The following is a 142,304-nucleotide window of genomic DNA, read 5'->3' as shown; positions in this document are numbered from 1 at the left end:
GTCCCCTGTACTTTGCTGGCACTTTAAGATACGTAGACGTATATAGTTTTACAGTTAAAGTATTTGTGGACTATTTGGTTAACTTCTGTCACCCCCACCTCGCTGGAAGCTCTGAGAGGACACACAGACCATGGTATCCCTGCTGCTTAGCATGGGGCTAGGTATAAAGTCGATGCTCGGAAATCTTTGTTGCACGAAGACATGAATTTCTGGATGAGAGAGAGACAGAACAGACAGGCAGAGACAAGGGGAGAGAGAGAGAGAAAGAACTCCAAGAAGGCCTGTGTGCCTGGGGTGTCAACAGCAGGGGTGGGGGCCGGGGCTGGCATGGGGTCCAGATGTCATTGGGCTGCAGACCATCTGGCCCTGTGGCCGGGCTGAGGCCTCGGGTCTTTGTCCCCAGCGTGTGGGGTGCCTCTGCAGGACATGGCATTGCCACATGGCAGCGTCCATTTGCATTTCAGGAAGATGGACCGGCAGCTGTGCGGAGGAGCGTGCATTTATAGCCTGGCTTCGTTGCTCAAATCCCCAGAGTCATTTTCTTCTTTTTTATAGAATTCTGCTTATTAGGGACAGAGCCAGGAGCTTACTGTTTGTTCCTAATTCACTTTGTGACCTTGGGCGAGTCCTGGCTGCTCTGCAGGAAGCAGGTGACAGATCCCTGGCTTCTCCTCTGGCCACATAGCTATGGTCTCCCAAGACTTCTGCTCCTCCCCCAGAAAGTCCCGCCTGCCACCCTCCCCTGCCACTGAGATGTCCCCTTGGCATGGTCTTCATTCCATTGAACGTGGGATATTCCGTAGGTTTTCATGCTTGTTACCTCTTCTCTAGGAGGGTGGTACAGGTTAAGACACATGTATGTCTCGACTAAGTTTTTCCCTTGGCTAATCGCTCCTTCCCAGTTGGTGAAAAATACAGCTGGGTCTACCTTCTTTGGGTCCCAGAGTTGAGGACAATCATGACCACCGATTCTTGGTTTCTATCTAACTCCCTTCCCCCATCGCACCCCAACTCTCCCCCACTCTTTGCCCTGCTAGGTGGGCGCCCTGGAGGAGGTGGTAGTCACCCAGGAACTAGGCAAGCCAGTCTGTCTACTTTTGTGGCAGAGGGGCACCCACTCACCCCTCTGCACACTGGGGTAGCTCCTCGCGGTGCTGCTGAAGTAACACCAACAGAAAAACCCCACTCAGCCCTTTACCATTGCCAAAACAGCACTCCCTCTAGATTTATAAAGTTTGCCCAACTTTCCTTCTGCCACCCAGGAGAGACCTTTACTGCATTGAAGAAAACACCTAGAGGATTTTTGTTGTTGTTATTTCTCTGAAAAATAGATGAAGGTTTTGGCTAGAAGTCTTGGAAGGTTGGGGGTGGGGGGGTGTAGGGAAGGGGGAGAGTAAATTTAGTCGTGGTTTATTGCCCTAAGGAAAACATACTTGGGTTATGAAGTATGCCCCCTTGAAATCTCACTTGATGTTTTGTAAAGAAAGAGGAACGTTTTTAAGGAGTTGGCCGAGCCATCTAATACCTTGCCTCCAGAGCGAAGCCGTTTTGAAAGATTAATATAGAGCTGGAGACAGTCAGTCACTGTAATTGAACTTATCCCGGCCTGTTCCTCTGCCCACGTTGTCTAGGCGCGGCAGCCTCCTGAAAGCTGCATCCGGTGTGTGCCCGGGGCTGGTGGGACCAGCATAGGTACACAGGAACGGCTGCCAGCCCCGGGGTTCAGGGAGCCCTCGTGCAGACCCCACAGGCCGGGAGGCCTCAGTCTGTGCCCTTCCTTACTTCTCTTTCCTGAATGGGTAGGAAGGGCCAGACGCTGTGTTTGCTGTTTCTGGGCATTTTCTTTAACGGGACTGAGGACGGTTTCCCAAAACCATGTACCTCTCACACCACTTCCCTTTGCTGTCTACTTAGGAACCACAACCCCAAGCGGGCTGCTCATGGTCACCTCCACCTGCCAGGTTTCATCCCTTTAACCAGAGAAAAGTTACATGGAAGAGAAGTTTGGGGGACCTGGGGGTCCCTGACCTTCTCAGACACAAAATGCTCCTGCTGTTTGCTCTGTTGTCTGCCCTTAAAAGAGTCTAAATTGTGGGTCTTCGGGCCAGTCAGTGTAGACAAGAATCCCTGCTCCAAGGTCACAAAGAAGCCTCTCAGCTAGGACAGGGGTGGCAACGAGTTCAACCGTGGGTCACACCATGGATTTCTTAGTGGCATTAGGACACTCCGCCTCTAAGTGGCACCGTAGGGACCACTTGGAGTTACCCGTTGGATTTTCATTTACCTGTGATGTCCACCTGGCTGGTCATATGAAACAGGTTCCGAGCTCCAACTCAGGCACCTTGGGGACCTCAGCTGGTGTGTTGGGATGGCCACCGAGATGCTTGACATCTCTCCCATGCCCACCCTCTATGGGAATAAAACAAAGGCCCAAGTTACATGACTTTTTTAAAAGGCGTCACTCCATGCAGAATGAATCTCCAGGATTTCTTCTGGGAGAGGGGGTGGGATCAGAACTGTAAACGTTATGAAAACACCCATGTCTTCTTCTGGAGGGGAGCAGAAAATCTGCTGCTGGAAAACTCGGGTCACTGCAAGGCCAAGTTCCTCCCAGGTTCCAGCGGCGGCTCCCAGACCCGCCCGGTGCTGGGTGTCCATTAACTTCACCGGCAGTTTCCCCGTGGTGGCTGAGGGCAACTTGTGAACCAGATAAAGTCTGCACTAACCGTGTGACCTTTACAGAGAGCCAGTGCTGTGTCCCCTCTGAGGTCCTTGAAATAATAAATCACCGAGGGCCCCTCGAGGCGGCAGACAAAGGACAAAGAAGGGAAAATAGCTCTTACTTCCTGGGAGCAGTCTTTTCTTTTTTTTTTTTTTTTTTGCAGTGGTTTCTTTGAACTGTAATTATGATCCAATAATACAAATACCAACACCTGGAATCCTGCAATCTAAGTTCTTATTTTGTTTAGCAATGGGATGCTATTCAGGCAGAATTTCTTTCCCGTTCAAGGGCATTTGGGGAAGGGCTGGTGCAGGGAGAGAGTGGATCTGTTACTTGAATTGTCACTTGAGAAGCCCCCAGGGTACAGGCCCCCGTCCCTCTGTCCGTCAGGCTCCTGCCCTAGCCCGCATTCGAAACCCTAACCAACAGAGGCCTGGAGCAACTCTCAGAACCAACTTGGTTTTAAAAGTTCCAAGAAAGAAGCCCAATTTGATCAAATATTTGTATTTGTCCTTTGCATTTCTGTCCTGGGCTAAAAATGTGAATTCTAAACCAGGAGTTTGGAGATTCTGTTTCTTTCCTTCTGAATTTAAGGTCCAGGGAAGAAGGTCCTCTGCCCACCAAGAGGCTGAAAGGGCTTGTATGTGCTAACTATTCTATTAGTTCCCGCTCCCTCTGAAATTTCTCTTTTCTATGTATTTGGGGCCGTTTTTATTCTATTTTTATTCTATTTTTATTCTTTTTTATTCTAAACTTTCGCCAGACCATCAAAGAGGTTGGGGGTGGGGGATGCATTTCCTCCTTTCCTACTCCCAAATCTGAGCTCTGGAAAATCCAAAGTCTGTCCATGTTCCTAATGTGATGAGCAAAGAAACACTAAACTCCAAAAGAGTGTCTAGAAATACCTTTCACTAGTCTCTCGAATATTTTATGGGCACCGTCTCGGCCATTTCCTCTCAGTGCTGTCAGAAAGCACACACCCTCTCCTGGGAGAAAGAAAAAGCTGTTTCCATGTCCTCCAAGATGTGATTATCGCTGGTGTTATTAATTTTTAACTTTTGATAGTTTTTATTACCCAAGCTTGTACATTCTACCTCAAAGGCCCTAAGACAGGGAAGTTGGCTCAAAAGGGTTTTGCAAATAGTTACAAAAAAAAAAAAATACAGATTTAGGACTCATAGCTCTGACTGAGCTGGTGGGGAAGGAGGGGGGCGGGGTCAAGAAATGTCCCAGGTGTGTCTCAAACGTGCTGACGAATTCAGGAGAACGACAGAGCTACTGAGTTCACACCGAGGGCCAGCGTGGTTTGAATGACCAGATGTTTATCTAGTCAGAATTCATTTTGCTGTGTATTTTACAAACCGCTGGGCAAGACGTAAAAATACTTTAAACCCTAAAACAATCACTAAGGTCAGAAATCAAGCCATTTGTAAATCCACAGAATTGTATGCCTTGGGGATAGCACATCTTTATAACGTAAATGGGACAGAAGTCATCAATAGGAAAATAATACAACTGCTGTGATGGCCCAGCCCTTCCCCAAAGCAGGCAGTCACAGACTGTAGGTCTAGACTCAGTTTGCCCCCACCCGGGAGCACCAGTGACAGTGCCGAGAAGCCAGGTGGCAGGTCCGGGGCTGCTCTCCTGGGTCAGCCATTGTGTTCTTATTGCCTTAATAACTTTTTTCTCACTTGACATCTTTATTGAAAGCTAGCAAGCAGGCCCCCGCCGCCTGGGCTTCCAGCAAACTCATTTTTGGGCGCTTGCATGCGTGCAGGAGCCGTTACATTTTCCGTTTTCTAGCCGGGAATGGAATGTTAATTCTGTGTGATTGTTTTATTTATTTTATACGTTTTCCTTGGAATGTCTACGTGTGGCCGCTGCCCTGGCTTGGCGGCCTCTTGATTTACGGTAGTTATAAACATTCCAAAGTAGACATGTCAGTTAAATGATACAATAACATTATACAGTTACAATTCTGTTATAAATGCGCCGACAGTTCCAAAAAATCCATTTTCAGTGCTCCCTCCCCCACCTCATTCCTTCATGCTACCTACGTGGTAGTGAGTGTGGAGGCCACTGGCTCAGTGGAAAGAGGGCAGAAGGTGTAAGGTTTAGGCAGAGTAGCCCCGCCAACCCCTGCCCGCTGGAAAAGGTTTCTAAGATGCCTCACTATTGGTGTTCAGAAGCAACAGGCTCATCTGAGGAACTCATCTGAACTGTCTTTCCACTGGAAATCACATTTATTCACATGACCAATGTAATTCCAGGAGAAATGCAGGTCCAAAGTGGCAGCCGGTTGGAGTAATTGAGGAGATGACCTGTCTCTCTCAGCCCATGGCTGCCCTTCCTGCTCACCCAGCAGAAAGAATGGTTTGTTTTCCCTAAAAGATGCTGAAAGAGGGGAGGAAGTCACGCTCTCCATGGACGCAGCAATTTGGAGCCTTCACATTCGATCAGAAAACCCACCTCAGTATCTCATAAAGAGAAACACCACGGAGAGAATTCCTTGCACATCGGTTCACAGAAAACACCAGAACCACCACACAGACTGCTAGAATGTCCTCTTTCTAACTCTTTGAGGTGTACAAATCTGACAACTGATATTTGAGGTAAAATATACGCCTAGGAAATTTCTGTTCTCTGTCCTAGAGCAGGGTCGGCAGACTACAGCCCAAAATAACTCTCTAAATCATCCACTTTTTTCTCTCATCATCTCCATCCAGGTCACCACCCTCTCTCACTCGGATGATTGCAATGGGTTTCTAATTTGTTTCCCTAACACCCATCCATTCATCTATTCCTCCCACCATTCTTTCCACCATCTCACCATGTATCCCACCATCCCATCATCCATCCATCCATCCTCCATCCATCCATCCATCCATCCATCCATCCATCCATCCATCTATCCTTCCTTTCTTCCATTCATCACTTATGTCCTTAGTTACTATGTCCCAAGCACTGTGTGTCCTAGTGTCGGAGGGAAATCTTGAAAGCAAGATTCCTTGCTCTCAAACAAAATAGTGAATTTCAAAGTAAGATACCCTATGAGGGAAAAAAGGAGGCTATCTAAAAAGAGAACGTCGGGGGCTCCTTAGAGAGGGTCTTGGGGGTGACAGGCCTCACCAAGGAGGTGATGGATTGGCAGAAAGACCATGTGGTTTGTTGCTCAAACTGGAACACTTTTGAAGGTGAGAGGGGAGGCGATTAAAAGTTATTCTAGGGTAGTAGGCAAACTGGAACTTGGCCCAGTCAACGGAGAGGTGCGGTTGTCCTCCTGTATGCCAGCATTCGGAGGAGGGGCTGCGAAAGTTAGGGACGAGGAGGAGAGAAGGGACCCCTTCCTTTCCTTGGGGAGAGAGGCCGCACACTCTGTGAAAAAGAACTAGAAGAGAAGGGAAAGAGGAAGAAGAAACGGCTCTGTGGGGTTGGGGAAAGAGTGAATTTTGTAGACATCAAGCAAATGAGTCTCTGAAGGAAATGCAGGATGGGAGAGGAAACAGCATATAAGAAACGTTTCTCCGATTTTCCGGGGTCAGCAAGAGCTCACTGGATGCCACAGCTTTTATTTCAGAGTAAACACTTAGGAAATTTAGATGCAAGTTTGAGCGAATTACTCTGCAGAAGTCAACCATGACACCAAAGGCGTTCTCACTTCCAGACGCTCACCGCTACCAGCTGGAAGCTGGGCTCTGACATTTCATTCATCTGCATCCTTCTTACCGGCAATGCAGTCTACAATTTCTTGTGGACACGTTAACTCTTTAATATCCACATTAGGAATTTCGACCCCAAACTCTCCATGATAATCTCCACTTGGTACAAACTGTTTAAATACAGGTCTCAGACACAGAAAAGAAAAAAAAAAATTCGCTCTGTGAATTGAGGCTTCCTTCAGAGCCATCTTTATTGTTCTATCAAAAGACGCAAGTTAAAGAGTGGGGTTCTTTTTTCGTTTCTTTAATAAGTTTGGCTGTTTGGAATGCACATCTTTGAGTTGGTGTCCCCACGGATCCTGGATCATGAGGCGCTGGAACACTGAGGTTGTTTGGTGTTCCCACCCTCTTTGGGTTGCCATGGCATGAATGGTACTTTAGCCTCTTGTCGGTGTTCCCACACTTGACCGTGAGCTTTCGGAGGGCAGGGACTCTGTCTGTGTATCTCTAGCCCCAGCACGTAGCACAAGCTGGGACTTAGTATGTGCTCGATAAATGTGTAGTGTGAGAATGTTCTGGGCTCCCAGAACAGTCCCCGGCCTCTGTGAGACGCCTTGGAGGAACTGTTCTCCGAGCTCATGCTTCATTTCACGTCCTGCTCCCACAGAAATGGAGCAGCTGCTCCACTCAGGTTATTTCATGTCAGAATTTCATGTTCCCTACACCAGGCTGGCCTCATATTTATGTCCATCAATTCTCCAAGGTCATCCAAGGAGCCTCAGCAAAGTGGGTGATACAGATGGCTCATGTGACCCACAGGCGCCTCACTGCCTTGCAGTCTGCTGTCTTCTGTCCGCATCAGCAGGCCAAGCGGGGTCTCCAAGCAGACCCCTGACCTCCCTGAGGCCCTGCCTGGCAGTTCCTGGGCTGGCACCCTCCGATATCAGGGTTATTGTGGCCAGCGGTGATGGTGGTTACAGGCTGGGGGGGGTCTCACCCTTTACTCTTCTTCCAGCCAGCTCTGCGATTCCAGGAGAGAGCCTGTCGTCTCTGAGCCTCGGTTCATTCTTCTGTCAACTGGACATAACACAGTGCCCATGCAGGAGGCGCTCAACACAGCACAGCAAGGTGAATCGCCAGCGTGAATGGACTGAAGGCAGTGGGCTCTGACGAGGACTCCCAGTCCCTCTCTGCGTGCCCAAGGTGGGTGCAGGTCAGGGGTGCTCATTTCTCTGTTTCCTCGAAGATGTAGGCAATCACCCAGCCAGGCCAGATGCCTGGACCTCTCTGCCTGTGTGACAGCCTACACTTGTCACCCAACAAAAGCCACTGCTTTGATGACAACAGCCCATGGCTTTTTGTGGCCATGGTAAAATACCTGATGGCAGATGTTACGTCCTCCCAGAGACCCAGTAATGAGCTCTGGCCCGAATCCCAACATGGTTGAAAACACGCTTTGTTTATGCTCTTACAGAAAGGATGAGACTTGCATTTGAAGTGGCCCGATGAATTCTGGGAAAGGAAGGTGGTGTAATTTCTGGGATGATAATGTTTATGGGGGCCCAGCCTTCAGTGCATAAGGTGGGCGGGGGGTCCTTGGGGTGAGGGAGGATCTGCAGGTGGCCAGCTCCTTTGCGGAGGACTCCGAGCCTTAGGGAGCAGCACGGAGAGCACTGCGGCAAGCCATGCCTTCATTTTGCATCTCTGCGCTCGGTATCCAGCACGTGCCAAACCCCAGGGATCAGAGGCAGGCAGGAAGAGCAGTGTTTGAGAGGATCTGATAAAGCGACTCTTTCAAGGGTGTGTGGTACGGGCAGGCTGTAGGAAAAGCAACGAAGCAGGGTGTTCAGGAACGAGACCCAGAGCCTGTGCTAGCTGGTGGCAACAGACCAACAGAGTAAACCCCCCAGGTCTCCTGCAGGTGCTCCTCCGGCCTAATGACCCAAAAGCCGAGGGCACAGGGCCTGTTGACTGTCCCTATAAAGCAGCCTCCTGGGGTCCAGAGCAAGGTGGGGAAGGACGAACGTGCTCCATGGGGCCATCGGAACAGATCCAACACACGCCTGCTCCCACAGAATTCCCAACACCTGGTGTAGGGGCCTAAAGGGGCCAAGCAGGTAACCAGTGAGAGGAGCTCAATGGGGGTGTGACATAAGGGACAGGTGGAGAGTGTGGCAAGTCAGCTTGTTCGTCCCACAAGGGAAAGTGGCCCAGGGTGGTTGGATCTTGCAGTTTTTTTGGTAGACACTGGGAATGGGGGTTTTTATGAGTCATCTCTTAATTTTAAATTTCTATCAGCAAAGTCAAATTTTTTGGGGAAAAAAAACATTTTGCAGGCAGGACAAACGAACTTTGTCTGTGGGCTGGATGTCACTCCTGAGTCACTGGTTAGGGGCCTCCAGTCAGTGGGGGCAGTGAGATGAGTGAGAGTGAAGCCCCGAGCTAGGCTCGCTGTCCTGACCCCCAAGGGCTTGGGGCAGGGGGTGCCGTGGTCAGGGGGTGCTGCCCGGGCTGGGGGCTGAGCTGAACCTGCCGCGGTGAACTCTGAACCCAGCACTGTTCTCAGGGTTCTCACCCCCAGGTCTGTTGTCCCCGACCACCCCTCACCCGCGACTCCCGACTCCCCACCCTATCTCTGTACTCTGTCTGTTTTATAGAGCGTGTATCCCAATTTATGATCGTATATTTCTTTACTCATTTATTTGCGCTTTCCCTCTCTTCCTGAGGACGAGGCAAATGTCTGTTTTCTACTTTATTCCCAGAGCCAGGCAAACAGAAAATGACTGACAGGCGTTTGTAAGGAACTGCTGCCCTGCCTCCTGGGGGGCAGGTGTTGTCATTGGCAGCAGTGGGGTCGTCGTCATTGTCATGTCATCACCCATATTTTATAACTGAGGAAACAGAAGCACAGAGTGGTTAAGAGACTTAATTAAGACTGCACAGCCAGGAAGTATTGGAGTGGGGACTCAGCCCAGGACTGACAGGTTCTCGAGACCCCTGCTCTTAGCTTGAGCACTGCTTCATTCCTAGGCACAAAACCACAAAAGGAATTGTGGTTTAAAAGGTTAAAAATAATTGCAAAAACCGCAATTCCTTATGCACCAACCTAATAGATTGGAGCGTAGACCTCACCTCCTCCAGGAAGCCCTCCCTGACTTACCCACCAGTTGGATTAGGTGCTACCTCTGTGTTCCCCAGCCCCTCAGATCCTCTATTCAGAATTTATCCGTCCGTACTACATTTTCCTATTCCCCCTCTCTTGCAACCAGGTTATAAAGTTCATCTTAAAGGCAGAGAGCTGGTTTTGTCCATGATTCAACTCCCAGCCCTTTACAGCCCCATGCCTCGCTAGCAATCCTAATAATACTAGAAAAAGAGAGAACTACCATTAATGAGTGACTACCATGTGGCAGGCACCCAAATGTTATTTATTCTTCACTGTGTCCTCATTTTACAGACCAGGAATGTACAGCTGAGAGAGCAACTTGCCGGAGACAACAGCTCTGGCCAGAGGTGGACGTGGGATTCCAGCCCAGTTCTACATGTCCCCGAAGCCACCGTACTGGCCTCTAACCACTACACTGACACATCCCACTGCAGGTACTTCACAATGACCAGATGAAAGGGGTCGGCAGCCTTGTTCTGTCAAGGGCGGGTTGGTGAACACTTTTGGCTTTGGGGAACCACACGGTTTCTGTTGCAACTGTCAGCTCTGCTGTCGGAAGTGCAAAAGCAGCTGTGGGCAGCATGTGTACAAGTGGGCATGGCTGTGTTCCAATAAGACTTTATTTATAAACACAAGTGGTGGGCCAGATTTGGGCTGTGGGCCTTAGTTTATGGACGTCTGCTGTATGTTGTTGAATCAAAGATGTCAGTAGGATTCTGACCAAAGCATCCTGGTTTCAGACAAAGTGCGATGTGGAAAAACTGCATCTTAGAGTCAAGGAGATTTGATATTTGTTGACTGAATGAATGAATGAGTGAATGACTGATTCAGGTGTGTGCCCGTGAGTGTCTGGCAGGGAAGATGCGTGCCAAGGAGTGAGTTCCATGAAAGTCCTGTGAATGTCCTCCCAGCGTCCTTTACTTGTCCTTAGGGGACCACCACTGTCCCACAGTCCCTCCACGGACACTGAGGCCCCAGGAAATGAAGGTTTTGTTCTGGCCCACCAGCCCTGTGCTGGCCGGCTAGTGTGCCATATTGGTTAATGGGCCTGTAGAGGCCGATGGGCGCAGTTCCTCCTCAGGTGAGGACGCCATCTGGAAAATCATAGCAGGTACACAAAGAATAACCCTTCACTTCAACTCCACCCGGATTAATTCAGCAAGAGTCGATTGTGTACCTCATCACAGCTAGGAGGGGCAGGGGTCTATAAAACACACCTCCTGCCCTCAGGGAGCTTAGGCACATCTAATCTAATAAACCAGCCAGATGTGCAACCGGCACGTGCCGGCCTGTTCCTGTCCCCACAGAGCCTGCGAGGTCTGTAACATGGATATTGCCCAGGCAGGAATTAATTACGGCTTCGTCGGCACTCCAAGCCAGACCCGACTTAATGCCTTCTATAAAGAGCCTTATTACACAGGAACGTTGTATATTATATTCTTCACTGCACACCGGCTATGTGTGGAGACTGCTCCCTCTGTCCCTGGGCCAATAAATTAGATTTTGATTACAAGGGGAGGGAAGGCGGCCCTGTGTGTGAATCCCTAACGGTCGCTGCGGACTGAGATGTCTTGATTTAGACAGCGAAATGGCCCAGCAAAGAGGCCGGGAGGGCGCAGGTGGGCACATAAAAAGCTCGTAACGTCCGTAAGCAGACCATCACCTTGAGCAAACAGGCTGGCTGGCAGGGGCCGGGGCTGTGGCTAATTGACAGCTCCGATCCAATGTCACGCTCATTTCCCAAACCCAGAGCACTTCAGCTACAGGTTATCGATCCCGCTGACGAGCCTGGTCTGCCTTTGACGCAGACATCCTCTCATCAGGCTCCAAACTTTTCCACCTTGAGGCATTAAGATCTTTCAAGTGTCTCTGTGGGACCAGAGGTCGGGAAAGCTGAGGTGAGGCATGACGGCCCTGGCTGGATGCTCGGAGGGCTGTGGGCAGATCGCGGGCCCAGGGTGTTGCCTGGAGCAGAGAAGAGCGAGGAGGGGAGGCTGTGGGGGCTGATGGCTGTGCTCCCCAAACTTGCCTGCGTAGAGGAACCCCTGGGCTGGAGATTCTGACTCAGTGGGTCTGGGAACTTAACAAGCCTCACAGATAATTGTGGGTACCCGAGCTTCAGGCCTCCCCAGGCCCTTCTAGAATCTTCCAGAATCTTCAGAATCTCTGAATGTGGTGCTTCAGAAAGCGGAACGATGGATGCTTCCACTGTGGTTCATTGTCCTCTGCTGGGAGTGGCCTGTGGGCGCTGGTTTCCCTACCGGACGGGGAGATTTCGGAGGTATTGGGGCTGGGCACTTGCCCCAGCTGCCTAGGGTAAGCGTCAGCAAGGTCGGTTAAGTGCATGAAGGGAGAACTCTTAAAGAAAGAGAAAATGGGAAGGGTTCAAGGGTCCCTAGAAAGGGTCCTGAATGAGCTCAGAAAAGGCCAGGAAATCCATAGGAGAGAGGAAAAGGGGAGGGGAGCCACGGTGGAGACAGTGGAACAATTCATGTCTCCAGGTGAAGCGAGCGTGCCCTCCTGCCACAGAACGTCCCCCGAGAGTTCAAGGAGGAATTGCCTTTCACCCCACTCCCCTCCCCAAAGGTAACCCTACTTATCCCATGTGAACTCTTCTTTCAAGTACCTCTGAATCATTTTCTCCCAGTAACAGGACTACATTGTACATGTTATTCTTCAACTTCTTTTCCACTCAACGATGTCTTGGAGGTCTCCTCAAGTCAGTCCCAAGAGACCTCCCACACTCTATTGTTTCACAAAGCACTCTGATTTTTTTCTAGTCTATTTTTTAAAATCATTTTATAATTGTGGTACAATGCACACAACAGAAACTTGGCCACTGGAATCATTTACAGTATATAATTCAATGGCAGTAAGTACCTCCACAAAGCCTTGCAACGATCGCCACAATCTATTTCCAGAGTTTTTCATCTCACCATGAAGGGAAACCCGGTACCTGTTCAGCAAGCACAGCAACCCCCCCACCCCGACCCCCCGCCCTCACCAGCCCCTGGCTACCACCAGTCCACTTTCTATCTTCGTGGATTTGCCTATTCCGGGCACGTCACATGAATGCACTCATACAAGATGTGGTCTTTTCTGTCTGGCCTCTTTCCCTGAGCATATATTTTTGAGGTTCATCCGCATTGTAGCACAAATCAGTACTTCCTTCCTCTTTATGGCTGAAGAGTATTTCAGTGTGTAGATGGATTACAGTTTGTCCATTCCTCTGTTGATGGCCATTTGGGTTGTTTCCACCTTTTGGCGATTGTCAGTAGTGCTGCTGTAAACATTTGTGGACAGGTTTTTGCGTGGACATCTGTTTTCATTTCTTTTGGGTATAATCCTAGGCGGACGGCTGGTCACATGATAACTCCATGTGTAACTGACTGCTTACCTGCTGCGTTGTAGTCAATGCCGTGGGATCGTGAGGTCTTATTTCACGACTCCTCTGTCGATAGGAATTGAGGTCGTTTGCGCCTTTTGCCATTTCCAGTTGTGCCGCAGTGAGCAGGCTCAACTCTGCACTTTCTGTTCATTTTATTTTTCCAGTTTTATTGACATAGAACATTGTCTAGGTTTCAGGTGTACTGATTTGATGTGTGCATATCGTCCCCGCTCTGTGTGTGCCTGTGTGAAAGCTCCTCTGGGACCCATCAACTGCTGGGTTGACCCAATTGCCCATTTAAAGTCTCACTGGGTGTCCGCACAGTGTCCCCATGGAGGCCGATTGAATCCATGGTCCCAGCAATGTGCAATATGTCTTTCCCCTCATCCTGTCTTCACCAGATGTCATCGGTTTCTGCCAATGTCATGGGTGCAAAGTGCTACCCCTTGTTTTAATTTGTGTTTCCATATGTCTAAAGGAATAGGGGTTAGCCAGGGTAAGAAGGGAACAAAGAACCTTCTAAGAAGAGGAGCTGCAGGCACGTAGGGATGGGGAGGGAATAGCAGAGTCTCAATACCGCACAGGTTATAGGTCTAAAGAGGCTGGAGAAGTGGAGAACTCAGGTGTCAATCTCCCCGTCAGAACCAGGGCCAGTCTGTGCAATGCTGTTTCCAGATGTGCCCGCTCCCCCACCCCAGGGGAGAGGGGAAGGCTCACAGGAGAGATGAAGAGGATGAGGGTACAAGGTACGAGTTGTTAGCTTGGGAGATGGACTGAGGATGTTCAAGCCCCGTCTCTGCCACTTGCTCTGCTCTGTGGCCTCAGGCAGTTTGTCTTAACTTCTCTGTGCCTCACTTTCCTCACCTTTCCAATGAGGAAAGGGAGAATTCTTACTCGTAGGCTTGTTGTGAGGACCACATGAAATGGTGTGTATCAGATGCTGGAACAAGGCGGGGCACGAGATGGGAGCTGTCAGTTGTCACGTGGTTTCCACGGGATCCAGTTGTCCTGGGAGAAGCTGATGGACTGGGAGAAATTGGGAGTCAGGGGCCCCCTGAGGTGAAAGAGCATCTTACTGGAAGTGAGGGAAGGAGATGGAGCGAGTAGTAAAGGAGGCCAGAGTAGGAGGGAGAGAGAGGAGCTGGGGGCACCAGCATGGAGCAGGTCAGGGCTCACTGAGCAGAAATGGGAGTGAGAGGCGATGGGGGAAAAGGAGGGCCATTGGCCAAAAGGCCAAGGAACCAGCAGGCCTGGATGTGGGATGGGTGACCCACAGGAACAATTAGGTAAAACCGGGTGGGTAGTGGGACCTGGGATGGAGAGGCTTCAAAACTATGGATGTAAAAGGTCTGAGCTAGCTAGCCAGGTGCTTTTGGTTACAGGGAAACAGAACGCAACTCAAATGGGTGTAAGCTAGGAAAAGGGACAGTATAGCTCCTGAACTGGAAAAGACCTGGAGTGCATCGGCTTCAGGAAAGGCTGGATCCAGGTGCTTGAATAATGTCATCAGGACTTGGAGCCCCTGTCTGTCTCTCTGCTCCATTTTCTTTTATGTTGGCTGATTCTTGGGCAAGCTCTCCCTAAGTGGTGACTGAGTAGCAGTTCCTTGCTTATATTCCCCCCCACCCACCCAGCTCAGCAACTCCAGTGGAAGAGAGGATCGCTTTCCTAATAGTTACAATGAAAGTCCCAGGGTTGGCTCTGATTGGACCATCCTGGGTCACATGCCCAGCCTGAGAGTCAGAGGTCAGGAGGTGAGTCTGACCTCCACTCTGGAAGCAGGTGAGGATGTTCAAATTGGGTTTATTACAGAAGAAGGAAGACTTCTTCCTAAATGATGTAGGCTTCTTGGGTAAGTACGGCCAGGGACCAGGCATCATGTCCTCTATACGAGGTGACCCAGGGGCCGGTAGGTGGTACCACAGGAAGGAGGAGATGCTGGTGCCTGTGGGTCCTGGAGGGTGGAGTCAGTTTGCTGGAGACAACTGAGGAGCAGAGTAGAAAGTTTTGAGAAGAAAAAGTTGGAGAAGACAAAGAAGGGCCAGCAGCCAGACCCCAGAGCCAGACATCCAGCTTCCTGCTATACCAGCAAGGTAACTGCTTGTCTCTGCTGAAGCATCAGTGAGTTTCCCTGAGTCACCCAGACAGAGTTATGTGGCCCATTGCAATGATTTCCCTTTTTGCCTTAGCTGCCAGGATGCAGGGAGCCCAACTAGAATATCTAATCTGTCACCATTTCCCTAAGCCTGGGTATTTGGGAGATTTTGTGACCCCTCCTCCTGCGTGGTGTTCTTGAGTTTTCTCTTTCTGGTTAACAGCCTTTCCATTTTATGTGTCGTTTATTGTAAACCATCTCAAATCCTTTTTGGAAGCAGGCCGGGTATAAAGTATAAATAGATTTAATTTTAAAACCTCAATAGGGCAGTTTCTCTGTAGGGCTCCTGGCAGTTGCTTCTGCTGATTCTAATAATTTCCCTCATTACCCCACTGGAGGAGAGGGAGCAGGTGAGAGCAGGTAAAGGGCCCAACCCTTGGGACGCTGCACCGGGGGGGGGGGCTCGGCTCCAGGTGTGGGGACCAGAGTGAGCCCAGCACAGGCGGACAATCTCAGTTCGGAGGTTGAGATGCACAGAAGTGGAGTGACTTGTGTTGGACACCGCTGTCCCCCCCCGGAATCCACTCTCTGTGCTATTGCCCCAATGTCACAGTTCAACATGCGCGTTCCAGCTGGCTGTCCCTTGTTTTTGCCGGGTTATAAAATCCTGGAGAAAGAATGCTGGAGCTGTGGTCGGTGTGTCGGGAGCTCTTGGGGGCTGCTTGCCTTCCATGGGTCCCCAGACCAGTGCGAAATATTTCACTCCTGGTCACTGAGCTATAAATGTAGGCGTGCACTGGCTAGCCCGGGGTTGCACCAGGACATGGGGCAGGACATCCTTCCAGAGGGGCTGCATTGGGTCATCTCGGTGGGAGGCAGCCTAAGGGGTCAGTGTGCCCTGGGCTTTGTGACTTTGGGTGAGATACCCGACCTCACTGAGCCTCAGCTTCCTCATCTGTAAAGTGGGTCTGATAATAGAGGGCTGTTGGGATGATGAATTGTGTTATTAAAATATATGGAAAGTGCTCAGAGTGGTGCCAGCACATTGTAAAAGTTTAATGTAGTCTTTGCTATGGTTCCGTACTTTTGCTTTTGTGGAAAACAGGCAAACACACACACACACACACACACACACACACACACACACACACACCCTGATGTAGATCATTTTTACAATTTTTCCTCTCCTGTCCCTGGCCTCACTCAAGAAAACCACATTATTGAATGGAGGCAAAGTCATATGAGCCGTCTATGCACCTGCCCTTCCCTTTGTCCTTCCCGTTTTCCTTCCTTCTTCCATCCCGTCCTCTTTCCCCTCCTTTCTTCCATCAAGTGTTTGTTGAATATTTGCTTTGTTCTTGGCATGGAGGGGCACAGTGGTGAGCAAAGGCAGATGTGGTCCCTGCCCTCCTGGAGGCCACATTCCGGGCAACACTTAAGAAAACAAACAAACAAAAAGAATTTCAGAAAACGAAAGTGCTGTGAAGAAAATAAAAGAGTTTGGAAGCTTATTGTGAGGGGTAGTGGTTGCTGGCTGGAACCCCCGATGAGGGGACATTGGAGACGGGGCCTCAATGATGAGAGGAAGCCTGCAAGGCACGCGCTGGGGTAGAACTTTGCAGGTAGAGCGACTGGCAAGTGCAAAGGCCCTGAGGCAGGAATGAGCTGGGTGGTTTCAAGGCACAGAGAGAAGGCTGGTGGGGCTGGAGGGGATTGAACCAGCGGTGGAGTGGAGGGTGGGGAGGTGAGAGATGCCAGCAGGGCCTAAATCCTTCCGGGCCTGGGCCCCTGGTGAGGAGTGTAGATTTTATTCCAAGTGGTTAGAACAGAGAAAGAGGATCCCAGGGGCTTCTCCTCTGGTCACACCCGCCCCCTGGACTAAGGCTCCCCGGCTGGTTGACCATCATGATGGATGTATAGAGGTCAGACTGGGGAGGAATGGCAGTGGTCACAGCCCCTTGGTGGCCTCACCTCCATGACCTGTCCCTGACAGTGGTCGTGCTGTAGCTGCGGGCCCAAGCCTCCCAGAGCTCTGGTGCTTTGGCCACCAGGCTCTGCACAGCTTTAAGGAGAGGCCGATGGGTCTGTTGACGTCATTGGTTTATGTTTCATCTGTAGAGAAAATTTGTACTTTATTAAATATACATGTGCCTCACATTTTCCAAGGGGAGAGCCGTTTTCTCTCCCCCACCCCCAACCCCCTCCTGCCCTGAGCCAGCTATAGAACTCTGCAGCTTAAAGAAACAGTGAATTGATTCATTCACTGCTCGGAGATTTGTTTTGCTTCTCCTCTGTGGAGATGCCAGGCCTGGAGGACACAGAAAGAAGGACGAGGTCATCGTCTCTGCCCTAAAGAAACTGGCAGGGGAACAGCTGTATTAGCATAAACTGAAAAGTTAAAAAATGGCAGAGCAAAGGTTGACTTAGCTGGCAGAACCTGTGTGTCTGTAGACTGCGTAATATTCCTTCGAGGAGCGGCTGGTGGAGGCTGAGTGGGAAGGAGGGCTCGTGGCGAAATACGATTGGATTAAGCGAAGTTAGAAAGATGGCTGCCTGTCCCACAGGACTTGTCAGAGCCTTCAGACCATCAGCTATCTCTTCATAGCCCTGGTCCCTTTACCACTTTCTTGTTGGTTCCTGGGAGCTTTCACTCCCGGCTCCAGGACCTGCATCTTTCTGTTGAAGGCTACCCTCAGGCTTCCGGAACCTACTTTGTCTGCCACCATGTTGAGCAGGAATTCACAGACCCCACCCTGGGGGCAGCTCTTAACCAGTGAGTGTGTAAATGCCCCTCTCCCTCCCTGTGATGGGGACAACTCTGAGGTGGGCCCACACTGTTTCCAGAGGCTGCTGCAGGGGGAGTCAGTCACCCTCCATGGGACAGCTAGACCTCCCCACCTCCCTGAGGCTTGCTTCTTCTGTCCCCTTCTGGTCCCTCCTGTAAGTACTTCCTAACAAATCACTCTCCCATGGTCTGCATCTCAGGGCATGTTTCTGGAGCCACGATCCCAGACAGTGATGCGTCAGGTGGGGGATTAACCCAGCATGAAGCAAAGTTAGGTAGCTTTCTACACTGCAGAACTTGTCAGAGCCTTGACTCTACAGGTGCATGGGGGTGCTCCAAGAGGGGAAGCAGGAGGCAACTGGCGCTCACACTTATTTGTCCGGAGACAGACAGTTGCAAGGACAGAACAGTCACCCCCTTACAAAGTGGGGGCACAGGCTTTGACTCTGGAGCTGTCTCCCCCACTTGCCCCTGATGTGTATTTCAGAAAATTTCAAACATACACAAAAGAGAGGGAATAGTCTGTTGAGCCTCTCCATGCTCATCAACCTTCACCTCCCACCATGCTTCTCCATCCATGTTATCGGGGGCCCACGCTGGACCACACAGCATTTTTCTGTAAGGTTGGGCTCCTAACATTCCACTATCCTGCTCGGGATGAATAAAATCTCTTTATATAAAATTTCCCCACTAGAGTGTCAGCTCAAGTGGGTACTTCTTTTGTCCATTACTGTGGTATCCCCAGTTCATAGCATATTGCCTGGTGCGTAGTAGATGCTCAATAAACATTTGTTGGATCTCTCTTTCTCTCTGTCTCTCTCTCTCTCACATGGCATCTATCTATCTATCTAGCTAGCTAGCTGGCATTTCTCTAGCATCTATCTATCATAGCTGTCTATACACATATCTTAAATGAAAACAAGGTCCTTTTAAGCATACTGTTTTATGACTTTCTGCTTTCCCCTAACAATTTATCATAATCACCCCTTCATGTCAATGAAGTCCCCTGTACCCCCATTTTTACTGCCTCACAGGATGGCATTATGTTTATGTGTCGTCATTTGTTTAACCACTCTTCTTTGGGGCACTTTTTCATTATTGTAAACGATGCTGCAGTGAATACCCCTGTTTATGGGCCTTTGGGAACATCCACAACGATTTCTTTAGAACCAATTCTTGGAAGTGGAAGGACTAGGTCAAAGAGCATGCACCTTCAAAAGCTGGTTTTAGTATTTTTAAAAACATTTTTTGATGGGTCTTAATGATGGATGATAACCTTCATCAGTAAAAAGTGACCCCACTGGATTATTTTTACCTGGAATTCTGTTTGAGAAAATGGATGTGGGGCGGCCAGATGGCTCAGTTGGTTAGAGCACGAGCTCTGAACAACAGGGTTGCTGGTTCGATTCCCACATGAGCCAGTGAGCTGCGCCCTCCACAACTAGATAGAAGACAACTGGCTGCCGCTGAGCTTCCGGAGGGGTGGCCGGATGGCTCAGTTGGTTAGAGCGCGAGCTCTCAACCACAAGGTTGCTGGTTCAATTCCCGCATGGGATGGTGGGCTGCGCCCCCTGCAACTAAAAAGACTGAAAACGGTGACTGGACTTGGAGCTGAGCTGCGCCCTCCACTAGTTTGAAGGACAACGACTTGGAGCTGATGGGCCCTGGAGAAACACACTGTTCCTCAATATTCCCCAATGAAAAACAAAAAAGTTTTAAAAAAAAGAAAATGGATGTGAAAATAGGAGCTGCCGGGGTGGCGGGGCTGGGGGGTGATGAGGGTCTGGTTAGCTGACGTCGTTTCCTGGGCAGCCCGGCGCGCGCAGCAGATGCCGGCCGTCTCCGAGCAGCGTCCCTGCAGCACCGCTGTCCACTATTTTGCCTGCCGCTCGTGCCGCAGCCCCAGATGCTTCCCACTGGACTCACCTGGAGGGTCTTCACCACCTTTTCCTTTGAGCCTTGCAGAGTTTCTCTGCGACACATGGTCCCTCTGTTCTGGGTCCCTTGGCTTGTTTGGCCTCAGTCTGTGGGAGGAGCTGAATCTCTCTTCTCGGGTCTGCTGTCGTTTGGAGGCCATGGTTAGTGGTTAAGACCATGAGCTTCTGGAATCGGGCAAGCTGGGTTGGAGTCCCAACTTGACCATGTACTAGCTGTGGGGCCTCGGGCAAGTTACTTAACCTCTCTGAACTGCAGGTATAATCCCTATGTGCCCCAAGATGACTAGGGCATGTGTAGGGCTGAGGTCTGAGAGTGCTGGCACATAGGAGGTTCTCACTGCCTCGCAGAACTGAGCCATGTGCCAGGCATTCCCCTGAGCCAAGGGCTCCATGTCCTAAGGCCACGGGAAGGAACAAGGGTACTGGGGTGTGTCTTTCCCTGCTGGCACTGTAAACTCTAGGGAGCAGGGATTCTGTCTGCCTGGTTAGCACTGAACCCCCAGTGCCTGGCAGGTGCTGACACAAAGCCGGTATGCATGAAGTGTCCACTGGACAAATGGGCAGATGGCAAGTGGCCAGAGACCCTGGGGACAAACACCTCACGTGACAGTATCTTCTTGGAGAGAGAGGTGAGGAGGCTTAGATTTATCTCACGGTAATACTAGGAAAGAAAGAAAGGGGAAAGGGCCTGAGCCCAGGGCAGGAAAGGTGATTCCTTTTTTGCAAACGGATGCCAGTTGAGACTACTGGGGAGCAGAGGGCAGGTTTGGGGGGCAGCCAGTGAGTCATCGCGGCGGCAAGAGAGAACCATGCTGCCTGGGTTGCTAGGCAAAGGGCTGTGGACAGAATCGATTGGTCTTTGGAGGCTGCAGTGTTGATGCAGCTTGAAGCTGGAGAGCAGCAGAAATGACCTGCAGAGCTGCCCGCGGCAGCCGTGGGACGTCCACGCCAAGTGGAGGATGGAGACAAAGGAGCCCAGCAGAGCTGGGTTGACATTCCAGCTCTCCCCACTCACAACGTGTGCCACTGGGCAAGGCACATCCCCTGTCTGAGCCCCAGTGCCCTCAGCTGCTGTAGTTACTGTTATTGAAAAGAACCCAGACTCATCGTCATCTGTGAGCTAGAACATAACCCCAACAATCCAAGTGCAAAGCTTACAGCACATGGGGTCTCGATGCCTGGTGCTGGGTGACCCTTCTTAGATTTTGATGGTCCCACCTCTTTCCCCAGCCCCTCCAATAGCTGTTGCCTGATGTGTAAACCCAGCTCCTAGCCCAGTGCTGGCACACAGTAGGCATTCAATGAGTATGTGTGGAATGAATGAGTGAATGAATGGGATGTAACCTTATTCTCCAGCTTCCAGTAAAACGAACATGTGTAATTCACCATTTGGATCATTCATGCCTGTACCTGTGCTAGACAGCTGCTGGTCGCCATGCTTGGCGGGAGTGCTAGGTGTGCATGAAAGAGAAAGATTCATAAGTCAAAGCATCTTGGACTTAAGTCCCAGCTGGGGCACTTGGCCGCTGTCACTCCCCTTCCCGGACCCTCCTGTGTGAAATGGGAATGTGTCCCCGGGAGGGGTGGAGAACCGAACGGGTCCCTTGGTCACGCCCTTAGCAGGGTGCCCAGCAGAGCCAAGTGTTCAGGTGCTCGCTGACCACTAGCTGTGCTGGGCCCACGAGCATATGCCCCCAGGCGGGCCCAGAACACCAAAGGCTGTGCCTCTCAAGCTGCACTAATAAGCAGTGTCTCAGCATCTTGCTCAGCAAGGTGCTGTTCTAAGCTCGTCCTCACCTCTGTGATGTCGGTGGGTTTTCAGCAGCCCTCTGAAGGAGAAGCTGCGGTGAATGTCCCCATTTCACAGATGAGGACAGTGAGGCTCACAGGGGAAGAGCTTTGCCCCAGAGTCCAACAATCATTTAGCATATAACAATTTGTTCATTCGACTAATGTCCATTGTGCCCCATCTTCTTGAGTAGGTGCTGATGCGATCCCCATTTGTCAATGAGAAACCAGGTCCAAGGTGAGAGGACCCAGGTCGCCTAACTCAGCACTGTGTGGCCAGGACATACTCCCCCTGCACTGTGGAGGGACCAGAAGGGCAAGGAACAAATTTCTCTCTCACTCTCTGAGGCATCCAGCCATCTGTCTACAGCCTACCAGACCCCCAGGCCCTGGCTGGTGTCCACAGCAGCAGGACAGAGCCACCACACAAGGCCAGAGGCCTGAGGTGGAGTCTCTGTGGTCAGCTGAGTAATGGCCCCACAAAGATGTATACACCCTAAAACCCAGAACCTGTGAACATATTACCTACATGGCAAAGAGACTTTCAGATATGATTCAGGACCTTGAGATGGGTACACTGACTGGCCCCAGTGTAATCACAAGGATCCTTATAAGAGGGAGACAGGAGGGTCAGAGACAGAGAGAGATTAGAAGATGCTGCACTGCTGGCGTTGAAGATGGAGAAAGGGACATGAGCCAATGAATGTGGGTGTCCCCTTGAAGCGGGAAAAGACAGGAAGTGGATTCTGTCCCAGAGCCTCCAGAAGGAACCAGCCCTGCTGACACCTTGATTTTAGGATTTCTGACAACTAGAACTGTAGCATAAAGAATCTGTATTGTTTTAAGTCACTAAGTTTGTGGGAATTTGTTACAGCAGTAAGAGGAAACTAATACAGACTGTATCTGGAAAAATGATGTCCAAAGCATGGCACCAGAGGGTGGCTTTCCAGCAGGGTTCTGGGGGTGCTGGAAGAGCCAGGAGGCATGGAGACGCACACTGCAGCCAACAGGACTGGGCTGAGCTTTCACCTCTGTGACCACTCTTGAGTGGCCATGTGCACTGTTCTTGGCCACACCGTCTACTGGTTTCATGGCACCATCAGCTGCTAACAGCAGCAGGACCTCTGCTCCCAGCACCCCACAAGACTTCCAACTTCCTGTGCTCCTCCAGTGATAAGGCTTTCTGAAAAAAGGTGGTGAGAAACCAATGGGGGACAGGATTTTGCCTAAAGCTGCTCAAAGCCCCCCTTTGCAAAGGGGTGAGGGCAGAGGGTGCCCAGAAGGGGCTGTGCTCATTGGTGGCCAGCTTGCTGGGAAAGGGGTGGACTGGGATGGAATTAGCTGGTCCTGGGGAGAGGGGTGGGGAGTGGATACTGCTGTCACAGGAAGAGCCCACGTCACTGGTCTGCTCTGTTCCCCTCGCCGCACCTTTCTCCACCTTTGCATCCATCATCAGCATTCAGCTTACCCTCTGCCAACATTGTTCTCTCTCGGGCATGTCACTGATTTTCTAATGGGATTGGTTGTGTTTTAAACTTGTTGTCCCTTTGCTCACTGGTTCAGTGGAGAGACCTTGGGTTTGGGAGTCAGGTAGTCGTGCACTGGACTCTCGGCTTTGTCTTTTCCCAGCTTTGTGGCTTTGAGCAAACCTCAGAGCCTTGCCTTGCTCAGCCATGCACCCTCCTTGTGGGCTATTGGGGAGATTCTGTGTCCCTAGCTCATCTGCATGTAAGCTAGGTCACGTTCACTGTGTATTCCCAGCACATGGCTCATGAGAAGCACCTTCTAGATGTTCGATGAGTGGATGAGGCTCATAGGTATACACAGCTCTTAGCACAGCGCCAAGCACACAGCAGACACTTGACCAAAGCTTGGCTGTGGCAACAGAGCTGATAGCAACCCCCACCCCTCTTTCTGCTCCGTCTTCCATCTCCCCTCCTCCCAGCCATCTTCTTTGAGCTCCTTCTTGACTGCCTCAATTTGAACACTTTTCGGTAGACTTTTAAAATTGTCTTTCAAATTGTCTTTGGAAGTTGGGCTTTGATGTCTGGGAACACTATGTAGGTGCTTTTCTTTTATGTTCTGTGACCCAGGGGCATTCCTTATCTTCCCCGCCATCCGGGAAGCTTGGCAAAGCAGGGAGGGACTCAGGTTTGCCTCTGCTCCTCAGAGGAACCTGGTCTCAGAAACCTGTGTTGATGAATGAATGAATGAATGGTGAAAGGATGGATGGATGAATGAACGCATGCGTATGTGTGATAAATGAATTGGAGATTGAAGAGTGAATTCTGGTCTTTTCTGTAACTCAAATGCTCTTGGAGAAGGTGTGTTCTATGGTCAGTCTTTGTTTTCTAAAGCATGGACCATGGGTAAGATGTTCTGCCACACATACATAGGTGGTATCCAAAAAATATGAAAAGGTCTGTGTGTGTGGGAGCAGGGGCTTCCCATGACTGGAATGGATTGGAAAATACTGGTGCTGAACAAAATTAAACAGGTTTCTTTCTGGCAGGACTTCTCAGAGCCTTTACTATGCTAATATGCTTTGCAAATTCCCCAAAGGAGGGTAGATTATGTAGTTTTCTCCATCATGTCGACCATGGAGTCCGTGTTTCCAGGATGGGGATCAACAGAAAGGCCAGAGGAAAAGCTCTTCAGGGGGAGGCTGTTTTGAGGAGAGAGGACCGCCCCCGGTCTGGTAGAAGGAGATCCACTTGAAGGGGAGAGCGGGAGAGCGTAGGGTCAGGCTGGCTGAGCGCCAGCTGCTCACGCGGCCCCAAGTCCAGAGGAGATCCAGGGAAGGCAGCCTTGCTCTTGTCCCGAAGCAGGTAAACTCCTGTAGACAGACTTGGTATCTCATAGGAGAGAGGGCTGTTACTGTTGTCACTCGACAATTATCTGCCTCTGTTCAGGCCTTTACGTTTTCTTCCTCTTTTGTACCCACTGGGTCCCAGCCATGGGCCATGGTTCTCCCCAGGAAGTGTTCCTTGAGGGTTAATCCATAAGGTCACTTGAAAACGAAGCCATTATTCCCTTCTTAAAGGTTAATGTGTTTTTTCCAGGAGTGTGTGAGTGGAAATTTCAAGTATCCCACATTCTTCATTTAACTTGGTAATGTCCTGAGCTACTCCAGAAAAATGAGCGCTTGAATAGCAAGAGAGGAGCTCCTACAGGAGAAAGGAGGGCAGCAGGGGCAGCTGACTCTCCCAGGAGGTGTCACCGTCCGTGAAGGGAGGTGAGGAGGGCCTTCTCACCTAGGCCTGTAGTGGGAAATGATGAGAGCTCATAGGACACACCTTGGGGGAAAAGGGCCAATCAAGAAAGGATACAGGGGGTGTCATGGGACCCAGGGACAGGAGCACCCAGGAATACGATTACCAGCAGGTCTCGGGGAGTCTTGGAGTCTCTCGACTCCGTTTCTTTCCACTCACTGGCCCTTTGGCTCTCTCTGCAGCCAACCTCCTCTGCTTCCCCAATGCCCAAGTCTGTGTGTCCTCAGTTTGAGATGGACCCGAGGGGCTATGTCCCAACTCCAAATGCCCCCTCAGGTTGGTCATCCACTATCCAATCAACCAAGGTCAGAGGGTGGCATTGCAAGGTACAACCACAGCTCTGCTGGGCCCCTCTCCCATGCATGGGAGACGAAGTCTTTCTCAGGACTGGAGGACTGAGCCAGACCAGTACCCCAAAATGGGTCTACTGCAGGCCTGACATCAGGTATTCCAGCACTTTCTGCCCTCCCACTCTACCACATACCCCTATTCTAGGTCTACAGGATGCCCACAGATCTCTACCCACAACCCAGGACATTCCTTTTAGTTTTCAATAGGGGACTAGCAAACGATAGCCCACTGGGCAAGTCTGGCCTGCGTTTACTCTTATAAATAAAGTTTTATTGGCACACAGCCACACCCATTCACTTACATATTGTCCATGGCTGCTGTCGAGATACAATGACAGTTGAGTAGTTGCAACAGAGACCTTCTGGCCCCTCAAAGCCAGAAATATTTACCACCTGGCTCTTTGCAGAACAAGTGTGCCACCTCCTCTTTTAGATGACTACTGAATAATACCTGCTGAGCTCACAGGAGTCCTCAGTAAACATCAGGTGCGATGATGGTGATGATTACTGTCAGTATCCAAGAAGATCTTCGTTCATTTAGCAAATACTTACCGAGTACCTCTGCTTCTCGGGCACGCTGAGCTCTGGGGGTCAAACAGTGAACAAGAAAAGGTCCCTGCTATCACAGAGCTCTCTACATTGAGATGGTAGATGTGTTTTCCTCTAAAAAAGAACCAGAGCATTCAGCCCCAAGTGTTTACTGCCTAGAGAGACAGATCTGGGGCTGGTGGGTTGGGTACACACTAAAGAAGGAATGGGATCTCTGGCTCAGGAAACGGAATATGCTAAGGATGGTAGGACAGACCCAACAGGACCACCCAAGTTCCAAAATACCCCAGGATGCCCGGCAAAGGGAAGGGTGAGTCAGAGATGAAGTTGACCAGTTGGCCAGCAGCTGGAGTTATTAATCCCAGAAGTCTGCCTGGAGGAGGTGGATTTGCATACTGCCTTGAATGCAGGGAGAAGGGAAGGGAGTCATCCCTATAGCCCAAGGGAGGCTGGGGCTGGAGGCTTTGATTCTCACCCTACCTCCATCACACTCCTCCATGGAATAACTGCCACATTAACAGAATGTAGCTGGGCACCTGATCACCCAGAATAAAGACCACATTTCCCAACCTCCTGTATAGCTAGATGTCACCATGTGATAGATTTTAGCCTTTGTAATGTGAGTGGAAGTGGTGTAGGCCATTCCCACATTGCACTCTTAAAGGGAAATGGCAGGCACACTCCTTGCCCCTTTATTCCTTCCCACTTCCTGGAATGCAGAAGTAATGGCAGGAACTGGAGCAGCCATTTTGTATATAATGGACCTGGGTCTCTGATGATCGTAGAGCTGCGCCACCAGCTTTGGACTGTGACCCTAGACCTTTGCAAGAGAGAGAAATGAATTTCTGTGTTGTTTAAGCCACTCTTATTCTGGGTCTCTGTTATAGCAGCCAAACCTATAATATAAGACACCCCCAAGGCACTCCAAATAAACATATAATCTAAATAAAAACCATAGGTTTGCTGTGCAAAGGAAGCTCTGAAACTTCTTCCATTTGGAAATTCCGGGGCCCGATTGTTACTGCTCTGCTCTCCCCTCCATGTCTCCAGACAGCTTCTCTCCTCTGACTACGAGCCATTCTCCATCACACCAGCTGCCAGCTCCCTCCCCATTGCCAGGTCTCAGCATGCTTTTCAGGATGGAGGAAGGATTGAAGGGTGAAGGGGGAGGGTGCTCAGCCGGCTAAGGCCGTTGGAGACTCCTAGTCCTCAGCAGCATCCTGACCTTCACCTGGACCTCCCCGCAATCCCCACCGTGCGGATGGGGGCAGCTGCAAAGAATCCAGGGTCAGCTGTGCCGAGGGGCCGCTGGGAACAGAAGACTGTCAGGGATTGCAGATGGGCCTACCACGATGTCAGAATGAAAATTCAAGTCCCCAGTTCATCTGGCCTCCGCCGGGTGGGGCTGCTTTTCGCGGTGATCTCAGCCTTCCCCATCCCAGCCCCGTTCCCATAAAATCACAGGCGTGCTGCCAAGTAGAAGCCTGCCAGCCGGGGCCCCTCGGAATGTAATCAGCCATAATTACTTAATAGCCTTAAGTTGGGGAGGCTTCTTTTGAAGCCCAGCATCTTCACCCCCAGTAGCCCAGTTAATCTGGTAAAGCCTCCGTGTTGCCCTGACCATACCAATTATGTTCGGTATTCCTGCTCTTTGGGACTCGTCTCTGGGGGCCTGCCTCGCTGTTCCTCTGACAGGCAGCGTGCCTGCTCCAGGCTCCCTGGCTCCCATTCCAGCCACCATCCCAGCGCAGAGTTCTGAAAGAAAACAAAGTGCAAAACACAAAAGTCTTGGCTTCCACCACGCACATCCACACACACCAAGAGAAATCAAAGAGAGTGCCCGCTGGGTGCCAAAGATCATTCGAGAATGAGAAGGGCTATAATCAGGGAGAAAATTTAATATGCAATACTTCATGTTGGATTAAGTGTACCACGCAGCTGGAAAGTGAGGCTGGAGATAGAAAACAAATGTTCCAGCATCTTCATGGGTGACCTCCAAGTTTCCACCAGCTCCTAATCCCTCTGTCATAATTCAAACTTTTTGGCCGGGAGATGATGGCTTGGCTGGTGGAATTCCATGATCTATCAGCAGTTCTTCCAAGGCAGCCAGTGGTTCCCTCTATGGACCCCAGCACGCTGGCTGACATGTTTCTCCAGCAGGATGGAAGCCCATGTTTCCATTTGGCCCGGCCGAAAACCACCTCTGAGTTCATCTTCCCAAGAGCTTGTCCCGTGCAGGCAGGGCGAGAGAGAGGACAGTGTTCTGAACGCTGCTGCTTCTGAAAGAGCTTGCCCTTGGAGAGAGGGGTCCTTCAAGTGATTTTGACATCCATCCTCTGTCCGTCAGTCTACCTCCTCTTCTTCCCTCCCTCCTTCCCTCCCTCCCTCGCACCCTCCCTTCTTTCCTTTCTACCTTCCTTTCTTCTTTCCATCCTTCCTTCCATCTTTCAACTACCAACTACCACCCACCATTCTACAATCTTAACTGATCACTTAGAAGCATCCACAAATTATCCTATCCAAGTAAAACATTTGGTCCCCACCCCCCATGTAGTAGGCAACTCCCACCAATCCTGGGGTTCACACCCTCATGTAGCCCCCTCCCGTGGAGTGTGAGCAGGACCCAGTGACTCCCTGCTAACAAGTAGACTGTGGTGGAAGCGATGGGAGGTCATGTCCGAGATGAAGTTATAAAAACTGTGACTTCCGTCTTGCCCCTTCTCACTCCGATGCAGCAGCGGCTGTGTTGTGAGCCGTTCTGTGGAGAGGCCCATGGGGCAGGGAGCTGGTGTCTCTGGCCAATAGCTGGCGAGGTCCTGAGCGCCTTTGTCCATCAGTCGTGTGATGGTCTTGGAAGCAGATCGTTTCCCAGGGGAGCCTTGAGTTGATAGCAGTTCCTGCTGACTGCAGCTCAGAGAGACTCTGAGCCAGCAGGGCCCAACTAAGTCCTGGACACTGGGAGGTAATACACAGGTGTTCTTTTCATAACCAAGTTTTGGGGTACTTTGTTATGCAGCAATACATAACAAACACACCCAGTTTTCCTGTGTCAGTAAATGGTAGCACTGTCTACCCCAAACCTTTCCATGGCTGATCCATCAGCAGGATGACTGGCTCTCACTCTCAGACCGATTGAGCCCTGGTCCACGCCCGCAGCTGCCATTCCGGTCCAAGTCAGCCCCACCTCTAACCGGGGCCTCCTGACTGGCACCTTTCTGCTCTGCCCTGTCCAATCCATTCCTTACCAACTTTTCTGCTTCTGATGCTGCAAGGGGTCCCCATTGCCCGGGGAAAACCCAGACTCTCCCTATGACCTTGTCTCTCCCCGACCTCATCCCCTTCCCCGCTCCCCAGACTCACCCACTCTAGACAACCAGGCCTTCCTGTGCCCGAATGTGCCAAGCTTGTCCCTGCCTTAGACACCTTATGTTTGCAAGTCCTTTGGCCTGGAACAGCTTCCCTCAAATGTGCAAGTGACAAGCTCCTTCTCACTCCCTAGGTCTCAACTCAGTGTCCCCTTGTCACTTTCCCTTCAGCACATCGTTCTGTTTTATTGTCATGACAGTACTTTCACTGTGTGAGATTTTTGGTCACATATTTATATTGCTCTATCTGTCTATCTGTCTATCTGTCTCCCTCCCTCACTGGGATGTAAGCTCTCTAAGGTCATGACCCTTATTTGTCTTGTATATTCATTTCCGGGGGCGGCTATAACAAATAACCACAAACTGGGTGGCTTAAAATAGCAGTTTTTTCTCTGGAGGACAGACGCTCGAAATCAAGGGTCAGCAGGTCCGAGTTCCCTCCAAAGGCTCTAGGGAAGGATCTTTACTTCTCTCTTCCAGCTTCTGGTGGCTCCAGGTATCCCCGGGCGTGGGGAGCATCACCCACTCTCTGCCCTCATCTTCACGTGGCCTTCTCTGTGTCTTCTCTTCTGTCTCTTTGCAAGGACACTTGTCCTTGGGTTTAGGGCTCACCTGGGTAAGCTGACTGATCTCGTGTCAACATCCTTAATTGTGTTTGCAAAGGCCCTTTTTTCAAATGAGGTCACAGTCACAGGTTTGGGGGGACATGTCTTTTGGGGGGCCACCATTCAACCCACTACATCTTGTTCTCCAATGTATTTAACCCTTGGGCCTCCAGCAATTCCAGGTATATGTGGGAGCACTCAGTAAGTATTTGTTGAAAGAATGAACAAATGAAAAAATAAATGAATGCATGAATGAACGAATGAACTCATTCATTAGTTTAGTGGTTCTCAAACCTGAGCTCACATCAGAATCACCCAGAGGGCTTCTTAAAACACAGATCGCTGGGCCCCATGTTCAGAGCTCGGTCTGGGGTAAGGCCTGAGAATTTGCATTGCTTGTCTGTTTCCTGGGGGTACTGCTGCTGCAGCGTGGGGACCACACTTTGAGCACCCCTGCTTTAGGTAATCTGTCCTTCCCTTCAACTGTTAGCAGGATCTGAGTTATAATTAAGATTTCATTTTCCCCTCAAAGAGCTTACAGGCCTGCAGCATCTCCCAGCTGTCCCTGTGCCTTCCTTGGCAAGGAGAAAAAGCGATCTGATTACCTAATTCTTCCCCAAAGAGCTTGGTACCGTATGGTCTCCCAGAGGATGGATAATTGTAGTTAAAACAGCTCTCTGGCAGAACCAAAGGAAGAGCCTCGCCCAGCAGATGGGGCGCTGCTGGGTGTGGGGAAGGTTGGGGTTCCCTGGATTCTCTCAAATCACAGTCCTGGGGACCACACAGACCTGGGGGAGGTTACAGAGCCCAAGGGCTGGTCTAAGACTCACCCAAAATAGAATTTATGGGTTCTGAGGCACATGTTGCACAGAGAAAAAAATATGGGAAGGGACTATCTTGAAAATGTCACCGTTAAGATGGATTTTTAGCCAGGAAGACAGGAGGTGCATTGGGGGTCTCCTCTGAGCTCAGGAGCCTCTCCTGGGGTGTTGGCCCAAGGACTCCCACCATCTGCCCAGTTGGGCTGAAGGGTGTCTTTTTTCTTTCCTTTTTTCTTTTTCTTTTCTTTTTTAAGCATTATTGAGATATAATTCATATACCATGCAGTTCACCCACTTTAACTGTATGATCCAGTGGTGTTTGTATATTCACAGATATGTGCAACCATTATTGCAGTCCATTTCAAGCACAGTTTTATAACCTCAGAAAGAAATCCCATGACCTTTAACTATCAAACGCTTGTCCTCTGAGCTCCACCCTCAGCCCTAAACCACCACTAGTCTGCTCTTTGTCGATAGATTTCCCGTCCTGGACTTTCATATGTATGGAATCATATACTATTTGTGTTTTGTGATTGGCATCTTTCACTTACATAATATTTTCGAGGTTCATTTGTGTTGTAGCAGGTATGAATACTTTACTCCTTTTTATGGCTGAATAATTCATATTGCATTTCCTGGATACACTACATTTTGTTTCTCCATTCATCAGTTGGTGGAAATTTAGGTTGTTTTGACTATTATGAAGAGTGCTGCTACAGACATTTGTGTATAACTTTTTCTGTGGACATATGCTTTCAATTCTCTCGGGCAGAAACTTAGGACTGGAATTGCTAGGTCACACGGAACTCTACGTGTAGTCATTTGAGAAACTGCTATATTGTTTTCCAAAGCAGCTGAACCATTTTAAATTCCCACCAGCAATGTATTAAGGTTCCAATTTCTCTACGTCGTTGCCAACACTAATTATTGGACTTTTTAATTCTAGCCATCCTAGTGGGTGACGTGGTATCTCTTTGTGGTCTTGATTTGCATTTCCCTCATGCCTACTGAGGCTGAGCATCTTTTCATGTGCTTCTTGGCTATTTGTACATTTTCATTCATGAAATGTCTATTCAGATCCTTTACTCAATTGTTTTTAATTATTGATTTGTAAGTATTCTTTATATATTCTGGATACTAGACTCTTATCAAATACATGATTGTAAATATTTTCTCCCATTCTATGTTTTGTCTTTTCACTTTCTTGATGGTGTCCTTTGAGGCACAAGTTTTTAATTGTGAAGAAGTCCAATTTACCTATATTTTTTGCTGTTGCTCATATTTTGGTGTCATAGCTAAGAATCATTTGCCAAGCCAAGGTCACGAAAATTTGTCTGTATGTTTTCTTCTACGAGTTCTATAGTTTTAGCATTTACATTTAGATCTGATCCATTTTGAGTTAATTTTTGTATATGATGTGAGGTGGGGATCCACCTTCATTCTTTCGCCTGTGGTATCCAGTTGTCCTGGCACCATTTGTTGAAAAGACTATTCCTTCCCTATTGGATGATTTTGAAACTCTTGCCAAATGGGGGGATCTTTCTTAAGGTCAAGTTTACGAAGGCATAATTTACTTAGACTAAAATTAACCTTTTTCAGACGCTCAGTTCCATGAATTTTGACAAACACCTACAATCTTGTAACCACTGCCACAGTCAAGGAATAGGACAGTTTTGTCACCCCACAAAGTTTCCTCCTGCCTCTTTGTGTAGTCACCATCTCTCTCATGATACTTCATCTGAGGGCCACATGTGCCCCCTCTAACCCCCTCCAGTTTGTTCTCTATGATGACCTGGTCCCCTTTCTTCCCTTAGCACTTTCCCTCCTACTTCAGGGCCTTTGTACATGCTGTTCCCTCTGCTGAGAATACCCTTCCCTCCACTCAGCTCACTGACTACCTCTGTCTTCTCTATCTCATTTGCCATCAGGAGCCTACACCTCGCTTTCACTGAACTTGTCAGAATGTGGCTCACACTGGAACAGTTGCTAAACTCCCTCCCTCTTAGCCTGTGAGCTACGAAAGGGCAGGGGCCGTGTTTGCTTTTGCTCATGGTCTCAGCACACCCGACGTGGCCCACAGTAGGACCATGGCTGGAAGGAGGGTGGGATGGAAGGAGGCAGAAGGACGGAGGCTCCAGAATCCCGTGCTGAGCCCTACATTTCTCCTCTGCTCCCTTTGTGCATCCCACAGATGGCCAAGAGATTCCAGGTCAGAGGGAGGAAGCAAAGGAGGCCGCTGGCTGCCATGGGTCTTGCATGTTTGTGGTAAAATGTTCTCTGTGGCTTTTCTGAGGCTGGCTCGTGCCAATATAGACATGGATGTCTCCTGCCTTTCCCTTCCCTGGCTGCAGTGGAGCCCTCGGTCCTGCAGACACGCTTGGCCCCTGGCGTGGGATGTTCAGCCCACACAGCAATGAGCTTGTTCCCGCCAGCTCCGCCAGCTTGCTAGGACAGGCTGCCCATATACGCCGATGGGGACCTGGGGCAGGCATTTGCAGCAGAAAAAAGGGGACTCGCCATTCTGCCACCTGCCTCCCTGCCACATCCTGCTCCAGACTCCCGGCTCACGTCACTGGAGACAGGAGAGAAAGACACAGGGAAAAAGCCCTCCCAAGCCTATAGTAAGTGTCCAGATGCCCCCTCCATCTCCTACGTTTCCTCCTTTGCTTCAAACGAGGGCTCCGAGGAACAAAAGCAAGTTTAAAGGAAAACCCAAACTTGGTGCTCGTGGGTTTGGTATGCAGAGTCCCAGGGTTCACCCGATAACGGCTAACATTTCCGGAGCTCTGACCTCCCGATGACCTCACCCCCGTAATTGTTATCATCATCCTTGTGAGTTTAGGAGAGATTAAGTGTCTCCCTTGAGGTCACACAGAAGCAACTCCGAGACCTGGCACTTGAGCCCGGGGGCTCGGAGGACACCTGGGTAGCTCTGGGTACCTCTGTCATCTGTCCACTTCTGTCTGTGGCCTGCTGCTGCCCTGGCCAGGCCACCTTCACCTCTTGCCTGTTGTATCTTAGTAGTTTCTCAGCTGGTCTTGGTCCCTCTGGTTGCATTTCCAGTCTGCAGGCTTACAAGGTCCCACCTCCTCGCCAGATGCTCCCTACACTCGAGCTGTACCGGTTTTCCCTGTGAGGACCTGAGCTGTCTCATCTTTAAAATGGGGTAGAGGTGGCCACCATACAGACTGTACCAATATGCTAATCCGTGCATCCGACAGGTGCCACGGAGCACCTCCTTTGTGCAGACACGGGGACTGTGTGTGAGTGAGCCAAGCCCCCGCCCTCCAGGGGCTGGTGTCTGAGAGCTGGAGGCAAAAATCAGATGCCGCCATGATACGTCAGTGCCTGACACGTCAGTGTGGGCATGGTGTAGAGAAAGACAAGTGAGGCGAGAGGGCAGAGAGCGAAGCTGACCAGGGAAGCCTCTCTAGGGAGGTAACATTGGAGCAGAACATAAATGTAGCTGGGAAAAGACCATTCCAAGGGATGGAACAGCAAGTGCAAAGGCCCTGGAGTACAAGTGGGCACAGGGTGCTCGAGGAATGGCAGGAGCAAGGGTGGCTGGAGCGAGGAGGGCGAATGAAAGGGAGGGGCATGTGGCCTGAGAAGTGACACGTGCAGGGCCCACATGGGAGGATCTTTGGCCCAGAGGAAACACTGGTGACCTGTTGGACTTTAGAATGGGGCATTGCCCCTGTCATAAGGTGGTTTCAGGGCGGGGGGAGGAAGGAATGTCCCAGCCAGGGTGCAGCGAGGGTTTGGCATGATTCCCTGTCGGTCTGACTGTTTGTTCATTCCTTCCCTCACTCACTCACCCTCCAAGCTACTGCCCCGGGCCCTGTACTGCAGGGGTTAGATGGCCATCTGGTGCTACGTGCCGTCCCTCTTGTCACCCTGCTCAGCTGAAGGAAGCCAGACCACACCTGGCATTTGGGTCATACGTGTCTGCCCAGGGCAGCAGGGTCACGTCGGATGGCTCTGTAGGACCTGGCTTCCTGTCTCGGAGGACCCGGGCCACACAATGCCCCATTGTTCCCCAGCCACTTGAGGAGCTTCCTCAGGACGTGCAGGCCCAGGCCGGAGGTGCCAGCTATTTTGGGTGCCGGGTGAAGACCTCGATTTGCTTGCTGCCAGCATTTTTCTCAGGGGAAAGGTCAGTGGGCCCAGCCTGGGTCCCATCAGCTTGAGTCAGTCCCATCAGCTTGAATTCCCAAGGCCTCCCGACTTCCTGAAGAAGGGAGGGGCAGGTGTGTGCAGCTTCAGGCAGGGGCCCACTGGGCCCCTGCGTGTTCTGCCCTCAGCCACCGGCCCCTCCACTGTTCTCGGGGGCCCCAACCACAGACTCCGAAGAATCCAGAATTCCCAGATTGAGAGCTCCTGGGCTAGGTGCAGTGCCCCAGCACAGAGAGCCTGGTAATGGGGCTCATGGCACCCTAAATTCAGCCTTCTGTCCTGGAGTCGTGTGATCTTTCCAAGCCTGTGCCTTGCCCCTGAGGTGGACCCCTCCCGGAAAGGCACATGCAAACACACATAGGCATCTGATTCCGGGGCATCCTGGGGCTGTCAAATAGTGCCGGCGTCTGTCTAGACCTTGCGAACTGCGTTGTGGGACTGACATTAGCATCGTCCGTAGGACGGGACACCTTGGTTAAACCCTGGCTCCACCTGTGCAACCCCCGACCAGGTCCTGAACCTCTTCTAGCCGTAGACTCCTCACCAAACGGGGCCTGACAGTCACACCCAACACTGAGTTGTCGCGAGGGCTGCGTGGGTGACTCCAAGTGGCACACACAGCCTCAGTGGGACAGCATCTCCCCCAGTGGGGTGGGATTTGGTTTGTGGGGCCGGGGGTGGGGGGGGCAAGACTGTACTCTCTTTACGTACAAAGTACAGACGCATAGAGAGATACACAGTTTATCTCTGGTATTAACAATTCATGGGAGCAGGTGACTAGGAAATACCGTCTAAAAAATGCTCCTTCGGGAACAGTAATGACATAAAGCTTACAATACGCTGGTGTGGGTAAAGGATGGTGCCTGGAACGCACCCTGTAAACTTGAGCTGCTTTCAAAGTACCGTGTTTCCCGAAAAATAAGACCTAGCCAGACAATCAGCTCTAGTGCGTCTTTTGGGGCAAAAATTAATATAAGACCCAGTCGTATATTATATTATATAAAACCTGGTATTATATTATTATATTATATTATATTATATTATATTATATTATATTATATTATATTATATTATATTATATTATAGACCCAGTCTTATATTATAGTAAAATAAGACCGGTCTTATATTAATTTTTGCTCCAAAAGACGCATTAGAGCGGATTGTACAGCTAGGTCTTATTTTGGGGAAAACACGGTACCATCACTGACAGCAGGTGTCATAGAGAAACCATTAAGAGCCTGGGCTCAGGAGCCACACTACTGGGGGTCAGTCCTGGCTCTGTTACTTTCCATCTGTGTGACTTTGGGCAAGTTGCTTGGCTTCTCTGTGCCTGGGTTTTCAGCTCTCTCTCATGCAGTTATAGTGTAGATTTGATTGAGTTGATTTCTGTAGTGTAAATAGTTCGGGGCCTGGTGCAATGTAAACACTGAATAAATGTGAGCTATTTCAACTTATTAGTATTATTTTTTTAATTAAAGTTTATTGAGGTGACAGTGGTTAGTAAAGTGACACAGATTTCAGGTGTACAACTCTGCAATACACCAGCTATATCTAACATTGTGTGTTCACCACCCATTCCTACTTATTATTGAAATTATTGTTATTGTTACCTGCACGGGGACTTGGGGCCAATGGACCTAAGTGGGGAGGGGAATATCATAAGGACCAGGGTGGTTCAAAGTTACCCCTGAAAGACTTGTTGCTGCTCTCGGGCTGCGGGTCTGGTTCCAGCCTCAGCCACCAGGAACTGCGGGGCCTTGGTACTGGGGGAGGGGCTGGCAGGAGCTCAAGGAGGCAGAGCAATAGCCCAGTGCCCAGGTGAAGCCCTTTGCACACTCATGCACACTCCCGGGGGCCACAAGTACCCAGAGAACAGCGTGGTCGGAATGCTGGCTTCTGCGCAGGGTGTCCTCGGTACATAAGCAGCTGTCACATGCAGGAGCCAGGAATCACTATCTCCAGCCTTCTGGCCACTGCATTTACCTGCCCCCTCCTCCTCTCCACTCTTTTCTGGAAGGGAGGGAAGGGTGTATACCCTTCACAGGACTTCTCAGGCAGATGGTGAGCCCCTCGCTGTCCTGATCTGGACCCCGAAGGCTTGGTGAAGACTCACTGTCTTAGGACACCAGGGAGGTCACACAAGGCCCCACATGGCCCCGCCCTGCCATCCTCTCCCGCCTCTCTTACCCTCCTCCTCCTGGAGTGGGCTCCCCCACTGGCCGCCTGCTGCTCCTGAACACGCCAAGCCTGTTCTACCTCAGGGCCTTTGCACATGCTATTCCGCTACCTGGAACCTCTGTCCAGGTCTGTGTCCTTCTCAGCTTCCAAGTCACATCTCCACTGTCCCTTCCCCAGAGGGGCTTTCCAGGTCATCGAGTCTGAAGTGGACTTCCCACGCTCCCCTTCCCAGTCCTTCTTGACTTCATTTTTTATTGCTTTCATCATGAACAACAATTCTGTGTGTTTATTTGTGTACCTGTTTCTTGCTCTTCTTCCTGTGTGAGACGACAAGCTCCACAGGGGCAGGGGTTTTATTGTCCCCCCAGCTCCAAGACCAGGGCTCGGCCCGGTGACCCTCAGGACCTGCTTGTTATGGGCAGGAGGCCTGCCGAAGTCTTCCACTGCCATGGTCATTGGCTGTGGTTTTCATCCCCATTTTACAGATGTGAACACTGACAGTAGGGACTCCCTTGTGTGTGATGTCTCAGCGAAGCTTCTAGGATCCCCACCCAGGACCCAGGGGAAGGGTGGGCTGGATGGGAGGCCTCAGACACCCCAGCTTTTCCATTTTTCTTAAAGGAACATTGTCCGAAATTTTCCTGTTGCTTCCGGACACATGAGCAGGGTTATGGAGGGACCCAGAATTTGATTAAGCAGAAAGATCCGGACAAACAGGACAGGTGGCAGTAATCAAAGCTGACACACAGACAAGGCCTGTGAGGGCCCCGGGCTTTGTGAGCTCAGAACACCTCTGTGGAAACTTCCTTCTTCCTGGGCCCCAGACAGATGGGCCCCTTGGAAGGATGGCTGCCAGCCAGCTCCCTCCCATGCTCAGGAGCCATGGGGGGTACACCTGGGCCACAGAGACCTTCTGTGGCTCCTCTCGCCAATGGGCCTCTAGGTGGGGGTGCCAAGAAGGAAGGTGGGGCGGCGCCCCTGTTTCTTGGATGTCTCTGCCAGTATGAGCATGATGAGCTTGATCTGGGCAGGTGACTTAAACTGCTCTGGGCCTCAGTTTCCCTGTTCCTAAAGGTCACGGGCCCAGAGGCCACACACTGGTCCTGCCTGAGCAGCAGGGTGGAGCAGGAAGGCAGCCTGGCGGGCGTGCTCTCCCAGGGTGTGGAGGAGAACACACATCCGTAGCCTGGGGCAGGTCTCCTGCCAGCTTTCCAATGCTTGGGGCCTCCCTCGGACCCCACCTGGAGCCACCTGCCTGCGGTGCCCACCTGAGAACGTTCTCACTGGCCTTTCCCAGCCAACCACTCTGGACACCCTCTGGCCTCCTTCCCCCATGTTAACACAGCCACGGGTGGACTCGAGCCTGGCGCTGAGCGGCGTACATGCTTATAAGCAGTGGTTCCACTCAGCCTTCCGGCAGCCCCGTACACTAGGCCCTGGCATTGGTTCTCATCTTACAGATGTGGAAACTGAGGCCCAGCCAGGTGAGGAGACGCCCACAAGCTTTTGTGGTTAGAAATAGCAGGGCGGAGGTTGGACTCCAGAGTATTGGGTCTTTTCACCCAGACATCATACTTCTTTGCTTGAAACATCCAGACAGCTGTAGAGGAAACCTCCCTCCCTGCCTCCCTCCCTTCTTCCTTTCTTCATTCGTCCTTTCCCACTCCTGCCATCCATTTATGCATGCTTCCAGGAAGTCTCTCTCTCTCTCTCTCTCTCTCTTTCTCTCTCTCTCTCTCCTCTAGTAACTAGATGACTTAGTCAACCAACATTTTCAGATAGCTGTCCCCCCAAGCTGTGAGCTCCCTGGGGGCAGGGGACCCCAGTGCAGCCCCCATGGATGTCTGGCAGGAGGCGTGCCCTGCACAGTTCTTACACCTGCAAACCAGACAATGGCCCAGTGACGGCTCCTGCTGCCAGGCACAGGGAGGGGGCAGGGGCGGAGGTGCTGAGCCCACCTGCTGGAGCCCCGTGGGCCGGGCTTATTTGCCCTGGCACCCAGTGAATAGACTTGCGAAGATGCCACGTTGCCCACTTCCTTGGGGAGGCATCTTGTCTTTTTTAAGTCATTCCGTTGTATGGATAATGCCTATTCTTTCCATGGGGCCATTTGCCAAGGCAAATGTTTGTATTGTTTTAAAAACTTACATTCTATCACCGTGGGAACCTGAGTGGACAGATACCTTTTCCCCCCCTTTTAAGGAGGGGACTGGGTGGGAGGTGGGGTTGGAAAGGTTGGGTTTTTGTTTGTTTTTTTCCACTTTTCCTCTATTGCTTTAACACAAGACACCATGTGGATGGCGCTAGCTTCCCACAGCTCCAAATATATGAATTTGTAATAATTATGTTCAGGGCTACCCCCCCACCCACCCGCTTCCTACCCTCGGAAAAGCCATTGGTCACTTCCTAGGAAAACAAAAAGGTAAAAAAGAAAAAGGAAAAAGAACAAAGGGAAAGGTAGGTGGGAGCTTCTAGAAGACCCTAATGTTCTCGAGAGGAAAGGGAGGTATATAGTCAGGAAAGAAGGCAACAGAACATCTCAGAACCTGCTCTGTGTTTGTCTGAGCCGTCTGCCTGGCAGAAGGGTGACAGGTGTGATTTCAGCTGAAGAGGACACAGTTAAATAAGGTTTGGGCTTCAGGTGTGGGGGAGTCTGGTGGACCTGTCCCCAGGCAGGTGGGCCACTGATACCATCTCATACCAATCATGCAGCCTGCCACCAACATCAGGGTCCCCCAAATGAGATGCCACGCGCCTGGGCCCATTTCAGTCTTGGACAAGCCAGGATGCACGGCTGCCACAGCCTGCAGCCCAGAACATGGGGAATTTGTTCTTCTACAAATGCCCCATGAGATGGGTAGGATGCCACGGCTGGCCTGGTTCGCCTGGGACATGGTAGCCAGAGGCTGCATCACACCCACTACTAGGTTTGTTTGGGTTTGTTGGGCAATAAAAGCCAAAAATTGGCTCTGGGGCTCAGCTCTGGGGCAGAGCACCCAGTCAGCCCCTCCTCCAGGGAGGACTCTTAGATTGACGCACACTGGGCCCCCTTACCACTTGCCTTGGCTGGCATGAGAGGAGACTTTCCTCTCTGCCTCCTGTCCTTCCACGATTACTCCCTGAGTGCTGGATGTTGGGGGTCAAGCGAAGACAGGGACACAAAGCCCTTTGTCCTGCAGCTGCCAGTCTGCTGGGGCAAGAGATGAAACTAGGTGTTCCCAGGTGCTCTGAGCTACAAAAGGAAGTAGCGTGTGCCTTGGAGGGGCAAAGAACAGGGGCACCTAAGATCATCTAGGGCGTCAGGGAAGGCCTCTATGGGAGCTAGAAGAAGGCTAGGCAGGGGTGAGGTCTGCACAGAGCGGGAGAGGTGCTTTGGCAGAGAGGACGGTTCGGGAACAGAGCGTGAAGGAAGATGGGGCCTGGCTGGGGGTAGGAGCTGCCCCTCAGAATGAGCGGCTCTGGTGGCTGAGCTAACTTGGGAGATCTGGTTAGAGTGCCGCAGACACACACATGCACTGGCGCGTCCGAGAACTCACCAGAAAAGGGGCTTGACCCCACGCCGCGTGTCCTGGCAGCCTGCACAGCGAGGCCTCTCCAGGGCCCCAGGGTCACCCGGCAAGGCTGCCCTTTCTTCAAAGGCTGTCCTGCCTGGCCTCTCCATGCTGCACCAGGTCAGCCTGAGTCATCAATCCATACGCCTGGGCCCCTGAGGGAGTCCCATTCTCTTCGAGCGCTTGCCCACGCTTCCACAAGCTCTCAGCAGACGCATACGCCTTCCTGCCTCTCTTGCGCACATCAGATGAGGACCCGCAGGCTGCTCACCCCTCCCACCTGTGCATCCTGGTACCTGAGAGCAGCAGGGACGCGGCCACACTTCGGGCAGTGCGCCATGTGCCCCTTCACCTCCCTGCACCCCGAGGCTCAGTTAGAAGTGGGTGGGTGGGCTCATGTCCCCGGGAGGTGACGAGACACACACAAAGGCAAGGACGCCCGCGGGCTTCACACGCACTGTTTGGGGTTGCTTTCTTTTTCATTACTCCCTGCCACTTCCTAACTATGCATCTTTGGGCAAGTGACTTAACTTTTCTGAGCCTCAGTTTCCTTGTCTGTCAAATAGGGTTAATGGCAGCGTCTGCCTTGTGGAATCACGGTGGGTTGTGGGGTTTTAATACACACAAAGCGTTTAGAGCGGTGCTGGGCACTGGTGAGCCTGTTGTTCATCTTTGCATCACCCCCGGGCCCCAGGATCCCTGCCACTCAATGCCTAGGTGCAGGGTGCCCAGTGCTGGGCACACATGTGTGCTTGCATTTGTTTTGAAATGGGAGACACAGACACCCCCCACCACAGAGTTGGTATGCCCACCTCGGCAATGTGTCACCAATAGCTGAGTGCCCTCTGGGTGCCAGGCGCTGCTCGAGACCACGTTGCACCCCATTTCTCACCTTGACTTCACAACAGCCGTCCCCGTTTCACAGTGAGGAAGCGGAGGTTCCGAGTGGTCCCGCGACTGACCCCGCGTCTCACAGCTGGCTGGCAGTCCCAGAGAGTCTCCCCACACTGTCGCCACCCCACGCTGACCGTGGTGTGCTTTCCTGGTCATCACGGACGCTGTGTATGTGTCCACTGGACTCCGAGAAAGCAGCAGACATGGATCTCTCACCAGGACACCCCATCTGCAGGATGCAGGCAGTCCCTATGCCCCAGAGGCGAAAGATATCACCGGGCCGGGCTGGGTTTGAGGGAGGGGTTTGCCCTGAGAACAGCGAGGCAAGGTGGGCAGAAGGCTCAGGTGGGTGCCAGGGCCCCACCAACACCATTCTTAGAGGAACCAGTCATGGAGCTTAAGGAAGAATGGAATGAGGAAAGCAGAGAGAAAGAACAAAACACCTGTGCAGAGCTGGGGGCAGCTGGTGCTGCTGGGACCTGGGGGCCAGGCAGGTAGACCGGGGCCTGGGTGAGGCGAAGGTGTGCTGAGCTTGCGGCCCTGCACCCGTCCATCATCGCAGGTCACTGCTTTCTCAGGGCGCTGGGGGAGATGAGCCAGAGACACAGCACAGGTGACTGAGAGGGCCGAGCCTGGTGCACAGCGGGGACACCATAGCCACGGACAAGGAAACGCCTGACCCTCAAGCCGGGATGCCATCTACTGTCGGGGCTCAAGGGCTCTCAGATGAGGGCTGACTGCGAACGACATCACTCCTGTCTTTCTTTCCTGATGTCTCTCAGCCAGCCCAGCCGTGACTGAGCACCAGGCCATCTCGGCTGGAGTTCTTTAGAAGTCCTGGGGGTGCTCAGAGGGGTGGGGCAGCCGTGTAGCCAAGAGCGTCAGCACCCCTGTCGATTGGAGAAGGAGACTCTGTCTGGTCCCTCGTCGGTCCCAGGGTGTGTTAGGAAGTGCCTCTTCGTAGGTGCTGCATACGTCGCCGCGCGCCGACTCCGTGCCCGGCTGGAGCTCAGCCCTGCAGGTGTCATCTGTCATCTCCTAACAATCCCACAAGAGAGGTGTCATGGTTGTGTCATGAACTCAAGGCTCGGAGAGGAGCATAGAGGTCACGCAACGAGGAAGTGGCCCAGTCTAGACATGGAGCCACAATGCATTGTTTTTTAACGGCTTCATGAGACATAATTCACAAACCACACAATTCACCTACTTGACGTGTACAATTCCATGGCTTTTGGTATAGTTACAGAGTTGTGCAACCATCACCACAATCTAAATTCTAGAACATTTCATGAGCCCCCCAAAGCAGTCACCATATCCATTAGCAGTCACCCCCACACTCACCCTCCTCCAGCCCTAAACAAACACGAATCTACTTTCCGTCTCTATAGATTCGCCTGTTCTGGACGTTTCCTATAAACGGAATCGTACAGTATGTGGCCTTTTGTGTCTGGCTTCTTCCATGGAGCACAGTGTTTGCATAGTTCATCCCCGTTGTGGCCGTCAGACCGTCATTTCTTGTAGTGGCTGAATAACATTCCATTGTACGGAAAGACCGTATTTTGTTTATCAGTTCATCAGTTGGTGGCCAGGTGGGTTGTTCCCACATTTTGGCCATTGTCAATAGTGCTGCCATGAACATTCGTGTACAAGTTTTTGTGTGGACAGGTCTCATTTCTCATGGGTAGATACCTAGGACTGGGGTTAGTGGGTCATATGGCAGCTCCGCGTTTAACTTTTGGAGGAAGCAACAAACTCTTTTCCAAAGCAGCTGCACCGTTTTGCATGCCCACCCATGACATATGGGGGTTCCAACTGCTCCGAGTCCTCGCCAGCACTAGTTATTGTCTGTCTTTTTGATCCTAGAGGCTGTGACGTGGCGTTTTGTTGTGGTTTCAATTTGTACTTAACTGTCACTTTTAGCATACTGATTTTCCCTCCGCCAAAAATAACTAAGTAATCTTCCTCCCCACTTGTCCAAGTCCCCTTTCCCTGAGGCAGCCCACAGGACCCCCTACTGAGGAGAGGGACCTGTGGTATTCGAATGGACCATCCACGTATGTCAGACCATATGTCTCTTTCCTTGCTCACAGTCATTCGACAGGCCTTGATTAGGCCCTGATAGTGTATGTGGCCCTGCCTGGGGAGGTGTGGTGAGCTGAGCGCCCGTGCTGTTATGTGATGAGGCCGGGCACCTGCTGGCAGAGACACAGACGCCCCATGGAGTTGTGACTTGAGCAGGTCTCTGAAGGACAAGGACAATTTTGTAGGAAGAGAGGGCGGGATAAGAGGCTCTGCATTTTTTCCTTCCTGCACGTAGTAACTGTGTCTTGATCGCCGATTGTGTGCTGGACGGTGTGGATAGAGGCCAAAGGTACCGGGGTGGGGCCGTGCATTCTCCGCCCCACCAGCTCGGCGGGGGACCTGGTGAAGGCAAACTTACCTTCAGGTTTGCTGGGATCCCTCCAGCTGTGTGAGCTGTCCCGAAATTGCCGGCAGCCTGTGTCGATGACTTCATGCAAATCACGGAGATGAGAAGAGCTGACATGTGTGACCACCTGGACACACATAAGCAGGCACCAGCACCAGTAACCATTAAACACAATGGCCCATGCCGTGGGCTTGTAAGCACAAGTATGGAAGGTCCCCTTTTGGACCCAGCCAGGGCTCTCCAAGCGGCACCGAGCTCTGTAATGTGTTAAGATCTTGATGGTTTCCATCTTGGTAATATAAGCTTCTTGGCTGTTGAAAGAGTAGTTCCACGTGGAGAAGCCCCTCCCTAACGATTACATTTTTATTTGATGGGGTGTCCAGATCTCGTACGACAAACACACTGGTATGTGGCAGTTATTTTGTTCAAGGTCTCAAGCCCTCTCTGCAATTTAGGGCCAGGGCGTAGAGTTTTGGGGACAATTTCCACCTCTGGGAGACTCAGGGGTTTGGGCAAAGCACATCCCCCACCCGAGGTCACCCCTTGGATGCCTGCCAAGTGCCCAAACTTTACATAAAGTCTCACTGTAATAACTGCAGAAATATCTCCAGTCATCTGCTTACTGTCTTTCAGGCTTTCGCTCATGATTTATGTGTTTTCTGGCTATGCAGCACACCCCGTTTCTGTGAGGACTTTTCAGTAAAAAGTGAGGTTGTTTGTTTTGTGTTGGGAATGTGAAGAGCCTTTTCTTTTTCTTTTTCTTTCCCTTTTTTTTTTTTCTTTTTCCCTGCTTAGACTACAACTGTTACCTTTTAGAAAATGGTGCCTTGAACAGATCCACACAGAAAGCAGCCCTGGCTGTCGGGACATGTGAAAAGGAAGGCCATCACAGGAGCTCGGGAGGTCTCAGCAGGAGGGAAGCGGTGCAGCTGGTTCACTAACTACACTTCGAGGTCTTTTCCAGCTTGAGCGTGTTGACCATGTCACTTGAGGCAATGCACGTTGTTCCAAAGTGAGGCCGACGCTCCCTACCGTTGCTGAGGTGTTGACTGAGCAGTTTGTTTTCTGTGGGCCTCCCTGGGCCGTCTAATCTGGACAAGCTTCCCCAGCTTTAGGCCCCTGTCAGGGCTGGAGGTAATGGCTGGAGCCACCACAGGGCCCATCTGCCTGGGCTCCAGGGTATGTCAGCAGGGGAGAAGCAGAAGCAGAGGAAACCAGGGAGAGAGGCCCTGAAAGGCATAAAGTCCCAGGGCAAAAACTGGGGTGCATCCCAGAGGTCAGCAGACCCCGAGGGCAGAAGCAGCTTTGCAAATCACAGGACGGGACCCCTGGCTCCCACATGGACTCACACCACCCTGATTCCTCTCGGAAAAAGGAGGGTGAGGCTGAGCAGCTTCCTTCTGAACCCAGAGCCTCTCCTGTCTGGGACTCCAGAAGAGTGTGGTCACCCCTTGCCAGAGGCTCTGAGCCTCTCAGCTTCTCCGTGAGGGGCCTTCCTGCAGTTCCTGGGGGCCACGGCTCCCTCACCCTTCAGCCTGGGGGCTGGCTCGGTAACAGGTGCTCACTGCACCCTGCCTGGGTCTCCTTGTGAGGTGAGAGGTGAGGTGTGAGGTGGCCAGGGCTGTCACCATGCAGCAAGCCAGAGCTGGCTTGGCATCCTGCCCCCTCACTCACTAAATTGCCCCAGCCGTCCGATCATGCAATGGCTATTTTTGTTCAATATTTATTGACTCCCACCACTTGCTGGGGCTGCTCCGGACCCCCTAATGTGCAGTGAGGACCAAAACCCAGCCCCCCCTCCCCGAGGCTCCCAGCCCGGTGGAGGAAATACATGAAATAAAAGCACCACACACATAAACACATAATTATAAATGTCGAAGTAAAGGAACCATGCATGTAAACGTGTCATTATGAATGAGCAACGTGCCATGAAGGAGAAGGAAAGAACATGGTGAGCGATGACAGCAAAGCCTACGCATTTCAGACCAGGTGGTCGGAGACGACCAAGTTTGTTCCGAGTCCTAAAGATGAATAATAATAATAATAATAATAATAATAATAATAATAATAATCAGTGATGTTTTGAGTGTTGAATAGGTAGCGTGGTCAGTGCTTTATATGTATTGACTTTGTAATGACTTATTTGATGTTTATCTGAGTACGTACTATCATTATGTCCATTCTGCAGATGAGAGAACTGAGGTGTGGGGAGGCCCAGGGACTTGCAAAGAGTCAGGATAGCATTAGGATTAGGGAATAGTATTACCATTTTCTTAAACAGGAGCCGTGTCCTCAGTTGGTGATGCTTTCCAGCTGGGGAAATGAAGGCACAGAGATGCTACCTGTTCCCCGAGGGCAGAGACCTCGGCCTCTGAGAGCCTGTGGGACCCTCCAAAGGAGCCACTGCCCCGATTCTGCTCACACCCACATTGCTAGCCGGGATGAGGTTGGGGCCGGAGAAGCCTTGCTTTCCAGGCCAGTCCCTGCGGAGACCTGGAGCTTTCCTGACTTGGTGGTAGAGACGCGGTTCCCAGAGCTGGCCTCCCTGCCCGGCTTCCCCGCGCCAGGCCCGCCAGAGGCGCAGGACCTGTTCCAGCCGGCAGCAGGCAGGGGAGCCATCCCCACCGCATCCCTCAGGCTCCATATTGAAGCTGAGACATTTGCAGGGGACATTAGGACAATTGTGCTCCCAAATGGCCTGGGCTGGCAGTGACAACTACATGGCCTCTGTGCCCACTTCCCCTTCAGTTGGGGGCAGCAAAATATGTCAAGGCTTCTGCCCACAAGCAGATGTGGACGCCTCACACCCTGGAGCCCAAGCGCCCCAGCTCCGCCCGGGAAGAAGTCCTGAGTGGGTGCCGAGGCTCCCTGCCCGGCCATGCCAGCGTTCCCCCGAGCAGGCCAGAAGGCGGCCTGCGGCCGGGAGAGCTGAACAGGCAGGTACCAGTGTGCGCTTGGCAGCCGAGGTTAGATAAGAGCTGTGGGCCTGGGAGGCAACTAGGACGGGCAGCTGCTGTTACAACATCTGGAGCCCGCCGTCTGCGTCTGTCAGCAGGGAAGAATGCTGCGTTCGGGTGTCTGCTTTTGGACCTGTTCCTATCCCTCCAGCTCCCCACTCAGAGGATTACACAGATTGGAAGGAGCAGGGTAATAGCATCTTGGTGACAGCCCAATCTTCTTTCCTTTTGGAAGGGCTCTCACGTCCATTCTCACTCCTAGCTCCTCTTTCCCACAGCCCCTCCTCTGTGCCCCTCTGCACCCCACCCCCTTTCCAGCTTCTTTGTGTTTGTCTAAAACACGAAAGCAGGTCCAAGGTCATCCCGCTTCCCCCTCCCCAGCCAGCCTGGCCATGTGCTTTGGCCCGGCCAGAAATGCAGCCCATGTGGGGGAAGCCAGGGCTCAGAGTGAAGCAAGACTGACAGCAGCTGTAATGCCCCCGGATCTCACCAGGCACGTCCCCCTATCACTGGGGACGTGCACATTCATGAGACAATGAAGTCCCACCGTTTTCCTTGAGCCACACTGATCTGGGTTTCTGCTCTTGTCAACTGAAAAAGCATTGTTCACACAAGAAGACACCCAACAAAAACTAGGGCACAGAGAGAGTTCTTCCCATCCAGCCAGGTCATCTTAGGGTTCCTCTGGCCAGAGGCCACTCCCCTGGCCCTTGAGTCTCCCGACGCCTCTCCCCCACTGTCTGAAGGAGTAACCAGAACCCAGCTCCAAAGATCTGGGAGTCATCTCCCTGTCTTCAGTTCTCCCTCCAAATCGCTGTTAAGGGTTTCTTTCTAAAACCCAAGCTTGCCATGGCCAGGCCCACCACTGGATTCCCTGCTCTGTAACTCACTTACTGCCTTGTGTGTAATTCAGCTGTTTCCCCGCCATCTCTGCTCCCAGAGCTTGGGCCTGTGGAGACAAGCCTTGTGTGGCACAGACGGGGCACCCAGTCTTGCTGGTTGAATGCTTGTTGGACGCACGAATCAGTGAGTGATCCTCGCCATAGGGGCCCAAAGTCACCCAGCGCACCAGTGGTGTGCCGAGCCCCGCACACAGCACCTCACGTGGGCTCCAGTCCTGGCAGTGGCCCTAACAGTCTCCATGTCTTCTAGACGAGGACACGAGGGACAGCTATAGATAACTTCTCCATAGTTTCGTACGGCTGGTATGCTGTGGGCTGGGGTATGATGTCTTCAGATCCAAAGCCGAAGTTCTCAACAGGAATGGAGGAGGGGGAGAGAAAAGAGGGAAGGAAGGAGGGATGGAGAGAGGGAGGAAAGGAAGGGCTGGATGTTTGTGTGCATCGTGTGTGAGAGTGTTGGATACATGAGTGTGCATGAGTGTGTATACAATTGTGTTTGCGTGTGCATGAGTGCGTGTGTGAAGATGAGTGTGTATAAGTGTGTGTATGAGTTTGTGACTGTATACAGGTGGGTGTGAGTGTGTGCATTTAGCGGTGTGTGTATGAATGTGTGTGAGTGTGCGTCCACGCACGCGTGTGTGGCGTCCTCCTGTGTGGCCTTCTGGCTCGCCCATTATCCATGTGCATCTTTAATGCCAGGTTCTTATCCGTGTGCCGAGGGCATCCGCGCTGAGCTGACTCACACCACTGACCGGGTGAGTCACTCACCGGCTGAGCCCCAGAAGTGGGGGCCGAGCGCTCGAGCTAAATCCCTACTGGCCTCCTGTTCTCAGCCTGAGCCCCCGCCATTTCGCCCACACCCACTCCTGTGCCCATTGTTGTGTTGAAAATGCCAGTTCTTGAGATGGGAAGGGAGAGTGACAGCCTCAAAGACAGTGGACATGCTCCCTAGCCAGACATGAGAGGGCAGAGGGCAAGCAGACTTGCTCTCCAGACCACCCTGCTCAGAAGCCTCGTGGATGCCTCCCATGTGCAGGCAGTGGGGACACGGCCCTGGTCCACTGGGATGGACAGACAGACAGACAGACAGATAAATGACAAGAAACAGACCAGATGGTGAGAGACGTGCTCGATGTTCCTTCATAGCTGTGAGGACCGCTTGGAATATCAATTATTTGCTACCTGAATGGCAACCCCTCCAGTCAGGGCCAGACCCTGCGTTTGCCTGAGTCTTACATTTCATGCCTGGCCCGCCTCACCCTAGTCCTGCCCTGATGGGGAGGAGGCAGGGGATAGAGGGAGAATGGGGTGGAGGGCCAGCCCAGGCAGCCCCCAAGGAACCAGCCCCCACTCGGCTCTCATCTCACCCCACTCCTGGGGGTGCCCCCCCCCACCAGCCCTGGATGCCACTAAGGGTAGCTCAGTCTATCAGCCATGTCCAAATGCGCAAATTTGCAGGGAGCCACAATCAGCAGTTTCCCCAGTGAACTTGACTTTGGGGGACCAGACGAGCTATTTGTAGCACTTTTACAGTCTTTTATAGATCAGTTTGTTACCACTGATGACAGAGAAAGCATGCTGTTAGCGGCAGAAGCTTCCAATGGTTTGGGTATTGGATATTTCTGACTGGACGCTGTACTGGGGAGAAATGCCTGTGCCGTCGTCGAGGGCTGAGTGCTAAGACCACACGCTGCCTTGGGCCTTCCCGCCCCTTGCCTTCCCCTTTGTCTGGGCTGCACTTGATTGAGAACCTGGTCAATTTTCTCCTCTACAGCCAGCCCACGGCCCCCCAGGTGCCCAGCGCAGGGATGGCTCACACTTGGAGTTAGATACGCGTTTCTCGGGTGAACCCTCAAGATGATGGAGCTCAAACTGTTGAAGGTTGTTCTGTCCTTCTTGGTTGTCTCAGACTTTTCCTTTCCACTATCTTGTTCTCACTCCCTTCTGTGTCTCTGCCTTTGCTTTGTCCTGTCCCCCACCTTCTTTCCCTTCCTCTTCTTTCTCTCTTCCCTTTCCTCTTCCTCCTGGCCTCTTCTCTGCTCCTCTCTTCCTTCCTCTCTGCATAGAATCCAAGGAACGCTAAGGGCAGGACAAGAGAGGGCTCGTGTGGGTTCCTTGCCTTGACGCCATGTCTTAGTCTAAGAACTAGGCTCCTTCCCAAAGCCTGTTGGTCTATGGGGCACACATGGGTGAATGCGTGGTGGTGCCCACCCAAGGTTACAAGACTATCAGGATCCCCAGTTCTACTTACCACACATGGGTTGGGTGCCAACTACCTGCCAGGGGCTCACTTTCTTGGGAGGAAGCTGGGCACAGTCCCAGCTGGCCTGGGTGTGAGTCAGAGGGTGGCAAGGCCAGTGGAAGAGCTGAGGAGAAGAGCCCAGATCCAGGTTGGGGAACCAAGATGGCGCGGGCTGGAAGTGGCATTGGAGCAGGCGTAGACTATGACTGGGCGCGGTGCCAGTGGGTGTGGCAGGGGAATGGGGTTGGGGGCAGAGAAAGGCATTTTAGGGGGAGACCAAAAAGTGAGATGGGTAAGAACATTTAGATCTGGGTTCAAGTCTTGGCTTCATGCTTTCTGGCTGTGTGGCCTTGGTCAAGCCCCTGCCCCTCTCGGATCCTGTTGCCTGACAAATTAAAGGGCAACCCAGTGCCGAACTTCACTCCCCACTGAGGGGCTTCAGAAGCCAGGCTATGGGTTTGGACTCCCCTGGCAGGATGGGGGAAGGGCCACCGCCTCTGGAAGTTTCTATACTGAGTGAGGCACAGTGTCATCACTCTGGCCAGTGGGGTGAAGGACCTCAGGGGCCGCGGAGGGGTTCCTATTGTTCCTGTTTCTGGGAACTTGTTTCTCTCAGCAGCCTCGTCGCTGGGGAGCATCCTGTCTAGGGTCTCTGGTAGGCTCTCCCCCTCTTACTTCCTTCCAGCTGAATGTCTGGAGAGCATTATGTGCCGGTGGGGCTCACAGAATATTGTTCTCGTCCAGCAGCTCCAAGAACGAATGCGCTCCCGAAGACCTGTGTCCCAGGGAGCCCGTCTGCCAGCATCTCCGGGGCCGAGGCTGCCTTCCGTGGGGGCCGTCAACATATAGAACTTATTTCTCATTTAAAAGAATTCTCCCCTTCCACTTCCTCCCCACGCAAACCGTGTTGCTCCCTCATCAAGCAGCTCCCCTCTTCCCGTCCTTGTGGAGGTGTTCTGAGAAGGAAAACAGGGGCCTGCACCTTTGGAGGGTTTTGACAAAAAGTCCGAGGGGACTTGGTGTCATGGGGAAGGGCCCTCCATGGTGCGTCTGCAGGGTGAAAGCTGCCAACGCTACCCCGACCCATGGCTCCACGCCGGGCACTGAGGCTGGGACTCAGAGACGCTGAGTGGCCTGCCCACAGTGGAATGGCATAGTTGGCACTTGATCCCAATCCTGACCCCAAAGCCCAGCTCCCAACTCCTCCGTGGAACTGCGTCCAGCACGATTGTCTCATGGCCACCTTTTAAGGCACAGCCAGGGGGCCGGGGTGCTGATGCTTTAACGGTAGTGACCAAGGTGTGGTTTTGCAGATCTTAGTTATTTCATGAGGGATTCAAGTCAGTTGGGTTTGAGGAGGAAGAGATACAAGATAGATGACAAATAGATAGATAGATAGATGCGTACATACATAGACAGGTGGGGCATTGTGGCCAGGCACGTAATTTACTGCCAGGCACACATCTCTGGGCCTCTCCTGGCTCTCGAAGCCCCCTCCCCAGCTGTGAGTCACCAGCCAGCGCCTGCAGCTGACAGCCTGTGATTCATCATCAGCCATCTGCTTTTTCACTGCTGGGGACAGCCAGAGCCCAGAGCAGGCGTGGGCTGGGAGGCGTTGCACCCTGACCCGACACAGCCCCTGGAAGCGGGGCCGGCCTTTCGAGATTGTTTGCATTTTTGGAAATGCTGGTCGTCGTCACCCAAGTCTGCAGACAGCAGCATCCCGCCATTCCGGGTTGGAGTTTCTAAACAGTCAGATAACCCTGTTCCCAGAGAAACTGCCCAAATGCCATTTATAAAGAGTGGCACGATTTAATGAGATAAAGCCTTCGGCACCCAGGAACCAATTCATGGTACTGGCTGTGATGAAATGGCTGTTTTCTTAATAGATACGCAAACTGAACACAACCCAGAGTTCTGAGCACTTCAAAGAAACGTCTCAGATCTAGCGTCTTGACATTTGGGGCAAAATCCAAACACTTGTCAGTCTTATCACTACCATAAAAATGATGTGTTTTTGTAATATTACGTGGGACCCATTTGCCATGGGAGAGATGCCCCAGCTGCTTTCAAGGCTCAAGCCAGTGTCTTCACCCTTTTTTCACATAATGCAAACACTATATTCCCATACCATCTTCTAGAGGGAACACTTCAGATGGATGGCTTGTCCAGGAGAAGTTTAAACAACTGGCCAGGAAATAAATATCAAGCTTTCACTGGCTCCCTATTTCCTCAAGGCAGCTGGTTTGCTAAAGACTCGAGAGTAGGTACATTGTGGCAAGTGGGCAACCGAGTATCAGACCTACTCCTTAAAAGGAAGAGACATTCTCCCCCCAACTCCCACCACAGTGGGTCCCCCAGACAATGACCTCCTTAGACCGCAGCCGCACAAGGCCCCCTTTGAAAGGGCAGTCACCCCCGTGGTGTGTGACTGTTCTGCCTGGCTTGGAGGAATGACTTCCTCCCCTGAGTTTTAAAACATTTATCATCCGTACGACTGGCCGGGCAATTAATCATGTACTACCTTGAATATCTCTTCTATTGTGGTATTGAACGGCTGTTTAACCCTTATCAGCAGTGAAGTTTTAAATATCTTGTCTTTCTAACTAGACGTGAGCTTCCAGAGCGCTGGGCAGACATGCACCTGTCCCCCTCGCCTGCCCGGAGCCCAAATGGGCCCGGTCTTGTCACCGTCAGGAGAAGGGCTGTGTCTCCCCGTTAAGAATGCAGTGCTCAGTGCAGAGACTGATTTCTCGGGAGTGCCCAACAAAAGGTACCAGCTTTAGCATTGTTCTTCCTATTACTGTTGTGTGGCTTCTTTGAGTGTTTACCAAGCACCCTCCTGATGCCAGCTGCTTCAGAAACCACCTGGAAGTGGTGTCCATGGATCTCCTCGGAGGTTCTGGAGATCAGTGGGAAACCAGGTGGCGTTCCTCAGAGAGGGGATGCATTTATCCCTCAGTGACAAGTTGTGTTGCCTCAAAGGCCCTCGGTCAGTGTCAAGGACCCTTCAAGTCTGGGTGAAGTTGGTTGTTTTGGTCTCAAGAGCTGTGTGTAACTTTCAAAGACTAGAGGGTTTGTAGGAGGAGTGCCCCATCGATTTCTCCCCCAGAAAAGTCAGGAAGTGGCCAGAAGGGAGGAAGAGCTCCACCAGGGGGCTGGGGGTGTTGCTGGGGAGCTCACTGTGGGGGGACCCCATCACTCAGGTCCCAGCAACAACTCTTCCTGGCCAACACAGGAGGGTGGGGAAGGCAGATAGAGATAGATGTGAGGGGATGCCCGCCCTGGCACAAAGCACAAAACACAATGTTATATATTGAATCATATATTGAAAGGATACAATATGTAATAGAACATACATTCCATATATGATGTATAACATATCAAATACTGAAAAGTGTATGTAAAATGCCCTTGTCATTTTCAACACGACAGTTATCATTGGACCATCTGCTAGAGCTCTGCCTGTGTCAACTCTGTCACCTGAGTTTTCAAAGCTCCCTCTGGTGCCTGTGTGGAGCCTGTGTGGAGGTACTGGGGGACCCCAGAGCCCAGTGACGGGGGCTGTCATGGTTGTCATGGATTAGGGAGGTGGTGGGGAACCAGGATGGCGACATGGGTAGTGGCTGGTGTATTCCTAAGCCTTCCTTCCAGACCTCTCACACCTGAGTTCCCTGCTCCCTTTCTGACTTGCTCCACACCCCCTGACCCCCCAGCACCCTGTTTGCATGTTGTTCTCCCCTGTAAATGGGGGGCTTGATGAGGGCAGAGACTGGGGCTTGTCTGTCACTGCTTGCTGAGCCCTGGCAGGCAAGCAGGCAGGCATGCAATTAGGTCATTAGGTCTCTCCTTGTCACAATGACCCCATCTGTGGGCTTTGTTACAGCAACACAGGCCTAGAATAGGAGGAAGCTTATCTCCCAGGCTGTATATTATTCCATTCAAAACCTAGCCTTTTAAACCATGCTGCATTCCTGTCTGGGGTTTATGACTCTCACGGGGTCCATTCTGCAGCCCACTTCCCAGCAAAAGCCGGATTTAGGGACAGCTGAGACCAGCCCCAGGCCCCAGAAGGAGAGAGACCTGCATTTCCCGAGGGGGCCCTTGGCCCTACAGACAATGGATCCTCTGTCAGCCTGTGGTGGTTACAAGGACCTAAAGACGCTTTCCTGCCCCGGTGTGCCTTTTAAGGAACAAAACAAGTTAAACACAGACACACAGACACAGACACACACACACACACACACACACACACACACACACACACACACCTCCTAGCAAAACTCCGCTATAATGGTAGAATCCAAAGCAACCTTACCTCCACCCGGACTTAAAGGAAAGAAGGTTGCGGCAGCCCTTCCTGAAGCCATCTTGGACCATGGGGCTTGTACAGCCCCTTGAGTTTTTCTACTGAGGTGGGACAAGGTGGTGCATGGCTGTGACACCCACCAGTACAATGAGCACGGCGGGGGTGGGGGTCTGGCTCCTCATGTTGCCTTCTCCTCTGGGGCGTCTGGATTTGAGGGCAGCACTGGACACCCAGGTACACCTGCCCACAGCCAGCCACTGCCCTAATGACCACTGTAGTGTCCCCTCCCCTGCCCCCAGGATTTCACATCCACTTGGAACCTCAATGACCTTATTTGGAAATAAGGTCTTTGCCAATGTAATTAATTAAGGATCTTGAGATGAAATTATCCGGGACTTAGGGCAGAGCCTAAATCCAATGACGTGGTGTCCTTAGAAGATGAGAGGACACAGAGATACCATTTGATCAAAGACTGATGCCCTAACAGAGGTGAGACAACTAACCCACTGGCACATCACCTCCTCCAGGAAGTCTGTCAGGGTGGCCTTGGTGGTGATGAGCAGCAACACCACAGAAAGCCTAGCCCTCTTGCCATGGCCTCATCTGGCCACCATCCCCTCTGGCTTTGCCTCTTAAGGGTCTTGACATTACGATGGGTGGCTTCGTAATCCTCTCAAGATATGCAGAATCGGGCAGCGTAGCATGGTGTCTCTGTTACTCCGCTGCTCACTAGGATTGATGTGGCACATGTCAAGCAGGTGACCCCTGATCTCCCAGAGCTATATACGGAGAGACCTTCCCAAGGAGGAGCAGCCCAGAGCTCTATGTCAAACAGAACCCTGAAGCTCCACATGCAGTGATTGATTAGCAATGTCTGCTAGGAGCCAGGAGGGAAGTGTGGGGGCAGGCCTGCCATGGATTTACCATCCTTCATAGCTGAGAACCTCATTCTCCCTCCCCAAAGCCCCACACATTTTCTAGGTCTTAACCCAGTGGCATATACATGATAGATGTTAAAAATATTTGTTATTTGATCGATAGTTTATTCAGCAGTCATTTTATAGCCCAGTGACTACAAGCTAGATTAAGAAAGAGAGGATAAGGGAGTGAGGGGGAGAAGAATCTGGCTGCCAGATGGGAGACCGGAACGGTGCTGAAGTCCAAGGTCAACCATCTCGCCAATCTGGCCACAAGAAGTCATTCTTTCTGTCCCTACCAAGTACCTACAATGTGCCTGGCACTCACCTAGCTGCTAAGGGTACCGTGCCCTCTGCTCAGGAAAGCACTTTCCCTGTCTCTAATTTCATGAACTTTGTGCAAGGAAATCCCGCTCGTCTCCCCCAATGACCTTCAGAGTTGAGACTCTCACCCTGGGCTGCAGCTCCCGCCCTCCCGTCGGAGAGGGAAGGGGCCGCAGGTTCTGTTTGTCAAACATGCTATGAAAGCAGCCCTCAGCAGGCGGGAGAAAGGCCCTATTTAATGGGGCCTTGTCAGGGAATCCAGAGCTTAAACTCTCTTCTTGAGAAAGAAAAAACACCATATAGATCCACACCCAAAAATGCATAAATGTGGGCGTGATTTATTAGACCACATGTCAACCAGTGTTTTCTCTCAGTGACTGTGAAATCTTTCCTCCTCTCTGACCAAGACACCAACAGTATGGTCCCTGTATATGTTTTCCCACTTTTTCCAGAGCCAAGAACCAGGAAACAAGTTAAAAATCAAAATATAAGAAAAGTAAAGTTCAGGCTGTGCCCACCACGGTTGGGGAACCATGAGGGCGTTTTCTCAAAGACGGCCCGGCTCCCACCCAGCTTTCCTCAGGGCCAAACGCTCCCGACAGGACCAGATGTGCTCAAAGCACGCAGGCCCTCTTCCTGCACTGCTGGCCCTGGTCAACACACCTCTCACAGAAAGGGGCTGATGCTCCAGGACCAAGGGGCTCCTGAAGGCTTCTCCATGTTCCTGTTGCCTTTCTGAGTGTTCAGAGGAGGCGACACCCCCTCCTGAACCACAAGAGAGGCCTCCCCAGTGATTACACACAGGGGGGGCCGCCTTGCACCAGCTTTGAGCCAAAGTCGCTCCCTGGTTCCCCGCAGTGTCACTGTGCTCCAGCCCTTGAGTCACCAAGAGCTTTTCGAAAGGGCGCGTGGCCAGACAGTGACCAGCATGGGGACACCATCCAGGGTCTCGGATGTGAAGAGGCCTGGTCTCCACCTGGGTGATTTTGCCCTCAGGGGACATCTGGCAGTGTCTGGAGCCATTGGTGATTGTCACAGTTCTGGGGGTGACGGTGCTACTGGCATCTCATGGGTTCAGACCAAGGGTGCCGCTGAACACCTGACAATGCACAGGACAGCCCCACAACAGAGACCTGTCGGCCCCGGAAGTCCATAGTGCGGAGGCTGAGAAACTGATCTAGAGAGATTTCTGTCCTCCCTCCCTTCTTTTACACCCTTGCTGCTGCATGACCGGCCCTCCTTCTGTCAATCGGGACCCTCCTGAGGGTCAAGAATTGATGTTTCCATTGAGGAGGGGACAAACCAAGGAATCGAATGGGGGCGTGGCTTCCTGGGATGGGGGTGTGGCTTCCTGGGATGGGGGTGTGGCTTCTTGGAATGCCAGGACAGTCACCTCCCCTCCTTCCTCACTCTCTCTGTCCTACTTCATTTTTTGACGGGTGGCCTGCTGCACCTTTAAAAATAAAAACGCGTGAGAGAGTGTGCCAAAAACATTCCTACAGCCTTTCCCACCAGAGGAAAGAAAGTAGAGCCAACTGGAGATCAGTGGTTGTGGAGAGACCCAAAAACATCAGAAAGAAAGAAAATGTTCTCAATGGTGAATGTCCCTGGAACAGAGAGAAGAAAGCCCTGGCTGGCCCTCTGTGCGTGTGTCACATGGAGATGGTCTGTAGAAATTCCGGGAGCAGGGCCTCACAATCCTCCGGTTCCAGGCGACCACAGAGATGGGGGAACGAGACCACCCAGCTGGTGGGAGCCCTCCAGTCCCAACATTAAAAGGAAAGGCCAACGCAGAACCTTCTCCGTGGCTGAAGCTCGGAGGGCCCGAATGAATGCTTCTAGCCTGAGGGAACGGCAGCTCTCCAACCGCAGCCCTCAGGGACTTGAGCATTTCGGAACCAGAGGGGACCGCTGAGGTGGCCCACATGGGAAGTCTCCAGGACTCAATAGATTAGATTAGAGCCTGCCACATCCCATGTCCTGGTGGCATCCTCTGGTTCCCGCTGCACTCCTGCCCCTCCCTCCTCCTGCTGTGCTGTGAACACACCTGACACGCTCCTACCCCCAGTCTTGCCTTACTGGTCCCTTTCCCTGCGACACTCCTTCCAGACAGTTTCTCTGCTTCCTTGTCGCGTCCTCCTAGAGGCCTTCCCTGACCACCCCTCCTATGAGTCTACTGTCTGCCATGATGCAGGGGTCTTGTGTCTTGCTGGCCATGCCTCACATATAGTAGTTGCTCTGTCAATATGTCAATGACTGGGTCACACTCCCGTTCCGGGGGCACTGCTGGGTTTGTCCTCCGAGGACTTGCTTACAAGGTGCTCCCAGCTGAGTGGGCTTAACTAAGGTCATCACGGATGACACTAGTAGAGTCCCCCAAAATTACCATGACGGAGATGCTGGGCGTGGGCTCTGGAGCCAGCCAGACCTGAGTTCCACCTTGGCACTACCTCTTCATGACCTCAGGTCAGCCACAAGCAGCTGCTATTTTGTCTGTAAAACAGGAAGGTAGAAGCCTTGGTACCTAGGGCTGTTTGGACAGTTAGATGAGATGATTTGTTTGGGGTGCTGAGCACAGTGGTAGCTACAGCACCCCCTCCCCACAAGGAGAAGCATGGCTAGGCAGAGTTTCTTGGGAAAAAAATGGGATGGTTTTTCTCCGTGAGCCGAGAGCCTGGGATGTTTCTTTCCCAGTAGGTCCTTTGGGGACCAACGAATTGTTCCACCCTCCATGTGCCTCTCATTTAAAGACCGAGGAACTTTGGAAAAGCCGCTCCCTGCATATGGGAAGCTCAGTCATGGGATCTGCATGAAAAGCATCTCAAAGCCGCCTTACTTGGCCTTCAGACATGCACAGCCCCTTCCCACTACCCTTTCCAAATAGTAAAGATTGCCTGCTGCAGCTCCCTGCACTGAAAACAAAAGAATTATAGAGTTGGTCGCTGTTAACATTCCCAGCAGTGCTGTCAGGGGCCCAGGGAGCCCCACCCCAGCCAGGCCAACCGCCGGGGGAAGGCAGGCTGCCCCCTCACCTCTCCCGGATTCACGCAGGCCTCCAGCCACGCACCCCCCAAGTCAAGAGAAATGCTCCTCAATAATTCTCCATTCTGGGCTGGACAGCTGAGTTTCCAAGGAGCAAGGAAATTATCATACCCAGCTCTCCCCTACCACTAGAGATCCATCTGTTGCCTTGAAAGTTCCTTCAGGACCAGGGCCACTGGCCAAGGCTGATACATTTGAGAAGAGCAACCCCTCATTTCACACTGAGCTGCACCCTGAGCCCACAGACTGGTGCCGTGTGCAAGCTCACGCAGCCTCCCGCCAAACTTCATGCCCAGGTGCCTTCGGCAGCGGTGCAGTCCAGCGCGCTGTGGCCCTGTCACTCTGCACAAAGCCTGGCTTTCCCAGCTTGTCTTGCAGGCCAGTCCCCGCAGAGCATGGGGCCTGGGGCCATTCCCTGCAACTCGAGTTGGGGTCGCTGCTTTCTTCCCACTGTGATAACCACCTTTTGCTCTCGGGAGGTCCACTCATTCACTATTCATTTATTCTTTCATTCACTCAACAAATATTTACAAAGCCCTCACTCTGCGTGAGTGTCATACAGAAATGACTTTGGCATGCGTGGTCCCACAGCTCTCTGTGGTTCCGAAAGGAAGATAAGAACATTCTGGTTTTCAGTCCATGAGGCTCACTGCTCTTTTGCTCTGCTCAGCATCAACCTTTCCTTCTCCTGGTAGCAACACCCTCATTCTCCTCTGGAAAGCATCCCTCCACCTGCCATAGTGGTTGGGGGACCTGGCCCAGCTCTGGCTCTCTCATGAGCAGGTGAGCTGGGCTGGGCAGATAGAGCATCACTCCCCACCCAGAATAGAAGTTGAGTGGGTTAGGGTTGAGGGTCCTGGGACCCAAGTTAGGCCAGTGAGACTCAGTTCTGAGACCTTTACTGGAATGACCAATGAGACTGAAAACACTGTTCAAGGCTAAAGAATCCATTCCTGCTTGCATCAACCCAGGAAGGCTTCCTGAAGGTGGAGCATCAGGCCTTTAAATGATGGGAGGGAAGGGAATGCAGCCAGCACTCCCACATGATGGTCAGCCATTTATTGAAGACATACTATGCACCGGGTGGTTCCAAGAAAAGCTGGATGTAGTCTAAGCTAGCGTGTGGCTTAGCAAAAGGGTCAAAATCCTTTCACCAGCATATAAGTGATTCCCAAACAGCTCACTCTATCCCCTGCTTGTGGACTAGACCATGATCTAAATGAGTTCATCTCCAAAGTGAGAAATGGCACCAGTCACCCCAGAGAACCACACACAGGAGAGACTGGCTTCATAGTGGACTTTGGGAGGATGCTAATTCCTTTCTGAGCGACTCCACTGTATGCTAAGGGCGGCCTGGGAGTCAAACTGGGTTCACAGCCAAACCCTGGCGCTGAGCAGCTGTGTGACTTTGGGCAAATGCTTCTTTTCTCTGGCTAACGTGGTCTCTAGGCATCTACCCGATAAAGTTATTTCTAAATCAATTAGACAGAGGCCAGGAGGCTTGGAACAGGAGCCAGCACACATGGGGCTGACCGACGACCCCTCAGGAAGATGGCTTCCATCTGTCAGGTTTTGAGAGGTTCTTCCTCAGCTGAACTCCCGAAGCCCTCCGTCGCTCCCAGCCCAGGTCCCAGAGCCGCTTCTCCCCTTTCGTGTTTCTTCTGTTCCAGGCAGAACAGGGCAGAAAATTCTGTCAAATAAAGACAGAAGTGCTTGATGTTGCTAATGGAATCCCAGGGAAATGAAGCGTAAAACCACGAGAGTTAGTCAGCTTCACATAACGGGCCCTGGGAAGAACTCCTTAGCAGGAGGAAGTCTGAATTCCTTGGAAAGAAGGAATTCTGGTGAGACCCTCAGGGAGCTGGGCCTTCCTAGCACAGATGCTGGATGGAAATGCCTGCAAGTCAACCTGAGGCAAAGATCAAGATGTGAAATCTCTCTCTCTCTCTCTCTCTCTCTCTCTCACACACACACACACACACCAAGACCATGTTTCATCCCCATTTTCCAAAGGAAAAGCTGTGTGTGGGCTTTCACCTGGCCAACTTTGAAAGATGCATGCTCTCCAGGATGCTCTTAGAATAAAATCCAAACTCCACGCGTCCAAGGCCAACAGGCCTTGGCTCTGACCTCACCCTGCACAATCTCCTCCGTGACCTGCCAGCCTGCCCAGCTCTTTCCACGGCCTTGAAAACTCAGGCTTGTCCTTCCTCTGAGCCTCTGACCTCCACAGTGCTTTAGCCTGAGTGATCTTTGATTGGCCATCCCCGCTGCCAGACACCAGCCTAACACCTTCCAAAGCTACCATACGAGGTCCACATCAGCACTGAGGGAAGAAGGGAGGTGTTTTAGGTGAAGGGATGAACTCCTGAGCCTGGCACGTCATGGTCTGTGGTCCAGCCTCTGTCTGCCCACCAGCCGCCTGTCCCAAGTCCACCTTGCTCCCAACACTCCTCAAGGGTCTGCAAACACCCCGGGCTCGTCTGGGCTGTCCTCTCTCCCCACAATACCCATCCACCGGGTATCCCTCAACACCCTTTAATATTCAAGTTTCAACAATGTCTCCTCTGGGAGTCTCAGCCTTTCTCTGTGCCCCTCCCTGCAAACACCATTATTCCAAGTTTCTTTTGCCTCTTCCCAGAGATAGTTCAGTCACTTACCCACAAAATATGTATATTTCTTCTCACATGAAAGATAGCATACGGTATATATTTTTTCGGGATCTTGCATTTTTGCTCTTAACATTATATCTTGGAGACCTTTCCAAATCAATACATCCTGAACTGCTTTATTCTTTTTTAACTGCTGCCTGGGGTCCCCCAGGGATGGACAGTAACTTACTCAGCTGGTTGCTTTTTGTTGCAGTTCAAATTGTCTGCACTTTTTCACTCTGATAAACAACATTGCAGTGAACATCTTTGTACATGCCCAGACCACACTCTGGCCTTCTGACACCTGGCCAGCTTCTGGCACTCGACAAGATCCCCTCCAAAAAGCTCCCCTCAAGCCTTACTAAGTTAGGCTGGCTGCCCTCTTGGCTTCCAGGCTCCTGGTGCGTCCCTCCACTGTGACACTTGCTACGAGATATCCGTGCCTCTGAGTTGCCTCGTGTCTTGTTCATCTCTGACTCTCGAGGACAATGCACAGTGCTTGGCACACAGTAGGCATGCACTAAATGCTTGTGAACTAAATGAACATCAAAATTAAACCCCTGACTCTCAGGGGACTGCAGTCGTGCTCGCCCTGATTTCTTTCTGCATCCTCACCTCCCACTGGGCTCAGTGGGGCTTCCCACCTTGTCCTGAGTCCTGATCCTGATCCTTCAGCTTTGCTTGTGTTGTTTTCTCCTCCTTGGGGTGCCCTCCCTTTTCTTTCCCATCCTTCAAGACACGGGTCTTCCTCCACCTCCTTCGTGAGGGACGCTTTCTCCGAAATACCAATCTCGCTCTTTCCTGAACGGCTACTGCCTTTATAGTCGCTTCAGCATATTTTTTCAAGCTCCATTGCTCAGTAATTGTTTCCCGTCTGTTGGTTTTGTGTCCCCAGCTAGACTGTGAGTTCTTTGAGAGCAGAGTGTCTTATATAACTCTAGTGCCTCCCACAGTGCTGGGTTCATGGTAGCTGTTAATACTTCTGTATTGGCAAAGCAATTGGTTGCTTCATTGATTGAGTCAGATCTTCGTGCTGATTGCTGGAAATTGTCCTCAGGGCCCACAGAGGCGCTAAACATCACGGTCCTGATAACCTTTCCAGTAGGAGACACATCCACGTATAGAAGCCTGTGGGTACTGGCTCTGTGCTAGATAGACCTCTACCCAGCCTCCTTAGACTGGGCCTTCTGCAAGGCTGACATCAGGTTCAAACCTGGTTACATCAGATTTTATCACTCCGCCAGCCCCATAGATCTGCTAACATCTGTCCTGTGGAAGTCGCACGTAACACGCGTCCTGCTTCTCTGGCTCTTTGGGAGATACGGAGCCCCCAGACAGAATCGAATGAGCTTCCCCCAGACCCCACGTCCAGTTATATTTCCAGAGATAATTTGACACGAGTCCGACTCAATCAGCCTTTGTTTCCATCAAAAAGACAGGAAGCAGGCTGTCTCTCCCATTAGGGCGGAATAGTTAAGTCACATCTAATAGAGCCGAAGGAAATATTTAACTAGGTTTGCGACTGAACTTTGGAAGGAAAAAAAGAGAAAGAGGGTTCCAGAGACATGTGTTTATCACCAACATTCCAACCTTGAGGCTCAAATTGATTTAGACTTCTGGCTAAGGATGAGCTGGCCTTTCAAAGGAAGGAGGGGCAGTGCCCACTGGAGATGCAAAATTCAGCTGGATGTTTTTTCTCTGTCCTTGGTTTATACAACCTTCTCATTAGCCCAATCCCCCTCAGGGCACTTGGGCTTATGGATAGTTTCTGATTATAGGGAACAGGCCCTGAGGGCATCTACCTGGGCTCCGGGTGGCCCAGCCCAGCCTCACAAAGCTCACCTCTGAAACCCTGGGCTTTGGCTGCAAAACAAAGATCCGTCTTCCCACTGTATTAAGCTGTAAGATGCCTACCCAGCCCTCTCTGATTCTGGTGGGCTCATCCCACTCCCCCCTCCCACCCGACAGTGATGCTCAAACGTCTTCCTTTGGTCATGTACAATGAGGGAATGCTTCCTTTGGCAGGCACTGGGGACTCAGATATGAGTGGGCCAGCGCCTGCCCTCCCTACACTCCCCATCTAGCGGAGGAGACAATGAAAACAGATCAATACAAGACAGGGTGGCATATCCTGCAGGCCATGAATGAACACAGTGGTTTGTGCTCTGAGAAGCAAAAGTGACTGATATTGCCTAGGGGGGTAGGGAGGGGCTCTCTGGTGACATCTGAGATTGATCTTAAAAGGTGAGTGAGAGTTTTCCAGGAGAAGAGGGTGGGAGTGGAGGGAAGTATTCAAGGTAGAGGATTTCAAATGTCAAAAGGGACAGAAAGGGTAAGCATGGAACATGCAATGGTCCACCAGGCCTAGGGCTCTGCGTGGGCATGGCTCGAGAGGCCATGGCACCTCAGGCTTTCAGAGGCAAAGTTCAGGAGTGAATTGTCTCCAGTAGGCAGCAGGATAACAAAGCAGGTATCTCTAATCAAGAGAGGAACATGGACAGATTGATCTCTTTAGAAAGGCGATGGTTTCAAGAATGTCCCTGCCCCCAGGACTAGCATTGGAGGCATTGAGACCAGTTAGACAGGCTGCTGTTGCAATTTTCCAAGCCAGAGATGAGACCAGAGGAGAGGCGGTGGGGATGGGAAGGAGGAAGGACTGTGGGGAAGGCAGCGCCTTTCGCACTCTGGCTATGAATGGCGTACTGGCTCAGGCAAAGAAGCGTGAGAATGGTGGAGGATACCAAGGCTGTGTCTAGGGGGACTGAATGACTAGGGGTCATGGATAAAGGTCAGGAATAGAGGAGGGAAGCTGGCGGTTCATTGAGGGACATGTAGGAGGACATGCTCCATGCAGCTGGAAGCTGGAAATCCACAAGAAATGCTCAGAATGATAGGTGAGGGTGGAGGGAAACAGCCTATAGGGTAGGTGGTCCCTGAAACCATGGGTAGGTGAAGGGAGAGATAAGAAATGCAAGGACAAAACATTGGGGGCAAATCAACATTTGGGGGTTGGGCCACAGAGAGATTGCAGAGGAGGAGAAGCAGTCACCACTGAAGTTCCAGAAGCCAGAGGAATGACTTTCAATAAAAGGCAGATGGCAACGTATAAGGGACACAGATTAAGGACTGAAAACTGGCTTAAGGCAGAAATCTGTTGCATTTGAACACCCAGCATCCCTTTTTTTGGGCCCAACACAGTGATTTCAAAAAGGGGGAACTTGCAGTGCATTTTGTGTGGGTGGCTCTGACCCTGTCACCCTCACCTGCCTGAGTCCGGAAGTGGTCACATGACCGAGGCCTAACCAATCGGATGATCACCACTTTCTGACCACAGTTTAGGGTTGAAAGGATAAAAATGTGACTCAAGATAGACCAATGAGTGTCACTTCTAGGACTTTTGTTGAGACCCTTGGGAAAGAAAAATATCTTTTCTGTTGGGGTTGCTGTGCTGTGAGATACCAGGGCAGAGCTTCCAGATATCAATTTGCCACCTGCTGGGAGAACTAGCCTGAGCATGAAACCAACACAGGAAGAAAGGAGCTGCGAGACAGACTCTTGTTTTTATCATTTGCCCTCTGTATCCAGCTATGCCTAGAATTTTTTTTCTTTTTAAGTTAGTTATTTGGGCAACACATTTGCTTTCAAGCTTAAGTCGATACGATTTGGGTTCTGTCACTTGCAACGAAAGGAGTCCTGACCCATACAAGGCCACATGGCTATTGAGAGGCTGCTGGTTACAAAAGTGACATCTGGAAAAGACTAGAGTCCAGTTCTGTACTTGCACATCACACAGAATACCACAAACAGGTCAGTGGTTATGGCCACGGGGGAAAAAAAAACCCTAGAAACGGATGAGCTGGCTGTGTCAGCATGAAAACACAAAGATTTCCTTTATATTTTTCAAGGGTTGAGTCATACAGGCCAGCCCTGGCTTGGCACATCAACTTATTATTCCTGCCAAGGGAGATGGTTAAGATGGGAAGGTTGATTTATTTGAGTACACACGTGTCAACATCATCCTGAAAAAAAAAAAAAAACTGCAGAAAGTATGCTTTGCTGGCATGAGCTATTATCAAAGAGGCCTCTTTCTTGGCCTCCAAGACCAAGAGCTATGAGGTTAGACATTGTTTGAGTCTTGAAGTTGACCGAGCATGGGCCCAGGGCCCTGGGAGAGGTCGATTTTTTCCCCAATGCCACAGACAAGGTGGGGGGACTATTTTATATGGGGTGGTCTGAGACTGGAGTCATGAGAAGGAGCCCATCACATGGAGATCCTAGGTTGGAGGGAACAAGAAGTGCTAAGGTTTGAGGACTAGTCAGAAAGCCAGTGAGTCTGAAACACAGTGACTGAGAGGGGGATAGAGGACCACCAGACTCTCTGTCTGTGCCACCCATTTAGGGGCTTGGCCATCCGGAATTCTCCAGGACTTAATATATTTACCCTCATCTTTCCGTCTATCAGTCCATCCATTCATCTATTCCACAAACATTTATGACACCAGACAGTAGACAGCACTGCGTCTTGAAGGAACTGTTCACCAGCAGAAGGGGGAAGACCCGCAGCCTGGACAGAGAGACTACATAGCCAAGGCCTGGAAAGGAAGAAGTTCGCCACCTGCGTGGGGCCTGTTGGGAAGGACCTAAATGCCCGGCCACCATCCCCAGGGACACGCCACCATGTTGAGAGAACAGGACGCCTATATGCAAAACACCAGGAAATGTTGATACATGAAAGAAAAAGTTAACGAAATGCATGATTCTGGGATAATCGGAAAGTCTTATACTATATTCTATACAGCCAAGTGGCAGCAGGGACCAAAGGCTTAAGAAAAAGTGAGAAGAGAAACACTGAAAATGGAGACTATCTCATCAATTAGCTTAATTTTTTTCCTGCCAACCAAGAAAAGACCCTCATTAGTTACTATTAGTGATGGCCTGGTGTAGAGAGCACCTGTTTTCTGCTGAACGTCGCTGGTGTGGGCCAGAGGGAGTTGTTTCAGGGCCTCAATCAGGCAGTGACATGATGAGATTTGTGCTCTAGAAAGGTCACTGCGGCTGCAATGTAGAAGGTGGGTGGAGGAAAAGAGAGAGTGGTTAGTAGGAGGCTGTTGGAGAGACACGGGTAATGAGAACCAGCATTTGGGCAGAGGCAGTAGGGACTGGTGGAGCTGGGCACAGCCACTGCTAGATTTTTAGAAATGGCCACTGAATTGAATTATCTGGTTAAAAAAAAAAAAAAGAAAAGCCTAATGGACTTTGGACAACACAAAACTGTTGCCTCTCTGGAGTCTCCGGCTTGAGGGAGGCATCGTGGCTAAAGACAGAGCTCGGGAGTTTTCAGAGGTTGGAAATACTCAAGGTTTTGAGGAGCTATTTGGGGAGACAGAACACATGAGCTGCTGTTTCCTAAATCTGGCCAGAATCTGCCTATTATGTCAGATGTGTGCAAAGCAGACATTCATTAAGCTTGGGGGCTTTTGCTGCTGCTCATCTTGATAAAAGAACAACCATTTGTCTTTCTATAGGCACTAGAAAGGCCAAAGTTCAAAGGTGTCCAGTGGCTGTTTAAACCCCTCTTCTATGTGAGAGTACATCGTAGGCACGTCTGGATTCCCAGGCCACAGAACAAGAATCTTGAAAATGTGCTTGGAGAGTTTCCAGTTCCCACCACCATGCCTTGCTCTTTGGAGTTTGCTGTGCTGCCTTCCGGGGAGACTGGAGCCAACGGGAGCTCTGTGGCAGCAAGACGGCTGCGGTAATCGAGCCATGTTGCCCATTTACGGAGCACTTACTGTGCGCCGGGCCCCAGTGAGGGCTTCGTGAGGCCTAGCTCATCTAAACCTCCTCACCCAAGGAGGTGAGTAGCACACTGCGGACCCATTCTGTCTGACCACTAACCCAGCTGCACTAGAAACCTTCTTCCGTGCCTGCCATCGTCCCCCTGTAGTCAGGGAAGTCCATCTTTATGGTTCCCTGCTGCACAGATTAAGATGCCAAGAAGACAATGAAACACTTGTCTCCAAAAGTGACTTCTTGGATCCATTGGCAAAATGTTAGAAAGTGGGTCCGAAGCCCAAGAAACAGGACACCCAGGCTCTTTGAGCTTGGGGAGTATTACAGAATCCTACCCCAGGCCAAGAATGAGTCACAATGAAAGCTTTTAAAATATAAAACCATCAACCTAGATTTCAATTCCAAGGAAACACATACTTGGCCATGAGGGAATGCTTTAAAAAAAAAAAAAAAATCAGGCTTAAGCCACTTGACAGGAAAATAAAACAGCCAAGGAACATTCAAGTAGAATGATTTACATCCTGTCCCCTCCCGTCACCTCCCTTCCAATATGGGTCAGAGCAATCTCTGCCAGTCTGCACGTCCTCTCCGGGCTCCCCGCTTTTCACTTAACACTATTTCACGCATGCAATCCTGGGCCGGGTTAGAGCTGCCGGGTGCCGCCTTTAGGTTGCTATGCCAATCTCATGGATTCTTCATGATTTCCCTGTGCTTGGGCTCTTGGTTTGCTTGGGGTGGCTGTTTTGGGAATACGAAGATTTTTCTTCCATTATTTATGTGTGCAAGCACTGTTCATTTCTCTCGAAGAAACGGAAGCTTGATTGATTTCCTAACTGTAAGAAAGAAATTGCCCCGCGATAAATATTTAAGGCTGATGGGGAAGGGTGACCACCATCTGCTAAAACACCAGCTCAGGAATTACTCTCCCAGGGAAGGGAATAAATGGATAACCATCCTATATAATATTTGCTCAGTACCTGATAGTTTACAAAGGTGTTCACTTATCTCACTTGATTTTCACAATAACCCCGTAGAAGTAGACAGGGCATGGATTACAAGGATTATTAAAACCCCACATTTTTTCTTCACAGATAAGGGCTATAAAGGCTTAAAATCACTTGAGGCATGTCGCAGAGTTTGGTGACTGAAACGCGGGTCTCTAATTCATTCATACACATATTTTAAAAACATTTATCCGGAGCCTATTCCAAGCCAGAGGAAATGGCAGTGGGTACACAGATGAATAAAACACGGTTCCTGCGTAGGAGGAAGATCACGTTCTAGCCTGGGGGAGAGAGCCAGGAGAAGTAAACAAGTCTCTGCTTTGCAAGGTGATGAGTGTGCTCAAGAGAAAGGAACAGAGTGCGGACCACATTTCTAATCTGATGTTCTTACGAAGACCAGCTCGGTTGTTATTTACAACATCTGTCCTCCGAAGGGGGGAGTAAAGGGTCTTAGCTGTGTGCCTGGGGTCAGCTGTCACTGGGGGGAGCAGGGGGTCAGACGAAGTGTGGGGATAGAGCTCTCCCTCATTTGGCAAATGTGCAAATTTTCCTGGGTGTCGAGCTAAGCAGGCTCCCCGAATTTCCCTCCACGAGATAAATCAGGGTCTCTGCCTTTAGAGCGGCCGCAGCCTCCAGCTCGGGGAAAGCAGGCTGCTCGCTGTCTGCGGCTTACACGCGGCGGCGAGACGCGCGGCGAGGTTTTGTGCCGCCCGGGCAGGGTCCAGGCCTGGTAAAGTGCGAGCGAGCGCCCTCCCTCTCCCATCGCCCCGGCTCTGGAAGCCACAGCCCCTTCCTCGAATGTACGCGCCAGCCCGGCTCTCTGGCTCTCCCGTTTCAATGGTTCTTTTATTCTACACATTTTGATGTGTTTCCCAAGGATGTTTTTAACATTAATTTTTAGTTACACAAGTGACGCATAGAAACATTGTCTTTTAGAGACATGTACATGTATATATGTATATGTACTGGGTGGCCAGCGATTCGGCGGAGCCGGTTCAGGACCCCTCCAGCAGCCGTCCCAGGCAGCTGGCTGAGCGCCGACACCGGCTTTGTGTGGCTCCTCTTTGCAAGCCCAGCGCTTAGCACAACGCTCGGAAAGACACGTGTGTGTCAAGTTTGTGTCATGCAGGAACAGATGCAGGGATGAGGGCCCGCTCCCGGATTTCGGGGCGGTTTTCCTTTGTTAAGACCTCACTCCCGAGCCCTGCCCGGCGGCGGCCCCAACGTGGTCTCGGCTCGCCCGAGGAGGGGAAGCCGGCCCTGCCTGGGTCGCTGGGCTGGGGAGGCGCGGCCGCCCGGCTCCGCGACCCCAATCCGTCCAGCCCAGAACCCTCCATGCTGGGGTCCCGGGATGCAGGCCCGGCGGGACTCGGGTCTCCCTCGCTGGGCAGCTCCTGGCCTCTGCTCGCCGCGCTCAGACTCGGGCGGCTCGAGTCCCACGCGGACGCGCGGAGCCCCTGCTCGAATGCCGTCTACCCGGGCCCCTGGCTGCGAGGAGGGGTCGCCTGCCGTCCCCCGGCTTGGCCCAACCACGGGAAAGCGTGGGGCACCGAGCCAGGCCCAGCACGCCGGTGTGCGGGCCCAGTCGGCAGCAAAAAGTTGGTGGGGGTGGGGGTGGGGGCTGCCCAAGTTTCTGGGAACTTTTCGGCTTGAGATTCCACAACCCTGCAGTGCCCCCTACAGAAAGCGGCGACCGGGGAGGGCGGTCGCCCCCTACGACCCCCGATTGCTGGCGGCCTGGCGCTCTAGCTAAGCTCTAGCTCGCTGCTGCTTTCCCCCCCCCCCCTTGTTTTTCAGATACATCTTTTTTTAGAATTGAAAAAAAGCGAGCGCGAGCCGCTGCCTGCAGTGGAGCGTGCTCGGCCTCCAGAGGCAGTCGTCTCCAACTTTTCCTCTCCCGCCCCAACTCCGCTCGCGCCTCCAACTTCGGCTCTGCTGGAGCCCAAATTTGCCTGCCGCGCAACTCCACTCTAATGTACGCACCCAGGCCACGGGCAGCGGTTTGCAGCGTGGGGGCCACGCTCCCAAGGCTCAGGCCTGACCGCTCGCCCGTTTCCCGTGCTTAGGCCCAGTTGTGAAAGTGGAAACCAGGCGCCCCGGGAGCACCCCGGGAGGGGGCGGAGCGCTCCCGCGCCCCGGGGCAGAGGGGCAGGGAGCTCCCGCGCCCGGAACGTTGCAAGCAAGGCTTGCGAACGTTGCAGGGGGGCACTCGCGAGAGACGGACAGGAAGAGGGCCAGGGGGGACGCCAGAACCCGGGACCACAGTACGGAAACGGCCCGGGGCTGAGCTGCAGTCAGATCCGGGGATGGAGGGAGCCGGAGAAGAGGAGTGAGGAGGCCGGGAAAGCAGGCCGTGCTGTCCTCCTGGAGGCTGCAGCCTGCTGTGACAGTGGAGGACCAGTCCACCCAGAAAGGGAAGGGGTCAGGAGGTCGGGCCTGGGCTTTAGCAGGCTCAGACAAGGCCCAAGGAGGGAACACCAGGCACCCTAGAGTTTAGGGCCCAGGCTTGGCTGGGGTTGTCCAAAGGGGGCCTAGACCAGGCCTCTAGTAAGGAAACTGAGTCAGAATCAGGCCTTAGGGCTGGGCCCAGACGCGTGCGAGCCAAGTTAGGGGTAGGGGACCAAGACCCTCGAGGGTCTCCGAGACTAAGGGGGGTAGGGGGCTTCAGGGCCTCCGAGTCCAGAGCTGGATTGGCGAGTTAGACGCTTGTAGATCCAAGGTTGGATTGGGGTGGGGTCTCTGGGACGTTGGCTAGCGACGCAAGGATTGGGGGGATTTAAGTGCTTAGAGATCGAAGGCAGGACTTGGGTAGGGGGAGTTAGACAATTGGAAAGCCTCGGTGGTTAGTTGAGGAGGGGTCTTTGCGTTTTGGCGAAGCGCAAAGCTGCGCCTGTTTGGCTTGAGGTCTGAGGCCTTGTCAAGAGAAGCTGCTGTGAAGGGTGGGCCGACTAGGCCAGGCCAAGAGAAAGAAAGTGAACAAATCAGGAATATAAGTGGGCGGGGGGCCCCTGAGCGGGGGGTCACAAAGGGTGAGACATGGCCACCAGGCGTTTAACCGACGCTTTCTTGTTGTTGCGGAATAATTCCATCCAAAACCGGCAGCTGTTAGCCGAGCAAGTGAGTAGTCACACCACCTCCAGCCCTCTGCATTCACGTAGCATTGCTGCGGTGAGTCTCCCGGCGGCCTCTCCGACACACGCACCGTGTGCACTGCGGCTCTGCCTGTCTGTCTGTCTCTGTCTGTCTCTCTGTTTAAAAAAAGAGGATAAGAATAATACGGAAATGCAAGGTCTCTTGGCTACGGTCCTGGAGCACCTATAACCCTGGATGGGGAAAACCAGTTTTAGGCCCTTGCTCCATCTCTGCCTTGCCTCTCTCCTCACTTCCGCAACCCTCCCAATTCCCCCCTCCCCCCCCCCGTCGTCACTGCACGACAATCCGCCTCCAATTTACATATGTTTTAACACTAAGATTTGGAAGCACGGAGGCTTTCTGCAGCCTTTTTGTTTCGTTTTGTTTTAAACCCCCTCCCCCACCCCCCCATACTGGGCCTCACTTTGGTTCTAAGGGCCGGGTTGCGGAATCGCAGATCCTAATCCTTGCAAATGAAGAACACCCTCCCCCAAACGAGGAAGGAGTTGTTGGGTTTTTTTTTTCCCCCTCCGGTTTTCTTTTAATGGCCTCGCAGCCCTCTGTGTGGCCGTGTTCCCTATGAATAATTGCTTCACTGTTTTTCCTGGGGGCTTATGTTTGTGAGACTGTAAGGTGCTAGATTCTTCGTTTTCCATTTCCCAGACAGGAAATTAAGCTTTTCCCTCCATTCGAACTTTTTTTTTTAAAAAAACATAATGTGAAACATAATTGTGAAAATGAACCCCTAAATAGCCCATATTTTTGATTTAATTAACCTGAACCTTTCTTTAGCGCAGCGGTAGAATCTTTTACAGGGAGGGCTTGGGAAGATGACTGATGTTTTTGTGTTTGTTGAGGAGGGCTACTTTCCCTTTCTGAGCCTCAGTTTTCTGCTGTTAAATAAGGGGTGTGGGCGGTCTGGGTGATCTGTACAAAACAATGATGATTATTAGCCTTGTCGTATCTTAAATGGAAAAGTGAAGTTATGAAACTAGTTTGTAATGCGGGCTCCTGGCTATAGATAGGCCAGGTTTGAGTAGAAGCAGCATTGAAGAAGGAGGGAACAAAGTCATCCCAAATCAGATTCTTGGGGATTATACTGGAAATATACAGTTTTGGGAATGTCACACTTACTTCACCTCTTAGGGACTGTATTGTCTTTGAGTTTTTGTTCTTTACGACTTTATCTAAATGCTTCAGTAAAATTATGCTATGTGTCTTCATTATTGACAGAATGTCTACCCAGACAATTTTTCTTTTTTGTAAATCACAAGTGGAAACTCTTTGGCCATATTGTTCCTATAGAAAAGCTATTCTAAGCCGTGTGAGCAGTTTTAGGAATAAAATCACGTATACTCAGATAAAAAAATCATAGAAAACAGGGATGGAGTGTGTTTAGGTTATTATTTCCTTAAGAATTGGAAGGATTTTTGCCTTTGTAAACTGAAAGAAATGGTATTATACTGAAATAATTATAAAATGGGAGTGGGCTGATTCCAGGCTAATTTTGAAAAGAATATTCTGAAATAAGCCAAGAATTAGAGAGTTGAAATTGAATGAATAAAATCCCACACTGGAACTTGAGATTTGTTAAAGAAGATGTAAAAATCACATGTTCCTTAAATGGATTGATTTTATGCTACCTCATTGGGGGGGAAAAACAACTAAAACTCGTGTCAATGTTTCTAAGGTATCAGTTTTAATTGATTTGTTTGCTTTTAAATTTTTATAAGATTCAAAACACCCTGAAATGTTGGGTAACATGAGACTTTTTTTATTATTAATCAGTAGGTCAGACGGTTTAAAAACCTGGTGTCCGAGACGGGCAGCTTTTAAAAAGTGCATCTCTATCTCAAACCGATTTTTAAAATGGTTTTCTAAGTAGGCAATTAAAAAAATGCATAAGCTAAGTCAAATAACTAAAAACTAATAGCTAAAGTACACGGTTTGGAAAAATAGATATGCCAGAAAATGTACAGATACATGTAGATAACTCAGACAATTTCTTGAAATTAAATTTCTAAATCAAACTAAAGCTACATGTCTAAGTCAACATTAAAAATATTTTCTGTATGTTTTGCCATTTAAAATGTTACATACTTATACTAGTCTGACTGTTTAACATCTCAGATCATAAACAATCAGAGCATTTAAAATATTTTATGGTCAATTCAGTCTGTCTAAAAAATAGATTTACAATTAAAGAAAAATGTTTTGCCTAAGTTAGAATTAAAAAAGAAAATACATATATTTTAATTGTGTGCATTAAAAAATACATGGCATGTCACAGATTTCTGGAGTGTGTAGGGGCGAACTATTATGATATCTTCAGTTTGCTTGCATTTGACTCTACAGAAACGATTTCTACACACACATGCACACACAGTCCAACATGGCATAATGTTAATGGGACTAAGTAGAGGGTACCGTTTTTACAACTTTTCTGAAAGTTGGAAAAGTATTACACCCATTTTGGGGGAAAACCCTTGTCCAACACAATTTTTCAAAACTTCATTGAATAAGTCGTGCTATGTTTTTTACTGCGTATCTAGTTCATAAAAATTTTAAAACCTCATTTCTGACTTTGTAAATTTCAAAACCATTTAGCAAGTCAAACAAAACTACAGCTGTCAAATTTGAATATGGGCTGGGTCTTAGGTGATATTAAGAAATCATTAGTTAAACTAATTAATTAGTTAATTTTGTTAGAGAGGTCTACTGAAATGTTTAGTAGTGAAATGTCAAAATATCACTTCATATTCTTAACCTCCCCAATAAAGAAAACAAATAAGGCCAAGTGTTACTAATTGTTAAGTGTAGTGATGAATATGTGGGAGGATTTTATACCATTTTACGTACTTTTCTGTATACTTTTTTGAAAAAGTATAAATAAAAACTTAAAACATATACCTGTCGTGTTAAAAACATGAGTAAAAAAATTAAGAGGAGACAGTTGGCAAATATTTGTCTAAAACTCAGGTAATAAAAAGGAAATAATTAAAGTTTAACTTACCTGTAGTACTTTAAAAAATTATAACCGGAAATTTCTAGTTCCTAGTTAGAGGAAAAAGCTATAGAAGTTTGTTTTAGTTTGTGTTTTTGTTATCTCACACACCATTGAAAATAAATGATATTTAAAATAATGGTTGTTTTTTGTTTTTGTTTTTTAGCTTTCAACCTGAATTTTCACGTCCTTATTTAAGGAAGAAGCTGTGGAAATTGGTTGTAAAGTGGTGTGTGTGTGTGTGTGTGTGTGTGTGTGTGTGTGTGTCTAATTTTTTTGAACGAGATAGATAGGGCTTTAAAGCCCTATCGTTCAAAAAATTTAAACATGCATTTTTTTGCACGAGTTTGAGGAAAAAACTAGAAGTTTGTTGGTGGGGTTATTGTAGGTTACCTATACGTGCATACCAAAACAATTTTATGCAGCATTCACACAAATATGTCAAAGCTAAACAGGAATTTAAGGAGGATGTTTAGTGACAAAACAAACAAAAAGTCCTAAGGGCCAGGAGGGACCTAAAGGTCCTTTGACCCAACATCCTGACTGATAAACCTATGCCTGCGATAGGAAATTCCAGCAGCCAGCCCGTCATGCCGCCTCTTGTACAACCAAAACAGCCTGCCCATGTTAACCCCAACTACGTCTGTCTCTTGCATCCTGTGGCTCTAGCTCTGGTTCTGGCCCTGAGGGTCTCTGACACCGGAAGCCCTCTGCTTTCTTCTGCATAATAGCCCTGCAGCCTTCTCGTTCCTCCCCGCTTTCTCTAACTCAGCCTTCCAGGCTCAGACTTCGGGGTTAAGTTTTTTTGCCAATGAATGAAGTCTAGTTTTTCTGTGTCCTTTTTAAAGTTTAGCACCCAGAACTGAACAAATTCTACTTAATTGTATTCTTGGTTTTGTTGATATTAGTGAAACTAATTGTTAAAAACCCTAGGGTTTGACTTTTAGACTATCAGCCTGCAAAGTGCAGTCGTTGGCATTCCTCATTCATTCTGTTTTGGCCTCAGTTTTGCATGCACCATCGGTGCTTATGCCTCAGGGCCGCATGAGATAAAGGAAAGAGCGTTGGACTCAAGTCTGGGAATTTAGACCTAAGTCTCACTCTGGCGACTGACTCTGAATGTGTCTTTAGGCGAGCTTTTTAATCTCTTTGGACATCTTTTGCCTTTTTTGTAAATTGAGGAGCCCTATGGGTTCAACGGTACTTTCTAAATTCTGTTTCAATACATTGTTTCTCCTAACCAAGGCACATGGCCATATCTTTAAATTTAAAAAGGCGAAATGGTAGTCAACAACAGCAAAAATCCTTAGAAGCAGCTCCAGTACTGTGCAGAAGTAATTGTGACCTTCCCTCAGCCAAGGGCAGGTTTAAGGCAGCACCCCATTCAAGCAGTTTTCAGGCAGCTTGGCTTAAAGAAGCTGAAATGAATGTACCAAGTTAAATAATCATTCCAAAAAAATTTGTCAAGTCTCGAATGAATGAAAAGTAGCTGCTGAGTGGCTGCTGGGGTCTGATGAGGTGCTGTGTGATTTCCTTTGATCTGGGTGATACAATAGAGGGATTGCAGGCGCTCTGGTAGTGTTTACTGCCTAATCTAGTCTCTGCTTTAAAATAATGCATAATCTATAAATGGAAGCCAGAGTTAATTGGTCTTAGATTAGTTTGAAACTAGCACATTAGTTTTAATTAAACATGGTGTGCTTTAGGCGGGAAAAAAAAAGAAACAGGATTAACTATGGTTGTAAGACTCCGAGGCCCTTCTTCAGTCTTGGCTATAGTGTTAGCTGATTTATTGAGTGTTTACTGTGTGCCTAGCCCTGGGCTCAGCCTTTCCACATGCAGCCTCACGCAGCCCTCCCAGAGCTCTGCCAGATAGGTGGTGGTTCTTCCCGTGATCCAGATAAGGAAACTGAGCTTTCTGGGAGTTTGGGAACTCGCCCGGTGTCGCCCACCTCGCCCACCTTGCCTCTCTAGGCAAACTGAGGGGAACTGAGGCAAACCAGCCAGAGCCCTTGCCGCTGTAGTGAGCCACGGGGTCTGGCTGCTTTTCCAGGGCTTCTGCTGCAGGTCCTGGAAAATAATGCAAGGGCCCATTGTTTAAAAATTTTTTTATCTTAAAATAGGATAGCATCATCCTTTATCTCACTTTACAACCATACACAGTTCATTTTAACTTGCATTTTGAAGATTCTAAGTTTTAGTCCAGGCTGAGTCTGTTGGAAAATTAGTTCTCTGCCTTTAGAATCCAAGTATGAAATCATTGTATATTTCTCTTTAGATCTATTTGTTTTTCTGCTTCTAAAGATTCCATTTGAGCAGTGAGGCTTACTTGAGAATAAGGGTACTTTGTTGGATAAAAGTGAAGCAAACTTTTATTTTGGCAGTAACGGAAATAAAGTAAATATCACTATAGCATAGACCTGTATTTCCAACTCATTTTACTCAACTTTTCCAGACTTCCTGAGTAAACACAGATGGGTTTCCACTTATTTTTCAGTTTTATGTAGAAAGTTCTTTAGACTATAAATTCCACATGCCACTTGGAGTTTTCAGTATTTGCTTGATTATATGCCATTGGCAGGTCAGAAACCTAGATTTAGACATTATGAAGATTTAGAAGGTGATGATGTGTAGTAACGTGTTTTCATTTGGCTGTATTTTGGATTTTCCTGATGGTAATTCTAAATGTTTGAATTTAGGTCTTAACAAAATTTTCTGGAATTTGGTGGCGGGTGGGGGGGAGATTTTGAAAGCCTTCTGTTTTTAGGTAGCAAAATTGGAGGCGGGGATTTCTTCCAAAAGATGACCTGAATTTAAATCCTGAGGTGGTGTGCTGGTAGCTATCTGTCACCAGTCATTCCCTGAATTGTTAATAAAGTTAGAGAGGCTGGAAGGTGGGGTGGAAAGAGGCCTGAACACCTGGCTCTGTCCCCAACTCCGCCATTAACAGGCTCTGTGACTTTGGGGAAGTGGATTTATGCATTCTGAAGCTTGCTTTTCTTATTTGTAAAAACAGAGTCACATCTAGCCTATGATTCTGATTTCACCTCTTATCAGCTAGTAATTGTCGACACCCAGAGATTGGGGTGAGGGCTTGGTTAATACCCCAGAGGACAGGCTGGTGTGGAGCACAGACGCCAGCTGTGGTTTGCAGTAAACCGTCCTCAAGGCTTGGTGCCAGGGCGCTGCTGAACGACCCTGTGCACGTTGAGACACCGGAGTTAGGGCTTTGCTTGGGTCGTGTTTTATTAATCACAACACTTCATGCTTTCTTGCTGAAAGTGTTGTTGAGCTTTTAAAAAAATGAAAACATTTTAGAGTAAACGGTAATTAAATCAGATTTCCATTTGACACTATCTTCTCTATTAATATCTCCTCGCACTACAGCTACGGCAGGGTGTGTATAGAATATAGTTCTCTTTTGCCCTCAGCAAATGGCAGAAGGAATGAAAGGACTGGCAGCTTTCTATAATGTCAGCTAATTGAATCTGCACGGAGGAATGCTTGTTTGATTCCATTTTTATTGTTGTCATTGTATAATAATGTTTTAGCCCTTATAGACCAGTTTTATTTGCACTATTAATTTTTAAATAAGAAAGTTATATTTTTAATTTTCTAAATTTGCTGTTAAGTATAAAAAAGCTCAACACAGTTGATTATTGAAGTTCACCACTAGCTATTTCAGTGATCAATACTGTTAAAAAAAAAAAGACTTAGTTGTTTAGATTATCTATCATTAGTAAATGTCTGTTGGGAAGATAAGAGTTCCACGTTGATCTAAAAAGGAACCTTTAGTTTTAAATTGAAACTTAATCCTCTGGCTGCCGGGACTTCTTCCTTCCTTAAAAAAAAAAAAATCTCTCCTTATCTGTTTGTTTTGTTTTGTTTACTTGCTTTTTAATAGCTTTGGAAATAACTATGTGCTTTCTAGACTAATAGTAACATGTGCCTCGCAATGGGAAGAGTTTTTCTTTTGCCACCTGTGTCTCTCTCTCGGGGAAGAGTGGCTTCCGGCTTGCTTATTACCACGGAGAAAGCCTGTCAGTGCGGGATTGAATTTGTAGAGACTTTACACATGTGGTCACTCAAATGTTATCCGAATACAGCCATAGAGAATTTTTGTGGGTTGTCCATGTTCTACTAATTTTGCTGCATTTGCAGGACTGATGTACATGTTTAAACGTACATTTATTTGGCAGGGTAAAATTACATTTTAGCTTTGCTCTGTTTTATCTTCCCAAAGGAAATTTACACTATTGTATGTGATATTTGATATTTATGAAACAGATTGGTATTGCTTTTTAGTGAAACTAAAGCAAGTGTGTTTTATTTGTTTCCATTGTGTTTTGATTTTTGCAACTATTGTTTGTTTTCCTATTGTTTCTAAAGCAATCACAGTAAATAAAAATAAAAAAACATGTTGATGTAGCTGTTTTTAAGAAAAGGAAGAATCATAAGGGGGAGATTTTTTAAATGCCTTAGTTAGTGAGTAGATCTTTATTTTTAGTCAACTTTAGAGTAATTTAAAATCTCAGTGTTTTCTCAACTGACCATACCTTATCTGTCTGTCTGTCCCCATCCTGCTTTTTTTTTTGCTATCCCTAACTGGATGGGACTCACGGGAACCACATATCTCTTCAGGAGCTGGATGAGGTATTGTGTTTTGCATATTTTTGTATGTTCATAAAATTATGCCTGTTTTTTTGAAGTCTTTGGTCATGTATAAAATGCTAACAAGAGCTCACACATATTTTAGCTTTTGTTTTGATGACTTAACAACTGTTGTGTTTAACAATTTAACACTTCGGATTTATTGAATATATTTCCACACCAGGTGAATTGTTGATTTAGAGAAGGGTTTAGGAACATTATCTACTACTCTTGGGAAAGTGTCTCAACTTCAGAAGCAGTAGAGGTTGAACATTTTCTTGAACTTAAAATTTAAGCCAGATTGTTTTTCGGAGTGTGTGTGTGTCTGTCTGCCTTGGTGTCTGAGAGGTGGGTGGTGGTGAGGTTGCTCAGGTGGCACGTGAAGGACATGCTGTCTGGCAGAAGCTCTGAGGAGGAGGACAGAAGGCCACCGAGCTGTGAGGGGTCTTCACGGTCACTGCTTAGGATGGAGCAGGTGGCCCTGAGTTTGTGCTGAGTCAATCGGTGCATGGTCCCACATCTGCCCACTTGCTGGCAGCATGCTTTCATGACTCATTAGCAATTCACCCAGAAGATGGAGAGTATGCATTCATGGCACTTGATGCCAGTCGCGCCAACAAAGGCTGAAGAAAAAGGAGATTCAGCCGTGATTGTTAATTTTGTGTTTCTGTTACCTGTTTCAGCAGTGAAGGGGTGAAAATATTTTTCCTGATGGTAGACCTTTTACAAAGAGTAATGGGGAGGGGAAGTGTTGTTTGTTTTTGTTTGTTTCAATTTAGAAATATGAATAGCGAGTGGAATTAGGGTGACTGTCATCAAAACTCATAGATTAAGATCTACCTGTAAGTTCTAAAAACCTTAACGAGTGGATAACAACAGCACACAGGCAACAACCTGAATGCTCTTCGGTGAGGCTGGCTCCGTGAATTACCTCGCATCTCTAATGCCCCGTACCTGTGGGAGTGCAGCCCGCCGTGGGCGCTGGGACAGTGAGCCCCTGGACGCAGCGCCCAGTGGGAAGGACCTGAGCAGAATAGCGTGGACAGTGTGTTTCCTGCCCCCACCCCGTTTTTTTTTTTAAAACTCACTCATGCTTGTGTATACTTAGAAAATTTCTGAAAAGAGACACAAGAAACTGTTAACACTGTATACCTTCCAGGAAATGTCTGGGTTGGAAGAGAAATACTTCCTTGGTATTGCAACCTTCTTTCTTAGGTTGGATATATATTTTTAAATCACGTGCATGTATTACTTTTGTCATTAAAAACCCATTAGTATTTAAAAGCAGACCCTTGGCTAGTAGCTCATTGAGCCAGGTGCCATGGCCATGCTGGCTGAGGAACCTGCCCGCCGGCACCCAGCCTGGGCCCTGGGCCCTGGGCCCTGGAGAGATGAGAAGTCACTTCAACTCACACACTACGAAGCGAAGCATCTCTGGGGAAGAGCGGACGTGGCTGGCGTTGCTTAGCAGACTCTAAAAGCGTTAAGGCTCGGGGGCTTCGCCAGCAGGCCCTTTGGAATTGATGCCCCCTTACTGAACACTTTGGAAATAGGGGCCTTGTGGCCCCCCGAAGGAAGTGTATGATGGGAAATAGCAAACAGTAGGACCCCCCTAGATTGAAGAGCCATTTGCATACTTTTCACTCGAGGGGCACGTCAGTGGTCATATTTACTGGGGGGGTCATATTTACTGGACACCGTCTCCACTGGTGTCCAGTCCTTCCCGTGTCCTCTTTAGGCAGGTTCCATAAACTGGCCCCGCACTGGAGGAGCTAGCAGATCCTTTTGCTTTTCTTCTTACGTAGCTTCCGGGTGTTTAAACGGAGTCTCCACATTCTGTTAATCAGACGCTGAATGGAGAGCCACTTTCTCCATCACACGCTTCACGTGCCATTAGAATTCTCTGAACTCAGTCCAGTCTTTCCACTCTGGGTACCACGGCCACCTCATCCCCTTGAGGAGTCCACTTGCCCTGTCTTGTCCTTTATTCCAAACCATTCTGTCTCTTATGAATTAGCTTTCAGGTCCTACATGACGTATTTTATTTCATTCATTCATTCATTCATTCATTCATTGCATCCATTTATTGTTGACTCATCCAGCTAATTAGAATTGTACAGTTATTACTACTAAGTGCCGGGTGCTGAGCTAGGAGCTGGGAAGGTGTTGGGAACGGTGTCCGGAGCCTGGCTTTGCCAAGGCTGCAGCAGGACTTCGAATCCACGTCTTCTGGGAATCGTAAAAGTGAACCCCAGCTCCCTGCATGGGTTAGATGGAAGCCACCCCCCCACCCCCCCGTAGGTGAGGCCTGAGCAGACTTTCCTGAGGGCACCACTTGGGCCTCCTGGAGTGAAGCCATCTGGTGGCTTCCTGCAGTCTGTCCACATTAGTTTGTCATTCTCCTACTCAGGCCAACTCGAAAATCTGCATCCTGGGGATACCAGTCTGCATTCTCCTCCGGAAATGCTGAGTAGGGCGTCCAAGGAGAAGGTTCACCCACCCTTCAGTCTTCCTCGGGGAGGTGTCCAGCCCTCCTTGCTCTCTGCGCTAGCCTAGTCCCCTCCTATGACAGTTGTTTCCCAGGTTGGTGGTTTTTGAAAACTCAAAATAGGAAGTATTAAAAAATTACAAGAAGTTAATGGCAAGCTCCCAAACCACATAGCCTGAGGAGGGCAGGGTGAAATAGTGGGGACATGGCCGGCGCACTGGGCACCCTGCTGAGGGCAGCTTCGAAAGTCTCTGAACCCAGCGGGGCCTCAGTATCTGTGTTTGTAAAGCAGGGAGCCATCCGATCCTGTCTGCAGGTTTGTTGTTGGAATTAAAAAGATCAAGTCAGTGGCAAGACGGCACTGACAAATTTAAGGGTGTATATAATAGTTGAGAAAAAACGAAAATCCATTACACTAGCAACATTTATATCTGGGTGGTGCGATTCTCAGACTTGTTTATTTCTATACTTGCTGCACATTTAAAATGTCTTGTTTCGAGCATTGTTTTATAATGACAAAAAGTAAACACTTTTAAAGCTGTCACAGATTTTAAAAACTGTAGTGCTGACATCCCTGATTCTCTTTCGCCCATGTGCTCATTCACTCCCTCAGAGAACTGAGCTTTCTTAAGCCTAATTGTGTATCAGCGAAGTCCTCGAGCCTCCGGAGCCCCGTGAGTTTGCCTGGGGTCTGACTTCAGCATGCGTGCTCCTCGATCGTCTCACGTGCAAGCCAGAGCTGCCAATCTGTAATTTGCAACGTCCCTTCCGGACTTTTAAAATGTTCATTGCCGCAGATAATCCAGAATTGTCAGTGTTGTTTCTTATTAGTGATGCATTATGGCTTTCGTTTATTTTTTCTTCTAATCTCTACATAAGCTTGCCATTTCCTCAGTCTTACAGTTCACTAAATCAGCCTTCTCATAAAAACAGGGTTTTATAAGTAGGAAGGCTGTATATTTGGAACAGCAAGATTTATAAGTGAGTGAGTGTGTGTGTGTGTGTGTGTCTTCGTTCCATAGATCAAGAACTTGTCCGTACTGTGGTCCTCTTCAGAAGCACAAATGTCAACGTCTGAAGTGGATCAAGGGGAAAAGATAACTTAAGTGAAACTAGCAAGAAGCCTTTTGGGGGTGCTGTTTTGAGCATTTGTTGGACTTTCCCCTCATTGATGAGTTAGATGGCTCTGCGTTTGAGCAGTGCAGCCCTGTAGTTCTTGGAGGACAGAACTACTAATGAAAGAGATAAAAATTCTTAATTCTTCTAAGTTTTATTTAAAAAAAAATCTTATTCAACAAATATGGAAAGATTTTTTACTTTAGAAGCACAAGTTCATTTAAGAAAAGCCTGAACGAACAATTTCATATATTTGGAGGGGGGACTGAATTGAAATTCAGCAGGGATAAGTCAAGAATTAAAAATCTGGCAGTTTTTTAAGGTCTCTATTGAGTAGGATGGCAACTTGAAAACTGATGTATCTTGGATCTTAAAAAAAAAAAAATTTTTAAATGTTAAGTGAGATTTCTGAAATTGAAAGGGTGATTATTTTGCACTTAAAATGTATTTTTTATGTTTATATTTATTCCCATTTAAAATAATTGACATTTCTCTTCAATTGTGTTTTCCTTTCCCAAAACGTAGTCTTTAAAAAAAAGTACATACTGTGATACATTACAAATCCACACCAATACAATAAATGACACGTTTCTTCTGAGTAGAGCTGCATTTCTTTATCACGATGAGCTACTGCTATAGACTATATCAGAAAGAGGAGGCATTGTTCCCTATTTAAACTTTGCAGTCCCAAAGAATCAGCTGTTCTGTCTTACTGGCAAAATCCTGATACAGTGTCAAGAGCCAGCTAGATGGGCTGGCATCTCTCCCCTTCTGTAGGAATAGGACACTTAATAGTGTTCTCCCCAGTTTTGATTCATGTGCATTTTGAGGGTGGGGGACACATCTATTGTGTAAAGTCAAGTATTCCTTAAAAGTTGAATCCACTTCAACTAACTGCATATGTGATTTAAAATGTGTCATTTGTTTCAGATGAAGATACTAATTACAGATGAGCTTAGACGAATACCATCTCTATACATCTTTTTCAGTTTAATGTATATTCGTAAACAGTAAAAACAGTACAAAATATGATCATGAGTTGGAAAACTACAGACAAAACAGTATTACTCTATTGAAATATGGTGTGATAATAAACTATAGTGGGTTAGATAATAAACTGGAAACACTGTGACCCATGGAGAGGTATGTTAGGTTTTGCGTCGTATAAACAGTAGAGGTTTAAGTTCAAGTTTTGCTCCTGTGAGGCCGCGACTGTCCCGCCCCTGCTGTGTAGTTGCTGGACGCTGGGAGGTGTGCGTGGGGTGTCAGTGTGCCTTGGGGTGACTGTGGAGCAGGATGTTTGAGGAGTAAACAGCTCTGCCTGTCGCTGTGTGTGGGACAGGCGTGTGCCTTGTCCCTGTATCTACAGATGGTCAGCGAGGAAGGCTGCTGCTTGACACTTAGGTGGTGAGGGATGGATACATATGGATCTGAGGACCGCGTTTTGTGCCTTTTAATCTGAGGGCTTCTTGTCCTGATTTGTTTTCTTAGCCAATCGCAAGTAGGTTTCCTGGGCCTGCCAAAGTGATTGGCAGCTTGTGGAGTGGATGGGGCTTCTAGAGTCAGCCCACCCAGGTTTTAATCTGTCACTAATAGCTTTGTGACCTTGGGCAAGGTACTTAACTTCCAATTTCCTCATTTGTAGATTGGACTAATAGTTCCTAGCTCACCTAGTTTTTGTGAGGATTAAAAGCATAAAAAGAAGGTAAAAGTCCTATTAGTTAACTCTTAAAAACAAACAAGGTGGCGCTGGTTGAGGAGGACCCCACTGAGCAGGGTGGCCGACACACTGTTTTGTTTCAGACCTGAAACGATACTGGCCTGCGGCTCCACGTGGTGCTGGACGCTTCTCGACTTAATCACAGACTTCGGGAACAGGGATGGGTTCTGCCCCCTTCAGTGAGGTCACTGTGCAAGACGCGCTCCCTGAAGCCACAGAATGCCCCAGGAAATGGGGGTGCAGGGGGGAGCAGACGCAAGACACCCAGTTGCTTTCAGGAATTTTGCTATAAACTCCCTCTTCAGAATTTAGGGTTTATTATTTGAATGCTTTTAATCTAGATTTCTTATGTGATGTTTTTTCCTCCTCATCTGTGGATTTTAAATTTTTGTTGGTTCCTTTATTAGAAAAGCAAGCAAGCATTTGCTGAATGAATGAGAAAGTAAATTTAGATAAATGCAGAGAAGTGGGGAAAAGGGCAATATAAATTCCTCACCCAATTTTGCGGTGTGATTTAGAAAATTTACAAAGTATTACCTATAAAGGATATGCTGTCTCATATGCTGTTTTCCATTATTTTTTTGATCATCGTTTGGCTCTTTTGAAACTGGAATTATAAATTTTGAGTTCCAGAGGGCCCCCTTTCAACGCCCTCACTGCCTCTGGGCAGGAGAACAGCTTACCCAAGCCCCAAAGCCCTGATTTCCCTCCGATCTAAGGCAGCGATCTAAGGCAGCGTGTTATAGGTAAAGGAGAACTGTAGATACCATTTCAAAGGAAGTGAAAACCTTGCCTGTGGATATTTAACTGAAGAAAGGAAATGACAGTGTAAGATTGCATTGAGATTTGAGAATTGCTTTTGCCAAATGGTGGATAATTTGCTAACCATTTAAGCGGTTCTTTCACACATTTTAACACATGGTTAATGAGCTTGTGACTAAGTTAACGGGATCAGCCCTATTTCCAAATTAAGCTAAATGTATGTAAGTAAACCCTGCGACAACTATTGAAAATTGTGTATTAGTTTCACTTATAGCCTGGTATTGTTTTTTCACTAGTGTCTGATCATGGTAACTGTTGAGGTTCATTCCATTCTGTCATGCTACCAGTACTGAGTAAGAGGTCCTTTTAAGGATCTTTGGTTAACTTCTTCATTACGTTTCGATAGCCAGACCAAGTCAAATTCGTGTTCACAAGCATGTCCAAGGAAATTAAGAACTGGTGCGTGAAAGGACAAGGAAAGAGTTCCAAATCTTACCAGTAATAAAAAGCACCTTTATGGTGCGGGCAAGTGCGTTTACTCCTCCATGTCTGTGTCTTCTTAGGGAGCGGCACTTCAAGGGGGATAAGTGTGTGCTTACCAAACGTGAACTTGAATAAGTTTTATACTGTTCCTTTCTCTCCCTGTAGCTTGCTGATGATCGTATGGCTCTGGTGTCAGGCATTAGCTTAGACCCAGAAGCAGCCATTGGTGTGACCAAACTGTCACCTCCGAAATGGGTGGATGGAGTGGCTGAAGTAAGTTGAATGTTAGTTTCACACTCTCTTACTTGTATAAGTCATTATAACATTAACATAGCTTAAGCTATTTGCCCTAAGTACTGAGGGGACTCCCCTTGGATGCCCGTCCCTGGGGAAACTCGAGCTTTCCGTGTATTCCGTTTGCACACAGGAAGCGGGGTGGTGCTCCTGCCTGGTGCTAACTACCTGAACTCTAGAAAGAAACTGAAGAACTATGTAACAGGAGGAATGGTGTTTGAATTAAAAGTGGCTCACTCATCCGCCAGCCTACAAGTTGGCTGAAAACTGAACTCTGTCCCCTGAGTGTAGCTGGTTGTCTCAGCAGCAGGCTGGTACCTGGCCGGTGTCAGTGGAGTTCTGGTGATTTCGTTGGTTTAGATCCAGTACGATGTTGGCCGGATTAAGCAGAAGATGAAGGAATTAGCCAGTCTTCATGACCGGCATTTGAACAGACCCACCCTGGATGACAGCAGTGACCAGGAGCACGCCATTGAAATAACCACGCAGGAGATCACTCAGGTGAGCTGGGGCTGAGCACCCCCAGGCTTCGCAGGACTGGCTCCGAAGCCGTAACGTGGGACAACTCTAACCCTGGCGCGTCACTGCCCAACCCCAGGTTCCCAAGGGGACTGCAAGAGGCCCCGACCTCCTCCGGGTGTCAGCATGTGTTCCCCACGTCTTGGAGGAGTGGGGACTGTTTTTTGGTTGGTGGTGGGTAGTACTGTGGATTGATTTTAAAAATGAAACCCAGAGCGTTCCGAAGCTCAATCATTTGACTTTCAAATGTAGAACTTCTACTGTATACTAGTGTTTACGCATTTTTTATGTTAAAGATGGTCCTCATGATTGAAAAAAATTGGGAGCTATTTCCCCAGATGGAGACATTAGTGTCCTAGAGAAGTTTCTTATAAAATGTTAAGTTTGAGTAATTTTTAAGGACTACGACTAGTGTTTAAATTTTAGTGTTTGCATCTTTTGTTTAAACCTCCTGGATGCCAATGATGAGAGGAGTGCGGGCTGTGGAAAACGCCCTGGGGTGTTGGGACGTTAGCATCTGGGCTCTTAGCAGTGTCAGAGGGTACCGTTCTCCTTTCGGCCCTCTGACTCCAGTGTTCTTGTCTGTAGAATGGGAATAATATTACCACCACCTGCTGCACAGAAGGGTGGTGGGGATGAAATGAGAAGGCTGCGTGAACAGCGACACGTGATGACGGGTGCCCGGCACCCAGCACGCTGTGCTCTGGCACCCTGTCTGTGCCCGCCGGTGTGAACAGAGCGTGTTGCGTCTCCCTGGGACTCAGAAGGGGGGAGGCATTGGCATTTCAGGGCCCCTCGGTGACGACCTTCTGTGAGCCCGGGACTTGTTGTCAGCTCTTCCACAGGTGCCAGCGTGCAGTGCAGGCGCTGCCCAGCCGGGCCCGCCGGGCATGCTCAGAGCCGGAGGAACGGCTGCTCCGCAACGTGGGGGCCGCCCTGGCCCAGGCTGTGCAGGAGCTGTCGGTCAGCTTCCGGTGCGCGCAGTCCGCCTACCTCCGACGTGAGTGCCTGTGCCCCGCTCACCGGGGGCGCCTTTTTGCTCTTCCTCTTTCTGGCTACTCGCTCTGTGTTCGGTCCTGCACCTTTCGTTGTTAGTTTCTGAGCCCCGTGCCTGTCCTTCCCACACCAGAGAAACCACGCCTGATGGAGGCTGAGGACAGGTATCAAATAGTTCTCATCTAGGAAAACAAAACTTATTCTGTGTCAAGCTTCAAGAACTTGAAACTCAGTCTAGTACAATAAAAACCTGTGGCTTCCTAGATGTTACAGCCCTAATCCCACTAAAGCTCCGTGTTTTCATAACGCCCAAAGGATGTGCGAGTGCCTAGAAACCTTTCTGGGGAGAAGGTCGTCCTCTCCTGGCTCCCACTCCTGCTTTCCGCAGCCCATGTTGTCTTCCCAAATAGTGCAGCCGGGTTTCAGCTACATCCTCATCTTAATTACCCTACAGACTCTTCCTTTCTTGTCATTGTCATCAGTAACAACCCCACATACTCCAAAAAAAACTAGTTCTCCCTCCCTTGGACAACTGGCGTATTTGTATTTTAATTTTGTTACTTGTAAAATTTGATTTAGGGCCATTTGGAATTTTTATTAGAGATGCTTCTAGAGAAAAACATTGATTTTTTAAAGTGTTTTATAACAGCAGTTAGATTAAATATTTCTGCTTCACTTACAGATTCTCAGATGGTTGTGTCATTTTGTCATTCACTTGGCATCAAGTGAATCGTACATATTTACAGTGTCATTTTGCTTTGAATAAACCAAAATGCTCGCATATTGTTATATATTTATAATCCTTTATTCTCCCCCTCCTCTCTTGGAGATAGGCTTCTTTTTAAAGCTGCTAAGAATGTCTCCATTTTGACTATTGAGTTTTAATCTAGATTTCCCCTTTTTAATGGTGGAACAGTAACCAGGATGGTTTACATATCCGAGTAAAGTGAATTCCTATCCATGATAGGCCTGAAGAATCGAGAGGAAAGATCCCAGCATTTTTTTGATACATCAGTACCACTAATGGACGATGGAGACGATAATACTCTTTATGATCGGGTACGTGAAGGGGCTGCCAAATCATCTGCTGTGCACTTGCGCTCCATTCTGCATCCTTCTCTTCGTAGACCGTAACGTGTGTACAGGGCAGATAAGGACCAGCGCTGCCTGACTTGTACGTCCATCAAGCCGTTTTGACAGCAGGCGGAAGAGACATCATGGGGGCTATACTGTATCTTCCTTTCCAGAGGCTACAGGGAGACCTTGTAATCTGCCTTCCAGAACCTTCGGGCAGGACGCTCAGGGTTGTCCCACTGGTTTTGCTAGCCTGCCTTGCGTGGCTTTGGCCCAGTGCTTTCGATCCCGCTTGTTTTGGGGATTTGGATCTCTCCTGTTAGAGAAAAATAAGTGTTGATGTGTTGTGTATGTGCTTTATAGAAATATTCTCAGAATTCATCATTTTCTTTAAATTAAAATGGTGCACCATAGCTTTCTTGAGGGGGGAAAGCTAACATGCAAATGCTATGCTTTTTGGTTTTGCCAGGGTTTTACAGATGACCAGCTAGTGCTGGTGGAACAGAACACACTGATGGTGGAGGAGAGGGAGCGGGAGATTCGCCAGATCGTGCAGTCTATTTCTGACCTCAATGAAATATTTAGGGACTTAGGAGCCATGATTGTAGAACAGGTACGTGAGTTTACCTTCCTTATCGCTGGGTTCTCCTGCCATAAAATCTGGCCCCTCTCCACACTTTTTTGGTCTGCCCTCCTGTCAGGAAAAAAAAATGTGAGCCCAATGTATGTCTGTATGTGTGTGACTGCGCACCTACACGTTAGTGTACGTATGTTCAAATTACACACACATGCTACTGTCCATCTTTATAAAAAAACGATAAACCATTTTTTTAGATAAATAAATGTCAATAGAAGTTCTCCTGTTCCCTGCCCTGAGGTGCTCATGGGAGCACCTGACTTTGGGGGCCTTGTTGGTTCTGCCCACGCTCAGCAATGATTCTGGCAATAGATAAGGTTTCCCTTCTAATTTTGGCAGGTGATTGTGTAATGGCGACTGGAACCACTAGCTTTCAAGTAGAATTAAATTGTTTATTCACTGTTACAATCTGATTAGGATATTTTATTATCTTGCCAGTAGGGATTTGGGTCCTGATCCCCCTGAAACCAACTGAGAATGGAGTGTTAAGGCTGTGGAAGATCTAGTTACATTAATTACTCCCGTGGTTCCCAGGGGCTGTTCTTACTATCTCTCCTAATACAGCGTGTTTCTGTTAAGAGCCCTGTTCCTTCATACAGCCCAGTGTTCCTTTTTTCTATTTGAACCAAGAGATTAAGCAATTAAAAAAATTTTCCTTGAGGCAAATGTGTAATTGCACATGGGGATTGGAGCTTACTGTCACTGCTCTGACCCATGGAGACCTGTGTTGACGTTTGTAGACGTGATAGTCAATTTCCAGGCCTAATCATAACCAGGTCCCGCTTAACTGCTGTTCTCTGCTTCCTTGAATCCAAGTATTTAAGCAGCAGATGAGCACAGAAGCTAGCCCTTCTCCGCCCAGAGCCTGTTTCCTCTGAACATATATTTCTTTAAAGCACCAGTAAGTCTGAATGTGGCATATCCTATAGTGTCTGAATCCAAAAAAGAAAGCTCAATTTGTCAGTATTTCTTTCTCATGAGCTAGACTGTATTGCAACTAACACAGTACTGTACCACTGAGTGTCTGATGCTGCCGGATGATGGATTCCATAGCTTCCCGCGTGCCCCTCTCCACCATGGCTAAGTAAAACAGATAATCCTGTGCATAATGATGTCTGCAGTTTGCATAGCTCATTTCTGAAGTTCAATTTTCCCAGTTGGGGTTGTTGATTGTCTGTAACTCTCATTTATTACTCAGGGTACAGTCCTTGATAGAATTGACTATAATGTTGAACAGTCCTGTATCAAAACTGAAGATGGCTTGAAACAGCTTCACAAGGTAATATCCTGTCTTTCAATAGTTGAGAATTTGAGCAACTGTTATCAAATATCAAGAATGCATAAGAGGTTCTCTTCCACCATAACTGTCTTTCGCACTCTTGTCTGTTGTCGATTATCAACGTAGTAGTGGGAACATGGATGGTCGTGGTGGGGAAATGGACATTATTGTTTCATTCAAAGCCAACCACCTGGGCTGTTGCCATTTTGCTGTAGGTAGTGTTTCCAGGTGTGCCTCGCTCTTGGATTTGAAATGGCTGAGAACTTCCTTCTGTGACAGTAAATTCTAAAGGAATTGGGTTTTCTTCCTTTTAGAAAATATTCCATTCTTTGAGTCTTCTTGTTTTAGGAAATCAATTGTATGGGCGTTTCCCAAAATACGTGTTGAACGTTCTGTTTGCTTGCTGCTGCTGACGCAGGTTTCTCATGCTGTGACACATTTCTGATGAATTGCTGGTGGAGAATCATCTGGAGAAGCTAGAAATCTAATTTTCCCTTTTAATGACCACACTGTAGCTGTGTACTTACCTTGAGAAGTGTTTTGTTGAAGCAAGAGGATTATTAGCTGTCTCATTCTTTCCTAATAAGGTGGCTATTTCAGGAATATTTTTCATGATATTTGTTAAAAATAAATGGCAAGCATCTTAGAAATCTTGTAATGAATTATGAGAAACATACGTATGCTGCTGAGTGGCTCTCATATATAATTGGGTGCGTATTTTCTTTTAAAGGAATATAATACTTCACAAATAAAATAAATTCCATTTCCTTGTATCCTTCAGACCCAGTGGTATTTCTAGCCGTGTCCTGAGCATTTTTCTAATGCACTAATTTACTGCTCTGTCATTTTTCTGAAACCAGTCTCTTCCTATAGTAGAGAGGGCCCGTGTAATAGTATTATCAGGTTTACGAAAAGTGAGGCCACGTCTCAGGTCTGCCCAGAAACCGTTCTCTCTCTTCCGTGGGCTTGTCCCCATGTACAGGGTGGGCATGACACTCCAGCACGTAAGGAGAAAGAAAATGCTTTTTAAATATTTAGATTCAGTTGGTCGCCAAGCCTTGTGTACTAGAAGAGTGAAACTAACGTCAGTTTCTCACCCTATGATACCCAGGTTTTGATCTGCTGTTGAATTATGCATTGGTTTTGAAGCTTCTTAAAAACTAGTGAAACACGTTTTGTAATAGAACACAGATAAAGGGAGATGCTTTCTCTGCGGGAGTGTGCAGATGTAGTGGGAACTAAATATTTTGTTTTAGATTCTTGTTTATAAATCATTTTGAGAGGTTTTAAAGTATATCATTTAGTTTTGGCTTCCCTGGTGTTCTGGGTTACTTACTGGACAAGTAAGCATGCTCGTCTTATCTGGCAAGTCACATTGCTGTCGGTGGTAGGCTGGCCGTCTCCTCAGCAGCCAGCTCAGCTAAGGGTGACTGAACCTGGGGAGTTGCTTCACAGAGGCAGGCCGGACTCTCAAGACAGGTTAGCCTGTCTGTCCTGGCTGATGAGTGATTCTGGTGTGGGGCGCAGGGGCGGGGGTCGGCTCACTTAGCAGATAGAACTAGCGGTTGGGTTGGTGGGGACTGTGGAAGAAGGACCCCCGGGATTGGGTATCTCTTATCAGGCTGCCTCCTGGTCCCTCTCCGTCAGACAGCGCCATCCGGTAAGGCAGGCGGTGCTCTCCCTCGGTATGGTTAGAGACTCCCCCACAACTCTGCTCCTCTGTCCTTTCTCTGGTCGCATTTCTGCACGACCCGCATGGTGTCACGCAGGACACTGCCCTGCGTGGGCTTCTAGGCTGATGTGCACAGGTGAAGCGGGAGCAGAGGAGGATGCGCCTTTGGAAGGTCCTCCCTGCTGCTTCATCAGAAGCAAGGGGCTATGTCTCGCGGTCCTTTCTGCATTTTCCCATTTTTATGTCAAAGGATGGACCTTCTCCTTGTTGCCAAATGTAGGGAGGTAGAAATCAAGCTTCTTTGGGGCCATCAGTTCCCCTTCTGCCCCCCCCCCACACACACACACATACACTCCGTTAGCCAGTAGTTTGGATGAAGGTGTGCGCTCATCCAAAGAACTGTCCAGAAAGGGGAGGATTTCATTGGCAGCATGGCTGGTGACGGTCGGTGGAAGGAGAGGTAAGGAGAAGCAGGAGTGTCTGGACTGGAAAGGAGAACCTTGACTTCTCCTGCCAGCTTCCTCGTAATGGTAGTTCCCAAGCCGGCGCTTGACGAGTCCTGGGGAGACAGGAAGCCCAGCTGTCATGGACCCTCCCGCCTGTGTTGACTGGATTCGCTTGAATTGATGGAAGGGATTGTAACGATGTAGCCTGCAGCAGAGATGTCAGTTATACAGTTGGGACTGGAAGCCTAGGACTGGAAATGAGGGAGAGTGGACTTTGGATGTGGGGGAAAATGACTGCCTTCTTTCCCTCCTCTTTCCGTAGGCAGAGCAGTATCAAAAGAAGAATCGGAAGATGCTCGTGATTTTAATATTATTTGTCATCATTATTGTCCTCATTGTTGTCCTGGTCGGCGTGAAGTCTCGCTGAGCGAGCGCGTTGGGTCTGTGTGTGCGGCTCGCGTGGATCCGCGGGGGCGAGGGGCTGGGCCACGACCCGGGCGGCCTGCGCAGGCGCAGCCCCAGTGCGGGGGCAGCAAGCGTTTCCACGGACTCCTCGTCACAGTCGTGCTCCAGCCCGGGGAGCGGGCTTCTGTTTTTCCTTCACTGTCAAGAATTTAAGGACCTTTGATACTGCTGCCGAGTAGAGATGGAGTTCTGTCATAAGTTATAATATATTTTTTGTTAGAAAGAGAAAATGAGTTGGACGTTTACAGGCACTACATAAGCTGTTCGATATTATATGTGTATATGCTATTTTTTTTTAGCAGTTATGTCTGAGCAGCATGTTAAAATAATTTTTGGAAAAAATTTTTTGAAAACTATCTGGTTTTTAAGAAATTTGGTACCAAAAATGTATGAGTAGAGGCAAAAATGCCCCTTCGTGTTTCTCTATATATTTTCCAGTTGAAAACAAACTGAGAAGTCCTTCAAGAATTTATAATCCGTTCCCCATTAACTTAATTTGGCTTTTCCATCACTGTTAATGATCAGAGTAACAAAGTGTGAAAAATAAGAAACCATCATTGATGTTAATTAATACATTTAGATGGTCCAGTTAAAACAGCTTCGTAAGTTTAAATTAACTCTAAATGGAGGATTCCTCATCGAAAATTTGTGCATTGCATTTTCTACTGTAAACCAAAAGAGGTTACTAAGCAAAACCACCTAAATTTAAAAGTTGGTGATTTGAACAAACCTCACATTAAAGGGAAGCTTGGCAGTGTCCTGAAAGTCACCAGAATCGGCCTGTGTCCCTGTGCGCGTCCCCAGCCATCCTTGCTCAATCCATTACTTAGATACTAACTACATAATGACCTGTTCAAACCAGACACCATTTAATGAACTGTGATTTTACACAGAGGCCATTCTAAATGGGTCACCCCATTTGGAGCTCAAATTATTAACCAAACATCACTCCATTTCACAGTAAAATATTCCACCAGTGGTTTGATTTATTGGCTCTCCCATGGCCACTTAACATGCCCAGGAAGTAGGCAGGCATATTCCTGCGGATTGTGGAAACTTTGGCTAGGCGGTCCCTCGTTTGTGTGAGCGCGGAGATCACCGAAGTCGGACTTTGTTGTTTACTTACCTACTATCAATATGGTGCTTGAATATATTCCTGGAACTGGAGAATAATGTGCAAAGTGATGGTAACTTTGAAAACTGAAGTTGTTCGTGTTTTAATTGGTCTTCAGACACGGCTACAGTTTTAATGGTCTTTGTGTAATTTTTGATGGCTCTTCCATTGTTTTACCTCTAATGTGCTACATTTTATTTGGACCAGTCACATCAAATGCCTCTCTAGAATTGACTTTGAGGTTGTTTCTAGGAATTTAAACTCAAGTCCAGAGATTCAAGATGTCCAAATAGATCATGGGCTTACTACGCAACCCCCTGGCCCAGCCCTCGCTTCCCAAGTCGTTTACGACGCCAGGCAGCCACTGGTATCCTATTACTGATGTGGCCATGGAATGATCTAAAGATGTACCTGGCATTTAGGAAATTAGCTCCGTGTTCCCTGACAGACAATTATTTATTAGGAAAGGTCAGGGAATACGAACTCAGCCCTCCTTGATTGACCCTAAAATGCGGGGTGTCTACAGGTCTTGAAGGTAGCTGTGGGTGTCTTTTAATCCCAGCCAGTGTAGACCAGTGGGGTGTTTAGGTCAGGGGCCCTCCCTCCCAGATGGTCTCTAATGGTAATAGTGGATTATTGAGTTTTACTAATCCTTGAAGGGAAGGGACCCTTTAAGAAAGGATCACCATCTAGTCATATTTATTCTAAGTGAAGAGGGCGATTACGGTTGGTTTTTGTCCCCTCAATCCATTTGGGTAAAATGATGGATCTGATTAGAAATGGTTTTAAGGATCTCATGTGGGGCGTGGGAACCGTCCCATTCTGACTGAAACCAGCGCAGTGCCAGCGAAAGCCCAAGCTGTCCGCTGCCTTAACCGCGTCCCAGAGGAAGAAGCGGCCTAGAGCCTGCACGCCGACTTGCTCTGGGCTCCTCCAAACACTGTATTTTCCTGTTGAGCCTTTACTTGGGGAAAGATCAGCAGCACTGGGCAAAGGAAGAAGAAACGAGTAATGGTTTCTGGGCACCTCAGGGTCATTCTTTGCCCCTGAAGGACTCGGGCTCCTCTACCTGCTGACAGCCATTGTCTGTGGGGGTCTGCTGGGAATGAGTGCTCAGTGCACAATCTCCCCCTGCCTGGGATTCGCTCTGAGGAGGAGCCGGAGGACGGCGCCTTCTGGGTGCCCTTGGACACCTGCCCCCTTTATGTGTCCTGGGGTGGCTCCGTTGACCTGGGCAAGGGGACAAATGTCAATGTTTATTGTCAGGTCTCCAGAGCTCCCGATCTTTCCCCAGATTGAAACTGAAATCTACTGTCTCTTATTTTATTAATTTGGGGGTGGGAGGGTGCTGGCGTCGCCATGGGCGTGAAGCAGTGTATGTCTCTTAATTTATCGGATTTACCGCTTTCTCTGCTAATTGAGAGAGCATTATTTATTTGTTTTGACACAAGTGCTTTCAGTGTTTTATCCTAGCTAATGGCTTCTTAAAGGTAATAAAACCCTTCCAACGTAATTGGTCAGATAAGACTTTTTTCCTTATGTGCTTAAATAAAGCAATTAGTGACGCGCTTCTATCCAACATGACTTTTTTTGTCCTTTTTAAAAACTGATTTACTGTTACTGGAAAGTTTTTGTACAATAAAGCAATCATGCTGATTGAAGAACATCCTGCAATCCTAGTATTAATTTTAACGATGGGGGTTTCTTGCAATGCATCTGTGTTATGGGAGGGCCTGGCCGCTTCTGTGATTGTTGCGCTGGTGACTGTTTGTGCCGAGGCCTTTGCCTCCCATCTGTCTATGTAAGGGACACTTTTCAAGGGACTACTCTGTTCACTGTCCAGTCTACAAAAAGGGAAACTACAAAAAGGCAGGTCATTATTTTTCTGATAAAAATGTGTGCTTTCTATACATACCAAGAAACATTGGGATATCTTCAAATAAAATTGTAGTATGTGTGCCTTGTTGAGAAGTAATTCTAACCCACAGACCCAAAGTCTAAATGACTTGGAAAGTTTCCCATCCTGTTACCCTGAAAACTTCATGGGTAGTGTTTGCCAGTTGAACTCAAAGCCAGGACTGTAGTTTGCTTCGACTCTGTCTTGTGTCTCCTCCTCGAAGGCTGGGATGGTTCTTTGTCAACTAAGTGTTAGCTTTCACCCGTATGTGCCCGATGGGAGACGTTATCAAGGCACCATGAGGGCATTCTCATTCAGCGGACGAGAGCAAGAGCAGTGTCTCCAGTTAGTCACCTTAGCGAGCTGGTGTTTAGTCTTGCAATGCCACCGGTGCCTGTGGCCATTCATTGTCCTCAGGGCCTGTGGAGCCGCACGGGAGCACCGGCCTCCTTACTGTGCCTGCACCGAGGTATTTGACTGGACATTACCTCCCCTGCCTGCACGTCAGCCACTGGGTCTGTCCCAGAAGCAGACCGACTCTCAAAGGATAGACCTTTCGCACAGGCTCCACAACAAGCTAGACTGGTGATAACATTGAAGAACTCATCCTGCTGGGGACTGCCATAAATATGGTGGCACCTATGAACATGGCGGCTCTGTGTGTGTGTGTGTGTGTGTTTCTTGTGTGATAACCTCGTGAGTTTTTCCCAGGGTGTTCGGTGGCCCGCTCTTGCAGTGGTGGTCACTCAGGTGTGCCTGGCTTGCAGGTGTGGAAGCGTGGGCTGTTGGCTGGTTCCTTTTGAATGCCCCGGTGATTGTGGCCTGTTCTGCCTGTTCTGCATACAGGTTCACTCTGCTGACTTGAGTGAACATCTGGAAGAACTCGAATCATAAACCAAAGTTTAAATAACCTGGAATGCTTCCTGGTCTGGCTGTTGTAGTCCTGTGGCCACAGCAAAACGACTCACCTAGCCTAGCAGAATCTGTATCGAAATTTAAAAGTATAGCATGTTATTCTACCTGCCGGCTTAATTTTGATCACCAGGGTCCCTTATTCTAGTCAAAACGTGTGCAAACCATCTGGAAAGACTTGGCTGATGTGTCTTCACAGAGGGATGGTCATTCGTCGGGTGTAGGGAGGACAGGACAGCGCTTTGGTGGTGCTGATTCATTGAGGAATTATCATGAGTTTCCTTTCCTCTGAGACGTAGGTGGGCAGACGTGGGTCATCTGATGGTAGCTGCACTTTGGAACTTAGCCCTCTGCTGACATATAAATGGGGCCTTGAATTGTTAGCCCTTAGAAACTCCTGGTTTTCTCTCTCCAGATTCCCTTGACCACCCAGATGCCACCTGTAACCTGGTTCCTGATGGTTTTTATTTAGTTTTATTTAGAAATTGAGGGAAAACACCCCCCTTCAAAACCACGAGTATTACAGTGCACTGGTGAGGGCGCTGGGTGGGCGCACAGACTTGCAGCTCATCCGGAAGTGGCTCAGACTTAGGACCTGGACTCACATAGTGGGCATCAGCCCTGTGCTGTGTGCGTCCTGTTCGTGGCCCCACACTCCTTGACGTCATTCCACCAGTCGACAGCCGAGTTTTCTTACAACACAAAGGGACATCGCACAGAGCCAAATGGCAGTCTTATGCACAATTATCTGGTCAATTGAGGCAAAAGAAAATCATCATTTGGCCGATCGTCCACATTAGCTCTCTGGACTGTCCTGAATGCTCAGGATGATTGTGTGGGCCTCCACTTCAGCTCCGGAATCTGGCTAAAATGGACCATTTCAATGAGATTCCATTCAACACAGTGTATATTGAAACCCGGCTTAGTTAGAATAGACCACTGGGTTGAGCGTTTTCTGTCTGTCAACTATTATTCTAAAATTGCTTGTAGCTAATCATCCATATTCCGCCATTAGTAATCACTCTTTCTCTCATTTTATACATGCCATAATGGAGGCCACAGGGCTCTGGTTTGCATCGTCTGGTCTTTTTCTCAGAGGAAGTGCTGAGGGAATCAGATTTTTTTTAACGTGGTATTCTGACTCAGGACACTGTCATAGACCTTCATTTTCATCAACTGTTGGGTAAAGAGAGCATTTCCTCCCCCCCCAAAAAAAAGCCTTTCCCTTTTCCAGATGGGGAAACAGAGACCCACACGAGGGCTTACCAAAGTCCCATGGCTAGTATAACCCAGGGCTGGCACTAGAATCTTCCATCTTTCTCATTTCTAGACCGGTACTATTTCTGCTTATGCCATTTTAATTGTTCATTTCTTTGCATAAAATTAAATGACCTTCTTTAAAAAAGATTTAGTGGTCAAGATGTGATTTGGTAAAAGGTTCTTCAAGGATCTTTTTCTTATTACAAAGATGAGACCCAACCGAGGCTAAGAGAGATTTGCAGATAGTGGTATGTCATTATCCGTAGCTCAGTTTTTCATGTAATTGGTGTGAGGAGATTGCTCCTGGTGACTAAGCCTGCCGCTGGATGGAAAGTGGTGATGCTTCTGTGACGTGCCTGGGTGTGCGTACATGTGTTATGTGTGTGGTGGTTTAGAAAAGGTATGTGTGCACAGAAAATGCCTACCAAGATGGAGAATGTCATTTTCAAGTTGTAAATAATCAAAAAATTGTCTTAGCAAAAGTGAGTTTACAATAGCCTGGGAATGTAGCCCTTCGTTTTCACACTAGGCAATGGCTAAAAATTGATTTTTTTTTTTTTAAATCCAGTTAAGCCTCAAGGTTGGTTTTCCATTTAAAAGGTCGGCTGAGTTAAACAATGACAGTACCTTCAGTTCATGCTAATAATTAAATTTGCACAGAACTTCAGCACTTCCATCGTACCTCGTGGAGGTCTATATCATGTGTTTTTCACAACAGTGCACTGCAGAAATCCCCAGCAACGGTGCAGGCGCCCCAGCAGATCACGAACCCTGTCTTGGTAAGTCCCCAGGCTGGCTGCCGTCCCTGTCTCTCCGTCTCCTCAGATTGCCACAGCCCACCCTGGAGAGCACTGGTCCCGCCAGACGAATGTTTCCCGCTCACCTCCCATCCTCCCTTTTCTATGGCCCCCACGAGTATTGGGGAATGAAAAGTAGCTTCTCATTGAAAGGAAAACGAAGAGGGGAACTCTCGATGTATACACTAGGTCTCATGTGCTGCCCAGTTTGTAATGTAAGAAATCACATGTTATAAAGAGCACTCGATGGTACACACTTACTGTTTGTTCCCAGCGTGTTAAGAAAAAGGCTTCAAAATGTCTCTTTATAGTTCTCACAGGTCATGTTTAAGTATTACTGAATTTATGAAGATCTTGGGACAACCACGGACCTGATTGGAATGCTTTTTTAAATTCTGTTTCGATTATTATGTCACTCGAGTTTTGTAAATCATTGAGACGGGATAAGTGATCTGATTTCAAATCGAGCATTTTAACCTGCGTTGTAGTATAAGTCAGGTTGCTCCATTTCAGTACTTTTCATCTGTAACTATGAACCAGCCCAAAATATGGAACCTTCCAGATTTAGTGAGAAAAAAACTATTAAATTTCGTTCTCATGGCCCTTAAAAAAAACCTTAACAATTTCTGGTTAGTTTTTCCTTCCCCCACCCTTTTCTCACACTGCTCAGCTGCCAAAACCCTCAGCAATCTTTCTTACTTTTTAAAAGATCCACATTTAGGTACTACGGATAGACGTATTGCTTTACACAAGGGTGTTTCTGGAAAAAATATGACTCAGGTTTTAGAAGATTGAATCATTTTCAATGTATTAGAGAAACATACTACTTAAAAGGATCCTGTAAGTGAAGGTTTTTCCTAAAGAAAAGATTTCTCGATCAAAATAAACATCTCCCCTTCACTTTGCTTTTCTATACATATCCATTTTCATATGCTGTTTGTTTCCAGGAATGTGGAACCACATTAGGTCTGTTAATCATTTCTTTTCCCCTTCCTGTAGCCACTCCATCCTCAGGCTCCAGGTCGGCAGTGTGTCCTTGAACACCTTTGCAACCACAGAAATAATTTTGCTGGTGTTCAGAAGTAAATAGGAATTTAGTTCCGAGACATGAGGGTTATTATTGCCTGACACTGTGCCCTGCCTGGGAGGATAATTTAGTCTTCTAGAATGGCAAGGGATCTCCAACAGCAACTAGTTCGGCCCCCTCATTTTGTTGAGAAGTCCTCCAAACTGATGTTAGAAGGAATTCTTTTTGTCGTTAACAAATGGTTCCAAGAGCACATTTTTATTAATACATTCTCTCATCCCACCAAAACCGGAAGGTAAAAACCACGGTGTGTTAGATGAGATTACAAAATGTGCTTTTTAAGCAAAGTGCAAACGATTACATGCAACGTGCTGTCTCTCGTGTCAGATCCATGAATATATATATGATTTTGTTTTTCTTTTCAGAAGAGAAACAAGAAAGATAAACCAAAAACTAATAAAAATGTTTCCCTGTGGAAGGATGAGTGGAAAGGGATGAAGGGACAGCAGAATCCTTCGAGCATTCCTATTTGCAATTTTGATTTTTGAACCATAGAAATGTTTCACGCATTCAAAAAACGGAAATGTAAAGAAAATGAAAACAGCAAGTTTCTGTCTGAGTACAGACAGAAACATGGAATCTAGATGTACGTCAGATAGAAAAACCACACAAAAATCAAGTAAATTTTGAATTTATCAGTGGAATGCATTCTAAGAACAAAAAAATCGAAGGGAGTAAAGAACTGTTCAACTTGATGTAGTAGGTTTATTGTCAGGGGTGGAGGCTGTTTGGTGTAGGACACAGCAAGCGAGTGGATGGATGGATGAGTGGGAACCGGGTTCTCGGGGATGGGGACACCCTGTGGGACAGGGGCAGGTGAAGAGGAGGTCTGTGATGTGGGGTTTGAGTTGGAGGACTCAAGAAGAAAACAAACCGGACTCCTGTCCCCTAAAAGGATCAGAAGCAGTGACACCTGGGTGCAATGAGACCTGGGTTTCTAAACAGGAAGCTCTCGCTTCCTAAATACCAGTTCCCCCGACTCACGGGACAGAGGCCCTTTGGAGAAATGGCTGACCCGACATTTGGGGCAAGGAAGGAGCAGCGTGAGCCTCGGGATCATGTTATTTTTCCAGGAAGGACAAAAGTACTGAAAAACTGATAGGGACATGTGAAAAAGACACAGGAGCTGGCCTGATGGGGCTCTCATTGGCCTAAGTGGGGACACTGGAACCAGTGGTACTGACAGGTGCATACGAGTATGTCCGTTCCAGTGAGCAGCACGGCAACTTCGTGGACGTGCAGCCATTGCAGTCCAGGGGCCCCGTTTTGGGTTTCATGCTCTCCGGTCACCATCTTGAAATTCTTTCTTGAAAATGAAGTTCTGCATCTTCATTTTTGCACTGGACCCCACAAATTAGGCAGCCAGTCCTGGAGGGTGGAGGCAGGGAGGTCTTCTGTCCCCAGGAATAGCACGTGCCAAGTGAAGAAGGAATGGGGGAGTTAGCAGATCAGCACGCTGCCACCAGCGCTCCAGTCAGGCAGCGACCATCATTGGATACAAAAGCCACTAGGGGAAGGTTGTCAGGAAACCACACATCCTGACAGTCTCAGAGTGTCACTCCACATGTGATAGAGAGGAAACTGATTTTAATTCTATTAATTAAAAAGGGGGAAATATGCCTACCGTGAAGAGACATTGCAGCCTCCGCGTACAGCAAGTCACCAGCCTTGGCAGGTGAAGAGGAGACGCTTACCAGGTCACATGGCTCCTGAGGAGGTGCCGTGGGAAACTGCATATTGGTGCCGAAACCGTTTAACCCGAATCTAATCATAAGAAAACAGTCAGGCGAGTGGGGACTGTGGGGCCCTCCAGGAGACATTTCAACATCAGGAAAGACAAAGGCAGGGACTGTTCTGGATTAAAGGAGAGGAAAGGCACTTGACAGCCAAGTGGAATGCTGATCTTTATTTGGATTCTGATTTTAAAAGGAAACGCCATGAAGGACATTTTGGGGACAATTAAAGAGATTCCAGTGTGGCCTGTGTATTAGGTAACAGCATTGCTTCACTGATAACATTTCTATGGGTGTGATCAGAATATTAGTGTGACTGGGGGCCAGTGCCCTTGTTCACAAGAGATACACCTGAGGTATTTAGGGTTAAGTGTCTGCAAGGAGCTTTAAGTGCTGCGAAAGAAAAATACATGCACACACATATATGAATATAGGTAAAAGGGATACCAGTTCATCACACTGGTTTTTCAACTTTTCCATAAGTTAATGTATTTTTTTTTCTTTAAGCATCTAGAGAAAAGTGATTTTCATGGCACTTAGTTCATTTTCAATCCTTTGGGGAACATCGAGTACAAATCTAATTGGTGTGTCCGACACAATATTTACAGTCTGACTGAGGCACTCCCTGATGTCCAGCCGTGGTGAGGGAAGCAAACATACACAGCACAGGCAGCGCCGGGGGGGTCATGCAAATGTCTCTGCCATCTTGTCTGGACGGGGGCTCATTTCCAGACCAGCTGCTCTAGGAGGAGGAGGACGATGGTTGGAGCTTAGCCGCCTCCTGCTTCCTCTGGGTGCGTGAAGTAGCAGATCATTCTCAACCAGGAATGAGCCCTACCTTTATTTCACGTTCGTCCTGACTGAGGCACTTCCCCAGGCTTCCCGTTGCCCACAAGGTCAAGTCCAAACTCCGTGGCTCAGCATATATCTCACATTCACGTAATGGGCAGCCACACAGGCTTTTGCCGGTTCCGGAATGGACCATGCCCTTTAGTACTCTGGGCCCTTGTCAAGGATCAGCCTGCCTGGCACACAGCCCACCCTCAAGACCGAACTCCAGTATCACCTCCAAACCCAGGCAGCTCCCAGTGACTGCAGTTCTGGGTTTTCCTGCTGTGTTCGCTCCCCACCTCTACACACACACACCCCCAGCCTGGAACTCTTCAGAACTTATACTCAATATATGTTGAATGAATGAATGGAAACACCAGAAAGATGAAACAAGTGTTCCCAGGGGACCAGGGTTTCCTTCTCACATCAGATGTGATGGAATCTGGGAACGTCACCGTGACCAGTTGCGTCTAAGCAGGCACGGGGATTTTTATACAAGTGAACTCCAGCATGCAGCGACATTATAAGAGTAGCTCATACACCTAGGGCCATCGTACATGCTGTGATTTCAGAAATGTGTCTAGACTATGAATTGTGCCCCTGAACTTCCTAATAAATCCTGGAAACTTGATTCTGATTTCTTCCAGAAGTTTTAAGTTTTTTCCTCAATTCCTAAAGTAAGTCTGAACACCCAGTTCAGTCTGGAAAGAGTCTCAAGCCACAAAAAACCTAAGTTACTTCTTGGATTGCATTAGAGATCTGGTGAGTTGTTTTAAGTTTTCTTTCTTTTTTTTTTAAAAAAAATTGAGGTGAATTTTTCATTGACAGTGAAATATATACGAATCTATGGATTAATACCTTTATAAAATTTTATCTAAACGAAGTGCTGCCTGTCTTATTTGTGTTAAAGTCTGTAAAGTGCAGTGAAAAGGGGAAAACACTTTCCTGGAAGATGTTTGTATCTGTCACAGGCCACATCTTGAGGAATCTGGCAGGCATCTAAAGTGGAATAATTCCTCAATGTTCTGTTTAGTTTGGACTTCTTCAATTCAGGGATGGCTTAAAACCAGAATCCGTAATATCTGCTTCTAACAAGCGTCTACTATTTTCTCTTGCTTTGTATTGAATAAGTGTTCAATAAATGTGATTGAATTGATTCATCTCGTTCATCCTTTCTTGGGGCCATCTAAAAGGAAAGTCCTCCAAAATCATCTCACCACTGACAGTTTCCTTCCCCTTCCAAATCCCTGTACACAGAACTTCCAGGATCCTGCTTTCCAAAACGTTTCTTGGATCCTGCCTCAGTTTGCTAAAGTCTGGGGAGGGACTCAGACTCCCCCACTCACCACCATCACCCACTTTCTCCCATTCTCTGTTCTTACACTGGCTTCAGAACCATGTAGACACTCTGAGCCTGGGCCTGTGCTTTCTTCCTGGGCCTGTCCCCACCTGGATACCTCCCCCTGTCTTGTTTGCCTGTGGAAGTCCTATTTCATCCATTGGGCACAGCTTCACATCTCTTATCTAGGGAGCTTCCCCACTACTTCTGCCCCTGCTAGAAAACCCTGCCCTTGCCTACAATACGTTTGCAAACAGAAAAGAAGGAGATCTTCATACATGTTTTCGTACCCTTTACAAATGTGTGAAAACATTCAGCCACTGTAAGAATCTTTTGAAGAAAATAAGATCCAATTAGAATCAACTTTCATGTTCGGAAAGCGGAGGGTTTTGAAGGAATTCATTTCACTCATTCAACAACTATTTTCTGAGCACCTGCTCTGTGCCATGCACTAGAGGAAAAAAGCAGGCAAGAAGTCCTGCTTTCAGAATGCCAACGCTCTTCACCTAGTGGGTGTTTCCAAGGACCAGGGCTCAAAACTTCGGAGGGAGGGAGGCGACAGGGAAGATGAAAGTGGCTTGTGTCTACTTTGCAAGCCAGGGAGTTGGGGGAGAGTGCAGGGAGGTGGGGCTGGAAGCCTTGGATGCCACACTGGGGAGTTGGCTTTGCTATTTTAAAGGTTGGTCGTGAAGAGGAAACTCGGAGAGGAGCGGTGCATGGAAATAGCTAGAGGTAACAGAGGGGTGTCAGCCAAAGGCCCTAGAACAATCGGGCCGTGGGCAGGATGGGGTAACAGATTTTCGTTTTTAAATAACCCTTGGGTAGAGCTTCCACGACTGGGTCATCACTCCCTGAACCTTCTATCTGAGCCACAGCAGGAGCCAGGAGCCTCACCAATGGCATACCCACCATCCGCCACATGTCCCCGACACCCTCCAGCCGCCCTTCTCTCTCCCTAAGTGGCCTGGGAGGCTGCAGGGGCAGCTTGCTCAGGCTGTTGCCAGACGACCCTGCAAAGGGGAGGGCTGGGGAAGGGTCGCCCACCCATTAAGGCGATGCCTGGATTTGTAAATGGCCATCCCAGAAGCAGCAACCTGGATGGGAGCCCATCTCCCTGACCCCCCTCTCACTTCCAGGGCAGTGCCTGGCAAAGAGTAGGGGTCTGAGAAATGTCAGGGAAGAGACTTGACACTACCCAGCATGCCAGGCAGTGGGGCCTTATACAACTTGGAGCTGGCATAAATCCCACACTCACTATGCCAATCCAAACCTGACAGAGGCTGCTGGTGTGGTCAGGGCAGCCCTGCCAGTGTGGGGTCCCTGACAACTACCACAAGCTGCTCAGAGACCACTAGGGGACCTGCTCCCGTTGAGGCCACGCCTACTTAGAGCTCATCTGGACTCTGGACTGGTGGGAACTGCTGGGGTGGACTTGAGGTTGGCCTGAGCCTACTCAGGGGTCTGCTGGTGGCCTGCTGGCCAGGGCCTCGTGCCAGAAGGGCTGTCTGGAGAGCTGTGTTTCCTTCTTTTGAGGGCAAGACCTACTTGGGGGCCTGCCCAGAGTTTGGGGCCTGCCTGGAGTTTGGGGCCTGTGCAGAGTTTGGAGCCTACCCAGGGTCAGGGCCTGTAGGTCAGGGCCTGCCCCGAGTTTGGGGCCTGCCTGGAGTTGGGGACCTGCTCAGAGTTTGGAGCCTACCCAGGGTCAAGGCCTGTGGGTCGGGGCCCGCCCGGGACTTCGGGGCCTGCTCGGTCGGGCCGGCCCGGCCGGCCCTGCCCTCCGCCCCTCGCGCCCCCTCGCGCCCCGGGCGGGCCCTGCACGTCTCGCGAGCGGCCCGGAGCGGCGGGGGAGGCGGGGCCGGGCAGCCGGGCAGGGCCGGGGCGGCGCCGAGGCCCGGCCGGAGCGGGAGGCCGAGCGGAGCGGGCGCGGCGTCCGGGGCGAGGGGCGCGGGCCGGCGAAGATGGCGAACGTGGGGCTGCAGTTCCAGGCGAGCGCCGGGGACGCGGACCCGCAGAGCCGGCCGCTGCTGCTGCTCGGGCAGCTGCACCACCTGCACCGCGTGCCCTGGAGCCACGTCCGCGGGAAGCTGCAGCCCCGGGTCACCGAGGAGGTGAGCGGGCCGCGCCGCCGCCATGCGCCGCCCCGCCGGCGAGCGGAGGACGGGCGGGGTCGGGCCGGCGGGGAGGCCGCGGAGGCCCCGCCTCGGCCGCCCCGAGCCCCCCGCCCGCCGCCGGGGCGCGCAAGGCCAGGCCGGCCTCCCAGGCCCGGGCCGCCCGCCTCGTTACAACCAGCAGAGCAGGCTCCCGCCCAGCCCCGCCCGCGCCCGGGCCGCGCTCCTGGGAGAGTTGGCAGATGTGACCGCCTCGAAAGAACTGCCTCGAGGGGCCCCACCCTGGCAGCCCTGCCGGCGGGTCTGACCCCTTGGCAGTGCCCACCTGCCCCACTTGCAGTGGCACCTGGCTGGGTCCCCCCATGTGGGTTTCCAGTGTTTGAAGCAAAGCAGCCCCCAGATTGGCTTTTTAATAAATCCCCACTGCTTAACCCCACAAGGGTGGAATTGTGCCTGCAGACACACACACACACACTTAGCTCTAGTGAGATGTGACATCTTAATTATGGATGGTGGGGACCTCGGGGAAGCTGCAAACGTGCTCTTTAACAATGCAAGTGTCCACACACGGTGACCAGGCTCCTGGCATGCGGACTGTCTGAAGTCTGGTGTCTGTCTTTGTCTCTCCCCTTCTGATCCAGCTCTGGCAGGCCGCTCTAAGCACGCTCAACCCCAACCCCACGGACAGCTGTCCCCTCTACCTGAACTATGCGACCGTGGCCGCCCTGCCCTCCCGGGTGAGCCGGCACAACAGCCCCTCAGCCGCGCACTTCGTCACCCGACTTGTGCGGACCTGCCTGCCGCCCGGAACTCATCGTTGCGTTGTGGTGAGTGCCTTCGAGAGAAGAGGCTCCTCCAGCAGGGCCCTTGTAGCTCCCTAGCTCAGTCATGGTGACCGCAGAGCACTCTGGCCCACAGTAGCTCACCGGCTGTCACACCTGACATTGTAGCCCCTGCTTTACAGACGGGGAAACTGAGGTCACAGAGACTAAGCCATTTCTCCCTGATCAGTTTTGGTGGCAAATCTGAGACTCAGACCCAGACGGGTCTACTGTTCATCCCTCCATGTCCTGCTTTCCTATCTTGGTGGCCAGTGTTTTCTTTTTACATCGCGAGACAGTGGTTTGGGGGGAGGCCGCCAGAGTGATGGTTTGGTTGGGGCTTCTGTGTCCAAATTGTCACAGTGGCCTCTGACCCAGCTGTGATCCCCAGCACTTCCTGATCTCAGCACCCTGGGTGGGCCCTGTGTCCTGCCCCCCTGTACCTCTCCTCACAGCTCTGCTTCTCTGTGCTGCAGATGGTCTGTGAGCGGTCTGACGCCTTCGCCTCCGCCTGTGCCCTGGCCCGCGCCTTCCCGCTGTTCACCCACCGCTCAGGTGCTTCGCGGCGCCCAGAGAAGAAGACGGTCACTGTGGAGTTTTTCCTGGTGGGACAAGACAACGGGCCTGTGGAAGTGTCCACTTTGCAAGTGGGTGTCTGGACGTTCAGACCGTGTCCCAGGGCCCCCATGAGCTGGGCCGCCAGGAGGGGTGTCTGGAAGGCTCCCTCTCCCGTGTTGGGGAAGACGCGATGGCTGCTGTAATTCCTGAGAAGGCCCCAGAGGCCTTTCCAAACTGGGCCGCATGCTCCCTCTCCCTCAGGGTGGTCTTTGTTTTCAGGATTCGGTTCTGTTCAGCCAGTGTTTATTGAGCACCTAAGCAGTGTCAGGCGCTTTCATGTTCTAATGCTAATAATCCCATCCTTCTATATATTATGTTCCCCTTATGGTGAACTTTTACACGTTATTTCATTTGATCCTCAGAATAATCCTTTTGAGGCAAGGCAAGGCAAGGCCGGAAGTGATTTCCAGTTTAGAAGTCCTCTTGTGGAGCGAATGTCAGGTTCCCTTCTGGCTTCCGCCCACCTCCCTTCCCCAGGGGGACCTGGCCATCCTGGCTGACAGGGCCCCTTCCACACCGTCAGGCTCTCTGCCAGCTGAGTGCCATCCCCAGCCAGCACTGTACATCTTTGTTTGGCTCCTGTGCCCCATGCTGGAATGGGAGCTCCCGGAGGGCGGGGACCTGGTCCCAGCACTGGGCCACTGCTTCCAGCTGCCCCACCCACGCCCCACTGCTCTCCTGGGCCCTGCACATGCCCCTGAGCTGGTCTTGCTGCCTCCAGATGCCCTTCCTCTAGTTCCCCCTTCCCATTGCCTTACAAAGTGAGTGCCAGCGTTTTCCGAATGCTTGCCAGTTCTCAGGCCCTGGTGTGCGCGCACGTGTGTACACTCACGGACCCGTTTACTTAATTCTCACAGCCGCCCTGTGAGGTGGGTCCTCTTATTATTATTCCCATTTTAGACTTGAGCAAACTGAGGCTCAGAGACATTGAGTGACTTCCTGGGCCACGTCAGTAAGGGGCAGAGCCAGGTTTTAACCATGGCCGCTGGCTTTTAGATCATGTGCACATGAGGTTCTGACACCTGTGTGGCCTTTTCTTCACCATGGGGTCCTCCTCAGCCCCCGTCTACATCCTGGTCCCCTCTGGGTCCCTGCGGCCTTCTCCAGCATTGGATGGAAGGGTGTGTTGTGATCTCTGCTAGACTTCAGTCCCTGGGGTGTCTTTGGATTCTGAGTCTAGCATGGAGTCGGGCACAAAGTAGGCGCTCACATAAGCAGGGATGGAATGAATGAATGAATGATCCTGCATTTGTGATGAGGAAACTGAGGTGTGATGAGGCACAAGCTCTTGCCCACGACCACATGGCTCTGCGGTGATGATGGGACCCTGGGAGCCTCCTCCGGCTCCCACGCACTCTCTGCCCTCCAACCCGCACGAGCTGGATCGGGGAGGGTTTTCACTGGAGGTCAGCGTGGCAAGCACCTGGCCTCCGTTGAGATCAGTCTCAGGGCTCTGACACGTTTCCCAGGCAGTGGCCCTGGGATGCGTCAGAGATGAGCAACGGGTCTCTGTGACACCCGCAGCTGGGGACCTTTGCCTTTCCAGGGTAGAGCCCGCTGACAGGTGGCGGGACCCCACGGGCACATTTCATATCCGAGCTGTCAAGTCTCTTTCTTTGAGGCTTTGGGGTTTAATTGCCTCGGGACAGGCAGAGCTGTCGCAGCAATTGGACAGGGCCTGGGAGGTGGCGGGGCTGGTATTATCAACCTAGAGCCTGCCCTCTCTGACACTGTGGGACCAGAAAAAGTGATGATCAACTTGATGCTGTCTGCACCCCTGCTAAACCTGTGCTACTTTTCTCTTAATGTCACCTCTTCCCTGTGGGCTGGGAAGAGCAGCAGGGCCAGCCTGTCTGAAGCTTGGGGGTGGGTGGTGGGGCAGAGACGAAGAAGGCAGTAAACTTCCAGATCAGGGCTGAAGCAAAAGTAGGATGGAAGTTCCTTGTAGAAAAGCCGGGGGTGGGGGTTGGGGGGCGGAGAGCAGCCAGTTTCTGGGATGAGTCAGCAAACATGCACGTGCCCTTTTCCAAGCGCCTGTGGTGGCCGCCGACAGGCTCCTGCTCCCTTCTGGGTACCGGGTTGAAGTGTGAGGTGCACGAGGCAGGGTCTGCTCGTTTTCTCCCTCGTGCCCTGTGCCTAGAGCAGTGTCGCCTCAGATGACCAGATAAACCAGGGTGGTCGGGGTCTATGACACGCTCACATGGGGCCCAAGTCAGAAAAATGCCCCTGACAAGCCGGAGGGCGGCTACATGGCCAGTGGGCCAGCGGCTCAGAACGCCGAGTGCTTTTACTCCTCGGGAGAGTCCAGAGACCTCCTGGAGGATATGGTCTTGGAGAAGTGCCTCGAAGGATGGCTGGGATCTTGGCGACAGGAGAAGGGAGGGTGGACTGGTCAGCTTAGGCCGCCCTAAGAAAACCCCATAGGTGGGTGGCTTAGGCAACAGACATTAACTTCTCACAGTGCCAGAGGCTGGAAGTCCGAGATCAGGGGGGCTTCTGGTGAGGACTCTCTCCGTGGCTGTCAGAGGGCCACCTTCGTGCTGTGCCCTCACAGGGCAGAGAGAGTGCTCTGGTCTCTTCCTCTTGTGAGGACACTCATCCCATTATGGGGCCCCACCCTCATGACCTGCCAAAGACCTCCTAATACGTGTGGGTCTGGGGAGACTCAGGCACTCAGTCCATCATAGAGGCAGCACCTCCCCCTGAGAGAGGGTGTGGGGATGTGGGCAGAGGCCAGAGGTAGGAGTGCCAAAGACATATCCTGGGCCAGGCACAATGGCCACCTGCTGCTGGGAAGAGAGCAGCGGGCGGTGAGGCTTGGAAAGGAAGGTGGGCCCACTTATACCAGGTCAGGATGCCAGGCTGAAGGGTCACTAAAATTCTGGCAGTGGGATGCAACCTTCTGTAGGTCGCGGTGGGTCTCAGTCCCTGGGGAGTGAGAGCAGGAGGCGTGACTCTTGCTTCCCCCTCCACCTGCCTCTCACTGTCCTGTCAGCAGTCCCACAACCTCCCCCAGGCGATGTGTGCTTCTGGTGGGGAACAGCTGAGGAGGGCAGCCCCCTCCCACCTGGTCCCAGGTCTCCAGTGACAGCCTGTGGTTTGTTTTCTAGTGCTTAGCAAGCGCCACAGAAGGCATACGGCTGGCCGCCCGCATTGTGGACACACCCTGCAATGAGATGAATACAGACACTTTCCTCGAGGTACGTGGCTCTGGGGGCCCTGCGAGCGGGTGGGGCCAGGATGGAAGAAGTGTCATAGACCCCAAGGAGGGTCAGAGGAAAGGTGGGGGCGGGAGGGGGCCAGTGTTCACAGCCTCCTTGTATGGGGCAGCCTGGGGCTGTGTGGACAAAGGCCTGCTGTTCACCCAGCTCCCAGGGGCCAGCAGGCCTCAGCCAAGGGCAGAGCGGGCCAGAGCCCCCCGTGAAGGCCCCTCTGCAGGACTCCAGCCCAGAGCTGCAGGAAATTGCAGAGTTTGGAGGCCGAGCCTTCTCTCCTGGGTTTAATCACACTCAAAGCCGAGAGAGTCAGAGCCGCTGGCTCGCAAACCTGGTTCCTCTCCCGCCATGCAGCCCTCGGCTCATCGCTGGCCCGGAGCCGGGGCCTCGCCTCAATTTAAGCCTTCTTCACGTGTCCTCATGGTGTTGTTTTTTCCATGAACACATCCAGGAGATTAAGAAAGTTGGAAAAGATCTGGGGATCGCCCCAACCATCATCCGGGACGAGGAGCTGAAGACAAGAGGATTTGGAGGTGAGTGGGAGCCCGGTCCTTGCAGGTCATGGCCTCAGGGCACAGGGCAGGGTACCGGGGGTGGCACAAGGGCAGTGGGCCACATGGTGTGTTGTCCCAAGCTTCATCCTGAAAGAAACTGGTTTGTGTCCAACCCCGAGACCAGATCCTGGGAAGCAGACTGTCTCTGGGGGAGAAAGGAGGCAGTGGTTCAAATTCTGATTCACATTTGGAAGCTGTAGAACCCAAGTACTTCCCCAACCCGCTCCCTCTCCAGCCTCCTCACGTGCTGCTGTCCTGGCTCTGTGGGCCACCTCAGCAGGGACTTTCTGTTCCTCGAATACACAAGTTTACGTCCGTATCAGAGCCGTGTACTAGGCTGTCTCTATCTGGAATACTTTCCCCTAAGATACTCTCGTGGCAAAGCCGTCATACCCTGCACATTCCCTGATGACACTCCCTGGGCGCTGGAGGTACATTGACAACTGGGGCAACGTGCTTCCAGACTGGCTGGGGGAGGGCCATTGTATTTGTTATCTATGACCCCAGAAGGTAGCCGCTCAAAGCCACGCACACTCATGACGCCATCGTTCTGTGGGTGGGGAGTCAGGCCTGGCTTAGCTGGGTGCCGGGCCCAGGCTGCCATCAAGGTGTTGACCTGGGCTGCAGCCCTCTGAAGGCTCGCTGGGGGCCGGCGATGTGCTCCCGGCAAGGCTCACTCATGCGCTGCCAGCAGGCCTCAGGCGCCCACAGGCTGTCCTTTGTCACGTGGGCCACTCCTTCAGTGGCTCACAACCTGTGGTAGCTGCGTCCCTGGGGTGAGGTCTCTGAGTGAGAGCGAGAAAAAGCAAGTGAGCGGAGGTAGAGGCAAGGTCATTTTTGTAACCTAATCTTGGAAGTGGTATCTCATCACTTCTGCCTTATCCAGAAGAGCCGAGACATAGGGTCCCGCCCACCCTTATGGGGAGAGGTCCGTATGGTCATGAATATGAATGCCCTGATCAGGGGCCATCTTAGAGGTGCCTACCACAGACACACAAACCAATTACAAGTGGAAGGAGAAGCCAGTCCTGCCAGGGAAGGCTTCCCAGAGGAGGCATCCTTTGCAGTGGGTCTTACAGGATCAGTAGGAGTTGCTCAGGCCGCCATTGTTGGCTCTTGTCCTGGTTGCTGTGATTACTGTTCAGTTCAGTTATTGGGGAACCTGGGACAAGGACTCTGCCCACAGCAGGCCACGATTGTCTTGGGAAGATGGGGCGTAAAATGAACAGTGAGGCTGTGGTTGGAGTGAGCTTGGAGAGGGTGATGTACTTCTGAGTACACGGAGGGTTCAGGGACGGGAGAGCGAGCGTGGGCTGGGCGACCTTGAAGCATCATCCAAAAATCATTTCATTCTGCAATCCTGGTCATTTCTTTCTGGGAATGATACAATATTTTTGTCTCAGTGGGTTTTCTTGCCTAACAATGCTTCGCATAGAATGCATTTACAGTCCCAGAGCTTTGGAACTAATTTGCATTCCTCTTCCCCCCGCGGTGGGGGGGGGCAAGAAAGGGGGCTGGGAGCTTGAGCTTGGATAGCTCAGCTCTCCAGGAGAAATTGCCCAAAGCCAGATGATATTTCCTGGGGGGCGGGGGGAAGCTGGTGTTTCTGGGGGGCTGTTGAGAGTCCTTTGCTCAGTGCTACCCGAGCCTAACAGAGCCCCCCCTGTGCTTCCCTTAGGGATCTACGGCGTTGGCAAAGCTGCCCTCCACCCCCCAGCTCTGGCAGTCCTCAGCCACACCCCAGATGGAGCCACCCAGACCATTGCGTGGGTGGGCAAAGGGATCGTCTATGACACCGGGGGTCTCAGCATCAAAGGGAAGGTGAGGTCCTGGGGTGCAGGGCTCTGGGCAGGCTCCTGAGCTCTCAGGTGTCGGGGGACGGCGGTTCCTGGGAGCTCGGAGCTGGGGCATACCTCTGGGTCGCCAAGTTCAGGAAGAGAGTCACTGAGGCTAATTCCCCTCCTGAGAGGGAGACGATTTCACCCTTCAAATGGGGTGAAATAAGCTGGAAGGATCTAGAAAACAAAAAAGCTGGATAGGATCTAGAAAAAAGCCGCAGAAATGATGAAAGGGCAGGAAAACAGAACCCAGGGAGGCAGGGTTCAGGAAACCACGGCCATCCTGGTTTCTGGGGAGACAGTGTTCGGGGATGGTCCGCACAGACCACTCAGAAAGCAGACATCTGGCATAAAGTAAGGGGAACTTGGACCCAAAGCAAGCTGCCTGGGAGCATGGCTGTGAGGCTGCAGTCCCAGAAGCCTCTCCTGCGGGTGGCCTTTGAAGTCCCATGTCTCAGGAGGACAGGTCCTTAAGGATGCCAGTCTGTGCCCGCTTCATTGGTCTGCCTCTGAGCGGCCTGCCCTCCTCCATACCCAGCACCAGGAACTCTGTTGGTACCAGGAATAGGAGTGATGGTGAAACCGGAGGCTAAACGAGTCCGGGGCTCCTGCTGCCCGAGCCGCTCAGCCAATAGACCGACACAGGAGTTGGGTCATAGAACAAGTGTTTATTATCAGAGCACAAGTGGTCTGAGAGGCAGCGGGTGAACACCTCCAAAAACTGCCTTCACATTCTCAGACCAGCCTGGGATATTTAAGGGAAACTCTGGGCATTCCTCCAGAGGCCACGTGATATGCCCGGGGTCTGCATGGAGTCTTCCCTCAGGCGGTGTGGCTCCAACGTGGTCATCAACCAGGAGCATTGATGACAGTGACCTGGAAAGAATGCTAGGCCATGGAGATTGTGATCAGTGGGCCAGGGGTATTGTGATCATAGATAAGCACAAGTTTCAGCGTAATTATTTAAAGCAAGGAACTGGACGGGGGACATTTCAAGCTCAAACCGCAAGGGGGGGTGGTTTCAATTGTTAAGCTTTAGGGCAGGGAGAGGCGAGGCCTGTTTTGTGGGGGTGCCAACCGGGTCCTGTTTCCGTGGTACCAGTCTTCATCTGCTCATCACACATACTTGTGTGGAGCAGCCCCTGGGCACCAAGCTGGGCTCCGAGAGGCAAACCTGAGAGGGACTCAGAAAGAGCTGATACGTGAAATTTATGACGCAGGAAATCGGAAGAGAAGCAACCAGCCCAGAGAGAAAGGTTTAGAAGGCAGAGCACATGCTAAGCTCATACAGAGCACACACTGAAAACGAGTAGCCTGCGTGGCTCACAGATGTGTCTTGTTGGCATTAACGGTATTTTAAAATTTGAATAAGTCACCAACATTTAAAAACAGGAAGGAGTCTCACAAAAGACTGGATTTTTTGATCTTTTTTAAACTCGACAGACCTGGCAGTGCTGCTCCCATGTTCCCACCTGGCAGCATTGTGCCGGCGCTGAGCGGTGGCTGCTCCTGGGAATACAGCCCATATGTACTCCAGTTTGCCGCAGGTCCCACCACGCCCTGTCGCCTCTCACATTAAACCCCAGTGTCAGTTGCTACGTATGGTAGGGATTGTACTATTTTCTGTACTTCCAGCCTGTCTAGTGTATTTGGTAGCTACAGTGGATAATCTTATCTATTTTTTTGACATCTCTCCTCCTCTAAACAATAAAATTATTTTCAGGACTAATCAGGAAATGAAACTAATAATAACAAAGGTTTAGAAAAACAAACACCAATATGAATTCACTGATAGTGCGTTCTCTTATATCGAGTCGCCTCATATTATTATGCCAGTACAAATTTGGAATTAAATATTACAGCACCAATAAAGAAAACAGTAATTGATCCATACTTGTAAATAGCATTAATGCAAGTTTTTTAATAGAAACATCTTATGCCTTCATATTGGTCTGTTGTGGTAACGAATGTTAGCGTAATAGTTTGTGTTCAGGCCTACCTTCTGAAGATTTGTCAATGATTTCACCACAATTGATCGTTACATCTTTATATTCACTGGATAGAGGTACCAGATTTGTCAGTCTGTCTTCACTCATAGTTGATCCAAAAACACCATTAATTTTAACTTTGAGGAGTTTCTATCACACGAAACAATGGATGCGCACTCAGGAAAAGTCTTTAACTGCAGGATCGCTCAACAGAGACTGCTAAAATTTCCGTTTCCCAGCAGACTCCAGAAATCGCGACATTGTCTGTGTCTCCCTTTCTTTGAGATTGCCTCCAGGGGCTTTCAAATGTCTGTGGAGTAAAAACGTTTGAAACACAACGGCAGGTGTTCTCATTGACTGAGGGAAGCGAAGAGACCTGGGCTCACCACACGCTTGTGGTTACTTGGAGTCCTCTGTTTGAAGGCAGGCACTGTAGACACCACTCCATTCAAAGCCGGCCAGCAGGACTGCGACTCCAGCTGTTAGGAAGTGGCCTCAGAATGAGAGAAGGCACAGGGTCGGGCCAGTTGTGTAACTGGCGGTTATTACCATCCATTAGAATAATGTTTCTAAAAGGATAAGTAATTAAAATAGGCAATTTGAAGGTTTCATTTATATGATTAGGACTCACTTCAACCAACAACAGTTTTGTTTCAGGAGGAATAATTTACCAGTGATGACAACAGGCAAACTGACTTTTAGTCGGTTTATTACCATTTTTTAAGTTCCCCACAGACAAGGAGCCCCCACTGTCTCCTCTGGTGCTGGCCACCCTGCCCCCCGCCCGCACCCTTGACAGCAGCTCTTGCCCCGCAGCAGCTGAGTTCTGGCTGGTAGAACTGGTCCGACGCTTGTTTTGATGTTGGTTCTGATGGAGGGTCAGAGTGAGAAGCTGGGCTTCCTGGGAATTTGTCATTTTGCTGGTGGCCCAGCTCCCAATTTTGCAGGAACAATCACAGCTCCATTTCCAAAGATTTGAAAGGCAAATCAGGATCAGTGTGAGCTTGCAGATCTCAAATATATCAGTCTCAGGACACTTTACGCTCTTAAATGTATTGGTCCCAAAGACATTTTGTTTATACAGGTGATGTCTGTTGATATTTACCTTACTGGAAGTTAAAACTTGGAAATTTTAAAGATATTTATTAATTCATGTAAAAATAGCAGTATAAACCCATTGCATGTTAATGTAAATGATATAATTTTATGAAAATAACTAATTTTCCAAAATGAAAATAACTAGTGAGAAGAATGGTGTTGCTTTACATTTTGGCAAATCTCTCCAGTGTCTGCCTTAATAGAAGGTAGTTGTGATCACGTGTCTGCTTCAGCATTTAGTCTATTGCGATATGTTGTTTTAGTTGAAATGTAAAAAAGAAATGTGGCCTCACTCATTTTGTAGTGGAAAAGGAAGAAATATTCTAATACACTTCTCAGATAACTGAGGACGTTCTTCTTTGCTAGTACACCAAAACTCCACAAGTGGTGGTTCCTGACAGGTTAGTTACAATGTGGAATCTGAAACAATGTCAGTGAACTTTTGTACTTTGAATGCAAGATTTTGTAATATCATGCATGGATCAGTTGGAAAATAGTGCTTGCAGAGCTATGCAGAGCCTACAAATGTTGACACATTTCCTTATATAGTATATTTTAAAATCACATTCATTAATATCACCACCCATCTCATTTTAAAAGTCGTTGAGTATTAGGAAGCTGTCAGGGAGGCAGATACAAGTTTTCCAAAGTTCTGACTTTTGCTTGAAAGCTCAAATTTTGCCATTGGCAATAAATAACGTAGCTGTTTTCCTGGAAGTGAGAGGCTCACTTTGTTCATTGTTGAGAAAATAGCTGCCAGAAACCTAAGTCTGAATAACCCTCGTGTGTCAGCTGCCCTTTCAAGTAAGGATGGTGTTGATGAGAACAGAAGCTGGATGAACTCACGACTCGAAGGACCGTTCCCTTGCTTCTCCAGCTTCCCTAGCCCTTGAATGATGAGCGTCAGGGAGTCATTGTGCTTTTCGAGTACCTTCCATTCCGTCACGCAGAACCTTGAAAGCTGCTGTCCTCAACGGTTGAGATTTTTAAAAGCTAATAATTTTACTGCTTCAGCAAGGAAACTCAAGTGAAATCGGCAGTGCTTTCCTTTCCTGGAGGGCTGGACATGGGGCGAGGTGCTGCCAGGTCACTGGGTACCACATCTGGCTCCGTGCTGCACCCCCAGTCCAGTGGCTTGTGCTCCATCGGTGCAGGTGTCAACCCAGTGAGAAAGGCAGATTGCACCTAGTGTTACGATTGGGTTCATTTCCTTAAGAGGACTGGGGACAGGGTCTGGGAGGCTGCGGTGTGTCCTACACCATCTGTGTGGCTACTGTGGTGGTTGTTGTGCTCATGGTAGGGAAGCTGAGCTGTTGATGGAGAGTCATAACTCCAGCGACCATCGCAAGCTGTTTTCTGTGTGGGCCATTTTGCGAGCGGTTTGATTCCAGGTCCCATTTTTCCGTTTAAACAATCCTGTGCTTTCTCCCAGTTTAGGTCAAAAGAGACAGCTTATGTTCTGTAGTGCTAGCTGGGTCATTTTCATGCGACTTAATTGTGAAAGCAGCTCAGTTTATATCTAAAAATACTTTCCATTAAAACTCAAGTCCCCTGTAATCTGTAAAGGTTCAACAAAAAAAAAATCATTCGGTGCATTTCAAACCTGAATCTTTACATGTGATGACCTGCAGTTAATTTAAAATATGAACTTGTCAATTAGAGTTGGGAGCCTATAAAATGTAAAAATGTGTGACCACTCTCGACTCATTTCTAGAAAATCACATTTCCCTCTGCGGTAGGGGGGTGCCTCTGTTTCTAGGGGCCTCATATTACACCCGTCTACCCAGGAGATACCAATGGAGGGAGGGTGGGGTAGTGGGGTTCCTGGGGTCCTTGCCAGTGGCGTGGGATTGGTGGTGTGACAGGGGCGTTTGGGAAGAGTGCACATTAACTCAAGCGGGTCATTGAAGATAGTGCCATAGAGGCAGGGAGAGCCAAGAACAAAAGTGTCAGTAAGGCTGGATAGTGACAGGTTTAAATGCCAGGCTGAGGAAGTGGGGCCTGTTCCCTGGGCAGCCTGGTGACACGGGGGTCACGGCCTGGTCTGTGGAGCAGCCTGGCTGTGGCAAATACAGAATGTCTCGTCCTCTTCCTCCTCCTTCCCCTGCCTGGTGAAGTTCCATTGGATATCGCCAAAACTCTGCTCAAGTGCCGGGGCCCCTGATCTTGGGCCATCACACCCCTGCCAGTGGGAGTTTCCAGGGTTCTGTGGCACCAGGTCCTGTGGGTCTGGGGAGCCCCCCCTGGGGCCTGGTGTGTCTGGCTGGGCCAGTGAGGCAGGTGGCGCAGGTGGGGCAGTGTTGCTGGCTGGTCAAGCATCCACTTACCACTCTCTCTCATTTGTGCCGTCCCCAGACCACCATGCCGGGGATGAAGAGAGACTGTGGTGGTGCTGCGGCCGTCCTGGGGGCCTTCAGAGCTGCTGTCAAGCAGGTGAGTGGGGCCCACCACTGCAGTCCTGGGGACGCGGGCTCCCTGAGCGTCCTTGGTGTCCTTCTGTCCTTCTCTCCAGGGCCCCATCCCAGCCTTCCTGAGTCTCCACAGCTCGGTGCTTTCCTCCCTCCTCTATTCTCCCATGTTGGTTTCCTCCTGAACTCCCAGAGCTCCCTGCTTTCTATCAAGGCTCCTTTCACGGGATGTGTGGCTTCTACCTGAGTGTCATCCCTGCCTGAGGGTGTCACCCGACAGTGGAGTGCCCCGTGCTGGCCGCTCAGGGCCTGACTCGTACCAGGTGCCCCGTGAGTGTTTAGTGAAGAACCCTGAACTGAGACCAGGGCACGAGCAGGTGGAACCCCCTGTGCTGTGCCCTGAACCAGCTCACAAGCGTAGGTTTCCCTGCATGTCCCTCCGAACAGCCTTTCTCTGTGTCAGAGTGACCACTGGGAAATGGCCTTGCCAGGACTAACTCGCTCCTACACTTGGCCCTAGCAAATGTCCGTAGCTCAGGCTGGGAGGCCTGTCCCTGGGGGTCCACCATGGAGTAAGGGATGGATTTGGCTGTACCCAGGCACCCCATAGAAGCCAGGTCCCCCTGTCAACAGGGAACCCCTCAAGCAGAGGGTCCTGCTCTGCTGGAAGCCAAAAGCCAGCAGAGGGGGGGTCGCTGAGCTGGGAGGACAGCAACAACAGCCCTCAGTGGGCCGTGAGGACATGGTTTTCTATCCTCCGACCTGGGGTGACGTGTCCTATGATAGAAGGAGGGCCTAGCTAGTGCCATGTGCTACATCGGAGCTTTCCATCATCCAACGTCCCATCAGCTCGGCCCTTGGCACCGGCCAGTTACCTCCCATCACACTACGGGAGTGCCCCCTGTACTGATGGGGACCTGGGATCGCCATTTTCATCCTCTGCGGACCTGGCTGTGCAGGGTCCATCATGGCCCAGAAGGGGGGCTGTCCTCTGGGCCGGGTGGCACAGTGCCAATCAGGGAGGGAAAGGTGGCGGTACAGCTGGCTGCCAGACCTCTGGCGAGGGAAGCTCCTTCCTCCTCCTTCTGCCAGGGCTCACCTCGTGGGACTGCAGGCTTGACCTTGTGCCATTCAGGCTTCATGAGACCCCACTTGATTCTAAGAGCCTCTCCTGTCAAAATCAAAATGGGAAGGGGTGCGCTGGGGCAGGTTGCCTCAGCCTGGCCTGCTGCTCACACTCGGGGGGCTGGGGAGGGGCTGGCTGGTATGTGTGAACCGTGGGCAGGTAGGAAGGGACTGGGTCTGCCCTGGGAGTAGCCTGGTGACCACTTTGAACGGGACATCCAGGGGAGCCAGGGGGCCCCGTGCCCACCACACCCCGTACGTCTGAGATTGCTGAGACCAGCTCACACAGCAGCTAGGTTTCCCCATGGAGGACATGCCTGGCCTCATGGAACAATTGGAACCAGATTCCGGAGCAAGGGGGAGCCCCTAGTTAAGGGACCAGCTGGCGGTGATTTGGGGGAGCTCCAGTAAGGGGACCAGCTGGTGGTGGCTGCTCCTCCTGTGTTTGCCCCAAGGAGGTGGCAAGCATCTTCTTAATAAAGGCTTGTGCTTACGGAGGTTCCCCAGGAAATACAGGGCCCCTTGCACGTTCTCGGGGCATCTGTCCAGGTGTCGTCCCCAGGAACACAGGCAGAAACACTTTGGTGATAAACAGGTGTGCCGCCTCACCCTGGGGGGGTCCACGCCCATCAGAGGCCAAAGGTTCAAAAAATGCAAGGCAGCCCCTCCCTGCCCATGGCTTCCAAGTGCCATAAAAAGTGTTTCTTAAACAAAGGTGTGGTGTGCCCTAAGCCACCATAGGGATGGCTAAGCTCCTTGTGTGGTTCCTTCAGTTCTCTTCTGAGACACTGGGCCCTTCCTGTCACTACATGCAAGACCTCCTGTCCTCGTAGGGGGCTACCTGTGCAGTAAACTTGAAGTGAAACAAAAGGTCTTGGCTAATAGTTTCTAATTCATGACTTCGGTGGTGAAGCCTGTTCCCTGAAATAGGAGCGAGAAAAGAGGGCCTTGGCCCACGGGAGGGGGCGGGGCGTCCCGACTGCTCTGGGGCTTCTAGCCGGGCCAGGGGGCCAGCACCTCCAGAGCCCGGCCGAGCCAGGCTGGTTCTTGCTTCTGCCCCACACGGCCTCATTTGAAACGGGCCGTCCAAGGGTCTCTCTCAAGTAGAGGGACAGGCCACAGGTCCCCGTGAGCCCTGTGGAGGGGACGTTGCCCAAGGGGCACAAGTCATCTTCACTCCTGTCCACTTGCTGGCTGGAGACTCACAAGCAGTGCTTCCAGCAAGCAGCTAGACACTCACCTCACTCAGCACCACAGGCCAGACCTGGCCTGCGTGGGCAGCACCCGGCTTCTGCCACCTGCCCCCCGCACCCCAGCACCTGCTGCCTCGGTAGATGAGCTCGTCAGAGGATGTGAGAGGTGAGGGAACCCGGCCCAGCCGTGGGGGCTCTCTGGGTGGCTCTCTCTAAGGGAACAGCTACTGCTTGTTGGTGGCCTGGCCTGTGGGGAAATGGATTGGAGGACTCCCAGGGCTGGCACTGTCTCCTCTTCGCTGTTCACGCCTGGTTTCTGCTCCAGCACAGGGTCTGTCCTGGCATCTGGACAGGCTGGCTGAGAAGTGCCCCAGCGGGTAGTCTCTTCCAGTTTTGAGGTCCTTGTTCACAGGCAGTATGGAGCTCAGCAGGTCTGTGTAGTGAGGGGACACTGACCACTGGCTAGGTGACTGGCCTGGCTCGTGCCCTGGGAAGCGGCAGAGCCAGGATTCAAGCCCATAGCTCAGCCCCACTTCTGGGCTCATTCCTGCATTTCGTGGGCTCAGTGGAGGAGAGCAGGATTCCCCAGATGGAGTGAGCCTCGGCCTCAGTGCCCGCTGCGAGGACTGCCAGAGAGTGGCGGGAAGCTCTGCTCCTTGGAGCCCTGTCTGTCTGTCTGCTGCGGAATGCAGCGGGTCAGAGAGCTCTGGTTGCCCTTCCTCCTCCGAGCACCACCAGCCTGTAACTGGAGCCTCTGCCCACATCCCCTCCAGGGTTTCAAAGACAACCTGCATGCGGTGTTCTGCTTGGCCGAGAATGCAGTGGGGCCCAATGCGACGAGGCCCGATGACATCCACCTGCTGTACTCAGGAAAGTAAGGCCACCCCTCTGCTCACGGCGTCACAGCCCCGCTCCCTCTGGTCTTGTTGCCCCCTCCTTCCCAGGGCCACACTGCTCAGCCTGAGCCATGCCTGGTTGGGGGGTGGACTTCACCCTGCTCATTCCAACCAGGGGCAAAGCCTGTTGGGAAGGTGCCTCAGGCTGCTTGCTCCCAGGGGTGCCCAGTCACCTTTGTTACTGGACTGGGTGCCAGGGTTCGGGATTCACCCTACTTTAGCAGGATGAGTCCTTTCTCTCTCTCTCTCTCTCTCTCCGCACACACACACACACACACACACACACACACACACACACACGGGTGCCTATCCCCAGGGTGACCCTGAGAGTTGTGTCCTCTTCTGCGTTTACCCAGGGCCAGGCACTGTGTAAATGCCCCCATACAACCCTGTTGTCCCATCTTACAGATGAAGAAACCGAGGCATGGAAACCAGGCAGCTTGCCCCAGCTCCCAGCTGGAGAGCAGCGGGTGGAATTGACCCGATGCCCTGATGCCTGTCCCTGGCACTGCATGGCTGTAGGGGACGAGGTGGCTCTGCCTCCCGGTGGGGGGAAGTGACAGAGATGAGGGCTCTATGGAGGTCACCCCAGTTCCAAAGGACCTCGCGCCCAGTGTCCCAAGGAGTGCTGTCCTGATTGGGGTGTCTGCCCGCCCAGGACTGTGGAAATCAACAACACGGATGCTGAGGGCAGGCTGGTGCTGGCGGATGGCGTGTCCTATGCCTGCAAGGACCTGGCTGCTGATATCATCCTGGACGTGGCTACGCTGACTGGAGCGCAGGTGGGTCCCTGGGCAGCCAGAGCCTCCCTGGACTGAAGCGGGGAGAGGACATGGGGCATGTCTGAGGTCTCCAGGAGAGGCCAGGCCACGGGGCCCACAGACAGGCCTAGACGCAGGGCCAGGCCAGGCAGCCTTCCCCCGCGAGCTCTGTGCTCACACTCTGCCCTGTCTGGTATTTGCCTCTCACTGCCTCTCTTTTGGCTTTTTCATTTTCTGTCTGTCCTCTCCTGCCTTGTGTGTGTTTCCCTCTCCTCCCTCCCGTGCGATGCTCCCCATGCGGCTCTGTCCGTCTCTCTCTGGTCTCCCGCGGGGTCACCTCCCAGGGTATCGCCACCGGCAAGTACCATGCCGCCGTGCTCACCAACAGCGCCGAGTGGGAGGCGGCCTGCGTGAAGGCCGGGCGCAAGTGTGGGGACCTGGTGCACCCGCTCGTCTACTGTCCTGAGCTGCACTTCAGCGAGTTCACCTCAGCCGTGGCAGATATGAAGAACTCAGTGGCGGTAGGTCTAGCAAGGCCCCCACAGCCCGTGGTACAGAACAAGCTCGGCCCAGCACTCAGGGAGTCAGTGTCACCCCAAGAAACAGCAGCTCGCAGACCAGGGTCCCTCCAACAAGGCCCCAGATCCGTGCTGGCGGGGGACGTCCCAAGGAGGGATGCACCTCCCGCTGGGCTCCCTGCCAGCATGTCCACCATGGTGGGTACCAGGGTTCCTCCCCCACTGGGGTCTGTCTGTTGCTCCCCATCAGTCCTTTCGCTGGCTGCCTCCCTGGGTGGAGGCAGACCTCTTAGCCCACATGCAAGGCCCTCGGCGTCCCAGGTCCCTCTCAGCTGCCTCCCTGCACTGGGCCCTCCCCCCAAGCCCGTTCTTGCAGACATCAGGGAGAGTGATGGCTGAGGATGGCGGGGCAGGTCCAGAGGGTGTGGGGTGTCCAAGTGGGCCCACATGGAAGCAGCCTTGACGGCATTCTTGGTGGAGCCCCTCTCCGCCACCCCATTGCTGGGAGGGGAAGGGTCAACGTCTGTCCTCCTGTGCCCCCAGGACCGGGACAACAGCCCCAGCTCCTGTGCTGGCCTTTTCATTGCCTCACACATCGGCTTCGACTGGCCTGGGGTCTGGGTCCACCTGGACATCGCCGCACCTGTGCACGCCGTGAGTCGAGGCCCCTGTGGGTGTTCTCCCCTCCCCTATAAGGACGCTCCCTTGGCCAGCCAGCTAGTCTGCTTCCCACTGGCCTGGCTGCTCCCACCCGCTCGTGCGTCCAGAGTCCCTCTCTGGCTCAAGCTGCAGGCTGAGCTCATCGGAAACATTCTGTGTCGAGGGTCATACTGCCCGTGGCCCAGCCTCCCGGCCAGCTGTGGTCCCCCCTGACCACTGGTCTCCTCATCTCTGGGAACAGAGTGGCTGCTGTGTGCGGCCGTTCCCAGCCAGCTCATCTTCAGCAAGAGGCCCGGGACCCTGGGCCTCAGCCTTTCGCGCCCTGAGGAGACCTGGGTTGGGCCTGAGCATTCCTTGGCCCTGAGTGTGGCAGGGCAGCAGGCAGGGCTGCAGGGCCAGGGCCGCCCAGGCCCTCGCCCGGTCCCAAGCCCCTCCCCACAGAGGCAGGCCTGCTGAGCTGGTCCAGCTGGGCTGGGAGAGCATCACTCTGCCCTTTGCCCACAGGGTGAGCGTGCCACCGGCTTCGGCGTGGCCCTCCTGCTGGCGCTCTTCGGACGAGCCTCTGAGGACCCTCTGCTGAACCTGGTGTCCCCGCTGGGCTGTGAGGCAGACGCCCAGGAGGGGGATGTGGAGAGGGACTCCAAGAGGCGCAGGCTCGTGTGAGGCTGGCCGCCTTCCTGGCCCGGCCACAGGGCTCGGCTTCACTTTGCACTGACTAATTTTAAGCAATTGGAAGTTTCTACCTTAAGGTGGGCTTTGATTTGTTTTTGTTTTTAGTTGTCATGGTGATGGAAATGCCTCCTTATGTCTTAGAGGACAGCTTAGGGGTTGGTGGGGCCCTGGGGGAGGGGCGGGAAGCTCTGGGCTGTTTCTGTTTGCGTTGCTGGCCAGCTTCTGCAAACTCCTGAGGCCTCCGCATGACCTTGAGCCCCAGGACGCATGGATTGCCCCAACGCCTTTGGCCTGGTGGCCCTCAGGCCTCTTGCCTCCACTTGGTGGCCAAGGTGGGTGCCCATGCCGTTTCTAGCCCCAGGCCGCATACATGACACCCACGTTACAGAGAGCCCAGGCCTGTTCCCCAGCCAGGGCTGCCACTGTCTCCATATAACTCACCCCCTGTGAAAGGATGGAGATGACTTGCTTCAAGGACCCAATTTTATAGAGCAAGAGGAGTACTCTGTGCTCTGGCCCCTTAGAATTCACTGGCGGTTGAATTAAATATGGCTGTACCACATCCCATCTTTGCCTCCGTCTCACTTTTTCTCCCACCCTGAGGCCTGCCTATGGGTCTGAGGCTCTGGGCTGCCGCCGCCTTCTCCCACAGCAGCAGCAGGCTTTGCGCCCAGGTCTGCAGGGAAGGCCGTCCTACCCCACGCACATCATGAGCCCGAGTGTCATACTGGGTCAAGTATGTGTCCTCGGTACTGAAGGCCCCCTGGGCATGATCCTCAGGCTGAAGGGCAGGACTCGGCCAGGATTCAGGGAGACCCCTGCCACCTGGGCCCAGGTAAGGCGCGTGAGGTGAGCCCCAGAGCGTGTGGGAGCCAGCTTCCCAAGTGTGGGTGAGAGTGCAGACAGGCCTCTGTCCTCTCTCGTGCTCCATGCCAGCAGCTGCCTGGGTCTGGAGGAGGAGATTGGAGACTCGGGCCCCCCCTGGCAGAGGCAGCTGCCCGTACCCCCTCTGCTGGGGACAGAGGGGTGAGAACATGGCTGTAGGACACATGTCCCCAGGCTCTGCCCTGGCCCTCTGACTCCCTCACCCCTGCCCAAGTGTCCCCAGACTCCCAAGTCCCTTCCCCAGCCTTGGAAACCAAGGTGACTTTCTGGGCTTGCTCCCAAGTAAATATTTATTAACTGCCTGCTGTGTGCACAGTCTTGGCCCAGCCGGAAAAGGCAAGCAGCAGCTCTGAGACCCCGGCCCTGACTGGGAAAACCGGGGCCTGACACGCTAAGGAACACTAACAGCGGTCACAAGACAGTCGCTGGGTAACGGGCTCTGTGAGCCCAGGGGAGGCACGACCAGGGCGGCGGGAGAGGCCAGGAGCCTTCATGGGTCATTAGCTTGCTTAATGGCCTTGCAGTAAGCAGCTCTCGCCAGCTTCCCTCTGCGATGCCCTGGAGGAGCCAGAGGTCACTGAGGTGGTCTAGTTCCTTCTCTCGACAGCTGGCACTGTCCGCTTCCCCCGTCAGGAGGCTGCAGGATGCAGGGTCAAGGAGCAGGGGACGAACTGAGTCTCCCTTGTGTGGGCACAAAGGCGGCCTTCGGGCCGGGGACCCAGCTGGGGAGCAGCTGCAGGCTCAGGGCCTGGCCTGCATGCCCGGCGTCAGGGGGACTGCGGGGTGAGCCAAAGGCCTAGCTTTCCCAGTGACCAAAGGGCTTTAGGACGAGATGGCTGCTTCCCTTGGCCCCGCTGGAGCCCCAGCAACAGGGGCAGGGGTGGCTGGTGGCGGGGGCAGGTGGGCACTGGCAGGTCCTCTTGGTCATGGTTTCTGGCGAGCAGTACAAGACGACAAGTTTGGCAAAGAGTCGCGGCTCCAGCCCCAGCTCGCCCAAGTCCTGGACCAGGATGTCCGTGCAAAGCGTGAGCATGTGGCCCACGTTGGGCAGCAGTGCCATCGTCACTGATACATAGGGCCCTACGACATGGGGGAGGCAGGTGGGTGTTGACGCCCGTCCCAGGAGAGGCGGCTGCAGCTCTGTGCTCAGCCAGGTGGGTGACAGGAGCGAACAGTGGCCACTCACAGTCCACACGACCTCCTGTCGGTGGGTCTGGCGTTGGAGGGCAGCTAATGCAGCAGAGCACATTACCCTGCAGACAGGAACCAGGGACGAGAGAATGGAAATGGCTCTCTTGGGATGGGGGTACCAACGGTGGAAAGAATTCTCGGCTTCCTGCTAGGAGCCAGTGGCTTCTCCAGGGCTTGGTGTGCAGGTGGGAGGACAGTAGACCCCATTCTCCTTCAGGTTTGGAGCCTCGATTCAGGCTGTCACCAGCAGCTTACGTGATGGAGTAAACCACCCGTCTTTGCGTGTTTCCAGAGCTGAGGGAACGCAGGGCAGATCTGGGGAGCAGGGGTGAGAAGGGGCCTGAAGGTTCTGAAAAGCCCAGGGGGAGCCTCACCCATAACTCGCCAGGAAGCCCAGACTCTAGGGCTGACTTTGTCATTATAGATGGCCAGTTCCAGGTCCCACGGCTGCAGCCCTGGCTCTAGTCACAGCCTGGCCACCTTCTGGACCACCCATCACTCGGCCGCTGGGCTGGTCACAGGCATATCAGCAGGCTTCAGCTGCTGTAGCCAGACCGTGGCATTGCAGAAGGCCAGCCAGTCCACATCCTGTTGCGTGTAGAAATAAGCTGTACGAACCAGGGGTGCGGTCAGCAGCACACTGAGAAAGGGACCTCAACTCCGGTGTCCAGCACTGAGAGAAGAACCCCATCCCCAAAGGTCAGGTTTGTCAGCTGAGGTGGCAACACCAGGGGAGAGCCTGCGACAGGCTGGGGGGCATGTGCAGGCCGGGGAGGACACAGGGTCACTCAAGGCGACCACATCAGCGGGTTGCTTGGGACAGGCGTGTGATGGATGTTTAGGGAAACAGTTGTCACCTGGTTCTCAGAACGAGGAGGCCACGGGACCCTGCCGTCCCTGGTAGGTTGCTGAGATGTGGGGCTCACCACTCCCCTGCCTTGGGACAACAGAGCTGTTGCTTAACCTCCCACCCCCACCCCCCATAAGAGGGAGGACTTCGCACCGTCACTCCCTGGCTCTCATGAGCACAGCGGGGACCCCAGCAGCCCCTTCCCCAACACATTTGTTGAATTTGAATTTGCTGCGTGATTCTCTGCCCAGAGCCTCCGCTCAGACTGTGTTCCCTGGTGACTTGATGTTCAGCATTTTTGTTTATTTGTTTGTTCTTTAACAAAAGGTTGTTTTGGTTTGAGATTCAGCAAAAACAGACGCTGCATTCAGCTTCCGCCCCATTCAGGAGTCAGTAAGTGAGCTGTTTTCCAGTGTGCTTCGAGTCCTTGCCTCAAATGAGCCTCCGACAAGATAATGCATTTCAAAGCCCTTGGAAAAGTACCAGGCCCCACGCACATGTGAGATACTGTCATCACGCAAGCAGTGGCTGAGCCCTGCACCCTGAGCCAGGCACAGCAAGGGGACAACGCTGGCCCAGGTGGGGGTCCTTGCACATGTGAATAGGACAGAGCGGAAGGGGCTGCCTGGTCCCCTGATCCCCAAATGTAGGCCTGCCTTTCCCCTGATGGCCCTGGGAGCACCATCTATGGAGCAGGGGGACGAGTGTGAGGGCAGGAGTAACCAGGAGGCCAGCACCCCCTGAAGGATGGAAAGGGTCCTTATTGACTTTCACCTGATGGGCTTTTTTCACCTCAGTCCCCATTGTGGACTTTGGGGGTGAGCTTTGGGGGTCAGTCCAGGGAGCATTCTTCAGTCAGGGAAACAAAATCAAAAACAAAAACCCCAAATTAAAAACCTCAGAGGCCTGGTTTACATGCGCCGTTAGCACAATTAGAACACAAGTTACCCTTGAGCTGAAACTGTGGGTTCCTACTGGCTGTGTGAGAATTCCATATGGCTCAGACCCCTTCCCCCACCTCCCCAAATCAATTTAGGAAGATTCCACTAACTCCATAACTATAGGCCTCTTTTTAATGCCTGATAAATCTCCCTTCTTTTTTCACTCACGGGCTGGGTGGCCTTCTGTGGCATCCACGAGCATGCTTGGTCCAGTGCAGTCATGGCCTGAAGGCAGCTTCCTCATCCAATAATATTTATTAAGCACCACCTGTATGTAACTCCTAAAAAGCTGATCCCTCTTGGGGACTGTTTTCCCAGCCTGCAGCGGGTGAAACCCAGCTTCTGACAGAGGTGGTTTCCAGCAGCATCAAAGGGGGAGCCGTAGCCACCCTGCAAGGAGGCTGGGCTGAATGAGGCCAAGGTGCTGGAAGGATCCCCAAACCCACCTCAAATGCTCACTTTCTTGTTCCAACCATGGGGATGATTAGTAGTGACCACTAGAACGGCTAACATTTCATAAGCAATTTGCCTTGTGCAAGGCAAATTATCTTAGTCCCAACCAGCAGGTGCAAAAGCTAGTTTGTGTGTGCATGCCCGGGGGCATCAAACCCAGGTGACCTGTGCTCTCTGTGCACTTCTGCCTTCCGTCCTAAGCCCTCTGACTTTTGGACTCCCTTCCCTACAGTGCAGAGTACCAGCAGGTGTGTGTGTTGATGGATGGAGGAGGGAGGTGAGTCAATAGATACACAAGGCCATGGATGGCCAGAGACAGAGATGTGAGCAGCTCAGTGGGGAATCATCATGGGGTGAATACCCCAGGGAGCTACGTGCGTGGGCCTCGCTCTCCTCATCTGTAAAATGGATGATCCCTGAACCTCTCTGGCCTCCTGTGACCTGAGAGGCTGGATAGCTGAGTGTGCTGCTCACAGGCTTTGGGTCAGCAGAACGGGGTTCAAATACTGACTCTGTTGGTTTTGTAGCTGGAAGACTTGGAGCCACTCAGCAAGTCTCCGTACCTGGAAACACAATGCACCTATGAAAGTACCACCTAAAAAGGAAAGACACTCCTTTGCCTGCACACTGAAGCCCCTGCCCCCGTGAGTTGTACCCAGCCACCCGAGCACGGAGGGGCCAACTAACTGCACAGGCTCTCTCCTGGTGTGGGTGAGCATCTGTACCAGCTGGTCCCGTGTCTGCATGTCTTTGTAACTCAGGTGTGCCTGCCACATGCTTCCACATTCTTGACCAGGCACATTCCTGAAGGGCAGAGGAAAAGCAAAGCACAGATCTTGAGAAACAAACATGTAAGGCAGTCAGGCCACCCTGCCCTCCCCTCCCAGCCTATGCCCCCGGGCGTCCCCACCCAGCCCGGCTGCTAGGGCCCCCACCCAGCCCGGCTGCTAGGGCCCCCACCTAAGAAAAGCTGAATGGCCATCACTTGTCTCAGGCCCAATCAGTGGCCAAAGCCAGAAGGAAAGAACAGCAAAGGAGAACCTACTGTCGGGAGTTTAGGGTTTTCACCTGCTCATCCCCCACCCCACCTGCCTTCTTCCAGCCAGCTCTCACCTGGCGAGCTCTACCGAGGGCACTTCCGGGCGGAAGGGGCGGTGCCGGCGGCTGGGCAGGACGTGCTTCCGGTTCCGGTTCCGCTCAGAGGCTGCGGGGAAGACGCCTTGAGCAGCTGGAGGAGGGGCGGGCGACAGGCCTCAGTCGGAGCGCGGCTGCTCGCCCGGCGTGGGCACCCGGGGCCCTCAGAGCCAGGCGCCGCGGTTTCCTCGTCTGGCGGACGGAGAGAAGGGGTTGGCGCGTATCAGTGACCAGCAGCCTGGGCGCAGCCACAGCAGGTGCCCGGAAATGAGGGCTTATTGGTGTTTTGATGGAGCAGGAGATGAGCGGTGTGGCAGAGGGACCCCGGGTAACGTAGGAGCTGCCATCCTTCCACCGCGAAGGCGGACGAGGAGAGCAGTCACCCCCTGCACCCTCCTCGCCCGCTGTCCTGTAACCATCTTGGGAAGTCTCTGAGGGCACGGCAAGAGCCCTGCCATGCTGACCTCACCTGTGAAGAGGTTTTTGGGGGTTTTTTGGAGATTTTCAGAGACTAAACAAATGCACCCCGCGGGTAATGCGCTTCGGGTTCAGCCAGCTGGGGCCCAAGGAAGGCGCCATTTCCTCCTGTGGATGGAAGACGACAAAGTCCCATTTCCTCCCCGGCTCCGGTAAGAAAAGTGCTATAAATAAACAGCCCACGAATGGCAGTTGTAGCAGAGGGGGTGGTGCCCCAGGAAAGAGGGGCACCAGTTTTTCTCTAGGAAGTGATATCTGAGCTGCCATTGCAAGGATGAGTGAATATTAAATAGTGCAGAAGAAGATAGAATAAATAATTTCAGGCAGGGGGAACTGCGTATGCAAAGGCCCTGGGGTGGGACACGCTCCTCGAGCAGAAAGGAGGCCAGTGTGGCTGGAAAGGAGAGAGGGGTTTAGAGATGGAGAGGTGAGGTGCGGTGGGAATGATGACCAGGGCCAGAGCATGCACAGCGTTGCAGGCCAAGCAGGGTGTCCAGTTTTCATTCTGAGCAATGGGAGCCAGTGTAGCGTTATGAGCAGACCAGGAATAGGTTGAATTCGCACCTTTAAGAGAACTCTGGCTGCAATTCACCAGATGCCTGCCCCCTCCATCGCGCCTGCGGGGATCCCACTTCCATACTCAGTCGTAGCTGGAATAAATTCAAGTTCCAGGGAAGGCCCAAGGGTCTAAGGAGGGTTAGTGAGAGCAAATATCTTAGGGGTTATGATTCATAGCATCTGGCCCTAAAAGGCAAGTTCCACCTTTGGGGTAGCGAACTCCACATTCCTGTCTCCCGCAATGCACAAGTGAGACATGGCTTTGCCCTCCTGCCTGCACTGCCTCTGCCCATTCTTGATCATGTGACCTTGACCCCGCCACCTAATCGCCCTGAGCTTCAGCCCCTTTGTGGGTAAAATAGGGAACATAGTACAAACATCCACCTTGCTGAAAGCTGTAAGGGTCAAAACGGGGTCAGCAGACATGGAAAAACCCATGGATAGCAAATATAAACTCTTAACAAATAAAAAAAACCCCAACCATTTGAAGGTACTGGAGAGGGACAAGTAATAAGAAATTAAAGGGGACTCAAGCCTTGAAAGCAGAGAAGCACATACATGGGAGAGATCCGTATTTACATGACTTTTTCCCTGAGACTATCTCCTAGTCCTTAGTACAGGGTGGCTACAATGCCAATAGAAAGTCACCATCTTATTGGCATTGGATGTGAGAGAACGAAGTGCAGGGGCCTGAGCAGATGAAAATCATGGTGATGGGGGTGATAGGGGATGTCCTGCAGGGAAAGTCTGTGTTTAACATCCCCTTAAAGCTTGATCTGACTTCCGTCTCCAGCCACAATGGCGTGGAGAGGCTGGATTTACCCTACTGGCTTAAACAAGGGAAAGAACCAAACAAATATATAGAAAGCAATGGTTTCCAGACACTGGAATAAAGGCAGCCCAAGAGAGTTATCCCCGAGAGAAAGGAAACAAATGCATTAAGCCCTCCAGGTGTCAGAGCTGACTGCCTGCAGAGATTTCCAGGCTGCAGTGCTGGGAGGAGAGAGCCACTCAGCCCAGTGGTCTTCCTGACTTGAAGGGACAGAGTTGACAATTCAAGAAGGCCCAAGCACATGGAGTTTGCAGGACAGAGAACTGGAACTAGGAAAGCTGCAGGAAGATAAAGAAGTCCAGAGCTGGGCAGAGGGCTTATGAGTCTTCAGCTGAGTCCTGCTGAGTACGAGCAAACCACACTGGGGAAGAAACACTGGCAGGAGCAGAGGGTACAGTGGGCATTCATGCAGGACTGGATAGGTCCTGTTCCCACAGGCAGGGGCACAGAAAGGCTTTGAGAGCTGGGCTACCTTATTTATATAACACCACTCAGCTCCACACTAACCTCTGAGTGGGAGGTGCACCCCGCATGTGGAAACAGCTCAGCCAAAGCTTGGGAGGCTGAACTGACCACGGAGCCACTGCCCAGAGAAGGAACTTGTAGTGTGAACCTAACCTGGAAGACTGCTGGCTAAATTAGAAGAAGGAGGACGAAAGAAGAGGAGTGAGAGGAGGAAAGGGTAAAAGGAGAAGAAAGTCAACATTCTCCAGAGCATTTTTTAAACAATATCCAGTTTTCTCACATAACAAAAACAAAGAAGATGTTCAGCATAAAAATCCAGTGTTACTCGGCATACCAAGAACCAGGAAAATCGGACCAAATCTCAAGGGAAAAAGCAATCAAAAAACGACAACCCGAGATGAGCCAATGTTGGAATTATCAAAGATGTAAAAGCAACTGTTCTAATTATCCCTCATGAGATAAATCTGAACAATCTTGAAAAGTTTTGACAAAGAAAGACAAAACTATAACAAAGAATCATGAAAAGAGATGTGATATCCTGGAGTGAATCCTAGAACAACAACAAAAGGACATTAGTGTATAAACTGGTGAAAACTGAATAAAGTCTGGAGTTTTACTTAATGGTAATTTACCAATATTGACCTCTCAGTTTTGACAAACGTACCATGGTACATGGTAATGTAAGATGTTAACATTAGGGGAAACTGGGTGAGGGGTATTTGAAAACACTCTGTATTATTAGTTTTGCAACCTTTCTGTAAATGTAAAATTTTATGAATGAAACAGTTTATTTTTTTAAAAAAATCAAAATTTTAGAAATGAATAACAGTATCTGATACAAAAATTTTCAGGCTAATAGCAGGATGAAGATGACAGAGGAAAGGGTCAGTCAACTTGAAAATAGATCAATAGAAATTATCTAATCTGAAGAATTGAGAGAAAGGCTTTTTAAAAATCAGTGCCTCAGGGACTCATTAGACATTATCAAAAGGTCTAACACTCTTACTAAAATCCCTAAGAGGAGAGGAAGAGATTGGCACAGAAAAAAATTTTGACCACTCTACTGAGGTATGATTGACATACAAAAACCAATAGATATTTAATGCTTTAAATTATAGTTATAATCTATAAATTATAAATTATAACTTAAATTATAAATTATAGATAATTGAAGAGTTTAGAGCTAAGTGTATACCCGTGCCACTGATATCACTACCAATGCCATTACCTGATCCATCACCTTCAAGTTTCCTCCTGCCCTCTTTTGTTTTCTCCTTTTGTGGTAAGAGCACTTAACATACATTCTACCCTCTTAGCAAGTTTTTAAAAAGTATACAATACAGTATTGTTAATCATAGGCCCTACGTTTTATAGCAGATGTTCAGAACTTATTTATTTTGAATGGCCCAAACATTTTCACTTTCCACCAGAATCCAAAACAAGTTTTTGAAAGAATTATAGCTAAGCTTTCCCAAATATGTCAAAAGATGTAAATTTACAGGTCCAAGAGGCGTAGAGAACTACAAACAGGATAAACTCAAAGAAAACCACACCCAGACACAGCAGAATCAAATTACTGTAAACCAAAGATAAAGAAAAATATTGAATCCAGCCAGAGAAAAATTATGCCTTACGTGAAGGAGAACAATAACTGAAGATTTTTCATCAAAAACAATAGTGGTCAAAAGACAGGGAAACAAAACAATGTCTTTAAAAATATGCAATGAGCTGTCAACTCAGAATTCAAAAGCCAGCGAAAATATTTTCCAAGCAAAATAAAGACATACTCAGAAGAAAAAAAATTAAAATAATTCATCACCAGCAGAACTACTCTCAAAGAAATATGAAAGAATGTTCTCCAGACAAAAGGGAAATGGTACCAGAATAAAACTTGGAACATCAGGAATGAAGATAGAACAACAGAAAAGGTAAATAGCTGGGCAAAAATAATGGAATACTTTACTCAAGTACATTAAAATATGTATAACTTTAAAAAGCAAACATAACATTATCAGAGAGATTTAATGTATGTAGATGTAATACATATGACAACATAGAGAAAGGAACTAAGAGAAAGTGAAGATGATTATATGATTATGAAGCTCCTATGTTTTACACGCAGTGATTAAATATTAACTCTAAATAGATTGTGAAAAGTGGTTTTTATATCCCTAAAGCAACAACTTAAAAAGTAACACAAAGAGATATAGCCAAAAAGCCAAAAGACAAAATAAATGAAATATTTTTAAAAAGTTCAAACATTCAAAAGAAGGCAGAAAAGTGAACAGAGAAAAAAAACGAGAGAGAGAGAAAATTAATAAAATGGTAGACCTACATTCAACTCGAGCAACAATTGCATTAAATCTGAATGATCGAAACACAGCAATTAAAAACAGACATTACCACATTGGATTGAAAAAATAAAAAACCCAATTAGATGTCTATAAGAAATGCACCTTAAATATAATTGTATAGGGACCAGCGAACTGGCCCACAGGCCAAATCCAGCCCATGACCTGTTTTAAAAAGAATGTTTTTTAATATTTTATGAGGATTATAAAGAGGAGGAAGAAAAGGAAGAGGAGACAGAGACCATGTGTGGCCACAAATCCTAAACTGTTTATTTGCTTTTTACAGAAAAAAAAGTTTGTTGGCTTCTCATATTGATTAAAATTAAAAAGATATACCAATACTAATCATAATAAAGCAGAAGTGGCTATATGAGTATCAGACAAAGAAGACTGCAGAAGAAAGAAAACTACCAAGTATAAATAGAGCCATTACATAATGATAAAAGAATCAATTCACCAAGAAGACATAACAATCCTAAACATGGATTCCCCCAAGGACAAAGTACCAAATGACATGAGACAAAAATTGACTAAACTAAAAGAAATAGACAAATCTACAATTATATTTGCAGACATCATCACTTTGTTCTTAGTAATCAACAGAATAATAAGTAGACAGAATCGGCAAGAATATGGCAGACCTGAACGACACTACCAACTTGGCCTCTTTGGCATTGATAGACCACTGTAACCAACAGTAACAACATATGTACTCTTTTCAAGTGCAAGTGGAGCATTCACCAAAATAAATCATATTCTGAGACTATAAAAATTAAAATCTTAAGGGAATTAAAATTACAGATTGTATATTCTCTGACCATAATGGACTTAAAATAGAAATCAATAACAGAAAGATCTCTGGAAAATCCACAAACATTTGGAAAATAACACACCTGTAATTAACCTATGGAACAAAGAGGAAGCATCAAATAAATAATCTAAAATTCCACTTTAGAAACTAGAAAAAGCAAATTAAACCCAAAGAAAGCAGAAGGAAAGACATAATAAAGATAAGAGCAGAAATTAGTATAATTAAAAACAGAAATAGAGAGAAAATAAGTGAATCCAAAAGTTAGTTATTTGAAAAGATCAATACACTTGATAATTCTCTAGGCAGACTGACCAAAATAAGAAGACATATTATAAATGTCAGAAGTGAAAGATGGGATATCACTACAGATGCTACAGATATTAAAAGCAAAATAAGGTTATCTCTCTGCCATAAATTCAACAATTTAGATAAAGTGTACAAATTAATTAAAATGCCAAAATTAAAGAAGAAAACGATAACCTGAATGTACTTTAGAAAGAAATTGAACTCTTTGTTTAAAATCTTTGAACAAAGTAAACTCCAGGCCCAGATTATTTCAAAGGCAAGTTCTACCAAACATTTAATGAAGTAATAATGCCAATTCTACCCAAACTCTTCCAGAAAATAAAAAAGGTGAGAACACTTTACAACTCATTTTATGAGGCCAGCATTACCCAGACATCAAAACCAAACACATTAAAAAAAAACAAAAAACACCTAATAATCAGCATACCTCATGAATATATACACAAAAATCCTCAACAAAACAGTAGTAAATCAAATCCAGCAATATGTAAAAGGTAAGACATCTTTACCAAATGGGGTTTATCCTGGGAATATAAGACTGTTTGAACATTACAAGTTAATGTAATTCACCATATTGATAGACTAAAGGGAAAAAAATCACATTTCAATAGATGAGGGAAAAGTACTTTACAAAATTCAACATTTATTTATGATAAAAATTCTCAGCAAACTATGAACAAAGGGTGCTTCCTTAACCTGGTAAAGGGCATCGATTAGGAAAAAAAAAAAAAAAACAGCTAATATTTCTGTAGTTTTTCCCCAGCTGAAAGATTTTCCCGTATGGTCAGTAACAAGGTAAGGATATCTACTCATCACTTCCACTCAACTGTCATGCTGGAATTCTTAATGAGTGTAATAAAACAAGAAAAAGAAATAGCATTCATTGGCAAGGAGGAAATAAAACTATATTTATTCACAGATGACATGATTGTCTACATAGAAAATTCTAAGATCCACTGGAATCTACAAAAAAATCCCTAGAATATAAAATTAGTATATAAGGCTTACAAGGCCAACATGCAAAAATCAGTTGTGTTTCTATATATTAGCAACAAATATTTGATATTTAAGTTTTAAACATCAGTGCCACACTCTTGTTCATAGATAGCAGCATTCTTCATAATAGCCAAAGGTGAAAGCAACTCAGGTGTTCATCAACAGATGAATGGATAAATAATGTTATATTCAGTGATGAAAGACTACAAGATTGTTCTGTAATATCAGGAACAAAGCAAGGATGCCCAATTTCACCATTTCTATTCAACATAGTACTAGAAGTTCCAGCCAGAGAAGTTAGGCAAGAAAAAGAAATAAAAGGCATCCAAACTGGAAAGAACAAAGTAAAATTATCTATGTTCACAGATCATGTGATCTTATATGTAGAAAATCTTAAAGATTCCACAAAACAATTGTTAAAACTAATAAATGAATTCAGCAAAGTAGCAGGATACAAAGTCAACACACAGAAATCAGTTGCATTTCTATACACTAATAATAATAAACAGTCCAAAAAGGAAATTAAGAAAACAATTTTATTTACAGTGTCATCAAAAAGAATAAAATATTTAGGAATTCACCAAGGAAGGTAAAAGGTTGTACAACGAAAACTACAAAACATTGCTGAAAAAAATTAAAGATGACATAAATAAATGGAAACACATCCCATGCTTATAGATTGAAAGACAATATTGTTAAGATGTCAATATTACCCAAATAAATCTACATATTCAATAGAATCTCTATGAAAACCCCATTGTCATTTTCTGCAAAAATAGAAAAACCCATTCTAAAATTCATATGGAATCTCAAGTGACTTCAAATAGCCAAAATAATTTTGAAAAAGGAAAACAAAGCCAGAAGACTCATACTTCTGATTTTCATGCTTAGTATAAAACTACATTAGTCAAAACAGTATGGGTACTGGCATAAAGTGAGAAATATAGATCAATAAGTAAACCCTTGCATGTATGGTCAGATGACTTTTGACAAGGGTGTCAAGACTATTCAATGGGGAAAGGACAGTCTTTTCAACAAATGATGCTGGGAAAACAATATCCATATGCAAAGAATGAAGTTGGACCCTTACCTAACACTACACACAAAATCTAACTCAAAATGTATCAAAGACCTAAAATTATAAAACTCTTAGAAGAAAACATAGGGCAAAAGCTTTATGACATTGGATTTGGCAATAATTTCTGACATTGGATATGACACCAAAGACACATGCACCAAAAGAAAAAAAATAGATAAAATGAATTTCGTGGAAATTTTAAAAATTTATGCAGCAAAAAACACTATCCACAGAGTAGAAAAGCAACCCATAGAATGGGAGAAAATATCTGCAAATCATATATATATATGATAATTAATATCCAGACTACATAGAGAACTCATAAAACTCAACAAAACAACCTGATTCAAAACTAGGCAAAGAAGACATGCAAGTGGCCAATAAGAAAATGAAAATGCTCAACAACACCACTCATTTGGGAAACGCAAATCAAAACTACAATGAAATACCACCTCACACCCATTAGGGTGGCCCTATCAAAAAAAGAAAAATCCCTGGAAGTAAAATGATTGGTGCGAATGTGGAGAAATTGGAAGGAACTCTTGTGCACTGTTGGTGGGAATGTAAAATGGTACGAACTCTGTGGAAAACAGTATAGTAATTCCAAGCAAAGTTAAAATAGAATTACCATATTATCCAGTAATTCCACTTGTAGGTATATACCCAAAAGAATTGAAAACAGGGTCTCAAAGAGATACTTGTATACCCATTTCATAACAGCATTATTCACAAAATGTGGAAGCAATCCAAATGTCCATTGATAGTTAACAGATAAGCAAAATGTGGTCTATACGTACAATGGAATGTTATTCAGTTTAAATAGGAAGGAAATTCTGACACATGCTGCAACATGCATGAATCTTGAGGACGTCATACTAAATGAATTAGGCTTGCCAGAAAAAGACAAATACCATATGATTCCACTTACAGGAGGTACTTAGAGTAGTCAGAATCATAGAGACAGAAAGTAGAATGGTGGTTGATAGCTACTGAGAGAAAGGGGAGAATAGAGAATTAGTGTTTAATGGAGACAGAATTTCAGTTTACAAAATGAAAAGAATTCTGGAAATGGGTGGTGGTGATAGTAGCACATTACGAATGGATTTAATACCACTGAACTGTACGTTAAAAAATGACTGGTAAATTTTATGTTTGTATATTTTACCATGATAAATAATTGGGGGAAAAAAGAATGCATAATATAATCCCTGGAACAAACATTAAAAATAAAGTGTAAGGATGCATATTTGAAGAGATAGCAAGGAATTAAAATGGAATATTAAAAATACTAAAATGTTCCTGTTATCTGAAGGGAAGGCAAAAAAGAGAAGAAAAAATAAAAAGACATTAAAAACAAGTAGCAAATGGTGAACTTGAACTTATCCATCACTATATTAAAATACAAATGGACTGAACACTAATTGAAAGGCAAATATTGTTCAGTTAGATTTATGCAGGATCCAACTACATGTAATCTACAAGAAACAGTTAAAACATAAAGACACAAGTTAAAAGTAACAGGGTATAAAAAATATACTTATGCAAACAGTAAGCACAATTAGGTTGGTATGGTTACACTAATATCACACACTGTAGACTACAAGAAAATAAATATTACCAGAGATAGAAGGAACATTTCATAATGATAAAACACTTCATAATAATGATGAAAACATTTTACAGTCAATCAGGAAAATGTAACAACCATAAATGTATATGCATCTAATATCAGAGTTTCAAGTGCAGGAAGTAAAAACTTGATAGAACCAAAGGAATAGAAAAATCCACAATCCACAATCACAGACAGATTTTAATACTTCCTCTCTGAAATTGGTAGTAAAACTAGACAAAAGAACATAAAAGATTCCAACAACATTATCAACACATGTTTAAATAACACATGGATCAAAGATGAAATCACAAAGAAAATTTTAAAATACTTCAAAGTGAATGAAAATTTAACATAAAATTTGTCAGATGCAGTTGAAGCAGTGCTTAGAGGGATATTCATAGATTTTAATTTGTATTGGAAAAGAGAGGAAGGTTTAAACATCAATAATATAAATTGCCATTTAAGAAGCTATAAAAAGAAAGAGCAAATTAAGCCCAAGTAAGAGAATAAAGGAAATAATAAAGATGAAAGCAGAAACCAATGAAATAAAGAGCAAGTAACAGATATGACAATGATCCCTGAAGCCTTGCTCTGTGCCCCACACATTATGAGGTCTTTCCACTAGGAATCATGGGAATACAGATGATTCTTGGCCTACTTTGAGCTCCAGGAATTATTTTTCTGTTTTTTTCCAGTGGTTTTTTTCCCTACCATTTTGATAGTTTTTTCACACATATGCAATGATCAACACTTAGCTACAGACTCAAGGGGAACCCTCTGCAGATGTTTAATGTTTTCTCTGTGTTCAGCTTTCTCTTCTCCCCTACTTTGACTTGCAAATTCTCACCACCTTGGCCTCCCTGAATCCCAAATTCTGTTCAATTCATGGAGACCACTGGACTGTTTGCATTCCCACTCCCTGCCTGTGCCGTGGCCCTGAAACTCTCCAGACACAGACACAGACACACACACACACACACACACACACACACACACACACACACACACACAAGAAAAAAGGAAATGAAAAATAAACGGGACATATAAAACATGCAACAAGGTAATTTACTAAACTCAACCATATCAATTATCACATAAAATGCAAATAGTCTAGATGCACCAGTTAAAAGATTGGATATAAAAATAATACCTAACTTGATGCTGTCTAATAAGAAACCCACTTCAAAACTTACAAGTAAAAGGATGGAAAAAGATAACAATACTAACACTAAAGCAAAAGAAAGCTGGAGCTGCTGTATTAAACAAGACAGAGTGGATTTCAGATCCAGGAATATTAGAAGGATAAAGAGGACCATTTCATTTCATAATTATAAAGGGACGACTCATCAGGAAGACCTAATCACTGAAATATTTATGCATCAAGTAATAGAGCTTCAAAATACATGAAGCAAAAACTGACAGATTTCAAAGGAGAAATAGACAAACCCAGAGTTCATTTCTATTTCCAACACTCTTCTCTCAAGAGTTGATAAAACAGGTTGACAGAAAGTTAGCAAGGATGAGAAGACGTGAACAGTACTACCGACAACAGTAGAATGCACGTTCTTTTCAGGAGCACATGAGTCATTTGTCAAGAGAGGTCATGTGGTGGGCCCTAAAACAACTCTCAATAAATTTAAAAGGATTGAAATTATACAAATAATATTCTCTGACCACAATGGAATTAAATTAGAAATCAGCATAAAAATACCTAGAAAATCACAAATATTTGAAACTAACGAGCATACTTTTAAATAATCCATGGGCTAAAGAAGAAATCACAATAGAAATGATAAAATATTTGAACTCAGTAAAAATTGAAACATGTCTTAAAATTTGTAAGATGCAGCTAACACTTAGAGGGAAATTTCAGGCATTAAATGCTTATATTAGAAAAGTAGGAAAAAACTTAAATGACCTAAACTTCCACCTTAAAAAACTAAAAACAGAAAGGTAAGTTAAACCCAAAGTACAAAAGAAAACTGAAAAACAGTGTAGAAAATAATAAAAGCAAAAGCTTATTTGTTGAGAATATCAAAATCTATAAACTTATGGTCAGATTGATCAGGGGAAAAAAAAGGAAGATGTAAATTACTAATATAGAATTAGAGGCCATCATTAAGGAGCCTACAAGTATGGAAAGGATACTAAGTTATTAACACCATTTTGTCAATAAATTCAGCAACTCAAATAAAATGGACAAATTGCTTAAAAGACACAATCTGCAAAAACTCACTCAAATGAAATACATAATCTGGAATTGCCATGTAACTATTAAAGAAATTGACATTGAACTTGAAAAACTTCTCACAAAGACAACCCCAGGCCCAAATGACTTTGTTGGTGAATTCTACCAAACATTTAAGGAAGAAATACAATTCCATGCAAGCTCTTCCAGAAAATATAAGAGGAGAGTGCACTTCCAAACTCATTTTATGAAGCCAGCATTACTCTGAGACCAAAACCAGACAAACACGTTACAAGAACAGAAAACTACAGAACAGTAACCCTCATAAACATAGATGTAAAATTCCTCAACAAAATACTCTCAGGTTGAAATTATTTACACACACACACACGTAATTACTCATGATGAAGTGGGGTTTATCCTGGGAACTTAGGCTGGTTTAATGTTAGAAAATGAATGTAATTCATACCATACAAGAAAGGCATATGTTCATTTCAGCAGGTACAGGAAAGATAAATACCCAACTGCTGCCCACAGTAGCCATCCTGTCCCATCTGAGGAGTGGGGGGAAGTGAGAGCATGTGTGAAGTTCACTGAAGACAGGATCCGTGGACAGGAAGAACTGAGAAGCTGTACTTCACTAAAATTAAATTTTCCTTCTCTATGAGAAACACTGTAAGAGAATGAAAAGATAAGCCACAGAAAATATATGCAAAAGGCCTATCTGATAAAGGAGTGTTCTCCAAAATATATAAGGGACTCTTAAAACTCAACAATAAAATAACCCGATTAAAAAATGGGCCAAAGACCTAAACAGACACCTCACCAAAAATACACAGATGGCAGATAAGCATGAGAAGATGTTCCCCATCATAAGTCTTCAGGGAAATGCAAATGAAAACAACGAGATACCACTGCACACCTATTAGAATGGCCAAAATCCAGAACACTGACAATGCCAAATGCTGGTGAGGACGTGGAGCAACAGGAACTCTCATTCACTGCTGGTAGGAATGCAAAATGGTGCAGCCACTTTGGAAACAATCTGGCAGTTTCTTACAAAACTAAAGATACTCTTACCATATGATCCAATTAGTTCACTGGTATATTGATAGTGGAAATGTAA

At 49.3% G+C, this 142,304-nt stretch overlaps 2 protein-coding genes across 13 annotated transcripts; both read left to right on the top strand.

The window, feature by feature from the left end:
* The first annotated feature begins 70,109 nt into the window (after nucleotides 1-70,109).
* On the top strand, nucleotides 70,110-103,325 carry STX16 (syntaxin 16). 12 transcript variants are annotated; one of them, XM_033095131.1, is made up of 10 exons: nucleotides 70,119-71,038; nucleotides 78,648-78,659; nucleotides 85,391-85,498; nucleotides 85,880-86,020; nucleotides 86,873-87,038; nucleotides 88,002-88,093; nucleotides 88,578-88,721; nucleotides 89,944-90,024; nucleotides 98,509-98,569; nucleotides 101,283-103,325. In XM_033095131.1, exons 1-10 carry the CDS (start codon nucleotides 70,907-70,909, stop codon nucleotides 101,351-101,353), a joined length of 1,008 nt encoding a protein of 335 aa, XP_032951022.1. In that variant the 5' UTR covers nucleotides 70,119-70,906; the 3' UTR covers nucleotides 101,354-103,325. The 12 variants fall into 12 exon arrangements, with proteins under 12 accessions (XP_032951017.1, XP_032951016.1, XP_032951020.1 ...); XM_033095135.1 differs by lacking the exon at nucleotides 101,283-103,325 and adding an exon at nucleotides 100,040-100,074 and having other exon boundaries at nucleotides 70,120-71,038; XM_033095134.1 differs by lacking the exon at nucleotides 101,283-103,325 and adding an exon at nucleotides 98,899-98,933 and having other exon boundaries at nucleotides 70,120-71,038.
* Nucleotides 103,326-105,452: 2,127 nt separating this feature from the next.
* On the top strand, nucleotides 105,453-124,542 carry NPEPL1 (aminopeptidase like 1). The gene is made up of 12 exons (XM_033095124.1): nucleotides 105,453-105,685; nucleotides 106,327-106,512; nucleotides 106,983-107,153; nucleotides 110,235-110,324; nucleotides 110,791-110,872; nucleotides 112,572-112,714; nucleotides 118,173-118,250; nucleotides 121,317-121,417; nucleotides 122,098-122,221; nucleotides 122,545-122,721; nucleotides 123,262-123,372; nucleotides 123,883-124,542. The coding sequence occupies exons 1-12, from the start codon at nucleotides 105,536-105,538 to the stop codon at nucleotides 124,039-124,041; spliced, it is 1,572 nt and encodes a 523-aa protein (XP_032951015.1). The 5' UTR covers nucleotides 105,453-105,535; the 3' UTR covers nucleotides 124,042-124,542.
* Nucleotides 124,543-142,304: the final 17,762 nt, after the last annotated feature.

The sequence above is a fragment of the Rhinolophus ferrumequinum genome, chromosome 23, assembly GCF_004115265.2.
Source record: "Rhinolophus ferrumequinum isolate MPI-CBG mRhiFer1 chromosome 23, mRhiFer1_v1.p, whole genome shotgun sequence".
NCBI classification, from domain to species: Eukaryota; Metazoa; Chordata; class Mammalia; order Chiroptera; family Rhinolophidae; genus Rhinolophus; species Rhinolophus ferrumequinum.
The sequence above is the reverse complement of the archived record's forward strand: the minus strand, read 5'-3'. Positions and strand labels throughout refer to the sequence as shown.

Bases quoted from the DNA above. Each gene is read 5' to 3' on its own strand.
- STX16 (XM_033095125.1), top strand. From the start codon at position 70,907: ATGGCCACCAGGCGTTTAACCGACGCTTTCTTGTTGTTGCGGAATAAT. The intron at 86,021-86,872 runs GTGAGCTGGGGC...ACTTGTTGTCAG, and splicing joins CCACGCAGGAGATCACTCAG to CTCTTCCACAGGTGCCAGCG. The intron at 88,722-89,943 runs GTACGTGAGTTT...TTTATTACTCAG, and splicing joins GAGCCATGATTGTAGAACAG to GGTACAGTCCTTGATAGAAT.
- NPEPL1 (XM_033095124.1), top strand. From the start codon at position 105,536: ATGGCGAACGTGGGGCTGCAGTTCCAGGCGAGCGCCGGGGACGCGGAC. The intron at 106,513-106,982 runs GTGAGTGCCTTC...TCTGTGCTGCAG, and splicing joins GAACTCATCGTTGCGTTGTG to ATGGTCTGTGAGCGGTCTGA. The intron at 110,873-112,571 runs GTGAGTGGGAGC...TGCTTCCCTTAG, and splicing joins GAAGACAAGAGGATTTGGAG to GGATCTACGGCGTTGGCAAA.